The 144179-nt window shown below is 48.2% G+C and overlaps 1 protein-coding gene across 1 annotated transcript; it reads left to right on the top strand.

The window, feature by feature from the left end:
- The first annotated feature begins 39395 nt into the window (after window positions 1-39395).
- LOC138657677 (zinc finger protein 271-like) lies at window positions 39396-115211 on the top strand. Its single transcript, XM_069745383.1, has 9 exons — window positions 39396-39502; window positions 57926-58066; window positions 58362-58535; window positions 73937-74054; window positions 105938-106035; window positions 106113-106191; window positions 106292-106389; window positions 106512-106629; window positions 112324-115211. Exons 2-9 carry the CDS (start codon window positions 57983-57985, stop codon window positions 113121-113123), a joined length of 1569 nt encoding a protein of 522 aa, XP_069601484.1. The 5' UTR covers window positions 39396-39502; window positions 57926-57982; the 3' UTR covers window positions 113124-115211.
- The last annotated feature ends 28968 nt before the right edge of the window (window positions 115212-144179 follow it).

A 144179-nucleotide genomic window follows, 5' to 3' on the forward strand; every position in this document is an offset into this window, starting at 1 on the left:
ACTCTGCCTAGGCATCTCGTCACAGCCTAAGAGCTAACTACCCCTAAAGATAGAAGCAGGAAAACTATCTTGCCTCAGAGAAAATCCCCAAAGGATAGATAGCCCCCCACATGCAATGACTGTGAGAGGAGAAGGAAATGACATACGTAGTATGAAACAAGATTTAGCACAGGAGGCCACTTCTAGCTAGATAGGAATAGTACAGGAAAGAGCACTGTGCGGTCAGTAAGAAAACCTAGAAAAAGTCCACCGCAGAGAAATGCAAAAAACTCCACACCTAACTAAAGGTGTGGAGGGCAAACTCTGCTGCCCAGAGCTTCCAGCCTAGCTGAATAGATCCATACTAATAAGCTGGACAAATGAGCAAAAACAAAGACAGTACTGAACAACAAAGTCCACAATAAGTGAACTGCAAAGGACAAGCAAGGACTTAGCTCTGCAGAACTGGTCAGAGTGTCAGGAAAATCCAAAGAGCAATGACTCCAGGCTGGAACAATTGACAACTGGCATTGAATGAGGGCTAAGGCCAGACTAATATAGCCGAGCCCGATAGACGATCAGTGAAAACAGCTGCAGAAGCTAAATCCAAGAAGCAGCCATACCACTCAAAACCACAGGAGGGAGCCCAAGAGCAGAACTCACAAAAATACTACTTACAACCACCGGAGGGAGCCCAAGAGCGGAATTCACAACAGTACCCCCCCTTGAGGAGGGGTCACCGAAACCTCACCAGAGCCCCCAGGCCGATCAGGACGAGCCAAATGAAAAGCACAAACCAAATCGGTGGCATGAACATCGGAGGCAACAACCCAAGAATTATCCTCCTGGCCATAACCCTTCCACTTGACAAGATACTGAAGCTTCCGCCTTGAAAAACGAGAATCCAAAATTTTCTCAACCACATATTCCAACTCCCCCTCAACCAACACCGGGGCAGGAGGATCAACAGATGGAACAACGGGCACCACATATCTCCGCAACAAAGATATATGGAAAACATTGTGGATGGCAAAAGAAGGTGGAAGGGCCAAACGAAAAGACACAGGATTGATAATCTCAGAAATCTTATAAGGACCAATAAACCGAGGCTTGAACTTACGGGAAGAAACCTTCATAGGGACATGACGAGAGGACAACCAGACCAAATCCCCCACACAAAGCCGAGGACCAACACACCGACGGCGGTTAGCAAAACGCTGAGCCCTTTCCTGGGACAACGTCAAATTGTCCACCACATGAGCCCAATTCCGCTGCAACCTGTCCACCACAGAATCCACACCAGGACAATCAGAAGGCTCAACCTGCCCTGAAGAAAAACGAGGATGGAAACCAAAATTACAAAAGAAAGGCGAAACCAAAGTAGCCGAACTGGCCCGATTATTAAGGGCAAACTCGGCCAACGGCAAAAAAGTCACCCAATCATCGTGATCAGCAGACACAAAGCATCTCAAATAGGTTTCCAAGGTTTGATTAGTTCGCTCAGTTTGGCCATTTGTCTGAGGATGGAACGCCGAAGAAAAAGACAAATCAATACCCATCCGAGCACAAAAGGCCCGCCAAAACCTGGAAACAAACTGGGAACCTCTATCAGACACAATATTCTCCGGAATGCCATGCAAACGAACCACATGTTGAAAAAACAATTTGAACCAAATCAGAGGAAGAAGGCAATTTAGGCAAAGGTACCAAATGGACCATTTTAGAGAACCGGTCACAAACCACCCAGATAACAGACATCCTCTGGGACACAGGAAGATCCAAAATAAAATCCATGGAAATATGCGTCCAAGGCCTCTCCAGAATGGGCAAAGGCAAAAGCAACCCACTAGCACGGGAACAGCAAGGCTTAGCCCGGGCACAAGTCCCACAGGACTGCACAAAAGAACGCACATCCCGCGACAAGGAAGGCCACCAAAAGGACCTAGCAACCAAATCTCTGGTACCAAAAATCCCAGGATGACCGGCCAACACAGAACAATGGACCTCAGAAATTACCTTACTTGTCCATCTATCAGGAACAAACAGCTTCCCTACAGGACAGCGGTCAGGCTTATCAGCCTGAAATTCCTGAAGCGCCCGCCGCAAATCAGGGGAGATGGCAGAAAGAATCACCCCTTCCCTAAGAATGCCAACCGGCTCAAGGACTCCAGGGGAATCAGGCAAAAAACTCCTAGAGAGGGCATCAGCCTTAACGTTCTTAGATCCCGGAAGATACGAGACCACAAAATCAAAACGGGAGAAAAACAGGGACCATCGAGCCTGTCTAGGATTCAGCCGCTTGGCCGACTCGAGGTAAATCAGATTCTTATGATCAGTCAAGACCACAACGCGATGCTTAGCTCCCTCAAGCCAATGTCGCCACTCCTCCAACGCCCACTTCATAGCCAACAACTCCCGATTGCCGACATCATAATTGCGTTCCGCAGGCGAAAACTTCCGAGAAAAGAAGGCACACGGTTTCATCAAGGAACCATCAGAATTCCTCTGAGACAAAACGGCCCCTGCCCCAATCTCAGAAGCGTCAACCTCAACCTGAAAAGGAAGAGAAACATCCGGCTGACGCAACACAGGGGCAGAAGTAAATCGGCGTTTAAGTTCCCGAAAGGCCTCAACAGCCTCAGAGGACCAGTTCGTCACATCAGCGCCTTTCTTCGTCAAATCGGTCAGGAGTTTAACCACACTAGAGAAGTTGGCAATGAAACGGCGATAAAAATTAGCAAAGCCCAAAAATTTCTGAAAGCTCTTCACAGATGTGGGTTGAATCCAGTCATGAATGGCTTGGACCTTAACAGGATCCATTTCTATAGACGAAGGAGAAAAAATAAACCCCAAAAAAGAGACCTTCTGATCTCCAAATAGGCACTTAGACCCCTTCACAAATAGAGCATTATCACGAAGGATCTGGAATACCATCCTGACCTGCTTCACATGAGACTCCCAATCATTGGAAAAAATCTAAATATCATCCAAATACACAATCAAGAATTTGTCAAGATAATTGCGGAAAATATCATGCATAAAGGACTGAAATACAGAAGGAGCATTAGAAAGCCCGAAAGGCATCAGCAGGCATTCAAAATGGCCTTTGGGCGTATTAAATGCAGTCTTCCATTCGTCACCCTGTTTAATACGAACAAGATTATATGCCCCTCGAAGGTCAATCTTGGTAAACCAACTAGCCCCCTTAATCCTAGCAAACAAATCAGAGAGCAAAGTTAAAGGGTATTGGAATTTGACCGTGATCTTATTAAGAAGGCGATAATCAATACAGGGTCTTAAGGAGCCATCCTTCTTGGCAACAAAAAAAAATCCCGCTCCCAATGGTGACGAAGACGGCCGAATATGCCCCTTGTCTAAAGACTCCTTTACATACAGTGGGGCAAAAAAGTATTTAGTCAGTCAGCAATAGTGCAAGTTCCACCACTTAAAAAGATGAGAGGCGTCTGTAATTTACATCATAGGTAGACCTCAACTATGGGAGACAAACTGAGAAAAAAAAATCCAGAAAATCACATTGTCTGTTTTTTTAACATTTTATTTGCATATTATGGTGGAAAATAAGTATTTGGTCAGAAACAAAATTTCATCTCAATACTTTGTAATATATCCTTTGTTGGCAATGACAGAGGTCAAACGTTTTCTGTAAGTCTTCACAAGGTTGCCACACACTGTTGTTGGTATGTTGGCCCATTCCTCCATGCAGATCTCCTCTAGAGCAGTGATGTTTTTGGCTTTTCGCTTGGCAACACGGACTTTCAACTCCCTCCAAAGGTTTTCTATAGGGTTGAGATCTGGAGACTGGCTAGGCCACTCCAGGACCTTGAAATGCTTCTTACGAAGCCACTCCTTCGTTGCCCTGGCAGTGTGCTTTGGATCATTGTCATGTTGAAAGACCCAGCCACGTTTCATCTTCAATGCCCTTGCTGATGGAAGGAGGTTTGCACTCAAAATCTCACGATATATGGCCCCATTCATTCTTTCATGTACCCGGATCAGTCGTCCTGGCCCCTTTGCAGAGAAACAGCCCCAAAGCATGATGTTTCCACCACCATGCTTTACAGTAGGTATGGTGTTTGATGGATGCAACTCAGTATTCTTTTTCCTCCAAACACGACAAGTTGTGTTTCTACCAAACAGTTCCAGTTTGGTTTCATCAGACCATAGGACATTCTCCCAAAACTCCTCTGGATCATCCAAATGCTCTCTAGCAAACTTCAGACGGGCCCGGACACGTGCTGGCTTAAGCATTGGGACACGTCTGGCACTGCAGGATCTGAGTCCATGGTGGCGTAGTGTGTTACTTATGGTAGGCCTTGTTACATTGGTCCCAGCTCTCTGCAGTTCATTCACTAGGTCCCCCCGCGTGGTTCTGGGATTTTTGCTCACCGTTCTTGTGATCATTCTGACCCCACGGGGTGGGATTTTGCGTGGAGCCCCAGATCGAGGGAGATTATCACTGGTCTTGTTGTCTTCCATTTTCTAATTTTTGCTCCCACTGTTGATTTCTTCACTCCAAGCTGGTTGGCTATTGCAGATTCAGTCTTCCCAGCCTGGTGCAGGGCTACAATTTTGTTTCTGGTGTCCTTTGACAGCTCTTTGGTCTTCACCATAGTGGAGTTTGGAGTCAGACTGTTTGAGGGTGTGCACAGGTGTCTTTTTATACTGATAATAAGTTTAAACAGGTGCCATTACTACAGGTAATGAGTGGAGGAAAGAGGAGACTCTTAAAGAAGAAGTTACAGGTCTGTGAGAGCCAGAAATCTTGATTGTTTGTTTCTGACCAAATACTTATTTTCCACCATAATATGCAAATAAATTGTTAAAAAAACAGACAATGTGATTTTCTGGATTTTTATTTCTCAGTTTGTCTCCCATAGTTGAGGTCTACCTATGATGTAAATTACAGACGCCTCTCATCTTTTTAAGTGGTGGAACTTGCACTATTGCTGACTGACTAAATACTTTTTTGCCCCACTGTAGCTGCGCATGGCGGCATGCTCTGGCACAGACAGATTGAAAAGTCGGCCCTTAGGGAACTTACAGCCAGGAATCAAGTCAATAGCACAATCACAGTCCCTATGTGGAGGAAGGGAACTGGACTTGGGCTCATCGAATACATCCTGGAAATCTGACAAAAATTCAGGAACATCAGAAGAGGAGGAAGAGGAAATTGACATTAAAGGAACGTCACTATGTACCCCTTGACACCCCCAACTAGTCACAGACATTGATTTCCAATCCAGCACTGGATTGTGTACTTGTAACCATGGAAAACTCAGTGCAACAACATCATGTAAATTATGCAACACCAGAAAACTGCAATCTTCCTGATGTGCAGGAGCCATGCACATAGTCAGCTGAGTCCAATACTGAGGTTTATTCTTGGCCAATGGCGTAGCATCAATACCCCTCAAGGGTATGGGACGATGCAAAGGCTGCAAAGTACTAATGGTAACAGATCTAGCGACCCTCTTAATACGCTTAGGGCAATCAGAGATAACATGAGCCGAATCACCACAGTAAAAACACAGCTATTCTGACGTCTGAATTCCTGCCGTTCTATTCTAGTCAAAATCCTATCACATTGCATGGACTCAGGACTCTGCTCAGAGGACACTGCCATATAGTGCACCACTTTGCGTTCGCGCAGGCGCCGATCAATCTGAATGGCCAGAGACATAGATTTGCTCAAACCAACAGGCGTGGGAAACCCCACCATAACATCTTTAAGGGCTTCAGAAAGACCCTTTCTGAAAATGGCTGCCAGAGCATCCTCATTCCATCTAGTGAGCACAGACCATTTTCTAAATTTCTGGCAGTATAATTCTGCCGCTTCCTGACCCTGACACAGGGCCAACAGTGTTTTCTCAGCATGCTCTACAGAGTTAGGTTCGTCATACAATAATCCGAGCGATTGAAAAAATGCATCTACATTAAGCAATGCCGGATTCCCTGACTCAAGAGAGAATGCCCAGTCCTGAGGATCGCCACGCAGCAGAGAAATAACTATCTTTACTTGCTGAATGGGATCACCAGAGGAACGGGGTTTCAGAGCAAAAAACAATTTGCATTTATTTTTAAAGTTCAAAAACTTAGATCTATCCCCGTAAAACAAATCCGGAGTAGGAATTCTAGGCTCTAAGGCCGGAGTCTGAACCACATAATCTTGAATACTCTGTACTCTTGCAGCAAGCTGATCCACACGAGAAAATAACCCCTGAACATCCATGCCTGCATTCAAATCCAGAATCACCCAGAGATTAAGAGGAAGAAAAAAAGACAAAACAAACCAAAGAAAAAAAAATGGCTCAGAACTCCTTTTCTTTTCCTTCTTTTGAGATGCATTCAGCTCATTTTTGGCCAGTTGTACTGTTATGGTCTGGTGATTAAGGAGCGACATGTGACTAGCTCTGAGCAGGTGGGAACTATACTGACCGCAGTCCCTAAGCTCAACACAACACTAGAAATAGCCGTGGGATGCTCCTAACTCTGCCTAGGCATCTCGTCACAGCCTAAGAGCTAACTACCCCTAAGGATAGAAGCAGGAAAACTATCTTGCCTCAGAGAAAATCCCCAAAGGATAGATAGCCCCCCACATGTAATGACTGTGAGAGGAGAAGGAAATGACATACATAGTATGAAACAAGATTTAGCACAGGAGGCCACTTCTAGCTAGATAGGAATAGTACAGGAAAGAGCACTGTGCGGTCAGTAAGAAAACCTAGAAAAAGTCCACCGCAGAGAAATGCAAAAAACTCCACACCTAACTAAAGGTGTGGAGGGCAAACTCTGCTGCCCAGAGCTTCCAGCCTAGCTGAATATATCCATACTAATAAGCTGGACAAATGAGCAAAAACAAAGACAGTACTGAACAACAAAGTCCACAATAAGTGAACTGCAAAGGACAAGCAAGGACTTAGCTCTGCAGAACTGGTCAGAGTGTCAGGAAAATCCAAAGAGCAATGACTCCAGGCTGGAACAATTGACAACTGGCATTGAATGAGGGCTAAGGCCAGACTACTATAGCCGAGCCCGAAAGACGATCAGTGAAAACAGCTGCAGAAGCTAAATCCAAGAAGCAGCCATACCACTCAAAACCACAGGAGGGAGCCCAAGAGCAGAACTCACAAAAATACTACTTACAACCACCGGAGGGAGCCCAAGAGCGGAATTCACAACAATAACCTATCTTGGTATTGCAGACCCCCCAGTCCTCTAATAACCTTGGTCGCTCTTCTCTGCACCCGCTCTAGTTCAGCTATGTCTTTCTTATACACCGGAGACCAGAACTGTGCACATTATTCTAAGTGTGGTCGCACTAGTGACTTGTATAGAGGTAAAATTATGTTCTCCTCATGAGCATCTATGCCTCCTTTAATGCATCCCATTATTTTATTTGCCTTTGTAGCAGCTGCCTGACACTGGCCTCTGAACATGAGTTTGTCATCCACCCATACTCCCAGGTGTTTTTCATTGATGTTTTTGCCCAGAGTTTTAGAATTAAGCACATAATTATACATCTTATTACTTCTACCCAAGTGCATGACCTTACATTTATCCCCATTAAAGCTCATTTGCCATTTATCAGCCCAAGCTTCTACATAAATCATCCTGTAATAAATATAGCAGCACTAAAAAAAATACATAACTCATCCTGTGGTGAAAAGAAAACGAACACTTATATGGCGAGTGTGATTAGTTTTGGTTCTTGAATTGTGAGTGAAAAAAATTAAAATTGTCCCAAGTAAGCAATTTATAAACATCATAACTGGGGGAAAGAAAATAGCCTCAAGTTCTAAAAATGTCATTTAATTACTGATGTACGATAAAAATAAAATTACTGATTATGTTCCGTCAAGAGGTAGATATTTTTTGCAATATTTTGTCAATTTTTTTTCTCCATATTCGCAATCCTATTATCACGCCCCAGGAAGAAGCACATGCGAAACGCGCGTCGGGCAGTAGGAGGTCAGCGTGTCACTTGGCACTTTACTTGGGAAGCCGTGCATATATCAAGGTAATATGTATTGAGTGGGATTTTTTATCTTGGCAAGCCTGTTTTAGCATTTCCATGACCAGTGAGGATGCGGTGCACCGTGAAATGTAGTAGTGGATTGATTGGGGTTATTTTCCCTAGTAAGCCGTTCAGCATAGTCTGTGATCGGCGTGGTTGCGGTGCATCAAAGGTCTTTGGAAGTAGATTCACATGTGCATTTGAGTTGCCACATAGTAGCATGATTTTGTGTTAATCAGTCTACATTTGCTCTGCATATATTGCATTCCCAATGTTTTTTGTCTGCTCCTTACGATGGCTTATTTCAAGTAGTAATTTTTAGGAATATGGATCATTGAATAATTCATGAACAATATTGATATTAGGTGAATATCACCAACATTGTCAACAAGTATCATGTAATGACTGTAGGGGCAGTAAAAAAATATTTGGTCCCAATTTCTTTTTGTTTGACATTTATGCATACGGCTCAGCTGACCTTTAAGAAGTAGTAGTCATTGGTTGGAGGTACTATTTTATTTGTATTGTGTGTACTTTTAAAATGTGCAAATAAAAGGTGATTTTTTAATGAAAAAATTGAATGACACTTCTTGATTTAATTTGGTTTAATGGCCAAATGGTCAGTATGTTTACATATGTGACGGAGTGTTGCCCACCCTGTGTAGGAGAATGGGCTGGGGGTATATGTTTACCAACTCATCTAAAACCACCAAGTAACCAGAATAACTGATAATCCAACCTCAGAATTAATTTCAGATTAGGAAAAAAACTTTTTGACTACTTTTATAGGCAGGGTTAGAGGAGTTCTGCCTTAGGAAGGACAGAAGACATAAGAATTTATTGTGTCACCCACTTTGCCCCATGTCAGCCCCTTCTATGCATGGTTTGTGGTTCCCAGGTAAGATTGTGAAGTTTGATGTGATATGATGAAGTTTCCCGTGTTATGTTGTGTCCCCACTGCCATCATCCTGCATTACACAGTGCTGCTATCTGCAGCTGTATATAGCGTATACTGGCAGCTCTGGGCTTTATTCCTCGCCCTCCCGTCATACAGTGTGTGATATTCTGGCTTCACTTGGATTTCTCTTTTATTCCTCCTTATTTCTGCTTCTCCTCACACACTTCCCCCAGACAAGTGCTCCCCGTCCTCCATTACATCACATGGCCACATTCCTGTCAGTTTCTATAGAATATGGCGGCTTTTCCATGGATGTATTGTTTTCACTTCAGTCTCCCTCAGAAATGTGCTCCCTGTCCTCCATTACACAGAGCTTCCTGTCATCCTCAGTGTGGTCGGCCATGTTATTCGGTGTGCACTGCTGCTCTCACTGTCCTTTGTGGTCTGGCAGTTATTCATCCCCTCTCTCTACTTCTAATCACATTTCCCCTCAGACAGAAACTCTCAGGACCTCTCTCTACCACAACGTCTCTCAAAATGGCCGCAGAGATCTGCTGCAGCTCTGCCGCCCAAACGAAGCCACGCCCCCGGCCAGGATTGGATGGCTTCAACAAAATGGAGGCCAGAGCCCTTCATAGAAGACAACAAATAGCATGAGAATTTCCCCCTCTCCCATAAGAAGTTATAGGAGCTTGTGCGACCTCTTGTAATAGAACAGCTTAGCATAGGAGGCAACTGAGGAGCCACAACAAAATGGAGAATAATGTCTGACTGGAAATGTACAGAGTGTGTATACAGAAATGAATGGGGTTCATGAAGGGGTTAATGTTTATTACTGTATATATCACTATATAGTCTATGTATATAGGTGTTTAAAGCATGTACTGTATCTATATATGTACATAGACTATATATTCATATATACATTAACCCCTTTACCCCCAAGGGTGGTTTGCACGTCAATGACCAGGCCAATTTTTACAATTCTGACCAGTGTCCCTTTATGAGGTTATAACTCCGAAACGCTTCAACGGATCTTAGCGATTCTGAGATTGTTTTCTTGTAACATATTGTACTTCATGATAGTGCTAAAATTTCTTCGATATAACTTGCGTTTATTTGTGAAAAAAAACGGAAATTTGGCGAAAATTTTGAAAATTTCACAATTTTCCAACTTTGAATTTTTATTCTGTTAAACCAGAGAGTTATGTGACACAAAATAGTTAATAAATAACATTTCCCACATGTGTACTTTACATCAGCACAATTTTTGAAACAAACTTTTTTTTTTCAAGGAAGTTATAAGGGTTAAAATTTGACCAGCAATTTCTCATTTTTACAACCAAATTTACAAAACCATTTTTTTTAGGGACCACCTCACATTTGAAGTCATTTTGAAGAGTCTATATGGCAGAAAATACCCAAAAGTGACACCATTCTAAAAACTGCACCTCTCAAGGTGCTCAAAACCACATTGAAGAAGTTTATTAACCCTTCAGGTGATTCACAGCAGCAGAAGCAACATGGAAGGAAAAAATGAACATTTTACTTTTTAGTCACAAAAATGATCTTTCAGCAATAATCTTTTTCATTTCCCAAGGGTAAAAAGAGAAACTGGACCTCAAAAGTTGTTGTCCAATTTATCCTGAGTACGCTGATACCCCACATGTGAGGGGGAACCACTTTTTGGGCGCATGGCAGGGCTCAGAAGGAAAGGAGCGCCGTTTGACTTTTTCAAGCTAAATTTGGCTGGAATTGAGATCGGACGCCATGTCGCGTTTGGCGACCCCCTGATGTGCCTAAACAGTGGAAACCCCCCACAAATGACCCCATTTTGGAAACTAGACCCCCTAAGGAACTTATCTAGATGTGTCATGAGCACTTTTATCCCCCAAGTGCTTCACGAAAGTTTATAACGCCCGGGCGTGAAAAAAAAAAATCCTATTTTTTCCACAAACATGATCGTTTAGTCCCCAATTTTTTATTTTCTCAAGGGTAAAAGGAGAAATTGGACCCCAAAAGTTGTTGTCCAATTTGTCCTGAGTACGCTGATACCCCATATGTGGGGGGGACCACTGTTTGGGCGCATGGCAGGGCTCAGAAGGAAAGGAGCGCCGTTTGACTTTTTCAAGCTAAATTTGGCTGGAATTGAGATCGGACGCCATGTCGCGTTTGGCGACCCCCTGATGTGCCTAAACAGTGGAAACCCCCCACAAATGACCCAATTTTGGAAACTAGACCCCCTAAGGAACTTATCTAGATGTGTCATGAGCACTTTTATCCCCCAAGTGCTTCACGAAAGTTTATAACGCCCGGGCGTGAAAAAAAAATTCCTATTTTTTCCACAAACATGATCGTTTAGTCCCCAATTTTTTATTTTCTCAAGGGTAAAAGGAGAAAATGGACCTCAAAAGTTGTTGTCCAATTTGTCCTGAGTACGCTGATACCCCATATGTGGGGGGGGGACCACTGTTTGGGCGCATGGCAGGGCTCAGAAGGAAAGGAGCGCCGTTTGACTTTTTCAAGCTAAATTTGGCTGGAATTGAGATCGGACGCCATGTCGCGTTTGGCGACCCCCTGATGTGCCTAAACAGTGGAAACCCCCCACAAGTGACCCCATTTTGGAAACTAGACCCCCTAAGGAACTTATCTAGATGTGTCATGAGCACTTTTATCCCCCAAGTGCTTCACGAAAGTTTATAACGCCCGGGCGTGAAAAAAAAAATCCTATTTTTTCCACAAACATGATCGTTTAGTCCCCAATTTTTTATTTTCTCAAGGGTAAAAGGAGAAATTGGACCCCAAAAGTTGTTGTCCAATTTGTCCTGAGTACGCTGATACCCCATATTTGGGGGGAACCACTGTTTGGGCGCATGGCAGGGCTCAGAAGGAAAGGAGCGCCGTTTGACTTTTTCAAGCTAACTTTGGCTGGAATTGAGATCGGACGCCATGTCGCGTTTGGAGAGCCCATGATGTGCCTAAACAGTGGAAACCCCCCACAAGTGACCCCATTTTGGAAACTAGACCCTCTAAGGAACTTATCTAGTTGTGTGGTGAGAATTTTGAACCCCCACGTGCTTCACTAAAGTATATAATGCCCAGGCGTGAAAAAAAAAATTCCTATTTTTTCCACAAACATGATCGTTTAGTCCCCAATTTTTAATTTTCTCAAGGGTAAAAGGAGAAATTGGACCCCAAAAGTTGTTGTCCAATTTGTCCTGAGTACGCTGATACCCCATATGTGGGGGGGGACCACTGTTTGGGCGCATGGCAGGGCTCAGAAGGAAAGGAGCGCCGTTTGACTTTTTCAAGCTAACTTTGGCTGGAATTGAGATCGGACGCCATGTCGTGTTTGGCGACCCCCTGATGTGCCTAAACAGTGGAAACCCCCCACAAGTGACCCCATTTTGGAAACTAGACCCCCTAAGGAACTTATCTAGATGTGTCATGAGCATTTTTATCCCCCAAGTGCTTCACGAAAGTTTATAACGCCCGGGCGTGAAAAAAAAAATTCCTATTTTTTTCCACAAACATGATCGTTTAGTCCCCAATTTTTTATTTTCTCAAGGGTAAAAGGAGAAATTGGACCCCAAAAGTTGTTGTCCAATTTGTCCTGAGTACGCTGATACCCCATATTTGGGGGGAACCACTGTTTGGGCGCATGGCAGGGCTCAGAAGGAAAGGAGCGCCGTTTGACTTTTTCAAGCTAACTTTGGCTGGAATTGAGATCGGACGCCATGTCGCGTTTGGAGAGCCCATGATGTGCCTAAACAGTGGAAACCCCCCACAAGTGACCCCATTTTGGAAACTAGACCCTCTAAGGAACTTATCTAGTTGTGTGGTGAGAATTTTGAACCCCCACGTGCTTCACTAAAGTATATAATGCCCAGGCGTGAAAATAAAAAATCCTATTTTTTCCTACAAAAATGATATTTTAGTCCCCAATTTTTAATTTTCCCAAGGGTACCAGGAGAAATTGGACCCCAAAAGTTGTTGTCCAATTTGTCGGCTAGTCCTGATCTGGAACACCCCAATAAGTTTGCTAAGTTGGCAGATGAGGGGGGGTGCCAGTACAGGGGTAGCACTGCTGCAGCCAGGCATGTCCTCTGAAAGCCGGAGGAGTGACTGCTCCAGTAAGGAGGGAAATAGGAGAGCAGGGCAGGCCAGACAGGTGCTGGTAGTGGGGGACTCAATTATTAGGGGAACAGATAGGGCAATCTGTCACAAAGACAGGGATCGTCGAACGGTGTGCTGCCTACCTGGCGCTCGAGACCGACACATCGCTGATCGGGTGGACAGATTATTGGGAGGGGCTGGTGAGGACCCAGCGGTCATGGTGCACATTGGCACTAATGACAAAGTTAGAGGTAGGTGGAAGGTCCTTAAAGATGATTTCAGGGAATTAGGCTGCAAGCTGAAAGCAAGGACCTCCAACGTGGTATTTTCCGAAATACTGCCGGTACCACGTGCCACGCCAGAGAGGCAACGGGAGATTAGGGAGGTTAATAAGTGGCTCAAGAATTGGTGTAGGAAAGAGGGGTTTGGGTTCCTGCAGAACTGGGCCGACTTCTCAGTTGGCTACAGGCTCTACGCTAGGGACGGGCTGCACCTCAATGGGGAGGGTGCAGCTGTGCTGGGGGAGAGAATGGCTAGAAGGTTGGAGGAGTGTTTAAACTAGGAATTGGGGGGGAGGGTATTCATTTTATAGGAGGGGAAGATAGTGCAGACAGAGACCTGGGCACAAATAAGGAAGTTGGGGGTGGCGGTGGCATGGGGGTTGGGGTCAGAACAGTTAATAATTTAAGAAATAGAAGTACAGAGAGGAACATAAAGTGCATGTATACTAATGCCAGAAGCCTCGCCAACAAAATGGACGAATTAGAACTAATGTTGTTGGAGCATAATTATGACATGGTGGGGATATCTGAAACGTGGCTGGATGAGAGCCATGACTGGGCTGTTAACTTGCAGGGCTACAGCCTGTTCAGAAATGACCGTACAGATAAGCGAGGGGGAGGGGTGTGTCTATATGTAAAATCATCCTTAAAACCCATCCTGCGCGATAATATAGGTGAATTTAATGAAAATGTAGAATCCCTGTGGGTGGAGATAAGGGGAGGGGGAAAAAATAATAAATTACTGATAGGGTTTTGTTATAAATCTCCAAAAATAATGGAAGCAATGGAGAATATCCTCGTAAAGCAAATAGATGAAGCTGCGACTCAAGGAGAAGTCATTATTATGGGGGACTTCAACTACCCTGAAATAGATTGGGGAATAGAAACCTGCAGTTCCAGCAAAGGTAATCAGTTTTTGACAATTATGAGAGACAATTACCTTTCATAACTGGTTCAGGACCCAACAAGAAGGGGGGCACTGCTAGACCTAATATTAACCAACAGGCCAGACCGCATATCAAATATAAGGATTGGGGGTCACTTGGGAAATAGCGATCACAAAATAATAAGTTTTCAAGTATCCTTTAAAAAGATGTGTAGTAGAGGGGTTACAAGGACACTAAACTTCAGGAGGGCAAATTTCCAACGGATGAGAGAGGATCTTGGTGCAATTAACTGGGACGATATCCTGAGACACAAAAATACACAAAGAAAATGGGAGACGTTTATTAGCATCCTGGATAGGACCTGTGCACAGTATATACCGTATGGGAATAAACATACTAGGAATAGGAGGAAACCAATATGGCTAAATAGAGCTGTAAGGGGCGCAATAAGTGACAAAAAGAAAGCATTTAGAGAATTAAAGGAAGTAGGCAGTGAGGAGGCATTAAATAAATACAGAAAATTAAATAAATTCTGTAAAAAGCAAATCAAGGCAGCAAAGATTGAGACAGAGAGACTCATTGCCAGAGAGAGTAAAAATAATCCTAAAATATTCTTTAACTACATAAATAGTAAGAAACTAAAAAATGATAGTGTTGGCCCCCTTAAAAATAGTCTGGGTGAGATGGTGGATGAGGATGAGGAAAAAGCCAATATGCTAAATGACTTTTTTTCATCAGTATTTACACAAGAAAATCCCATGGCGACAAAATGACTAGTGATAAAAATTCCCCATTAAATGTAACCTGCTTAACCCAGCAGGAAGTGCGGCGGCGTCTAAAAATCACTAAAATTGACAAATCTCCGGTCCCGGATGGGATCCACCCCCGAGTACTGCAGGAATTAAGTACAGTCATTGATAGACCATTATTTTTAATCTTTAAAGACTCCATAATAACAGGGTCTGTGCCACAGGACTGGTGTATAGCAAATGTGGTGCCAATATTCAAAAAGGGGACAAAAACTGAACTCGGAAATTATAGGCCAGTAAGCTTAACCTCTACTGTGGGTAAAATCCTGGAGGGCATTCTAAGGGATGCTATACTGGAGTATCTGAAGAGGAATAACCTCATGACCCAGTATCAGCACGGGTTTACTAGGGACCGTTCATGTCAGACTAATTTGATCAGTTTCTATGAAGAGGTAAGTTCCGGATTGGACCAAGGGAACCCAGTGGATGTAGTGTATATGGACTTTTCAAAAGCTTTTGATACGGTGCCACACAAAAGGTTGATACATAAAATGAGAATAATGGGGATAGGGGAAAATATGTGCAAGTGGGTTGAGAGCTGGCTCAGGGATAGGAAACAAAGGGTGGTTATTAATGGAGCACACTCGGACTGGGTAGCGGTTAGCAGTGGGGTACCACAGGGGTCAGTATTGGGCCCTCTTCTTTTTAACATATTTATTAATGACCTTGTAGGGGGCATTCAGAGTAGAATTTCAATATTTGCAGATGACACTAAACTCTGCAGGGTAATCAATACAGAGGAGGACAATTTTATATTACAGGATGATTTATGTAAACTAGAAGCTTGGGCTGATAAATGGCAAATGAGCTTTAATGGGGATAAATGTAAGGTCATGCACTTGGGTAGAAGTAATAAGATGTATAATTATGTGCTTAATTCTAAAACTCTGGGCAAAACCGTCAATGAAAAAGACCTGGGTGTATGGGTGGATGACAAACTTAAATTCAGTGGCCAGTGTCAGGCAGCTGCTACAAAGGCAAATAAAATAATGGGATGCATTAAAAGAGGCATAGATGCTCATGAGGAGAATATAATTTTACCTCTATACAAGTCACTAGTTCGACCACACTTAGAATACTGTGCACAGTTCTGGTCTCCGGTGTATAAGAAAGACATAGCTGAACTGGAGCGGGTGCAGAGAAGAGCGACCAAGGTTATTAGAGGACTGGGGGGTCTGCAATACCAAGATAGGTTATTACACTTGGGGCTATTTAGTTTGGAAAAACGAAGACTAAGGGGTGATCTTATTTTAATGTATAAATATATGAGGGGACAGTACAAAGACCTTTCTGATGATCTTTTTAATCATAGACCTGAAACAGGGACAAGGGGGCATCCTCTGCGGTTGGAGGAAAAAAGGTTTAAGCATAATAACAGACGCGGATTCTTTACTGTAAGAGCAGTGAGACTATGGAACTCTCTGCCGTATGATGTTGTAATGAGTGATTCATTACTTAAATTTAAGAGGGGACTGGATACCTTTCTGGAAAAGTATAATGTTACAGGGTATATACACTAGATTCCTTGATAGGGCGTTGATCCAGGGAACTAGTCTGATTGCCGTATGTGGAGTCGGGAAGGAATTTTTTTCCCCAATGTGGAGCTTACTCTTTGCACATGGGCTTTTTTTGCCTTCCTCTGGATCAACATGTTAGGTTAGGCTATGGGTTGAACTAGATGGACATATAGTCTTCCTTCAACCTTAATAACTATGTAACTATGTAACTATGTCCTGAGTACGCTGATACCCCATATGTGGGGAGGAACTACTGTTTGGGCACACGTTGGGGCTCGAAAGGGAAGTAGTGACGTTTTGGAATGCAGACTTTGATGGAATGTTCTGCTGGCATCATGTTCCATTTGCAGAGCCCCTGATGTGACTAAACAGTAGAAACCCCCCACAAGTGACCCCATTTTGGAAACTGTACCCCCTAAGGAACTTATCTAGTTGTGTGGTGAGAATTTTGAACCCCCACGTGCTTCACTAAAGTTTATAATGCCCAGGCGTGAAAATAAAAAATCCTATTTTTTCCCACAAAAATGATATTTTAGTCCCCAATTTTTAATTTTCCCAAGGGTACCAGGAGAAATTGGACCCCAAAAGTTGTTGTCCAATTTGTCCTGAGTACGCTGATACCCCATATGTGGGGAGGAACTACTGTTTGGGCACACGTTGGGGCTCGAAAGGGAAGTAGTGACGTTTTGGAATGCAGACTTTGATGGAATGTTCTGCTGGCATCATGTTCCATTTGCAGAGCCCCTGATGTGACTAAACAGTAGAAACCCCCCACAAGTGACCCCATTTTGGAAACTATACTCCCTAAGGAACTTATCTAGGTGTTTGGTGAGAAATTTGAACCCCCACGTGCTTCACTAAAGTTTATAATGCCCTGGCGTGAAAATAAAAAATCCTATTTTTTCCCACAAAAATGATATTTTAGTCCCCAATTTTTAATTTTCCCAAAGGTAACAGGAGAAATTGGACATCAAAAGTTGTTGTCCAAATTGTCCTGATTACGCTGGTACGCCATATGTGGGAAAAAACTGTTTAGGCACACGTTGGGGCTCGAAAGGGAAGTTGTGACGTTTTGGAATGCAGAAATTGTCTGCGGTCGTCATGTTCCGTTTGCAGAGCCCCTGATGTGCCTAAACAGTAAAAAAAAACCACAAGTGACATCATTTTGGAACCTAGACCCCCCCCAAGGAACTTATCTAGATGTGCCCCCTTTTTGGAACTAATGTACGCTTTCTTGTAAAGTAAATTAGTAGTGCATGGAGGTGTGGTACAATCTGAAGCAATCCTTCATACACAGGCCAGGTTTTTCGGGGCAGGTGTCGCATTGATAAATGGTGTCCTTGCGTATTCCCCTTTTGTAACACACTCGGCACCTTTTTTGCGGCTTACCTTTTCTGCCGGTTGGCGGGACCACCCCCGGAAAATGCTGGCCTGGTACGATACGAGCACCTTCAGTTCCGGAAGTACTGGGGCCCTCTCCTTCCGGAGTACCAAATATCAGGGCCTTAACCACTACCTCCTGGAACTGAAGGTACGACGTATCGGTGTGGCGTGCACATCGTAACAGCAGGAAAGCGTTGAGCATTGCCATTTGTACGATGTGGACGGCCAACTTTTTGTACCACACCTTGGCCTTTCTCAAAGCACTGTATGGTTGGAGGAGTTGATCAGAGAGATCAACCCCCCCCATGCTTTTGTTGTAGCCCAGTACACAGTCCGGTTTGCAGACCTGTGTAGAGGTACCCCGTACAGTGCTGAGGGCTCTGCCATCACCATGTATGGTGGTCAAGAGAAGGACATCCCTCTTGTCCTTGTACTTGACCACCAGCAGGTGGTCGCTACATTGGGCCTTGCTCTCACCTTTTCTGAGCATCTGCCGAAGTAGCGTCTTTGGGAGGCCTCTCTGATTTTTGCGCACAGTACCGCAGGCTGCGGTACCTCGTGCAGAGAGGGATTTGTAGAGTGGGATGCTGGTATAAAAGTTATCAGTATAGAGGTGATAACCTTTATCCAGCAGTGGGTGCACCAAATCCCACACGATCTTCCCACTCACTCCCAGGACAGGAGGACACTCAGGGGGTTCAATCCTGCTGTCCTTCCCTTCATACACTCTAAACCTGTGGATGTACCCTGAGGCACTCTCACACAGCTTGTAGAGTTTGATTCCGTACCTGGCCCTTTTGTTGGGCAGGTATTGACGGAATCCGAGCCGCCCCTTAAAATGGACCAAGGACTCATCCACGCAGATGTCCCTTTTGGGCACGTACACTTCAGAAAACTTTTTGTTGAAGTGTTCGATGACCGGCCGAACTTTGAACAGACGGTCAAAGTTGGGGTCATCTCGTGCGGGACACTGTGCATTATCGGAATAATGCAGGAATTTATGGATGGCCTCAAAACGTCTCCGAACCATGGCCATTCGGAATACTGGAGTGTTATATAAAACATCTACACTCCAATATTGCCGCATTTCTGGCTTCTTCACGATCCCCATGTGGAGGACCAGGCCCCAAAACTGCATCATTTCAACTGCGTCTACAGGAGACCAGTTGGAAAATGATGTACCGGGGTTTTGCTCCAAAAATTGACGAGCATACAAATTAGTTTGCTCCACCATGAGGTTAATAATATCCTCAGAGAAAAAGACTTTGAAAAAGTCTGTTTCTGTGAGGCCCGTGGTGTCAAACTTGATTCCTGATTCTGCCACAAAATCAGGAATCAGTGGCTCGTAATTTTCGGGGGGCGAGGTCCATGTGGGTTCCGCAGTGGGGAGCGCTGGTTCAGGAGTGGTGGGGGCTGCCTCATCTTCTGTCCTGGGGCGTCTGCGTGGTGGTTCCGCAGGACCCGAGGAGGAAGATGAGGAGGAAGAGGAGGAGGAGGAGGAAGAGGATGAAGAATCAGAAAAGTGAAGAAAAGTGGGATCCTCTTCCTCGCTATCAGTGTCGGAGGCAAGGAAAGCATATGCCTCCTCCAATGAATAGCGCTGTTGGGACGAACGGGACGAGCGGGACATTTTTGTGTGAATATGGTGATTGGGTGCACTTTATTGATAACTGTATGTGTATGTGTGGGGGGATAGTGATTTGTGCAAACTTATCTGAAAAGAAAATGCTAAAAGGAGAAGAAAAACCTGTAAAAAAAAAAAAAAAAAGGCAGGCACAAACTCTGATAAGAGAACTGCGTCACTTATCAAAGTTTGGCGGCTGCGGGATGTGTGTACGGAGGTTGCGCAAAAAGGCTGAAGGGAAAAAAGCGAGCGCGAGAGTTGATCGGTGAACTGCGTCACCAATCAACGCTCGGCGGCTGTTAAATGGGCGCACGGAAGGAGGTGCAAAGGGGGGTAAAAAGAGGGGGAAGGGAGATGGGGGTGGAAGTGGGGATTGGGCAGGGATCAGTGATCAAAACGTACGGTTGTAGTCAGGTGGCGCAAAAGGGGGGTGAAAAAAAAAAAGGAAAACGGCAGGCACAAACTCTGATAAGTGAACTGCGTCACTTATCAAACTTTGGCGGCTGCGGAATGTGTGTACGGAGTTGGCGCAACGGGGGCGAGGGAAAAAAAGCGAGCGCGAGCGTTGATCGGTGAACTGCGTCACCAATCAACGCTCGGCGGCTACTAAATGTGCGCACGGAGGCGGCACAAATGGGGGTGGAGGGGGTAAAAAGAGGGGGAAGGGGGGATTGGGGTGGATGAACGGGGATTGGGGTGGATGAACGGGGATTGGGCAGGGATCAGGGATAAAACTTGCGTTTAGTTGTCTTCTTTCTTTAGCAGGGATTGTGGTGCTACAGGCTGCTGTGGCACCACAATACCCAGCACGGCAGGGAGATCCAGGCACAAAATCCAGCAGGGAGATCCAGCAGTATGACCGCTCTGTAGGAATCCTCAGCTAGAATGAGGACCCTGCAGAGCGGTCATACACAGGTCAGGCAGGTGACACAGACAGGTCACAGAGCGGTCATGCTGCTGCTGTGACCTGTCATTGGTGGGATCGACCATAACATCGATCCCACCAATCAGAGCTTTCCTGGTGACCTGGCTGTGACCTGCCTAGGATCGGATCTGTTCGCGCCATCCTAGGCAGGTCACAGCCAGGTCACCTGCAGGGCACAGAGCGGTCACAGCATGATCGCCGCTGCGCCCTGTGATTGGCGCGATCGACGATGACATCGATCGCGCCAATCGGCTCCTGCAGGCCCTACTGGGCCTGCACTGTGTCCTATCCTAGGATCGGTGCTATTAGAGCACCGATCCACGCAGGTTCCGGCAGGGCACAGCGCGATAATACCGCGCGGTGCCCTGCGATTGGCGCAATCGATGTGATCGGCGATCGCGCCAATCCGGGGTGTTCTTGCCGGTGCCTGGCGTTGCCAGGCACCGGACCTAGGATCGAGTACATCGGTACTCGATCCTAGCCTGTGACCTCATTGTTTCAGCCGCTCCGATTGGCTGAAACAATGAGAATGGCTGTGATTGGCTGTTCAGAATTGAACAGCCAATCACAGCGATCGAGAGGGCGGGTGGGCGGCGACAATGCCCTGGATGCCGAGGCCATCTCCCCCCAGGTGAGATGGCATCGGAATTTTAATGCGATCACCGCGACTTAAGTCGCGGTATCGCATTAAAGGGCAGGACGTACTATCCCGTCAAAGGTCAGATAGGCCCAGGGCACCTCGACGGGATAGTACGTCCAAGGTCACAGAGGGGTTAATAAACATTAACCCCTTCATGACCGGGGGTATTTTCACTCTTGTTTTTTCCTCGCCTTCTTCCCAGAGCCACAACTTTTTTTATTTTCGGTCAATATGGCCATGTGAGGGCTTGTTTTTTGTGGGACAAGCTGCACATTTGAAAGACAACTTTGGTTTTAGGCTATGTGCACACGTAGGAAATGTGGTGCAGAATTTTCTGCACTAAATCTGCAGATTTGATGCAGTTTCTGTGCAGTTTCTGTGCAGTTTTTGTGCAGTTTCTGTGCAGTTTCTGTGCAGTACAATGTAAATCAATGAGAAAAGAAAAAAGCTGTGCACATGGTGCAGAAAAATCTGCGCAGAAACGCTGCAGAACTGCACAAAAGAAGCGACGTGCACTTCTTTGAAATCTGCAGCGTTTCTGCGCAGATTTTTCTGCACCATGTGCACAGCTTTTTTCTTTTCTCATTGATTTACATTGTACTGTAAATCACAGTGCAGTTCTGCAGCGTTTCTGCAGCAGAAAAATCTGCTGCAGTTCTGCACCAATTCTGCACTAAATCTGCATCGTGTGCACATACCCTTAACATATTGCGTACTGGAAAACCGGAAAAAAAATCCAAGTGTGGTGAAATTGCAAAAAAAAAAGTGCAATCCCACGCTTGTTTTTTGTTTGTCTTTTTTACTATGTTCACTAAATGCTAAACCCGAGCTACCATTATGATTCTCCAGGTCATTACGAGTTCATAGACACCAAACATGACTAGGTTACGTTTTATCTAAGTGGTGAAAAAAATCCAAACTTTGCTTTAAATTAAAAAAAATGCGCCATTTTCCGATACCCGCAGCGTCTCCATTTTTGTGATCTGGGGTTGGGTGAGGGATTATTTTCTACGCGCCGAGCTGACGTTTTGTATGATACCATTTTGGTGCAGATACGATCTTTTCATCGCCCGTTATTGCATTTTAATTCAATGTCATGGTGACCAATAAAACGTAATTCTGGCGTTTTTACTTTTTTTTCCCGCTACGCCATTTAGCAATCAGGTTAATCATTTTTTTATTGATAGATCGGGCGATTCTGAAGACAGCGATACCAAATATGTGTGGATTTGATTATTATTTTTTATTGTTTTAATTTGAATGTGGTAAAAGGGAGGTGATGTGAACTTTTATATTTTTATATTTTTAAAAACTTTTTTTTACTTTTGCCATGCTTTAATAGTCTCCATGGGAGACTAGAAGCTGCCATAACCCGATCGGCTCTGCTACATACAGGCGATGATCAGATTGACAGCGGCAGAGTTTGACAGCAGCATTTAACGGGTTAACAGCCGCGGGAGAATGTTTTCCATATATCGCCCTCATTTAAAGGATCCCATTTTAATCCCTTTATGACATCCGACGTACTATCCCGTCCATGTGGGCTGGGCCCGTCTGACCATGGACGGGATAGTGCGTCATAGCCGATCACACACGGGTGGTGTGCGGACAATCGGGGCCGGGTGTCAGCTGATTGTCACACCCGACACTTAGGCTATGTGCACACGTTCAGAATTTATTGCAGAAATTTCCTGAGAAAAAACGGAAATTTTCTGCAAGAAATCTGCATGCGTTTTTTGCACGTTTTTGGTGCATTTTTTCTGCGGATTTTTCCGGACATTTCCCAATGCATTATATAATGGGAAATCCGCAAAAAATCCGCTAAATTAATGAACATGCTGCATTTTTTACCGCGATGCGTTTTTTTTGCATAAAAAAACGCATCATGTGGACAAAAATTGCGGAATGCATTCTAAATGATGGGATGCATAATGTATGGCTTTTTTTGCTGTTTTATAGCGTTTTTATTGCGAAAAATGTGAAAAAAACGCAAAAAAACAGCAACGTGTGCACACAGCCTACAGTCATGGCCAAAAGTATTGACACCCCTGCAATTCTGTCAGATAATACTCAGTTTCTTCCTGAAAATGATTGCAATCACAAATTATTTGGTATTATTATCTTCATTTAATTTATCTTAAATGAAAAAACACAAAAGAGAATGAAGCAAAAAGCAAAACATTGATCATTTCACACAAAACTCCAAAAATGGGCCAGACAAAAGTATTGGCACCCTCAGCCTAATACTTGGTTGCACAACCTTTAGCCAAAATAACTGCGACCAACCACTTCCGGTAACCATCAATGAGGTTCTTACAATGCTCTGCTGGAATTTTAGACCGTTCTTCTTTGGCAAACTGCTCCAGGTCCCTGATATTTGAAGGCGCCTTCTCCAAACTACCATTTTTAGATCTCTCCACAGGTGTTCTATGGGATTCAGGTCTGGACTCATTGCTGGCCACCTTAGAAGTCTCCAGTGCTTTCTCTCAAACCATTTTCTAGTGCTTTTTGAAGTGTGTTTTGGGTCATGGTCCTGCTGGAAGACCCATGACCTCTGAGGGAGACCCAGCTTTCTCACACTGGGCCCTACGTTATGCTGCAAAATTTGTTGGTAGTCTTCAGACTTCATAATGCCATGCACACGGTCAAGCAGTCCAGTGCCGGATGCAGCAAAGCAACCCAAAAACATCAGGGAACCTCCGCCATGTTTGACTGTAGGGACCGTGTTCTTTTCTTTGAATGCCTCTTTTTTTTCTCCTGTAAACTCTATGTTGATGCCTTTGCCCAAAAAGCTCTACTTTTGTCTCATCTGACCAGAGAACATTCTTCCAAAACGTTTTAGGCTTTTTCAGGTAAGTTTTGGCAAACTCCAGCCTGGCTTTTTTATGTCTCGGGGTAAGTGGGGTCTTCCTGGGTCTCCTACCATACAGTCCCTTTTCATTCAGACGCCGACGGATAGTACGGGGTGACACTGTTGTACCCTCGGACTGCAGGGCAGCTTGAACTTGTTTGGATGTTAGTCGAGGTTCTTTATCCAACATCCGCACAATCTTGCGTTGAAATCTCTTGTCAATTTTTCTTTTCCGTCCACATCTAGGGAGGTTAGCCACAGTGCCATGGGCTTTACACTTCTTGATGACACTGCGCACGGTAGACACAGGAACATTCAGGTCTTTGGAGATGGACTTGTAGCCTTGAGATTGCTCATGCTTCCTCACAATTTGGTTTCTCAAGTCCTCAGACAGTTCTTTGGTCTTCTTTCTTTTCTCCATGCTCAATGTGGTACACACAAGGACACAGGACAGAGGTTGAGTCAACTTTAATCCAAGTCAACTGGCTGCAAGTGTGATTTAGTTATTGCCAACACTTGTTAGGTGCCACAGGTAAGTTACAGGTGCTGTTAATTACACTAATTAGAAAAGCATCACATGATTTTTCCAACTGTGCCAATACTTTTGTCCACCCCTTTTTTATATTTGGTGTGGAATTATATCCAATTTGGCTTTAGGACAATTCTTTTTGTGTTTTCATTTAAGACAAATTAACCCCTTCATGACCCAGCCTATTTTGACCTTAATGACCTGGCCATTTTTTGCAATTCTGACCAGTGTCCCTTTATGAGGTAATAACTCAGGAACGCTTCAATGGACCCTAGCGGTTCTCAGATTGTTTTTTCGTGACATATTTGGCTTCATGTCAGTGTCAATTTAGGTAAATAAATTCTGCGTTTGTGATAAAAACGGAAATTTGGCGAAAATTTTGAAAATTTCGCAATTTTCACATTTTGAATTTTTATTCTGTTAAACCAGAGAGTTATGTGACACAAAATAGTTAATAAATAACATTTCCCACATGTTTACTTTACATCAGCACAATTTTTGAAACAAAATTATTTTTTGCTAGGAAGTTATAAGGGTTAAAATTTGACCAGCGATTTCTCATTTTTACAACAAAATTTACAAAACCATTTTTTTTAGGGACCACCTCACATTTGAAGTCAGTTTGAGGGGTCTATATGGCTGAAAATACCCAAAAGTGACACCATTCTAAAAACTGCACCCCTCAAGGTGCTCAAAACCACATTCAAGAAGTTTATTAACCCTTCAGGTGCTTCACAGCAGCAGAAGCAACATGGAAAGAAAAAATGAACATTTAACTTTTTAGTCACAAAAATGATTTTTTAGCAACAATTTTTTTATTTTCCCAATGGGAAAAGGAGAAACTGAACCATGAAAGTTGTTGTACAATTTGTCCTGAGTGCGCTGATACCTCATATGTGGGGGTAAACCACTGTTTCGGTGCACGGCAGGGCTTGGAAGGGAAGGAGCGCCATTTGACTTTTTGAATGAAAAATTATCTTCATCGTTAGCGGACACCATGTCGCGTTTGGAGAGCCCCTGTGTGCCTAAACATTGGAGCTCCCCCACAAGTGACCCCATTTTGGAAACTAGACCCCCCAAGGAACTTATCTAGATGCATATTGAGCACTTTAAACCCCCAGGTGCTTCACAGAAGTTTATAACGCAGAGCCATGAAAATAAAAAATAATTTTTCTTTCCTCAAAAATGACTTTTTAGCTTGCAATTTCCTATTTTGCCAAGGGTAATAGGAGAAATTGGACCCCAAGTGTTGTTGTCCAGTTTGTCCTGAGTACGCTGATACCCCATATGTGGGGGTAAACCACTGTTTGGGCGCACGGCAGGGCTCGGAAGGGAAGGCACGTCATTTGGCTTTTTAAATGGAAAATTAGCTCCAATCATTAGCGGACACCATGTTGCGTTTGGAGAGCCCCTGTGTGCCTAAACATTGGAGATCCCCCACAAATGACCCCATTTTGGAAACTAGACCCCCAAAGGAACTAATCTAGATGTGTGGTGAGCACTTTGAACCCCCAACTGCTTCACAGAAGTTTATAACGCAGAGCCATGAAAAAAAATAAATTTATTTCCTCAAAAATAATTATTTAGCCCAGAATTTTTTAATTTTCCCAAAGGTAACAGGAGAAATTTGACCCCATTATTTGTTGTCCAGTTTCTCCTGAGTACGGTGATACCCCATATGTGGGGGTAAACTACTGTTTGGGCACATGCCAGGGCTCGGAAGTGAAGTAGTGACGTTTTGAAATACAGACTTTGATGGAATGCTCTGCAGGCGTTACGTTGCGTTTGCAGAGCCCCTTATGTGGCTAAACAGTAGAAACCCCCCACAAGTGACCCCATTTTGGAAACTAGACCCCGAAAGGAACTTATCTAGATATGTGGTGAGCACTTTGAACCCCCAAGTGCTTCACAGAAGTTTATAACGCAGAGCCGTGAAAATAATACGTTTTCTTTCCTCAAAAATAATTTTTTTGCCCAGAATTTTTTATTTTCCCAAGGGTTACAGGAGAAATTGGACTCCAAAAGTTGTTGTCCAGTTTCTCCTGAGTACGCTGATACGCTGTGTGGGGGTAAACCACTGTTTGGGCACACGTCGGGGCTCAGAAGGGAAGTAGTGACTTTTGAAATGCAGACTTTGATGGAATGGTCTGCGGGCGTCACGTTGCGTTTGCAGAGCCCCTGGTGTGCCTAAACAGTAGAAACCCCCCACAAGTGACCCCATTTTGGAAATTAGACCCCCCAAGGAATTTATCTAGATATGTGGTGAGCACTTTGAACCCCCAAGTGCTTCACAGATGTTTACAACGCAGAGCCGTGAAAATAAAAAATAATTTTTCTTTCCTCAAAAATGATGTTTTAGCAAGCAATTTTTTATTTTCACAAGGGTAACAGGAGAAATTGGACCCCATTAATTGTTGCGCAGTTTGTCCTGAGTATGCTGGTACCCCATATGTGGGGGTAAACCACTGTTTGGGCGCAGGTCGGGGCTCGGAAGTGAGGGAGCACCATTTGACTTTTTGAATACAAGATTGGCTGGAATCAATGGTGGCGCCATGTTGCGTTTGGAGACCCCTGATGTGCCTAAACAGTGGAAACCCCTCAATTCTAACTCCAACACACCCCTAAACCTTATCCCAACTGTAGCCATAACCCTAATCACAACCCTAACCCCCCCACACCCCTAACCCTAATCATAACCCTAATTCCAACCCTAAGGCTATGTGCCCACGTTGCGGATTCGTGTGAGATTTTTCAGCACCATTTTTGAAAAATCCACGGGTAAAAGGCACTGCGTTTTACCTGCGGATTTACCGCGGATTTCCAGTGTTTTTTGTGCAGATTTCACCTGTGGATTCCTATTGAGGAACAGGTGTAACACGCAGCGGAATCCGCACAAAGAATTGACATGCTGCAGAAAATACAACGCAGCATTTCCGCGCGGTATTTTCCACACCATGGGCACAGCGGATTTGGTTTTCCATAGGTTTACATGGTACTGTAAACCGGATGGAACACTGCTGCGAATCCGCAGCGGCCAATCCGCTGCAGATCCGCAGCCAAATCCGCACCGTGTGCACATAGCCTAATTCTAAAGGTATGTGCACATGCTGCGGAAAACGCTGCGGATCCGCAGCAGTTTCCCATGAGTTTACAGTTCAATGTAAACCTATGGGAAACAAAAATCGCTGTACACATGCTGCAGAAAAACTGCACGGAAACGCAGCTTTTTACATTCCAATAGAAAATCGCAGTTGTAAAACCGCAGTGAAATGCGCGGTAAATCCGCGATAAATCCGCAGGGGACCAGAATACGTGTGCACATACCGAAACCCTAACCCTAACCCTAGTTCTAACCCCAACCTTAGTGGAAAAAAAAAATTTCTTTTTTATTTTATTATTGTCCCTACCTATGGGGGTGACAAAGGATGGGGGGGTCAATTACTAATTTTTTTTATTTTGATCACTGTGATAGGTTTTATCTCAGTGATCAAAATGCACATTGGAACGAATCTGCCGGCCGGCAGATTTGGCGGGCGCACTGCGCATGCGCCCGCCATTTTGGAAGATGGCGGCGCCCAGGGAGAAGACGGACGGACCCCGGGAGGATCGGTAAGTATGATGGGGTGAGGGGGAGCACGGGGGGGGGGGGGATCGGAGCATGGGGGGGTGGATCAGAGCACGGGGGGGTGGATTGTAGCACGGGGGTGCGGATCGGAGCACAGGGGGTGGATCGGAGCACATGGGGATGGATCGGAGCACGGGGGGGTGGATTGGAGCACGGGGGGAGTGGACAACAGCACGGGGGAGCAGAGCACAGGACGGAGGGGAGCCGGAGCAGTGTACAGGACAGATCAGTGGCTTGGGTGGGCGATCGGTGGGGTGGGGGCACACCAGTGTTTCCAGCCATGGCCGATGATATTGCAGCATCAGCCATGGCTGGATTGTAATATTTCACCAGTTTTAATAGGTGAAATATTACAAATCGCTCTGATTGGCAGTTTCACTTTCAACAGCCAATCAGAGCGATCGTAGCCACCCCTCCCCCCCCCCCCTCCCCCCCCCCCGGGCTGTAATACCACTTCCCCTGTCCCTGCAGATCGGGTGAAATTGGAGTTAACCCTATCACCCGATCTGCAGGGATGCAATCTTTCCATGACGCCACATAGGCGTCATGGGTCGGATTGGCACCGAATTTCATGACGCCTACGTGGCGTCATGGGTCGGGAAGGGGTTAAATGAAGATAATACCAAATAATTTGTGTTTGCAATCATTTTCAGGAAGAAACTGAGTATTATCTGACAGAATTGCAGGGGTGTCAATACTTTTGGCCATGACTGTAAGTGCCAGGAGCGATCACGGGAACACTTCAATCAGTAAGGGACTAAGGGAACTAAGGGAACACTTCAATCAGTAACCACATGTCCATACTATGGATTTAAACCATGCAAAAGATGTCCGTGTTGTACTCGCACAACTTTCAGTAAAACACTACAAACTACATTCACGGATTCTAGTGGAACCCTAGATCCCCTGAGCCATCTTCACCGGAGCTGCCGGAATCTCCTCCATGCTCCTCCTGTCACCGCTGAGCCGTCTACACCGGAGCTGCCGGAATCTCCTCCATTCTCCTCCTGTCACCGCTGAGCCGTCTACACCGGAGCTGCCGGAATCTCCTCCATTCTCCTCCTGTCACCGCTGAGCCGTATACACCGGAGCTGCCGGAATCTCCTCCATTCTCCTCCTGTCACCGCTGAGCCGTCTACACCGGAGCTGCCGGAATCTCCTCTATTCTCCTCCTGTCACCGCTGAGCCGTCTACACCGGAGCTGCCGAAATCTCCTCCATTCTCCTCCTGTCACCGCTGAGCCGTCTACACCGGAGCTGCCGGAATCTCCTCCATTCTCCTCCTGTCACCGCTGAGCCGTCTACACCGGAGCTGACGGAATCTCCTCTATTCTCCTCCTGTCACCGCTGAGCCGTCTACACCGGAGCTGCCGGAATCTCCTCCATTCTCCTCCTGTCACCGCTGAGCCGTCTACACCAGAGCTGCCGGAATCTCCTCCATTCTCCTCCTGTCACCGCTGAGCCGTCTACACCAGAGCTGCCGGAATCTCCTCCATTCTCCTCCTGTCACCGCGGAGCCGTCTACACCGGAGCAGCCGGAATCTCCTCCATTCTCCTCCTGTCACCGCTGAGTCGTCTACACCGGAGCTGACGGAATCTCCTCTATTCTCCTCCTGTCACCGCTGATCCGTCTACACCGGAGCTGCCGGAATCTCCTCCATTCTCCTCCTGTCACCGCTGAGCCGTCTACAGCAGAGCTGCCGGAATCTCCTCCATTCTCCTCCTGTCACCGCGGAGCCGTCTACACCGGAGCAGCCGGAATCTCCTCCATTCTCCTCCTGTCACCGCTGAGCTGTCTACACCGGAGCTGCTGGAATCTGCTCCATTCTCCTCCTGTCACCGCTGAGCCGTCTACACCGGAGCTGCCGGAATCTCCTCCATTCTCCTCCTTTCACCGCTGAGCCGTCTACACCGGAGCTGCTGGAATCTGCTCCATTCTCCTCCTGTCACCGCTGAGCCGTCTACACCGGAGCTGCCGGAATCTCCTCCATTCTCCTCCCGTCACCGCTGAGCTGTCTACACCGGAGCTGCCAGAATCTCCTCCATTCTCCTCCTGTCACCACTGAGCCGTCTACACCGGAGCTGCCGGAATCTCCTCCTGTCACCGTGGAGCCGTCTACACCGGAGCTGCCGGAATCTCCTCCATTCTCCTCCTATCACCGCTGAGCCGTCTACACCGGAGCTGCCGGAATCTCCTCCATTCTCCTCCTGTCACCGCTGAGCCGTCTACACCGGAGCTGCCGGAATCTCCTCCATTCTCCTCCTGTCACCGCTGAGCCGTCTACACTGGAGCTGCCGGAATCTCCTCCATTCTCCTCCTGTCACCGCTGAGCCGTCTACACCGGAGCTGCCGGAATCTCCCCCATTCTCCTCCTGTCACCGCTGAGCCGTCTACACTGGAGCTGCCGGAATCTCCTCCTGTCACCGCTGAGCCGTCTACACCGGAGCTGCCGGAATCTCCTCCATTCTCCTCCTGTCACCGCTGAGCCGTCTACACCGGAGCTGCCGGAATCGCCTCCATTCTCCTCCTGTCACCGCTGAGCCGTCTACATCAGAGCTGCCGGAATCTCCTCCATTCTCCTCCTGTCACCGCTGAGCCGTCTACATCAGAGCTGCCGGAATCTCCCCCATTCTCCTCCTGTCACCGCTGAGCCGTCTACACCGGAGCTGCCGGAATCTCCCCCATTCTCCTCCTGTCACCGCTGAGCCGTCTACACCGGAGCTGCCGGAATCTCCTCCATTCTCCTCCTGTCACCGCTGAGCCGTCTACACCGGAGCTGCCGGAATCTCCTCCATTCTCCTCCTGTCACCGCTGAGCCGTCTACACCGGAGCTGCCGGAATCTCCTCCATTCTCCTCCTGTCACCGCTGAGCCGTCTACACCGGAGCTGCCGGAATATCCTCCATTCTCCTCCTGTCACCGCTGAGTCGTCTACACCGGAGCTGCCGGAATCTCCTCCATTCTCCTCCTGTCACCGCTGAGCCGTCTACACCGGAGCTGCCGGAATCTCCTCCATTCTCCTCCTGTCACCGCTGAGCCGTCTACACCGGAGCTGCCGGAATCTCCTCCATTCTCCTCCTGTCACCGCTGAGCCGTCTACACCGGAGCTGCCGGAATCTCCTCCATTCTCCTCCTGTCACCGCTGAGCCGTCTACACCGGAGCTGCCGGAATCTCCTCCATTCTCCTCCTGTCACCGCTGAGCCGTCTACACCGGAGCTGCCGGAATCTCCTCCATTCTCCTCCTGTCACCGCTGAGCCGTCTACACCGGAGCTGCCGGAATCTCCTCCATTCTCCTCCTGTCACCGCTGAGCCGTCTACACCGGAGCTGCCGGAATCTCCTCCATTCTCCTCCTGTCACCGCTGAGCCGTCTACACCGGAGCTGCCGGAATCTCCTCCATTCTCCTCCTGTCACCCCTGAGCCGTCTACACCGGAGCTGCCGGAATCTCCTCCATTCTCCTCCTGTCACCGCTGAGTCGTCTACACCGGAGCTGCCGGAATCTCCTCCATTCTCCTCCTGTCACCGCTGAGCCGTCTACACCGGAGCTGCCAGAATCTCCTCCATTCTCCTCCTGTCACCGCTGAGCCGTCTACACAGGAGCTGCCGGAATCTCCTCCATTCTCCTCCTGTCACCGCTGAGCCGTCTACACCGGAGCTGCCGGAATCTCCTCCATTCTCCTCCTGTCACCGCTGAGCCGTCTACACCGGAGCTGCTGGAATCTCCTGCATTCTCCTCCTGTCACCGCTGAGCCGTCTACACCGGAGGTGCCGGAATCTCCTGCATTCTCCTCCTGTCACCGCTGAGCCGTCTACACCGGAGCTGCCGGAATCTCCTCCATTCTCCTCCTGTCACCGCTGAGTCGTCTACACCGGAGCTGCCGGAATCTCCTCCATTCTCCTCCTGTCACCGCTGAGCCGTCTACACCGGAGCTGCCGGAATCTCCTCCATTCTCCTCCTGTCACCGCTGAGCTGTCTACACCGGAGCTGCCGGAATCTCCTCCATTCTCCTCCGGTCACCGCTGAGCCGTCTACACCGGAGCTGCCGGAATCTCCTCCATTCTCCTCCTGTCACCGCTGAGCCGTCTACACCGGAGCTGCCGGAATCTCCTCCATTCTTCTCCTGTCACCGCTGAGCCGTCTACACCGGAGCTGCCGGAATCTCCTCCATTCTCCTCCTGTCACCACTGAGCCGTCTACACCGGAGCTGCCGGAATCTCCTCCATTCTCCTGTCACCGCTGAGCCGTCTACACCGGAGCTGCCGGAATCTCCTCCATTCTCCTCCCGTCACCGCTGAGCCGTCTACACCGGAGCTGCCAGAATCTCCTCCATTCTCCTCCTGTCACCGCTGAGCCGTCTACACCGGAGCTGCCGGAATCTCCTCCATTCTCCTCCTGTCATCACTGAGTCTACATCGGAGCTGCCGGAATCTCCTCCATTCTCCTCCTGTCACCGCTGAGCCGTCTACACAGGAGCTGCCGGAATCTCCTGCATTCTCCTCCTGTCACCGCTGAGCCGTCTACACCGGAGCTGCCGGAATCTCCTCCATTCTCCTCCTGTCACCGCTGAGCCGTCTACACCGGAGCTGCCGGAATCTCCTCCATTCTCCTCCTGTCACCACTGAGCCGTCTACACCGGAGCTGCCGGAATCTCCTCCATTCTCCTCCTGTCACCACTGAGCCGTCTACACCGGAGCTGCCGGAATCTCCTCCATTCTCCTTCTGTCACCGCTGAGCCGTCTACACCGGAGCTGCCGGAATCTCCTCCATTCTCCTCCTGTCACCGCTGAGCCGTCTACATCGGAGCTGCCGGAATCTCCTCCATTCTCCTCCTGTCACCGCTGAGCCGTCTACACCGGAGCTGCCGGAATCTCCTCCATTCTCCTCCTGTCACCACTGAGCCGTCTACACCGGAGCTGCCGGAATCTCCTCCATTCTCCTTCTGTCACCGCTGAGCCGTCTACACCGGAGCTGCCGGAATCTCCTCCATTCTCCTCCTGTCACCGCTGAGCCGTCTACACCGGAGCTGCCGGAATCTCCTCCATTCTCCTCCTGTCACCGCTGAGCCGTCTACACCGGAGCTGCCGGAATCTCCTCCATTCTCCTCCTGTCACCGCTGAGCCGTCTACACCGGAGCTGCCAGAATCTCCTCCATTCTCCTCCTGTCACCGCTGAGACGTCTACACCGGAGCTGCCGGAATCTCCTCCATTCTCCTCCTGTCACCGCTGAGCCGTCTACACCGGAGCTGCCGGAATCTCCTCCATTCTCCTCCTGTCACCGCTGAGCCGTCTACACCGGAGCTGCCGGAATCTCCTCCATTCTCCTCCTGTCACCTCTGAGCCGTCTACACCGGAGCTGTCAGAATCTCCTCCATTCTCCTCCTGTCACCGCTGAGCCGTCTACACCGGAGCTGCCGGATTCTCCTCCATTCTCCTCCTGTCACCGCTGAGCCGTCTACACCGCAGCTGCCGGAATCTCCTCCATTCTCCTCCTGTCACCGCTGAGCCGTCTACACCGGAGCTGCCGGAATCTCCTCCATTCTCCTCCTGTCACCGCTGAGACATCTACACCGGAGCTGCCAGAATCTCCTCCATTCTCCTTCTGTCACCGCTGAGCCGTCTACACCGGAGCTGCCGGAATCTCCTCCATTCTCCTCCTGTCACCGCTGAGCCGTCTACACCGGAGCTGCCGGAATCTCCTCCATTCTCCTCCTGTCACCGCTGAGCCGTCTACACCGGAGCTGCCGGAATCTCCTCCATTCTCCTCCTGTCACCGCTGAGCCGTCTACACCGGAGCTGCCGGAATCTACTCCATTCTCCTCCTGTCACCGCTGAGCCGTCTACACCGGAGCTGCCGGAATCTCCTCCATTCTCCTCCTGTCACCGCTGAGCCGTCTACACCGGAGCTGCCGGAATCTCCTCCATTCTTCTCCTGTCACCGCTGAGCCGTCTACACCGGAGCTGCCGGAATCTCCTCCATTCTCCTCCTGTCACTGCTGAGCCGTCTACACTGGAGCTGCCGGAATCTCCTCCATTCTCCTCCTGTCACCGCTGAGCCGTCTACACCGGAGCTGCTGGAATCTCCTCCATTCTCCTCCTGTCACCTCTGAGCCGTCTACACCGGAGCTGCCGGAATCTCCTCCATTCTCCTCCTGTCACCTCTGAGCCGTCTACACCGGAGCTGCTGGAATCTCCTCCATTCTCCTCCTGTCACCTCTGAGCCGTCTACACCGGAGCTGCCGGAATCTCCTCCATTCTCCTCCTGTCACCGCTGAGCCGTCTACAGCGGAGCTGCCGGAATCTCCTCCATTCTCCTCCTGTCACCGCTGAGCCGTCTACACCGGAGCTGCCGGAATCTCCTCCATTCTCCTCCTGTCACCGCTGAGCCGTCTACACCGGAGCTGCCGGAATCTCCTCCATTCTCCTCCTGTCACCGCTGATCCATTTACACCGGAGCTGCCGGAATCTCCTCCATTCTCCTCCTGTCACCGCTGAGCCGTCTACTCCGGAGCTGCTGGAATCTCCTCCATTCTCCTCCTGTCACCGCTGAGCCGTCTACACCGGAGCTGCTGGAATCTCCTCCATTCTCCTCCTGTCACCGCTGAGCCGTCTACACCGGAGCTGCCAGAATCTCCTCCATTCTCCTCCTGTCACCACTGAGCCGTCTACACCGGAGCTGCCGGAATCTCCTCCATTCTCCTCCTGTCACCGCTGATCCGTCTACACCGGAGCTGCCGGAATCTCCTCCATTCTCCTCCTGTCACCGCTGAGCCGTCTACACCGGAGCTGCCGGAATCTCCTCCATTCTCCTCCTGTCACCGCTGAGCCGTCTACACCGGAGCTTCCGGAATCTCCTCCATTCTCCTCCTGTCACCGCTGAGCCGTCTACACCGGAGCTGCTGGAATCTCCTCCATTCTCCTCCTGTCACCGCTGAGCCGTCTACACCGGAGCTGCCAGAATCTCCTCCATTCTCCTCCTGTCACCACTGAGCCGTCTACACCGGAGCTGCCGGAATCTCCTCCATTCTCCTCCTGTCACCGCTGATCCGTCTACACCGGAGCTGCCGGAATCTCCTCCATTCTCCTCCTGTCACCGCTGAGCCGTCTACACCGGAGCTGCCGGAATCTCCTCCATTCTCCTCCTGTCACCGCTGAGCCGTCTACACCGGAGCTTCCGGAATCTCCTCCATTCTCCTCCTGTCACCGCTGAGCCGTCTACTCCGGAGCTGCTGGAATCTCCTCCATTCTCCTCCTGTTACCGCTGAGCCGTCTACACCGGAGCTTCCGGAATCTCCTCCATTCTCCTCCTGTCACCGCTGAGCCGTCTACACCGGAGCTGCCGGAATCTCCTCCATTCTCCTCCTGTCACCGCTGAGCCGTCTACACCGGAGCTTCCGGAATCTCCTCCATTCTCCTCCTGTCACCGCTGAGCCGTCTACACCGGAGCTTCCGGAATCTCCTCCATTCTCCTCCTGTCACCGCTGAGCCATCTACACCGGAGCTGCCGGAATCTCCTCCATTCTCCTCCTGTCACCGCTGAGCCGTCTACACCGGAGCTGCCGGAATCTCCTCCATTCTCCTCCTGTCACCGCTGATCCGTCTACACCGGAGCTGCCGGAATCTCCTCCATTCTCCTCCTGTCACCGCTGAGCCGTCTACACCGGAATCTCCTCCATTCTCCTCCTGTCACCGCTGAGCCGTCTACACCGGAGCTGCCGGAATCTCCTCCATTCTCCTCCTGTCACCGCTGAGCCGTCTACACCGAAGCTGCCGGAATCTCCTCCATTCTCCTCCTGTCACCGCTGAGCCGTCTACACCGGAGCTGCCGGAATCTCCTCCATTCTCCTCCTGTCACCGCTGAGCCGCCTACACCGGAGCTGCCGGAATCTCCTCCATTCTCCTCCTGTCACCGCTGAGCCGTCTACACCGCAGCTGCCGGAATCTCCTCCATTCTCCTCCTGTCACCGCTGAGCCGTCTACACCGGAGCTGCCGGAATCTCCTCCATTCTCCTCCTGTCACCGCTGAGCCGTCTACACCGCAGCTGCCAGAATCTCCTCCATTCTCCTCCTGTCACCGCTGAGCCGTCTACACCGGAGCTGCCGGAATCTCCTCCATTCTCCTCCTGTCACCGCTGAGCCGTCTACACCGGAGCTGCCGGAATCTCCTCCATTCTTCTCCTGTCACCGCTGAGCCGTCTACACCGGAGCTGCCGGAATCTCCTCCATTCTCCTCCTGTCACTGCTGAGCCGTCTACACTGGAGCTGCCGGAATCTCCTCCATTCTCCTCCTGTCACCGCTGAGCCGTCTACACCGGAGCTGCTGGAATCTCCTCCATTCTCCTCCTGTCACCTCTGAGCCGTCTACACCGGAGCTGCCGGAATCTCCTCCATTCTCCTCCTGTCACCTCTGAGCCGTCTACACCGGAGCTGCTGGAATCTCCTCCATTCTCCTCCTGTCACCTCTGAGCCGTCTACACCGGAGCTGCCGGAATCTCCTCCATTCTCCTCCTGTCACCGCTGAGCCGTCTACAGCGGAGCTGCCGGAATCTCCTCCATTCTCCTCCTGTCACCGCTGAGCCGTCTACACCGGAGCTGCCGGAATCTCCTCCATTCTCCTCCTGTCACCGCTGAGCCGTCTACACCGGAGCTGCCGGAATCTCCTCCATTCTCCTCCTGTCACCGCTGATCCATTTACACCGGAGCTGCCGGAATCTCCTCCATTCTCCTCCTGTCACCGCTGAGCCGTCTACTCCGGAGCTGCTGGAATCTCCTCCATTCTCCTCCTGTCACCGCTGAGCCGTCTACACCGGAGCTGCTGGAATCTCCTCCATTCTCCTCCTGTCACCGCTGAGCCGTCTACACCGGAGCTGCCAGAATCTCCTCCATTCTCCTCCTGTCACCACTGAGCCGTCTACACCGGAGCTGCCGGAATCTCCTCCATTCTCCTCCTGTCACCGCTGATCCGTCTACACCGGAGCTGCCGGAATCTCCTCCATTCTCCTCCTGTCACCGCTGAGCCGTCTACACCGGAGCTGCCGGAATCTCCTCCATTCTCCTCCTGTCACCGCTGAGCCGTCTACACCGGAGCTTCCGGAATCTCCTCCATTCTCCTCCTGTCACCGCTGAGCCGTCTACACCGGAGCTGCTGGAATCTCCTCCATTCTCCTCCTGTCACCGCTGAGCCGTCTACACCGGAGCTGCCAGAATCTCCTCCATTCTCCTCCTGTCACCACTGAGCCGTCTACACCGGAGCTGCCGGAATCTCCTCCATTCTCCTCCTGTCACCGCTGATCCGTCTACACCGGAGCTGCCGGAATCTCCTCCATTCTCCTCCTGTCACCGCTGAGCCGTCTACACCGGAGCTGCCGGAATCTCCTCCATTCTCCTCCTGTCACCGCTGAGCCGTCTACACCGGAGCTTCCGGAATCTCCTCCATTCTCCTCCTGTCACCGCTGAGCCGTCTACTCCGGAGCTGCTGGAATCTCCTCCATTCTCCTCCTGTTACCGCTGAGCCGTCTACACCGGAGCTTCCGGAATCTCCTCCATTCTCCTCCTGTCACCGCTGAGCCGTCTACACCGGAGCTGCCGGAATCTCCTCCATTCTCCTCCTGTCACCGCTGAGCCGTCTACACCGGAGCTGCCAGAATCTCCTCCATTCTCCTCCTGTCACCGCTGAGCCGTCTACACCGGAGCTTCCGGAATCTCCTCCATTCTCCTCCTGTCACCGCTGAGCCGTCTACACCGGAGCTTCCGGAATCTCCTCCATTCTCCTCCTGTCACCGCTGAGCCGTCTACACCGGAGCTTCCGGAATCTCCTCCATTCTCCTCCTGTCACCGCTGAGCCATCTACACCGGAGCTGCCGGAATCTCCTCCATTCTCCTCCTGTCACCGCTGAGCCGTCTACACCGGAGCTGCCGGAATCTCCTCCATTCTCCTCCTGTCACCGTTGATCCGTCTACACCGGAGCTGCCGGAATCTCCTCCATTCTCCTCCTGTCACCGCTGAGCCGTCTACACCGGAATCTCCTCCATTCTCCTCCTGTCACCGCTGAGCCGTCTACACCGGAGCTGCCGGAATCTCCTCCATTCTCCTCCTGTCACCGCTGAGCCGTCTACACCGGAGCTGCCGGAATCTCCTCCATTCTCCTCCTGTCACCGCTGAGCCGTCTACACCGGAATCTCCTCCATTCTCCTCCTGTCACCGCTGAGCCGTCTACACCGGAGCTGCCGGAATCTCCTCCATTCTCCTCCTGTCACCGCTGAGCCGCCTACACCGGAGCTGCCGGAATCTCCTCCATTCTCCTCCTGTCACCGCTGAGCCGTCTACACCGGAGCTGCCGGAATCTCCTCCATTCTCCTCCTGTCACCACTGAGCCGTCTACACCGGAGCTGCCGGAATCTCCTCCATTCTCCTCCTGTCACCGCTGAGCCGTCTACACCGGAGCTGCCGGAATCTCCTCCATTCTCCTCCTGTCACCGCTGAGCCGTCTACACCGGAGCTGCCGGAATCTCCTCCATTCTCCTCCTGTCATCGCTGAGCCGTCTACACCGCAGCTGCCGGAATCTCCTCCATTCTCCTCCTGTCACCGCTGAGCCGTCTACACCGGAGCTGCCGGAATCTCCTCCATTCTCCTCCTGTCACCACTGAGCCGTCTACACCGGAGCTGCCGGAATCTCCTCCATTCTCCTCCTGTCACCGCTGAGCCGTCTACACCGGAGCTGCCGGAATCTCCTCCATTCTCCTCCTATCACCGCTGAGCCGTCTACACCGGAGCTGCCGGAATCTCCTCCATTCTCCTCCTGTCACCGCTGAGCCGTCTACACCGGAGCTGCCGGAATCTCCTCCATTCTCCTCCTATCACCGCTGAGCCGTCTACACCGGAGCTGCCGGAATCTCCTCCATTCTCCTCCTGTCACCGCTGAGCCGTCTACACCGGAGCTGCCGGAATCTCCTCCATTCTCCTCCTGTCACCGCTGAGCCGTCTACACCGGAGCTGCTGGAATCTCCTCCATTCTCCTCCTGTCACCGCTGAGCTGTCTACACCGAAGCTGCTGGAATCTCCTCCATTCTCCTCCTGTCACCGCTGAGCCGTCTACACCGGAGCTGCCGGAATCTCCTCCATTCTCCTCCTGTCACCGCTGAGCCGTCTACACCGGAGTTTCTGGAGGAGAATTAATGTCAGAACAGAACAAGGAGGAAGTGACTGCTGCACTGAGGGGGAGGAGCTGTGGTGACGTCATCATTGTCACATAACAGGATCGTCACTACTTCTCTCTGGAGCTCCGCCCCCTGATCACATGACGGTGACGTCACCACAGGTCCTTCCAGTGCAGCAGCTCCGTCCTGGCTGTGTGCAGCTCGTGTTCTCTGGTGTCAGCCAGCAGCAGGTTTCCCGCCATTCCGGTGAGATTATAGGGGGGTTTGGTGGAGTTCTGGGACTTGTGGTGAATCTGTGAGGAGAGAGCGTGCGGTGTGGGGAGAGCGTGCGGCGTGAGGAGAGCGTGCGGCGTGAGGAGAGCGTGCGGTGAGGGGAGAGCGTGCGGTGAGAGGAGAGCGTGCGGCGTGAGGAGAGCGTGCGGTGAGAGGAGAGCGTGCGGCGAGAGGAGAGCGTGCGGCGAGGAGAGAGCGTGCGGTGAGAGGAGAGCGTGCGGTGTGAGGAGAGCGTGCGGTGAGAGGAGAGCGTGCGGTGTGGGGAGAGCGTGCGGTGAGAGGAGAGCGTGCGGCGTGAGGAGAGCGTGCGGTGAGAGGAGAGCGTGCGGCGAGAGGAGAGCGTGCGGCGAGGAGAGAGCGTGCGGTGTGAGGAGAGCGTGCGGTGTGAGGAGAGCGTGCGGTGAGAGGAGAGCGTGCGGTGTGGGGAGAGCGTGAGAGGAGAGCGTGCGGTTTGAGGAGAGCGTGCGGTGTGGGGAGAGCGTGTGGTGTGAGGAGAGAGCGTGCGGTGTGGGGAGAGCGTGCGGTGAGAGGAGAGCGTGCGGTGTGGGGAGAGCGTGAGAGGAGAGCGTGCGGTTTGAGGAGAGCGTGCGGTGTGGGGAGAGCGTGTGGTGTGAGGAGAGCGTGCGGCGAGAGGAGAGCGTGCGGCGAGGAGAGAGCGTGCGGCGTGGGGAGAGCGTGCGGCGAGGAGAGAGCGTGCGGTGTGGGGAGAGCGTGCGGTGAGAGGAGAGCGTGCGGCGTGGGGAGAGCGTGCGGTGTGGGGAGAGCGTGCGGTGAGAGGAGAGCGTGCGGCGTGGGGAGAGCGTGCGGTGAGAGGAGAGCGTGCGGTGTGGGGAGAGCGTGCGGTGTGGGGAGAGCGTGCGGTGTGGGGAGAGCGTGCGGTGTGGGGAGAGCGTGCGGTGAGAGGAGAGCGTGCGGTGTGGGGAGAGCGTGCGGTGTGGGGAGAGCGTGCGGTGAGAGGAGAGCGTGCGGCGTGGGGAGAGCGTGCGGTGAGAGGAGAGCGTGCGGTGAGGGGAGAGCGTGCGGTGTGGGGAGAGCGTGCGGTGAGAGGAGAGCGTGCGGCGTGGGGAGAGCGTGCGGCGTGGGGAGAGCGTGCGGCGTGGGGAGAGCGTGCGGCGTGGGGAGAGCGTGCGGCGTGGGGAGAGCGTGCGGCGTGGGGAGAGCGTGCGGCGTGGGGAGAGCGTGCGGCGTGAGGAGAGCGTGCGGCGAGGGGAGAGCGTGCGGCGTGGGGAGAGCGTGCGGCGTGGGGAGAGCGTGCGGCGAGGGGAGAGCGTGCGGTGTGGGGAGAGCGTGCGGTGAGGGGAGAGCGTGCGGTGTGGGGAGAGCGTGCGGTGTGGGGAGAGCGTGCGGTGTGGGGAGAGCGTGCGGTGAGAGGAGAGCGTGCGGTGTGGGGAGAGCGTGCGGTGTGGGGAGAGCGTGTGGTGTGAGGAGAGCGTGCGGCGAGAGGAGAGCGTGCGGCGAGGAGAGAGCGTGCGGCGAGGAGAGAGCGTGCGGCGTGGGGAGAGCGTGCGGCGAGGAGAGAGCGTGCGGCGTGGGGAGAGCGTGCGGCGAGGAGAGAGCGTGCGGTGTGGGGAGAGCGTGCGGTGAGAGGAGAGCGTGCGGCGTGGGGAGAGCGTGCGGTGTGGGGAGAGCGTGCGGTGAGAGGAGAGCGTGCGGCGTGGGGAGAGCGTGCGGTGAGAGGAGAGCGTGCGGTGTGGGGAGAGCGTGCGGTGAGAGGAGAGCGTGCGGTGTGGGGAGAGCGTGCGGTGTGGGGAGAGCGTGCGGTGAGAGGAGAGCGTGCGGTGTGGGGAGAGCGTGCGGTGTGGGGAGAGCGTGCGGTGAGAGGAGAGCGTGCGGCGTGGGGAGAGCGTGCGGTGAGAGGAGAGCGTGCGGTGAGGGGAGAGCGTGCGGTGTGGGGAGAGCGTGCGGTGAGAGGAGAGCGTGCGGCGTGGGGAGAGCGTGCGGCGTGGGGAGAGCGTGCGGCGTGGGGAGAGCGTGCGGCGTGGGGAGAGCGTGCGGTGTGGGGAGAGCGTGTGGTGTGAGGAGAGAGCGTGCGGTGTGGGGAGAGCGTGCGGTGAGAGGAGAGCGTGCGGTGTGGGGAGAGCGTGAGAGGAGAGCGTGCGGTTTGAGGAGAGCGTGCGGTGTGGGGAGAGCGTGTGGTGTGAGGAGAGCGTGCGGCGAGGAGAGAGCGTGCGGCGTGGGGAGAGCGTGCGGTGTGGGGAGAGCGTGCGGTGAGAGGAGAGCGTGCGGCGTGGGGAGAGCGTGCGGTGTGGGGAGAGCGTGCGGTGAGAGGAGAGCGTGCGGCGTGGGGAGAGCGTGCGGTGAGAGGAGAGCGTGCGGTGTGGGGAGAGCGTGCGGTGAGAGGAGAGCGTGCGGTGTGGGGAGAGCGTGCGGTGTGGGGAGAGCGTGCGGTGAGAGGAGAGCGTGCGGTGTGGGGAGAGCGTGCGGTGTGGGGAGAGCGTGCGGTGAGAGGAGAGCGTGCGGCGTGGGGAGAGCGTGCGGTGAGAGGAGAGCGTGCGGTGAGGGGAGAGCGTGCGGTGTGGGGAGAGCGTGCGGCGAGAGGAGAGCGTGCGGCGTGGGGAGAGCGTGCGGCGTGGGGAGAGCGTGCGGCGTGGGGAGAGCGTGCGGCGTGGGGAGAGCGTGCGGCGTGGGGAGAGCGTGCGGCGTGGGGAGAGCGTGCGGCGTGAGGAGAGCGTGCGGCGAGGGGAGAGCGTGCGGCGTGGGGAGAGCGTGCGGCGTGGGGAGAGCGTGCGGCGAGGGGAGAGCGTGCGGCGTGGGGAGAGCGTGCGGTGAGGGGAGAGCGTGCGGTGTGGGGAGAGCGTGCGGTGTGGGGAGAGCGTGCGGTGTGGGGAGAGCGTGCGGTGAGAGGAGAGCGTGCGGTGTGGGGAGAGCGTGCGGTGTGGGGAGAGCGTGCGGTGTGGGGAGAGCGTGCGGTGAGGGGAGAGCGTGCGGTGTGGGGAGAGCGTGCGGTGTGGGGAGAGCGTGCGGTGTGGGGAGAGCGTGCGGTGTGGGGAGAGCGTGCGGTGAGAGGAGAGCGTGCGGTGTGGGGAGAGCGTGCGGTTTGAGGAGAGCGTGCGGTGTGGGGAGAGCGTGCGGTGAGAGGAGAGCGTGCGGCGAGGGGAGAGCGTGCGGCGTGGGGAGAGCGTGCGGCGAGGGGAGAGCGTGCGGCGAGGGGAGAGCGTGCGGCGAGGGGAGAGCGTGCGGCGAGGGGAGAGCGTGCGGCGTGAGGAGAGCGTGCGGTGAGGGGAGAGCGTGCGGCGTGGGGAGAGCGTGCGGTGAGATCAGAGCTGCTCCTGTGACTGAGGCTCCTCAGTGTGGGGGATGTTAACCCCTTAGTGACGGAGCCAATTTGCTACTTAACCCCTTCACTCCCGGAGCTTTTTCCGTGTTCGGTTTTCGCTCCCTCCTTCCCAGAGACATAACTCTTGTTTTTCCGTCACTGCGGCCATGTTGGGGCTTATTTTTTGCGGGACGAGTTGGACTTTTGAACGACGTTGGTTTTACCGTGTCGTCGTGTAACAGAAAATGGGGAACAAGTTCCAAGTGCGGTGAAATTGTAAAATAACTTCCATCCCACAAGTGTTTTTTGAGTTTTTTCTCCACGTTCACTAGATGGTAAATCTGAGCGGCCGTTGTGATTCTCCAGGTCATTACGAGGTCACAGACACCAAACTTCTCCGGGTTCTTTATTATCTAAGTGATGGAAAGAATCCAAATGTTACTAAAAACCAAAGATTGCGCCATTTTCCTATCCCCGCAGCGTCTCCATTTTTGTGATCTGGGGTCGGGTGACGGCTTATTTTTTGCGCGCTGAGCTGACGTTTCTAATGATACCATTTTTGTGCAGAAACGTTCTTTTGATCTCCCGTTATTACACTTTAATGCAATGTCGCAGCGACCAAAAAAACGTAATTCTGGCGTTTTGCCGTTTAGCGATCAGGTTAATCCTTTTTTTATTGATAGATCGGGCGATTCTGAATGCAGCGATAACAAATATGTGTAGGTTTGATTTTTTTTTTTAATTATTTTGAATGGGGCGAGACGGAGGTAATTTGAACTTTTATATACTTTTTTTTATTTTTTTCATATTTTTAAAAACTTTTTTTTACTTTTGGCATGCTTCAATAGCCTTCATGGGAAGCTAGAAGCTGCCACAACCTGATCGGCTCTGCTACATACAGGTGATGATCACATCACTATATCAATAGTAAAAGAATAAAAACTGAAAATGTAGGCCCCTTAAAAAATAGTGAGGAAAGAATGGTTGTAGATGACGAGGAAAAAGCTAACATATTAAACACCTTCTTCTCCACGGTATTCACGGTGGAAAATGAAATGCTAGGTGAAATCCCAAGAAACAATGAAAACCCTATATTAAGGGTCACCAATCTAACCCAAGAAGAGGTGCGAAACCGGCTAAATAAGATTAAACTAGATAAATCTCCGGGTCCGGATGGCATACACCCACGAGTACTAAGAGAACTAAGTAATGTAATAGATAAACCATTATTTCTTATTTTTAGGGACTCTATAGCGACAGGGTCTGTTCCGCAGGACTGGCGCATAGCAAATGTGGTGTCAATATTCAAAAAGGGCTCTAAAAGTGAACCTGGAAATTATAGGCCAGTAAGTCTAACCTCTATTGTTGGTAAAATATTTGAAGGGTTTCTGAGGGATGTTATTCTGGATTATCTCAATGAGAATAACTGTTTACCTCCATATCAGCATGGGTTTATGAGAAATCGCTCCTGTCAAACCAATCTAATCAGTTTTTATGAAGAGGTAAGCTATAGACTGGACCAAGGTGAGTCATTGGACGTGGTATATCTCGATTTTTCCAAAGCGTTTGATACCGTGCCGCACAAGAGGTTGGTACACAAAATGAGAATGCTTGGTCTGGGGGAAAATGTGTGTAAATGGGTTAGTAACTGGCTTAGTGATAGAAAGCAGAGGGTGGTTATAAATGGTATAGTCTCTAACTGGGTCGCTGTGACCAGTGGGGTACCGCAGGGGTCAGTATTGGGACCTGTTCTCTTCAACATATTCATTAATGATCTGGTAGAAGGTTTACACAGTAAAATATCGATATTTGCAGATGATACAAAACTATGTAAAGCAGTTAATACAAGAGAAGATAGTATTCTGCTACAGATGGATCTGGATAAGTTGGAAACTTGGGCTGAAAGGTGGCAGATGAGGTTTAACAATGATAAATGTAAGGTTATACACATGGGAAGAAGGAATCAATATCACCAGTACACACTGAATGGGAAACCACTGGGTAAATCTGACAGGGAGAAGGACTTGGGGATCCTAGTTAATGATAAACTTACCTGGAGCAGCCAGTGCCAGGCAGCAGCTGCCAAGGCAAACAGGATCATGGGGTGCATTAAAAGAGGTCTGGATACACATGATGAGAGCATTATACTGCCTCTGTACAAATCCCTAGTTAGACCGCACATGGAGTACTGTGTCCAGTTTTGGGCACCGGTGCTCATGAAGGATATAATGGAACTAGAGAGAGTACAAAGGAGGGCAACAAAATTAATAAAGGGGATGGGAGAACTACAATACCCAGATAGATTAGCGAAATTAGGATTATTTAGTCTAGAAAAAAGACGACTGAGGGGCGATCTAATAACCATGTATAAGTATATAAGGGGACAATACAAATATCTCGCTGAGGATCTGTTTATACCAAGGAAGGTGACGGGCACAAGGGGGCATTCTTTGCGTCTGGAGGAGAGAAGGTTTTTCCACCAACATAGAAGAGGATTCTTTACTGTTAGGGCAGTGAGAATCTGGAATTGCTTGCCTGAGGAGGTGGTGATGGCGAACTCAGTCGAGGGGTTCAAGAGAGGCCTGGATGTTTTCCTGGAGCAGAACAATATTGTATCATACAATTATTAGGTTCTGTAGAAGGACGGAGATCTGGGGATTTATTATGATGGAATATAGGCTGAACTGGATGGACAAATGTCTTTTTTCGGCCTTACTAACTATGTTACTATGTTACATCGCTCCTATGTGGCTGAATTGCAGACTTGCTATGAGCATCGACCACAGGGGGGCGCTCACAGCATTCCGGCATCAACAATCCTAGAGGTCTCAAGGACCTGTGATTGTCATGCCGACGATCATGTGATGGGAGTCAGCGATGCGCGCATTTTCGGCCAGATGACTAGAAGCGCTTGCTCAGTGTTTGACAGCAGCATGTAACTAGTTAATAGCAGGTGGATCGCGATTCCACCCGTGCCTATTGGGGCTCAGAACAGCTGACATGTCCCGACTTTGATGCCAGCTCCCCGCCGGAGCCCACCTCAGAGGGAGACATACTGACATCACCGCACTATTCCCACATGTCTACCCACCGGAGCCCACCTCAGAGGGAGACATACTGACATCAGTGTACTATTCCCACATGTCTACCCACCGGAGCCCACCTCAGAGGGAGACATACTGACATCACCGCACTATTCCCACATGTCTACCCACCGGAGCTCACCTCAGAGGGAGACATACTGACATCAGTGCACTATTCCTACATGTCTACCCACCGGAGCCCACCTCAGAGGGAGACATACTGACATCACCGCACTATTCCCACATGTCTACCCACCGGAGCCCACCTCAGAGGGAGACATACTGACATCACCGCACTATTCCCACATGTCTACCCACCGGAGCCCACCTCAGAGGGAGACATACTGACATCAGCGCACTATTCCCACATGTCTACCCACCGGAGCTCACCTCAGAGGGAGACATACTGACATCACCGCACTATTCCCACATGTCTACCCACCGGAGCCCACCTCAGAGGGAGACATACTGACATCACCGCACTATTCCCACATGTCTACCCACCGGAGCCCACCTCAGAGGGAGACATACTGACATCACCGCACTATTCCCACATGTCTACCCACCGGAGCCCACCTCAGAGGGAGACATACTGACATCAGTGCACTATTCCCACATGTCTACCCACCGGAGCCCACCTCAGAGGGAGACATACTGACATCAGCGCACTATTCCCACATGTCTACCCACCGGAGCTCACCTCAGAGGGAGACATACTGACATCACCGCACTATTCCCACATGTCTACCCACCGGAGCCCACCTCAGAGGGAGACATACTGACATCAGCGCACTATTCCCACATGTCTACCCACCGGAGCCCACCTCAGAGGGAGACATACTGACATCACCGCACTATTCCCACATGTCTACCCACCGGAGCCCACCTCAGAGGGAGACATACTGACATCACCGCACTATTCCCACATGTCTACCCACCGGAGCCCACCTCAGAGGGAGACATACTGACATCACCGCACTATTCACACATGTCTACCCACCGGAGCTCACCTCAGAGGGAGACATACTGACATCACCGCACTATTCCCACATGTCTACCCACCGGAGCTCACCTCAGAGGGAGACATACTGACATCACCGCACTATTCCCACATGTCTACCCACCGGAGCCCACCTCAGAGGGAGACATACTGACATCAGTGCACTAATCCCACATGTCTACCCACCGGAGCCCACCTCAGAGGGAGACATACTGACATCAGTGCACTATTCCCACATGTCTACCCACCGGAGCCCACCTCAGAGGGAGACATACTGACATCAGTGCACTATTCCCACATGTCTACTCACCGGAGCCCACCTCAGAGGGAGACATACTGACATCACCGCACTATTCCCACATGTCTACCCACCGGAGCCCACCTCAGAGGGAGACATACTGACATCAGTGCACTATTCCCACATGTGTACCCACCGGAGCCCACCTCAGAGGGAGACATACTGACATCAGTGCACTAATCCCACATGTCTACCCACCGGAGCCCACCTCAGAGGGAGACATACTGACATCAGTGCACTATTCCCACATGTCTACCCACCGGAGCCCACCTCAGAGGGAGACATACTGACATCAGCGCACTATTCCCACATGTCTACCCACCGGAGCTCACCTCAGAGGGAGACATACTGACATCACCGCACTATTCCCACATGTCTACCCACCGGAGCCCACCTCAGAGGGAGACATACTGACATCAGCGCACTATTCCCACATGTCTACCCACCGGAGCCCACCTCAGAGGGAGACATACTGACATCACCGCACTATTCCCACATGTCTACCCACCGGAGCCCACCTCAGAGGGAGACATACTGACATCACTGCACTATTCCCACATGTCTACCCACCGGAGCCCACCTCAGAGGGAGACATACTGACATCAGCGCACTATTCCCACATGTCTACCCACCGGAGCCCACCTCAGAGGGAGACATACTGACATCACCGCACTATTTCCACATGTCTACCCACCGGAGCCCACCTCAGAGGGAGACATACTGACATCACCGCACTATTCCCACATGTCTACCCACCGGAGCTCACCTCAGAGGGAGACATACTGACATCAGCGCACTATTCCCACATGTCTACCCACCGGAGCCCACCTCAGAGGGAGACATACTGACATCACCGCACTATTCCCACATGTCTACCCACCGGAGCCCACCTCAGAGGGAGACATACTGACATCACCGCACTATTTCCACATGTCTACCCACCGGAGCCCACCTCAGAGGGAGACATACTGACATCACCGCACTATTTCGACATGTCTACCCACCGGAGCCCACCTCAGAGGGAGACATACTGACATCAGTGCACTATTCCCACATGTCTACCCACCGGAGCCCACCTCAGAGGGAGACATACTGACATCACCGCACTATTCCCACATGTCTACCCACCGGAGCCCACCTCAGAGGGAGACATACTGACATCACCGCACTATTCCCTCATGTCTACCCACCGGAGCCCACCTCAGAGGGAGACATACTGACATCACCGCACTATTCCTACATGTCTACCCACCGGAGCCCACCTCAGAGGGAGACATACTGACATCGCCGCACTATTCCCACATGTCTACCCACCGGAGCCCACCTCAGAGGGAGACATACTGACATCAGCGCGCTATTCCCACATGTCTACCCACCGGAGCCCACCTCAGAGGGAGACATACTGACATCGCCGCACTATTCCCACATGTCTACCCACCGGAGCTCACCTCAGAGGGAGACATACTGACATCAGTGCACTATTCCCACATGTCTACCCACCGGAGCCCACCTCAGAGGGAGACATACTGACATCGCCGCACTATTCCCACATGTCTACCCACCGGAGCTCACCTCAGAGGGAGACATACTGACATCACCGCACTATTTCTACATGTCTACCCACCGGAGCCCACCTCAGAGGGAGACATACTGACATCAGTGCACTATTCCCACATGTCTACCCACCGGAGCCCACCTCAGAGGGAGACATACTGACATCAGCGCACTATTCCCACATGTCTACCCACCGGAGCCCACCTCAGAGGGAGACATACTGACATCAGTGCACTATTCCCACATGTCTACCCACCGGAGCCCACCTCAGAGGGAGACATACTGACATGGGCGCACTATTCCCACATGTCTGCCCACCAGAGCCCACCTCAGAGGGAGACATACTGACATCAGCGCACTATTCCCACATGTCTACCCACCGGAGCCCACCTCAGAGGGAGACATACTGACATCAGTGCACTATTCCCACATGTCTACCCACCGGAGCCCACCTCAGAGGGAGACATACTGACATCAGCGCACTATTCCCACATGTCTACCCACCGGAGCCCACCTCAGAGGGAGACATACTGACATCACCGCACTATTCCCACATGTCTACCCACCGGAGCTCACCTCAGAGGGAGACATACTGACATCACCGCACTATTCCCACATGTCTACCCACCGGAGCCCACCTCAGAGGGAGACATACTGACATCAGCGCACTATTCCCACATGTCTACCCACCGGAGCCCACCTCAGAGGGAGACATACTGACAACACCGCACTATTCCCACATGTCTACCCACCGGAGCCCACCTCAGAGGGAGACATGCTGACATCAGTGCACTATTCCCACATGTCTACCCACCGGAGTCCACCTCAGAGGGAGACATACTGACATCAGCGCACTATTCCCACATGTCTACCCACCGGAGCCCACCTCAGAGGGAGACATACTGACATCAGCGCACTATTCCCACATGTCTACCCACCGGAGCCCACCTCAGAGGGAGACATACTGACATCAGTGCACTATTCCCACATGTCTACCCACCGGAGCCCACCTCAGAGGGAGACATACTGACATCAGCGCACTATTCCCACATGTCTACCCTCCGGAGCCCACCTCAGAGGGAGACATACTGACATCAGTGCACTATTCCCACATGTCTACCCACCGGAGCTCACCTCAGAGGGAGACATACTGACATCAGTGCACTATTCCCACATGTCTACCCACCGGAGCCCACCTCAGAGGGAGACATACTGACATCAGTGCACTATTCCCACATGTCTACCCACCGGAGCCCACCTCAGAGGGAGACATACTGACATCGCCGCACTATTCCCACATGTCTACCCACCGGAGCCCACCTCAGAGGGAGACATACTGACATCAGCGCACTATTCCCACATGTCTACCCACCGGAGCCCACCTCAGAGGGAGACATACTGACATCGCCGCACTATTCCCACATGTCTACCCACCGGAGCCCACCTCAGAGGGAGACATACTGACATCAGCGCACTATTCCCACATGTCTACCCACCGGAGCCCACCTAAGAGGGAGACATACTGACATCACCGCACTATTCCCACATGTCTACCCACCGGAGCCCACCTCAGAGGGAGACATACTGACATCACCGCACTATTCCCACATGTCTACCCACCGGAGCTCACCTCAGAGGGAGACATACTGACATCAGTGCACTATTCCCACATGTCTACCCACCGGAGCCCACCTCAGAGGGAGACATACTGACATCACCGCACTATTCCCACATGTCTACCCACCGGAGCTCACCTCAGAGGGAGACATACTGACATCACCGCACTATTCCCACATGTCTACCCACCGGAGCCCACCTCAGAGGGAGACATACTGACATCACCGCACTATTCCCACATGTCTACCCACCGGAGCCCACCTCAGAGGGAGACATACTGACATCAGTGCACTATTCCCACATGTCTACCCACCGGAGCCCACCTCAGAGGGAGACATACTGACATCACCGCAATATTCCCACATGTCTACCCACCGGAGCCCACCTCAGAGGGAGACATACTGACATCACCGCACTATTCCCACATGTCTACCCACCGGAGCCCACCTCAGAGGGAGACATACTGACATCATTGCACTATTCCCACATGTCTACCCACCGGAGCCCACCTCAGAGGGAGACATACTGACATCAGTGCACTATTCCCACATGTCTACCCACCGGAGCCCACCTCAGAGGGAGACATACTGACATCATTGCACTATTCCCACATGTCTACCCACCGGAGCCCACCTCAGAGGGAGACATACTGACATCACCGCACTATTCCCACATGTCTACCCACCGGAGCTCACCTCAGAGGGAGACATACTGACATCAGTGCACTATTCCCACATGTCTACCCACCGGAGCCCACCTCAGAGGGAGACATACTGACATCACCGCACTATTCCCACATGTCTACCCACCGGAGCCCACCTCAGAGGGAGACATACTGACATCACCGCACTATTCCCACATGTCTACCCACCGGAGCTCACCTCAGAGGGAGACATACTGACATCAGTGCACTATTCCCACATGTGTACCCACCGGAGCCCACCTCAGAGGGAGACATACTGACATCGGTGCACTATTCCCACATGTCTACTTTACAGCCACACAATTTTGGAAACAATTTTTTTTTTTGTTAAGGAGTTATAAGGGTTAAAAGTTGACCAGCGATTTCTCATTTTTACAACACCATTTTTTAGGGACCACCTCACAGTGAAGTCACTTTGAGGGGTCTGTGATAGAAAATAACCAAGTGTGACCCCATTCTACAAACTGCACCCCTCAAGGTGCTCCAAACCACATTCCGGAAGTTTATTAACCCTTTACGTGCTTCACAGGAACTGAAGCAATGCGAAAGGAAAAAATGAACATTTAACTTTTTTAAAAACATTTTACTTCAGACCCATTTTTTGTTTTTTATTTTCACAAGGGTAGAAAGAGAAAATGAGCTACAAAACTTGTTGTCCAATGTGTCCTGAGTGCGCCGATACCCCATGTGTGGGGGTAAACTACTGTTTGGGCGCATGGGAGAGCTCGGGAGGGAAGGAGCATCATTTGACTTTTTAACGCAGAATTGGCTGGAATGGAGATCAGACACCATGTTGCTTTTGGAGACCCCTGATGTGCCTAAACAGTGGAAACCCCGAAATATAACTGAAACCCTAATCCAAACACACCCCTAAAGGGAAAATGGAAATAAATCCATTTTTTTGAATTTTATAATTTTTCCCTTACTAAGGGGGGATAAAGGGGGGTTTATTTACTATTTTTTTATTGTGATTACTGTGATAGGGTCTATCATAGTGATCAAAATGAACCAATAAGAAAAATCTATTGTTGCCAAGTGCCGACCGGCAGATCTCGGCCGGGGTACTGCACATGAGCCCGCCATTTTCTTCCCGGAAAAAGATGCCGGCGGCCGTGGGGGGACGCAGGAACATAGGGAGGGAGGGGTCACAAGACCGGGGGACCCTATTTCTCTCTCTTCTGATGTGCGGTCACAGAGGAGTGAGAAATTAAATGGAAAATCAGACTTTTTTTTTGCAGTCACCGTTATACGGTTAATAACGGCGATCGCAACACTGGAGCCAGTAAAAACTGACCAGAATCATGTTCTCTGTACCCCCTGCAGCCGAGACCCCGGAGAAATTCCGACTCTGGGGGGCGCTATACACTTTTTCCTGTGGTTTAAGTACCCTTAACTGCCACCGTTAAAGGCGTATCGGCAGTCGTTAAGGGGTTAATGTTCTGGTAAATATTGATACTGTGATTATTATTAGACACTTCCATCTGCCTCTATATCTCTGATAATTCTGTATTCTAAGTGTTATTGATAAGAGCAGTAACTCCGGGCACGGTCTCTATATAGAGGGGTCTGTGGGGGGGTTGTGTTATGTAGTGAAAACCTGTATGTGAAGTTATAGGAGAAGCTCAGGAGTCGCCGCACATTTACCAGCTATAACATCAGACACAAGAGCAGAAGCCGCGTCTGTCCGTGTCCGATCCTCGTCTGGTCTCAGGTCACAAGTCTTTATTACAGAGATGAGAGAGCGGGAGGAACGGCTTCTTACATCACATTACCTGAGGGAGGAGACATCTACGGTGTGAAATTATCAGACCAGTCCTCCGCAGATCACAAAGGACCCTCTATATAGAGACATCATTTACCACCTTGCTATTCACAAGTACTGGTAATGTAAGAAGCCATTCCTCCCACTCTCTCATCTCTGTGCTGTAATAAAGACTTGTGACCGGGATCTGAGACCAGACAAGGATTGGACACGGACAGACACCGGCTCTGTGTATTTTCTTGCCTCCGATGCATCGTGATTATTTTATTTCATTTTTAATGTGGAGCAATAATGGCAGATTGGCGATCGCTTGTATCTCAGCTGAAATTACCTTATTTTTCGGACTATAAGATGCACCGGACCATAAGACGCACCTAGGTTTTAGAGGAGGAAATTAGGGGAAAAAATGAAGCAAAAAATGTGGTCAATTCTGTATTTAATATCCCTATCCTGGTAAATAAGGTCCCCTCATCCCTATCCTGGTATGCATGGCCCCCTCATCCCTATCCTGGTATGCATGGCCCCCTCATCCCTATCCTGGTATGCATGGCCCCCTCATCTCTATCCTGGTATGCATGGCCCCCTCATCCCTATCCTGGTATGCATGGCCCCCTCATCCCGCTCCTGGTATGTATGGCCCCCTCATCCCGCTCCTGGTATGTATAGCCCCCTCATCCCTATCCTAGTATACATGGCTCCCTCATCCCTATCCTAGTATACATGGCCCCCTCATCCCTATCCTGGTATACATGGCCCCCTCATCCTGGTCCTGGTATGCATGGCCCCCTCATCCCGGTCCTGGTATACATGGCCTCATCCCTATCCTGGTATGTATAGCTCCCTCATCCCTATCCTGGTATACATGGCCCCCTCATCCCTATCCTGGTATGCATGGCCCCTCATCCCTATCCTGGTATGTATGGCCCCCTCATCCCGTTCCTGGTATGCATGGCCCCTCATCCCTATCCTGGTATGCATGGCCCCTCATCCCTATCCTGGTATGTATGGACCCCTCATCCCTATCCTGGTATACATGGCCCCCTCATCCCGGTCCTGGTATACATGGCCCCCTCATCCCTATCCTGGTATGTATAGCCCCCTCATCCCTATCCTGGTATGTATAGCCCCCTCATCCCTATCCTGGTATGTATAGCCCCCTCATCCCTATCCTGGTATGTATGGCCCCCTCATCCCTATCCTGGTATGCATGGCCCCCTCATCCCTATCCTGGTATGCATGGCCCCCTCATCCCTATCCTGGTATGCATGGCCCCCTCATCCCTATCCTGGTATGCATGGCCCCTTCATCCCTATCCTGGTATGCATGGCCCCCTCATCCCTATCCTGGTATGCATGGCTCCCTCATCCTGGTCCTGGTATGCATGACCCCTCATCCGTATCCTGGTATACATGGCCCCTCATCCCTATCCTGGTATACATGGCCCACTCATCCCGGTCCTGGTATGCATGGCCCCCTTATCCCTATCCTGGTATACATGGCCCCCTCATCCCTATCCTGATATGCATGTCTCCCTCATCCCTATCCTGGTAACCTCATCCCTATCCTGGTATACATGGCCCCCTCATCCCTATCCTGGTATGTATAGCTCCCTCATCCCTATCCTGGTATACATGGCCCACACATCTCGGTCCTGATATACATGGCCCCTCATCCCTATCCTGGTATACATGGCCCCTCATCCCTATCCTGGTATGCATGGCCCCTCATCCCGGTCCTGGTATGCATGGCCCCTCATCCCGGTCCTGGTATGCATGGCCCCCTCATCCCGGTCCTGGTATTCATGGCCTCATCCCTATCCTGGTATACATGGCCCCTCATCCCTATCCTGGTATGCATAGCCCCTCATCCCGGTCCTGGTATACATGGCCCCTCTTCCTGGTATACATGGCCCCCTCATCCCGGTCCTGGTATACATGGCCCCTCATCCCTATCCTGGTATGCATAGCCCCTCATCCCGGTCCTGGTATGCATGGCCCCTCATCCCGGTCCTGGTATGCATGGCCCCCTCATCCCGGTCCTGGTATGCATGGCCCCCTCATCCCTGTCCTGGTATGCATGGCCCCCTCATCCCTGTCCTGGTATGCATGGCCCCCTCATCCCTGTCCTGGTATACATGGCCTCATCCCTATCCTGGTATACATAGCCCCTCATCCCTATCCTGGTATGCATGGCCCCCTCATCCCGGTCCTGGTATGCATGGCCCCCTCATCCCGGTCCTGGTATGCATGGCCCCCTCATCCCGGTCCTGGTATACATGGCCCCTCATCCCTATCCTGGTATGCATAGCCCCTCATCCCGGTCCTGGTATGCATGGCCCCTCATCCCGGTCCTGGTATGCATGGCCCCCTCATCCCTGTCCTGGTATGCATGGCCCCCTCATCCCTGTCCTGGTATGCATGGCCCCCTCATCCCTGTCCTGGTATACATGGCCTCATCCCTATCCTGGTATACATAGCCCCTCATCCCTATCCTGGTATGCATGGCCCCCTCATCCCGGTCCTGGTATGCATGGCCCCCTCATCCCGGTCCTGGTATGCATGGCCCCCTCATCCCGGTCCTGGTATGCATGGCCCCCTTATCCCGGTCCTGGTATGCATGGCCCCCTCATCCCGGTCCTGGTATGCATGGCCCCCTCATCCCTATCCTGGTATGATTGGCCCATCAGAAAAAAAACAAAAACATTACACTTCCTTCCTCCGCTTCCTCGCAGCTTCCTACTCCGTTGCCAGCAGCTGATTAATGCTTGTAAGAAGCACATGTCAGGGATGTCACAAGCAGAGCACGGCTGCCGGAATACTCACCGGGACTGTACATCGCAGAGAGCAGCGAGTATTCATTGCTCTTCAGTAGCGCGCAGTGTAAGCCGGAGCCTTCCTGCTGCTGCCGGCGGCGGTCACGTCCCTGCCATTACAAGCATTAAGCATCTTCTGGCACCGGAGCAGGACGCTGCGAGGGAGCGCCTGGAAGGTAAGTGTAATGTTTTTTGTTAATCTTTTCTGATGGGGGCCATGCATGCCAGGAGCGTGATGGGACTAATCGTACCAGAATAAGGATGGGACCAATAATACCAGGACCAATCATACCAGGATGCCAAAAAGAAATGAATATTCATTGCCCTCCATGGCCATGGAATGCAGTGAATATTCATTTCTCTTTAGCAACGGGCACAGGAGTTAGCCGCATCTGCTGGCTCCTGCCCCTGTGACCCTCTGCTCTGCCGAAACCGCTCCCTACCTCCCCACCACAGCCAGAGCCGGTAGATCCGGACTGTAAGACAAATGCCACATTTTTCTCTACACTTTGGGAGGTAAAAAAGTGCATCTTATAGTCAGAAAAATACGGTAGCTCTCCTTGGAAGAGACTATAGCATCAGGGATGTACAGCACCTCCTCATCTCACAGCCTCTCCTGGCAGTGTAGTTACCGCAGTGACTGTCATGACAGATCTCTGCTGGCGGTGTAGTTACCGTAGTGACCGTCAATCTCTGGTGGTATAGTTACCATGGTGACATACCTCTGCTGGCGGTGTAGTTACCATGGTGACTGTCCCCCACTAGCAGTAGAGTTACCACGTTGACTGTCCTCAGCTGGTGATGTAGTTACCACGATGACCGTCCTCTGCTGGCGGTGTAGTTACCAAGGTGACCGTCCTCTACTGGCGGTGTAGTTACCACGGTGACTGTTCTCTGCCTATGAGGCTGATAATGAGCGGTCAGATCGGCGGAGGAGGCCGCTGTGGAGTTTTGAGCCTTTTCCTCCAGATTCTTCCTGATAAATTAGTATAGAAAAGGGAGGACTTAGAGTTTTAGCACAAAATACAAACTTTATTAGAAATCAAAAAACAATACAGGAATAAAAATGGATATCGAAGGTCAAACAAGTAGTAATATGTGAACCATACCCAGGTGAAGTTACTTAACCAGTGATTCACACTATGAAACTCAGAAAAATTCTATCTGGGTAATGATGTGGAGTGTGGGTATATTATAAATACCTTCCCAGGGACCAATGTTCCCAAATTTCCAAACACCCACTACTCATATACATAAACCCACATGGGACACTCATGGCCAGTACATCAATAGCAAATCAAAATCAATAATTACCTATGTCCAGTAAATGTGTGAGTCCCGGTTACCCCAACGCGCGTTTCGCGTGCTAATTGTAGCCTCGCTTCCTCAGGGGGCGTGGCTTAACTCCAATCTTAGTGCTCCTTAAATACTGTGCCGTTCCGGTCACCCGACCGCACGGCATCCAATCCCTACTATGTGAAAGTGCGCCTGCGCGCTTGTGACGTGGCATCGTCATAGAAACCAGCGGCGCTAACACGCCGCTTGTACATCCACCAGTGATCACCTGGTGCTCGCGTGTTATATTTATCTACTGGTGCCGACAAGCACCACACGTCCCGCAGTGGCCCCCACCACGTAGCAGAGTCCCCGCCCATCCCAGTCACATGAGCGAGCCGGCGCCTGGCCGCAACATGTTCCCGGAGGGAGCAGGGGACACCACCACAGGGAAGAGGACAGCGCAAGACATGCGGTGCTATCGCCTGTCAGACAATGTGCTGTTACACCAGGTGAATGGTTTACTTTAAGGAAGAAGGTGCCAATTATATTAAAATAAAACTATGATTATGTTGATAATCAGTGCAATTCTAAAAACATCACTGTTTGGTGCCAAATATTATATCTATGAATGTGCTCTAAAAATATCCATACTTTAAACAGTGTAATTCCATACATAGTTAAAACAGATCATGATGGACAACATGCAGACAAAGGAAAGAATGAGACAATAGGGACACTGTCCAACTGTTCTAGAACATATTCACCATATGATTTCTTTATATCACGTGTCCATTTTGGAAGCATATAAATTCTCAATATGTCCGTCTTATTTAGGTAAATCTATTCTTCTGTAAAGAATGTCTTCTTTCTTTGTCCACTTTGTGATGAAATGCGGAATGATTTCCTCTCATATCCTCAATGTATCTGCAATATGTCGACCAGGAACTTCCTGATAAATGTTGATATTTGGCAGAATTTAGTGATTGTCGTTCTCTCGTCCCCTGTGATTTCCATCTTCTCCTTCATCATGAAGACGCCGGCAGGACGAGATCCCTCCAGCTGATCCAGTGCTCATCCCTCCTCCTCCTGAATGACCCCGAGGATGGACAGGGATGAGACCACCAGAAGATTATTCCACTTCGCCCTGGAGATCATCTCCCTGCTGAGCGGAGAGGTAACTCCTCTACATTTCTATCAGCTTTATTGTGTTCTGTGACAAGTCCGACATCGGAATAGAGAGAAGGATTCTTTACTGTAAGAGCAGTGATTGTGTGGAGCTCTCTGCCCGGAGGAGTTGTCATGGGGATTCCCTATAAGAGCAGTAGAGGAGCCGGGATGTCTGTCCGGAGGGGAATAATATTCCCGGTTATGGCCCCAGATTACTGGAGACGGTTATTGATCCCGGGATTTCTACTGAGATCTGGAGTCGGGAAGGAATCTTCTCCCTAAGTGTCTCTCTCCATACACAGGATTACACAATAGTGAGGAAGACACCGGGGGGCGGTGTGACTCCCATCATCCATCTCCAGGAGTCAGGAGGGCGGAGCCCCATCACAGAGCCTCCCCCGCACTCCCTGCTACATGAGAGGAACAAGAAGATCCTGGAGCTCAGCAACAAGATGATTGAGCTGCTGAGCGGAGAGGTGACTGCTGGGAGATTATACAGGACTGGAGGATTCTGGGTGATGAGCGGAGAGGTGACTGCTGGGACATTATACAGGACTGGAGGATTCTGGGTGATGAGCGGAGAGGTGACTGCTGGGAGATTATACAGGACTGGAGGATTCTGGGTGATGAGCGGAGAGGTGACTGCTGGGACATTATACAGGACTGGAGGATTCTGGGTGATGAGCGGAGAGGTGACTGCTGGGACATTATACAGGACTGGAGGATTCTGGGTGATGAGCGGAGAGGTGACTGCTGGGACATTATACAGCACTGGAGGATTCTGGGTGAGTGGAGAGGTGACTGCTGGGACATTATACAGCACTGGAGGATTCTGGGTGATGAGCGGAGAGGTGACTGCTGGGACATTATACAGCACTGGAGGATTCTGGGTGATGAGCGGAGAGGTGACTGCTGGGAGATTATACAGCACTGGAGGATTCTGGGTGATGAGCGGAGAGGTGACTGCTGGGACATTATACAGGACTGGAGGATTCTGGGTGATGAGCGGAGAGGTGTCTGCTGGGAGATTATACAGCACTGGAGGATTCTGGGTGATGAGCGGAGAGGAGACTGCTGGGAGATTATACAGGACGGGAGGATTCTGGGTGATGAGCGGAGAGGTGACTGCTGGGAGATTATACAGCACTGGAGGATTCTGGGTGATGAGCGGAGAGGTGACTGCTGGGAGATTATACAGCACTGGAGGATTCTGGGTGATGAGCGGAGAGGTGACTGCTGGGACATTATACAGCACTGGAGGATTCTGGGTGATGAGCGGAGAGGTGACTGCTGGGACATTATACAGCACTGGAGGATTCTGGGTGATGAGCGGAGAGGTGACTGCTGGGACATTATACAGCACTGGAGGATTCTGGGTGATGAGCGGAGAGGTGACTGCTGGGACATTATACAGCACTGGAGGATTCTGGGTGATGAGGGGAGAGGTGACTGCTGGGACATTATACAGCACTGGAGGATTCTGGGTGAGTGGAGAGGTGACTGCTGGGACATTATACAGCACTGGAGGATTCTGGGTGATGAGCGGAGAGGAGACTGCTGGGACATTATACAGCACTGGAGGATTCTGGGTGATGAGCGGAGAGGAGACTGCTGGGAGATTATACAGCACTGGAGGATTCTGGGTGATGAGCGGAGAGGTGACTGCTGGGAGATTATACAGCACTGGAGGATTCTGGGTGATGAGCGGAGAGGTGACTGCTGGGACATTATACAGCACTGGAGGATTCTGGGTGATGAGCGGAGAGGTGACTGCTGGGACATTATACAGGACTGGAGGATTCTGGGTGATGAGCGGAGAGGTGACTGCTGGGACATTATACAGCACTGGAGGATTCTGGGTGATGAGCGGAGAGGTGACTGCTGGGACATTATACAGCACTGGAGGATTCTGGGTGATGAGCGGAGAGGTGACTGCTGGGACATTATACAGGACTGGAGGATTCTGGGTGATGAGCGGAGAGGTGACTGCTGGGACATTATACAGCACTGGAGGATTCTGGGTGATGAGCGGAGAGGTGACTGCTGGGAGATTATACAGCACTGGAGGATTCTGGGTGATGAGCGGAGAGGTGACTGCTGGGACATTATACAGCACTGGAGGATTCTGGGTGATGAGCGGAGAGGTGACTGCTGGGACATTATACAGGACTGGAGGATTCTGGGTGATGAGCGGAGAGGTGACTGCTGGGACATTATACAGCACTGGAGGATTCTGGGTGATGAGCGGAGAGGTGACTGCTGGGAGATAATACAGCACTGGAGGATTCTGGGTGATGAGCGGAGAGGTGACTGCTGGGAGATTATACAGGACTGGAGGATTCTGGGTGATGAGCGGAGAGGTGACTGCTGGGACATTATACAGGACTGGAGGATTCTGGGTGATGAGCGGAGAGGTGACTGCTGGGACATTATACAGCACTGGAGGATTCTGGGTGATGAGCGGAGAGGTGACTGCTGGGACATTATACAGCACTGGAGGATTCTGGGTGATGAGCGGAGAGGTGACTGCTGGGACATTATACAGCACTGGAGGATTCTGGGTGATGAGCGGAGAGGTGACTGCTGGGACATTATACAGGACTGGAGGATTCTGGGTGATGAGCGGAGAGGTGACTGCTGGGACATTATACAGCACTGGAGGATTCTGGGTGATGAGCGGAGAGGTGACTGCTGGGAGATAATACAGCACTGGAGGATTCTGGGTGATGAGCGGAGAGGTGACTGCTGGGAGATTATACAGGACTGGAGGATTCTGGGTGATGAGCGGAGAGGTGACTGCTGGGACATTATACAGGACTGGAGGATTCTGGGTGATGAGCGGAGAGGTGACTGCTGGGAGATTATACAGGACTGGAGGATTCTGGGTGATGAGCGGAGAGGTGACTGCTGGGACATTATACAGGACTGGAGGATTCTGGGTGATGAGCGGAGAGGTGACTGCTGGGAGATTATACAGGACTGGAGGATTCTGGGTGATGAGCGGAGAGGTGACTGCTGGGACATTATACAGCACTGGAGGATTCTGGGTGATGAGCGGAGAGGTGACTGCTGGGACATTACACAGGACTGGAGGATTCTGGGTGATGAGCGGAGAGGTGACTGCTGGGAGATTATACAGGACTGGAGGATTCTGGGTGATGAGCGGAGAGGTGACTGCTGGGACATTATACAGCACTGGAGGATTCTGGGTGATGAGCGGAGAGGTGACTGCTGGGAGATTATACAGCACTGGAGGATTCTGGGTGATGAGCGGAGAGGTGACTGCTGGGAGATTATACAGGACTGGAGGATTCTGGGTGATGAGCGGAGAGGTGACTGCTGGGACATTATACAGCACTGGAGGATTCTGGGGGATGAGCGGAGAGGTGACTGCTGGGACATTATACAGCACTGGAGGATTCTGGGTGATGAGCGGAGAGGTGACTGCTGGGAGATTATACAGCACTGGAGGATTCTGGGTGATGAGCGGAGAGGTGACTGCTGGGAGATTATACAGCACTGGAGGATTCTGGGTGATGAGCGGAGAGGTGACTGCTGGGAGATTATACAGGACTGGAGGATTCTGGGTGATGAGCGGAGAGGTGACTGCTGGGAGATTATACAGGACTGGAGGATTCTGGGTGATGAGCGGAGAGGTGACTGCTGGGACATTATACAGCACTGGAGGATTCTGGGTGATGAGGGGAGAGGTGACTGCTGGGAGATTATACAGGACTGGAGGATTCTGGGTGATGAGCGGAGAGGTGACTGCTGGGACATTATACAGGACTGGAGGATTCTGGGTGATGAGCGGAGAGGTGACTGCTGGGAGATTATACAGCACTGGAGGATTCTGGGTGATGAGCGGAGAGGTGACTGCTGGGACATTACACAGGACTGGAGGATTCTGGGTGATGAGCGGAGAGGTGACTGCTGGGAGATTATACAGGACTGGAGGATTCTGGGTGATGAGCGGAGAGGTGACTGCTGGGAGATTATACAGGACTGGAGGATTCTGGGTGATGAGCGGAGAGGTGACTGCTGGGACATTATACAGCACTGGAGGATTCTGGGTGATGAGCGGAGAGGTGACTGCTGGGAGATTATACAGCACTGGAGGATTCTGGGTGATGAGCGGAGAGGTGACTGCTGGGACATTATACAGCACTGGAGGATTCTGGGGGATGAGCGGAGAGGTGACTGCTGGGACATTATACAGGACTGGAGGATTCTGGGTGATGAGCGGAGAGGTGACTGCTGGGAGATTATACAGCACTGGAGGATTCTGGGTGATGAGCGGAGAGGTGACTGCTGGGACATTATACAGGACTGGAGGATTCTGGGTGATGAGCGGAGAGGTGACTGCTGGGAGATTATACAGCACTGGAGGATTCTGGGTGATGAGCGAAGAGGTGACTGCTGGGACATTATACAGCACTGGAGGATTCTGGGTGATGAGCGGAGAGGAGACTGCTGGGACATTATACAGGACTGGAGGATTCTGGGTGATGAGCGGAGAGGTGACTGCTGGGAGATTATACAGCACTGGAGGATTCTGGGTGATGAGCGGAGAGGTGACTGCTGGGAGATTATACAGGACTGGAGGATTCTGGGTGATGAGCGAAGAGGTGACTGCTGGGACATTATACAGCACTGGAGGATTCTGGGTGATGAGCGGAGAGGTGACTGCTGGGACATTATACAGCACTGGAGGATTCTGGGTGATGAGCGGAGAGGAGACTGCTGGGACATTATACAGGACTGGAGGATTCTGGGTGATGAGCGGAGAGGTGACTGCTGGGAGATTATACAGCACTGGAGGATTCTGGGTGATGAGCGGAGAGGTGACTGCTGGGAGATTATACAGGACTGGAGGATTCTGGGTGATGAGCGAAGAGGTGACTGCTGGGACATTATACAGCACTGGAGGATTCTGGGTGATGAGCGGAGAGGTGACTGCTGGGAGATTATACAGCACTGGAGGATTCTGGGTGATGAGCGAAGAGGTGACTGCTGGGACATTATACAGCACTGGAGGATTCTGGGTGATGAGCGGAGAGGTGACTGCTGGGAGATTATACAGCACTGGAGGATTCTGGGTGATGAGAGGAGAGGAGACTGCTGGCAGATTATACAGGACTGGAGGATTCTGGGGGATGAGCGGAGAGGTGACTGCTGGGAGATTATACAGCACTGGAGGATTCTGGGTGATGAGCGGAGAGGAGACTGCTGGCAGATTATACAGGACTGGAGGATTCTGGGTGATGAGCGGAGAGGTGACTGCTGGGAGATTATACAGCACTGGAGGATTCTGGGTGATGAGCGGAGAGGTGACTGCTGGGAGATTATACAGGACTGGAGGATTCTGGGTGATGAGCGGAGAGGTGACTGCTGGGACATTATACAGCACTGGAGGATTCTGGGGGATGAGCGGAGAGGTGACTGCTGGGAGATTATACAGCACTGGAGGATTCTGGGTGATGAGCGGAGAGGAGACTGCTGGCAGATTATACAGGACTGGAGGATTCTGGGTGATGAGCGGAGAGGAGACTGCTGGGAGATTATACAGCACTGGAGGATTCTGGGTGATGAGCGGAGAGGTGACTGCTGGGAGATTATACAGGACTGGAGGATTCTGGGTGATGAGCGGAGAGGTGACTGCTGGGACATTATACAGGACTGGAGGATTCTGGGTGATGAGCGGAGAGGTGACTGCTGGGACATTATACAGGACTGGAGGATTCTGGGTGATGAGCGGAGAGGTGACTGCTGGGAGATTATACAGGACTGGAGGATTCTGGGTGATGAGCGGAGAGGTGACTGCTGGGACATTATACAGGACTGGAGGATTCTGGGTGATGAGCGGAGAGGTGACTGCTGGGACATTATACAGCACTGGAGGATTCTGGGTGATGAGGGGAGAGGTGACTGCTGGGACATTATACAGCACTGGAGGATTCTGGGTGATGAGCGGAGAGGTGACTGCTGGGACTTTATACAGGACTGGAGGATTCTGGGTGATGAGGGGAGAGGTGACTGCTGGGACATTATACAGGACTGGAGGATTCTGGGTGATGAGCGGAGAGGTGACTGCTGGGAGATTATACAGCACTGGAGGATTCTGGGTGATGAGCGGAGAGGTGACTGCTGGGACATTATACAGGACTGGAGGATTCTGGGTGATGAGCGGAGAGGTGACTGCTGGGAGATTATACAGGACTGGAGGATTCTGGGTGATGAGCGGAGAGGTGACTGCTGGGACATTATACAGCACTGGAGGATTCTGGGTGATGAGCGGAGAGGTGACTGCTGGGACTTTATACAGCACTGGAGGATTCTGGGTGATGAGGGGAGAGGTGACTGCTGGGACATTATACAGGACTGGAGGATTCTGGGTGATGAGCGGAGAGGTGACTGCTGGGACATTATACAGGACTGGAGGATTCTGGGTGATGAGCGGAGAGGTGACTGCTGGGACATTATACAGCATCGGAGGATTCTGGGTGATGAGCGGAGAGGTGACTGCTGGGACATTATACAGGACTGGAGGATTCTGGGTGATGAGCGGAGAGGTGACTGCTGGGAGATTATACAGCACTGGAGGATTCTGGGTGATGAGCGGAGAGGTGACTGCTGGGAGATTATACAGCACTGGAGGATTCTGGGTGATGAGCGGAGAGGTGACTGCTGGGAGATTATACAGGACTGGAGGATTCTGGGTGATGAGCGGAGAGGTGACTGCTGGGACATTATACAGCACTGGAGGATTCTGGGTTATGAGCGGAGAGGTGACTGCTGGGAGATTATACAGCACTGGAGGATTCTGGGTGATGAGCGGAGAGGTGACTGCTGGGACATTACACAGGACTGGAGGATTCTGGGTGATGAGCGGAGAGGTGACTGCTGGGAGATTATACAGGACTGGAGGATTCTGGGTGATGAGCGGAGAGGTGACTGCTGGGAGATTATACAGCACTGGAGGATTCTGGGTGATGAGCGGAGAGGTGACTGCTGGGACATTATACAGCACTGGAGGATTCTGGGTGATGAGCGGAGAGGTGACTGCTGGGACATTATACAGGACTGGAGGATTCTGGGTGATGAGTGGAGAGGTGACTGCTGGGACATTATACAGGACTGGAGGATTCTGGGTGATGAGCGGAGAGGTGACTGCTGGGAGATTATACAGCACTGGAGGATTCTGGGTGATGAGCGGAGAGGTGACTGCTGGGAGATTATACAGCACTGGAGGATTCTGGGTGATGAGCGGAGAGGTGACTGCTGGGACATTATACAGCACTGGAGGATTCTGGGTGATGAGTGGAGAGGTGACTGCTGGGACATTATACAGGACTGGAGGATTCTGGGTGATGAGCGGAGAGGTGACTGCTGGGACATTATACAGGACTGGAGGATTCTGGGTGATGAGCGGAGAGATGACTGCTGGGACATTATACAGCACTGGAGGATTCTGGGTGATGAGCGGAGAGGTGACTGCTGGGAGATTATACAGCACTGGAGGATTCTGGGTGATGAGCGGAGAGGTGACTGCTGGGAGATTATACAGCACTGGAGGATTCTGGGTGATGAGCGGAGAGGTGACTGCTGGGACATTATACAGGACTGGAGGATTCTGGGTGCTGAGCGGAGAGGTGACTGCTGGGACATTATACAGCACTGGAGGATTCTGGGTGATGAGCGGAGAGGTGACTGCTGGGACATTATACAGGACTGGAGGATTCTGGGTGATGAGCGGAGAGGTGACTGCTGGGACATTATACAGGACTGGAGGATTCTGGGTGATGAGCGGAGAGGTGACTGCTGGGACATTATACAGCACTGGAGGATTCTGGGTGATGAGCGGAGAGGTGACTGCTGGGACATTATACAGGACTGGAGGATTCTGGGTGATGAGCGGAGAGGTGACTGCTGGGACATTATACAGCACTGGAGGATTCTGGGTGATGAGCGGAGAGGTGACTGCTGGGACATTATACAGCACTGGAGGATTCTGGGTGATGAGCGGAGAGGTGACTGCTGGGACATTATACAGGACTGGAGGATTCTGGGTGATGAGCGGAGAGGTGACTGCTGGGAGATTATACAGCACTGGAGGATTCTGGGTGATGAGCGGAGAGGTGACTGCTGGGAGATTATACAGCACTGGAGGATTCTGGGTGATGAGCGGAGAGGTGACTGCTGGGACATTATACAGCACTGGAGGATTCTGGGTGATGAGCGGAGAGGTGACTGCTGGGACATTATACAGCACTGGAGGATTCTGGGTGATGAGCGGAGAGGTGACTGCTGGGACATTATACAGGACTGGAGGATTCTGGGTGATGAGCGGAGAGGTGACTGCTGGGAGATTATACAGCACTGGAGGATTCTGGGTGATGAGTGGAGAGGTGACTGCTGGGAGATTATACAGGACTGGAGGATTCTGGGTGATGAGCGGAGAGGTGACTGCTGGGAGATTATACAGGACTGGAGGATTCTGGGTGATGAGCGGAGAGGTGACTGCTGGGAGATTATACAGCACTGGAGGATTCTGGGTGATGAGCGGAGAGGTGACTGCTGGGAGATTATACAGGACTGGAGGATTCTGGGTGATGAGCGGAGAGGTGACTGCTGGGAGATTATACAGCACTGGAGGATTCTGGGTGATGAGCGGAGAGGTGACTGCTGGGAGATTATACAGGACTGGAGGATTCTGGGTGATGAGCGGAGAGGTGACTGCTGGGAGATTATACAGCACTGGAGGATTCTGGGTGATGAGCGGAGAGGTGACTGCTGGGAGATTATACAGCACTGGAGGATTCTGGGTGATGAGCGGAGAGGTGACTGCTGGGAGATTATACAGGACTGGAGGATTCTGGGTGATGAGCGGAGAGGTGACTGCTGGGACATTATACAGGACTGGAGGATTCTGGGTGATGTGCGGAGAGGTGACTGCTGGGACATTATACAGCACTGGAGGATTCTGGGTGATGAGCGGAGAGGTGACTGCTGGGAGATTATACAGCACTGGAGGATTCTGGGTGATGAGCGGAGAGGTGACTGCTGGGAGATTATACAGCACTGGAGGATTCTGGGTGATGTGCGGAGAGGTGACTGCTGGGACATTATACAGCACTGGAGGATTCTGGGTGATGAGCGGAGAGGTGACTGCTGGGACATTATACAGCACTGGAGGATTCTGGGTGATGAGCGGAGAGGTGACTGCTGGGAGATTATACAGCCCTGGAGGATTCTGGGTGATGAGCGGAGAGGTGACTGCTGGGACATTATACAGGACTGGAGGATTCTGGGTGATTTGCGGAGAGGTGACTGCTGGGACATTATACAGCACTGGAGGATTCTGGGTGATGAGCGGAGAGGTGACTGCTGGGACATTATACAGCACTGGAGGATTCTGGGTGATGAGCGGAGAGGTGACTGCTGGGACATTATACAGCACTGGAGGATTCTGGGTGATGAGCGGAGAGGTGACTGCTGGGACATTATACTGCACTGGAGGATTCTGGGTGATGAGCGGAGAGGTGACTGCTGGGACATTATATAGGACTGGAGGATTCTGGGTGATGAGCGGAGAGGAGACTGCTGGGAGATTATACAGCACTGGAGGATTCTGGGTGATGAGCGGAGAGGTGACTGCTGGGAGATTATACAGCACTGGAGGATTCTGGGTGATGAGCGGAGAGGTGACTGCTGGGACATTATACAGCACTGGAGGATTCTGGGTGATGAGCGGAGAGGTGACTGCTGGGACATTATACAGGACTGGAGGATTCTGGGTGATGAGCGGAGAGGTGACTGCTGGGAGATTATACAGCACTGGAGGATTCTGGGTGATGAGCGGAGAGGAGACTGCTGGGACATTATACAGCACTGGAGGATTCTGGGTGATGAGCGGAGAGGTGACTGCTGGGACATTATACAGCACTGGAGGATTCTGGGTGATGAGCGGAGAGGTGACTGCTGGGACATTATACAGCACTGGAGGATTCTGGGTGATGAGAGGAGAGGTGACTGCTGGGACATTATACAGCACTGGAGGATTCTGGGTGATGAGCGGAGAGGTGACTGCTGGGAGATTATACAGGACTGGAGGATTCTGGGTGATGAGCGGAGAGGTGACTGCTGGGACATTATACAGGACTGGAGGATTCTGGGTGATGAGCGGAGAGGTGACTGCTGGGAGATTATACAGGACTGGAGGATTCTGGGTGATGAGCGGAGAGGTGACTGCTGGGACATTATACAGGACTGGAGGATTCTGGGTGATGAGCGGAGAGGTGACTGCTGGGACATTACACAGCACTGGAGGATTCTGGGTGATGAGCGGAGAGGAGACTGCTGGGAGATTATACAGCACTGGAGGATTCTGGGTGATGAGCGGAGAGGTGACTGCTGGGAGATTATACAGCACTGGAGGATTCTGGGTGATGAGCGGAGAGGTGACTGCTGGGACATTATACAGCACTGGAGGATTCTGGGTGATGAGCGGAGAGGTGACTGCTGGGACATTATACAGGACTGGAGGATTCTGGGTGATGAGCGGAGAGGTGACTGCTGGGAGATTATACAGCACTGGAGGATTCTGGGTGATGAGCGGAGAGGAGACTGCTGGGACATTATACAGCACTGGAGGATTCTGGGTGATGAGCGGAGAGGTGACTGCTGGGACATTATACAGCACTGGAGGATTCTGGGTGATGAGCGGAGAGGTGACTGCTGGGACATTATACAGCACTGGAGGATTCTGGGTGATGAGCGGAGAGGAGACTGCTGGGACATTATACAGCACTGGAGGATTCTGGGTGATGAGCCGAGAGGTGACTGCTGGGACATTATTCAGGACTGGAGGATTCTGGGTGATGAGCGGAGATGTGACTGCTGGGACATTATACAGCACTGGAGGATTCTGGGTGATGGGCGGAGAGGTGACTGCTGGGAGATTATACAGGACTGGAGGATTCTGGGTGATGAGTTGAGAGGTGACTGCTGGGAGATTATACAGCACTGGAGGATTCTGGGTGATGAGCGGAGAGGTGACTGCTGGGACATTATACAGCACTGGAGGATTCTGGGTGATGAGTGGAGAGGTGACTGCTGGGACATTATACAGCACTGGAGGATTCTGGGTGATGGGCGGAGAGGTGACTGCTGGGAGATTATACAGGACTGGAGGATTCTGGGTGATGAGTTGAGAGGTGACTGCTGGGAGATTATACAGCACTGGAGGATTCTGGGTGATGAGCGGAGAGGTGACTGCTGGGAGATTATACAGCACTGGAGGATTCTGGGTGATGAGGGGAGAGGAGACTGCTGGGACATTATACAGCACTGGAGGATTCTGGGTGATGAATGGAGAGGTGACTGCTGGGACATTACAGAGGGGCGAGGACCCTGCCCTTGGGGGCTCACATTCTACAGGATGGTGGGGATGGAGACAAAAGGTTGGGGGTTGTAGGAGCTCCGGTGTTGGTGAGGCGGTAGCTCCGGGGTTGGTGAGGCGGTAGCTCCGGTGTTGGTGAGGCGGTAGCTCCGGTGTTGGTGAGGCGGTAGCTCCGGTGTTGGTGAGGCGGTAGCTCCGGTGTTGGTGAGGCGGCAGCTCCGGTGTTGGTGAGGCGGCAGCTCCGGTGTTGGTGAGGCGGCAGCGCGGTCAGTGATGAGGAGGCAGCGGGGTCAGTGTAGGCTGTAGGCTTTCCTGAAGAGGTGGGTTTTCAGGTTCCGTCTGAAGGATCCGAATGTGGCTGATAGTCGGACGTGTTGGGGCAAAGAATTCCAGAGGATGGGGGATATTCGGGAGAAGCCTTGGAGGCGGTTGGGTGAGGAGCGGATAAGTGTGGAGGAGAGAAGGAGATCTTGGGAGGACTGGAGATCACGTGAGGGGAGATTAGTTCAGAGATATATGGAGGAGACAGGTTGTGGATGGCTTTGTAGGTCAGTATTAGTAATTTGAACTGGATACGCTGAGGGAATGGAAGCCAGTGAAGAGATTTGCAGAGGAGTAGTGAGGAAAGAGATGAATTAGTCGGGCAGCAGAGTTAAGGATAGACTGGAAAGGTGCAAGGGTGTTAGCAGGGAGGCCACAGAAAAGAATATTGCAGTAGTCAATGCGGGAGATGATGAGGGCGTGCACAAGCATTTTAGTAGATTGAGAGTTGAGGAAAGGACGGATTCTGGAGATATTTTTGAGCTGGAGGTGGAGAGAGCTTGGATGTGCGGTTTGAAGGACAGGGCAGAGTCAAGGGTTACTCCGAGGCAGCTGACTTCCGGTATGGGGGAGAGCGTGATGTCGTTAATTGAGTTGCGATAGATAGGTCAGGTAAGGAAGATCTATGAGATGGAGGAAAGATGATGAGTTCAGATTTGTCCACATTGAGTTTGAGGAAGCAAGAGGAGAAGGAGGATATGGCTGATAGACATTCCGGGATTCTGGACAGCAGAGAGGTAATGTCTGGGCCAGAGAGGTAGATCTGAGTGTCATCAGCATAAAGGTGGTACTGGAATCCATGAGACTTTGAGTTGTCCCAGGCCAAGTGTATAGATTGAGAAGAGTAGGGGTCCAAGAACAGAGCCTTGGGGGACTCCAACAGAGAGCCGGTGGGATGAGGAGGTAGTGTGGGAGACGCTGAATGTGCGGTTGGAAAGGTACGAGGAGATCCAGGATAGGACGAGGTCTTTAATGCCAAAGGAGGAGAGGATCTGTAGTAGGAGGCAGTGGTCAACTGTGTCGAAAGCAGAGGACAGGTCTAGAAGGAGGAGTACAGAGTATTGTCCATTAGCTTTGGCTGTAAGTAGGTCGTTAGTAATTTTAGTCAGGGCTGTGTCAGTTGAGTGATGGGGGCGGAAACCAGATTGTAGATTGTCAAAGAGCAAGTTAGATGAGAGGTGGGAGGAGAGTTCAGAGTGGACGTGCTGCTCCAGGAGTTTGGAAGCGAATTGGAGCAGCGATATTGGGCGATAGCTGGACGTATACCAGTTGGATAGGGGGTTGGCTTTTTAAGAATAGGCGTGATTGTGGCATGTTTGAAAGCAGAGGGGAAAGTGCCAGAAGTTAGTGATAGGTTGAAGAGGTGGGTTAGGGACGGGATAAGTGTGGTGAGGAGGTGGGATGGGGTCGAGCGCACAGGTGGTGAGGTGCGATTTGGAGAGGAGAAAATTAAGCCCCATTCAGTGATGTTGGATGGGGAGGTTATGGGGTTTGGGCATTGGTCTGGTATACAAAGGGGTTGTGGTGGTTGAACAATGAAGACTTGCCTTGTTTGGTCGATCTTCTTTTTAAAGTGTGTGGCAAAGTCCTCAGCAGAGATGAGGGAGGTTGGAGGGGGCAGTGGAGGGTGGAGGAGGGAGTTAAAGGTTTTGAATAACTGTTTGGGGTTGTAGGATAGGGAGGATACGAGGGATGTGAAGTCGCCTGTTTAGCAGAGGTGAGAGCAGATTTAAAGGCGAGTGTTGCCTGTTTGAATGCAGTGAAGTCGTCTTGCGAATTTGTTTTCTTCCAACGTCACTCTGCAACCCTGAACACTTGCCAGAGCTTTTTAGTGGTGATATTGTGCCAGGGTTGTCTATTGATATGTCACACTCTGCCATGGACGAGAGGGGCAACTGTGTCAATAGCCGATGCGAGAGTGGCATTGTAGAAAGCAGTGGCACTGTCTGTCGTGGACTGAGGATATGGATGCCAGTGGTAGGATGGAGTCAGAGAGTGTGTGGGTGTCTAGGTGTGCAAGGTTTCTGCATGGGTGTGCATGTTGCTGGACATGGATGACCGGTGAGGAGGACAGGGATGAGAAGGTGAGCAGATGGTGGTCGGATAGAGGGAGAAGAGACGGGTGAAGACCAGGTCCAGTGTATGTCCCTCTGTGTGGGTGGCTGCGGAGGACCACTGAGTAAGTCCAAAAGATGAAGTAAGGGACAGAAGTTTGGAGGCTGTTGATTGAAGGGTATCAATGGGGATGTTGAAGTCACCCATGATGATGGTGGGAATTTCAACAGACAGAAAGTGAAGGAGCCAGGTGGAGAATTGGTCAATAAAGGCAGTGGCCGGGCCTGGAGGTCGGTATATGACGGCCACTTGGAGATTGGAGGGAGAGTAGATGCGGACAGAGTGGACTTAAAAAGAGGGGAGGATAAGGGACGGTAGAGGTGGGATTGGGTTAAAGGTGCAGTTTGAAGAAAGGAGAAGACCCACTCCTCCACCATGTATGTTGCCGGGGCGAGGGGTGTGGGTGAAGTGGAGGCCGCCGTAACACAGCGCAGCAGGGGAGGCTGTGTCAGAGGGTGTCAGCCATGTTTCTGTGAGGCCGAGGAAGGCAAGATTGTGAGAGCGAAAAAGGTCGTGAATCGCATGAAGCTTATTGCAGATTGAGCGGGCAGTCAGAGTGCTCCAGAGAGAGGGAGCAGGGGGGTGGGCATCAGGGGCACGGGTTTTATGTTGGAAAGATTGCGGTAGTTCATGTTGGATAGGGAGCGATAGGAGGGGGTAGTAGTGGGAGGTATGAGCTGAGGGGGTCCCGGGTTGGTAGATATGTCTCCAGCAGTGAGGAGAAGCAGAGAGAGAGCAGGTGGGAGAAGGAGAGTGGGCGACTTGTTTTATTAGGACAGATTTGAGGTTGAGGAGCAGGTCAGCAGAGGAGGACAGGTGGGGAGGAAAGAGGGAGAGATGGTTATTTGGTTAGAGGGAGCTGGGGTTTGTGATAGCGAAGGAGAGTGAGGATTAGTGGAGCAAACACTGTAAGGGCATATGTAAACATGGTGAAGGAGTAAGATGGGTTAATACAAAAGCTAGATTCAAGTAATAAGAAGTTCTAAATCAGCAGACTTACCCAAAAGAGTCAGATCATAGAGTGGGGTCCTGACTCCTGCCGTTGAAATAACTGCGGCGTCTCAATGCTTAGCTGTGTGATGCTTTGCTGCAGGGATGCGCGTGCCTGACCCCACACACATGCACCCCTTAAGATGCTACTAAATTTATAGGGCTGAGTAAAGGATCAGGTGAGAGGAATTGTGGGCCCTTATCTGGGATAAATTAGCAATTGGCCAACACCCCGGGGAGGTTACATGATCAAAGGCACTGGCCCTGCCTGCCACCATATAACACCTTGCACATGATAATATCTCCTGTGACCCCAGCATGGATGTGCAGCAATGAGTATTTAATACAACAAATGGATTTAGCATTCAGCAAGCACTGTTATATACCAGTAAAGGAATTGTTGTAGGATGATGGGCAGCAGATGACAGGAAGCAGAGATTGTACCAGTAAAGGAATTGTTGCAGGATGATGGGCAGCAGATGACAGGAAGCAGAGATTGTACCAGTAAAGGAATTGTTGCAGGATGATGGGCAGCAGATGACAGGAAGCAGAGATTGTACCAGTAAAGGAATTGTTGCAGGATGATAGGCAGCAGATGACAGGAAGCAGAGATTGTACCAGTAAAGAAATTGTTGCAGGATGATAGGCAGCAGATGACAGGAAGCAGAGATTGTACCAGTAAAGGAATTGTTGTAGGATGATGGGCAGCAGATGACAGGAAGCAGAGATTGTACCAGTAAAGGAATTGTTGTAGGATGATGGGCAGCAGATGACAGGAAGCAGAGATTGTACCAGTAAAGGAATTGTTGCAGGATGATAGGCAGCAGATGACAGGAAGCAGAGATTGTACCAGTAAAGGAATTGTTGTAGGATGATGGGCAGCAGATGACAGGAAGCAGAGATTGTACCTGTGTGAAGAGAGGAGATGGATGTTAAGTCCCGGCCGTCTTGATGCTTTGCTGTGTGATGCTTTGCTGCAGGGATGTGTATGCCTGACCCCGTAAGATGCTACTAAATGTATTGTGCTGATTGTTACATCTGATCTATCAGGAGGAAGATCCGACTAAGAATAAAGTGAAGGAAGAGACAGAAGAGGAAACGATGACGAGGGGGGATCAGCCGTGTGTGAGTGACGGGAAGGAGGAGATTCCGGGAGATGTTTCCACAGGTGTGTGATAATGACCGGCGTCTGTGATGATGATGATGATGATGATGATGACCGGCATGTAATAATGACCGGCGTCTGTGATGATGACCGGCGTCTGTGATGATGATGATGATGACCGGCATGTAATAATGACCGGCGTCTGTGATGATGATGACCGGCATGTGATACCGTAGTAAAATCTCTGACATGGATGACGCCTGGGAACATCATGGGGAAGACGCCTGGGAACATCATGGGGAGACGCCTGGGAACATCATGGGGGAGACGCCTGGGAACATCATGGGGAAGACGCCTCGGAACATCATGGGGGAGACGCCTGGGAACATCATGGGGAAGACGCCTGGGAACATCATGGGGAAGACGCCTGGGAACATCATGGGGAAGACGCCTGGGAACATCATGGGGAAGACGCCTGGGAACATCATGGGGGAGACGCCTGGGAACATCATGGGGAAGACGCCTGGGAACATCATGGGGGAGACGCCTGGGAACATCATGGGGAAGACGCCTGGGAACATCATGGGGAAGACGCCTGGGAACATCATGGGGAAGACGCCTGGACACATCTCTGACTCCCAGGTCACTACTACAAACAATGTTGTCAGAGTATTGCGGAACTTTTACGGACTGACAATAACACATACAAAACCGCAGATAAAACGGATTTTACAGGGATAAAAGGTGAGGAAATATTCATCCCTGTATGACTTGTTTATATGGCAAAATTACTAGGAGAGAAAAATAAACCTCCTCCACCCCTTAGGCCATGTTCACACTGTTTTTACTGCGTTTTTGTGCTTTTTCAATGGTGAAAAACACTGTAAAATCAGTGAAAGACTTGACATGCTGCTTCTTTAAAAAATGCAGCAGTTTTCCATTTGTCAAGAAAAAAAGGAATCGTGTGCATGAGATTTCTGATTTTTTGGGACTCGTAGACTGCTGAAGACCTATCAAAAATGAGAAGGAGGGAATGCAGCACCCCCTGGAATATACGTAGAACAGGACCTCAGAAAACATCTCATGTAGAAGGAGTGGGACTTCCCAGTTTCAGGGGCGCGGGATCCAACTAGCACAACAAGGACCTTCAGGCCTCGGACTCCAGCTATGGTCGGCAGCAGTTCCTCATGTGTCGGCTCAGAGCCTCAGGCGGCCCACAAGGCTTCACATAGATCAAAACTGGGGTTCAAAACATTTCTGTTATCTCCTTGGAGACCTTTGCCAATGAATCTCCATGTGGGGGAACGTTCTCCATCCTGGGGACAGAACACCACCAGTCCTTTGTCCATTTATTCACACAGGAGTTACATTTGGGTCTTTCTCCCATTGTATGATGCCATCTTTATTTTACACGGAGTTGGACAGATCTAAGGCTTGCAGGCCGCAGTCACTTCTCCCTCCCTGCTTATTCCGGGGGTTTATTGCTGCCGGGGTCATGATAACTAATAGGCGGATCTGTATTCCCATGCACCGTTTTCACCCTAATATGATTATACAGTTCATGGTTTTTTTTATTTTTCTTGTTCTCCTCCTTCTACACCATATCAGCAGCGTTATCACGCGGCCCTTGCTCCACATTTTTTTGAGTGCCCTCAATTACACATTTTGAAGGGCCATCACGCAGCACTCACTCATAGTTTTTTGAGCGCCATCAGGTGGCACTTAGGCTACGTTCACACTAGCGTTCGGCTAGTGTGCGTCGCGCTAGCGTCGGGCGACGCACGCGTCATGCGCCCCTATGTTTAACATGGGGGACGCATGCGTTTTTGCTTGTTGCGTTTTCCGACACGTGCGTCTTTTTTGACGCTAGCGTCGGACCATGAAAACGCAACAAGTTGCATTTTTCTTGCGTACGATTTTCGTCAAAAAACGACGCACGCGTCGCAAAACGCAGCGTTTTTGCGTGCGTTTGCACGCGTTTTTCGGTGCGTCGCGTCGCCGACGCAGCGGCGCACAACGCTAGTGTGAACGTAGCCTTAGTCACACATTTTGGAGAGTCAGCAGGTGGCTCTAGCGTTAAATTCATTTTCAGGGCTACATATTTTATTTATAAAAAATAACACCGTACAGTTTGCAGGTGGGAGCACAACAAACATGCTCATCCATGAGTCCCAGGAGACAAGTGATCCCACACTTGGACACTTGAGGAGCGAGTCTTAATATTTCCAGTTATTGATTCTGGCCTTTCGCCCTGCACTTTTCAAGAGGGACGTGAGATCGTATTTATTCATGCCAAAATATCTGAGCAGTGACGGTCAGAAGAAAACTAGGGTGGGGAACAGCAATTAGTTTCTCAAGCGGACGATGATGGTGAGACACAGTTGCCAACAAGTGATGTTAAGTCAACAAGTCCGGAGGCGTACCAGACTGCGGAAGTGAATGACGGCAAGGTGCCATGCAGAGCAAGGACAGCTGTGCAGAGGTGGCAGGAGCAGCAGGACCATAACAAGCACGAAGAGGCCGTGGGGTGAGCAGAGGGAGAAGGCGGCACCACTAACCAAACACCATGAAGACAAAATCTCCAAACATGTCAGGGACAAAGTGCAAGTCAGGGTTCAGTTATAAGAAAAAAAAAATCCCCCAATCTCTGATGATCCTCCAAAGCACCTTCAAATCCATTATCATCAAATTGAAAGAACATGGTACCACAACAAACCTGGGCGCACGTCAAAACTCTCAGCCTGTGCAAAGAGGGCATTAATCAGAGAGGCAGCACAGAGACCAAAGGTAACCCTGAAGGAGCTGCAGAGTTCCCAACAGAGACTGAAGAAGTTTCTGTCCATACGACCACAATAAGCCGCACACTCCATAGAGGTGGCCTTTATGGAAAAAGCCTTGACTTACACACAAAAATTGTAAGGCTCAATGCATTAACCTAACGATCCCTGTGTGGCCTATTTATAATAAAAAAAAAAAAAAAAAAAGGTTCCTCGCATCATGTTCTCATACACTTTATGCAGTATTAGCCCTCTGTGTCTGTACTGCTACATACTTAGGCAGGTAACTGGTTCATGCAGCTTTACATGAACACCTGAGCCTTACACTATAGCTGGTCCGAATAACTAAAGCAATTGTTACCATCCACCTCTCGTGTCTCCCCTTTTCCCCATAGTTTGTAAGCTTGCGAGCAGGGCCCTCACTCCTCCTGGTATCTGTTTTGAACTGTGATTTCTGTTATGCTGTAATGTCTATTGTCTGTACAAGTCCCCTCTATAATTTGTAAAGCGCTGCGGAATATGTTGGCGCTATATAAATAAAATTATTATTATTATTAAGGCTCGTTTTGAGTTTGCCTAAAGACATGTGGGAGACTCCCCAATTGTAAGGAGGAAGGTGCTGTGGTCAGATGAGACCAAAATTGAACTTTTTGGACATCAAGGTAAACCCTATGTCTGGTGCCAAACCAACACAGCTCATCACCCCAAGAACACCATGCCCACAGTGAAATATGGTGGTGGCAGCATAATGCTGTGGGGATGATTTTTGGCAGCAGGGACAGGAAAAATGGTCTGAGTCGAGGGAAAGATGAATGGTGCGAAATACAGGGATAATATTCTTGAGCAAAACCTGTTTGTCTGTCAGTGATTTGATACTGGGATGAAGGTTCGCCTTCCAACGAGGAAATGACTCAAAGCGTACGGCTAAAGCAACACTCCAGTGTAAACTTTCTGGAGCGGCTGAGTCAGTCCAGACCTTAATCCAAGGTGAATCTGTGTTCAGACTTGAAGATCGCTGTTCACCAGAGGAAACCATCTAACTTGAAGGAACTGGAGAAGTTTTGCCTTGAGAAATGGGCAAAAATCCCAATGTTTATATCAAGGTGGTTGTTGAGACTTTTCTCTTTAACCCTTTCACTCATCAAGTCTATTTTCACCTTCATGGTCATGTTAAATTTTACAATTCTGACCAGTGTCACTTTATGAGATAACTCTGGAACGCTTCAACGTATCCCAGTGATTCAGAGTCTGTTTTTTGTGACACATTGTACTTCATGTTCGAGGTTAATTTTGGTCAGTATTTTTTGCATCTTTGAATTTTTATGGCTATAAGTTACTTACCATATGTCTACTTTACTTTATTTTTTTAAACGTTTTTTTTTGTTAGGAAGTTGTAATGCTTAAAATGTTAACAGCAATTCCTCATTTTTTCCAACAAAATTTACAAAACCAATTTTTTAGGGGCCAAATCCCATTTGAAGTGACTTTGAGGGGCCCATGTGACAGAAAATACACAAAATTTACACCATTTAAATAACTTCACTTCTCAAAGTGCTCAAAACCACATACAAGAAGTTTATTAACCCTTTAGTAGCTTCACAGGAATTAAAGAAATGTGGGGGGAAAACATGAAGATTTTACTTTTCCCCACAAAAATATTTCTTTAGCCTCAAATTTTACACAAATTGACAATACAATTTGTAGCGCAGTTTTTCCTGAGTACGTTGATACCCCATATGTAGTAGAAAACTACTGTTTGGGCGCACGGCAGAGCTCGGAAAGGAAGGAACACCATTTGACTTTTGGAACGTAAAATTGGGTGTAATAGATGGCGCACCCCATGTCGTGTTTACAGGGCCCCTGATGTACCTAAACAGTGAAACAAACCACAAGTGACTCCATTTTGGAAGCTACATCCCTCCAGGAATATATGTAGAAGTGTGGTATGCACCTTGAACTCATAGTTCAGAAGTTTATAACTTTGATCTGTGAAAATATAAAAAAAAATTCCCACAAACATGTTGTGTTAGATCCAAATTTTGAATTTTCATAAGTTAAAACAGGAGACCGTGGACCCCAAAATTTGTTTTGCAATTTCTCCTGTATTCGCCGATATCCTTTATGTGGTGGAAAACTACTGTTTGCATGCATGGCAAGGCTCGGGAAGGAAGGAACGCCAACTGAATTCTGGAGTGCTATTTTGAGAGAGATTGGTGATGCGATGTCACGGTTGTAGAGCCCCTGATATGCCAAGACAGCAGAAACCACCACAAGTGTCCTGATTCTGGAAACTACACCTCCTGAGGAATTAATCTAGGGGTGTAGTGAGCATTTTTAGCCCTCAGGCGATTCACAGAAATGTAGAACATTAGCTGAGTCAATGGAAAATTACCATTTTTTTCCACTAAAATGTTGCTTTGGCCCCAAGTTTTCAATGTTCAAAATGGTGAATAGGAGAAAATGAACAGTGCAATTTCTTCTCAGAACACCAATACCCCATATGTGGTCAATAACTACTTTTGAGGCATAGTGCAAAGCTCGGAAAGGAAGATGCGCCATATTGGAGTTCAGATTTTACTGTTATGGTTTGAGTGTGCCATGACCCATTGGAAGATATTCTGAGGTGCCAGAACAGCAGAACCCCCCATCAGTGACCCCATTTCACAAACTACACCTCTCAATGAACTCATGTAGGGGGGCACACCCCAGGTATGTCACAGAATTTTATACCTTTGGGCGGTGATGAAAACATAATTATTTTGGCCCCAGATTTTACATTTTCACAAGGTACAATGGATAAAAATGGCACCACAATGTGTCGCACAATTTTTGCTGAATGTGGCAATACCTCATATTTGGCTGTACAGTACTTTTTAGCCATATGGTGAGATTCCGGAGCGCTATTTGCCTCCTGGAGCGCAGATTTTCCTAGAATAGTTTGCGGACTCCATATACAGAGCCCCTAAGTGTTAGAACAGCAGAATTCCCCTCAAGTGACCAAATTTTGGAAATTATACCCCTTTGGGAATTTATATACAGCTGTAGTGATGATTTTGACTCCATGGGTCTTTTCCAGAAACAGGCAGCAGTGGATGTTGTTGAGTGAAAATTGTCAACTGCCGTAGTAATGACCAATACGTTGTAGTGACCAGAACATTATGCCCAGCCCGTGCTTCTGGAGACATACACCCGTAAATTAGGCAGGGTCTCATCGCAACAGAAATGCCAAACATGTGGGCACTAAATGTGGTTTATGCACACTGGGGGGCATTTGAGTTTTGGAGTGCAGAATTTGCTGAATTTCTTTTTGGGGATGAGAAGCCAAAGTGCTTTTTCAGAACCTTTGTACTATCAGTACGTGGAAGCCCCGTATATTTCCATTGAGAGATGACACACCTGAGTGGATTGAGTAGAAGCTTTTGTTGGGCCCATTTTGGATCTCATTTATTCTGCACTCGACACTGAGCACTTACTTTGGGGTTTCCATCTAAATCTCCGAGAGACGTAATTCAGGTGACACGATGGACAGGTCCATTCGCTATAATGAGGCAGCAGATTTACTCTGTCGAAAAAGATAGACACCGCCGGATAAGCCACATGATGTCCACTCTGCCTCTATCTGCCTCATTATAGGGAATCTTCTGCCGGAGGTTCTGTGTGAATCGCAAATTTCAGAGATTTACACAGAAGCCCCGGCGTAAGTGCTCAGTGCAGAGCGCAGGATAAATGTGCGCCGAGCCTTACTGCGATGCTTTTATGTTTGGCTTCTGTCACACACTAAAAGACGCTTTTATTGCAAAATAGTTTTTGCATCACTATATTTTGAGAGCTATAATTTTTCCATTTTTCGGCCAACATAGTAATGTGATGGCTTATTTTTTTACGTGGCGAGTTGACGTTGGCACATGACGTTGGCTTTCTTTTCCAGTTTTTCAGAGGCAGAATGAACTAACACCAGCTACTCAGGATTTTTTTTTATGCCATTCACCGTGTGGTAAAATTGATGAGGCATCTTTATTCTTTAGGTCTGTACGATTAGAGCGATACCTCATTTATATTTTTTTTATGTTTTGGCGCTTTCACACAATAAAAACTTTTATAGAAAAAAATAATTATTTTTGCATTGCTTTATTTTGAGAGCTGTAACTTTTTTTATTTCCTGCTGATGGAGATGTATGGCGGCTTGTTTGTTTTTCTGAGAGGTTATCTAGTGGGGCAGTTTTATAGGTCATTTCATTCTGGATGCAGAATTATCACATATATGTACTTTATTCTTATTTTTACATAAATAGAGCTATTTTGTTTTTTTCATTTTTTATTTATCTTGTGGCGCTTTTATTATGCTGATCGCTTGTATACTGCACTGACTGAAGCCTCTTAGTCCATGCTCCTGGCACAGTCACTGGCTGACCCTGAGGTTGTCATGTCCCCATCGGGCACTCGCAATGACGTCACGGTGGTGCCGATGGGAAGAAAGGGGGAGCCCCCTCCCTCTCCCAAACCCCTAAATTTTGCTATCAGTATTAATCTAGGCATCTTGGAGGGTGAACAGCCAGGGGCAGTGTGGCACCGCTCCTGGCATTGATAGCCGGGACTCTGCTATCCCATAAGCCGACCTCCCAGCGGCGATTGCGAGGGTATAGCTCCTGTGCTGGCATGATCGCCAAGACGTACCTTTACGTTAAAGGTAGTGAAGGGGTTAAAGAAGAATTAAAACATAGTAACTCGTCTATTAATAGGAGGACGGCAGGTTCTCTCCTCTTAGAGTGATCCCAGAGGATCCTGTCCAGGAGGGAGGCCGTGTCCTCATGGTGACCCCATGAGCTCCCAAAAAAGAATTGTGATGAGGGAACAGCCGCCATCTTGGACGGGCATACTAACAGAGATTGGCGTGACTCCATTTTGTCTCCTGATGAAATGGAGAGAGGTGGAGGGCACCACTAAATATATGTCTAAATGATTACATGCTGGGGCTCACCATGGACTTGAAAAGCACCGATAAGACCAAGAGAAAGAAAAGATCATGTCCATAGAAATGGGAGCACCTCAGACAAATATCAAAAGTGCAAAGTTTTTATTATAGATCAACATGATAATATACCACACACAAAGAAAACATAAGATTTAAAAACATTTAAAAGTGCAAAATGCAACAGAAAAGAAACACAGCAGTCATATCCTAATATAGGGAAAATGACAACCCACAACCCTATCCACTCCCAAGAAAACAAAAATATATATGTAAACAAATGTAGTGACCCAAGACAAGGTCCTGTAATCACATACACTACATAGAAAAACAATATGTACCTCTCAACCTCAGTAGGAACAATGCAATGCCTACAAGCGCATGGCGCCACTTGATATCACAGTACCATATAGCCCTAAAAAAACATGATATTATGCTCACCGGCACGTAACAATCCCATGCCTGGGCAGCTGTTGAAAAAAGGCTCATTGCACATAGGTAAAGAACATGCTGGACATGGTGGTCACATACATGTCAGAATTGAACAAAAACCCACGCCTAAAGAGATCATATGCATATGAAAAACCAGATCATATGCACGTTAAACAGGGAGAGATATGGGGGAGAGGGAAAGGGGCTGTGGGATGCAACCCACGCGTATCGCCGCAGCTGTGGCGGCTTCCTCAGGGAAAAAGTAGCATACTGTGTGGGATGTTAAACATGAATATAAGCTAAATCCTAATGAGAAAAATGGTGCTCACCTGTGCGAAGGCATCAGCGGGGAAGCACATGGAGCGAGATGGTCGCGGCCATATTGTTGGTCCTGAGTGACGGCGTCTGACTAATAAAGTTGTATAAAGGCAAGAAAGACCCCCCCGACGCATGCGCACTGGGCGCGATAGACTTACACACTCGCGCGCCTGTGACAAATCCCCGGCAACCTGATTCCCATACAAAAATGTACCTGCGCGCTGAATGTCAAAAGACGGCGCATGCGCACTGGGCGCGATCGACCTACATACTCACGCGCCTATGACAAAACCCCAGCGACCTGATTCCCATACAAGAGTATACCCGCACGCTGAATGGAGGAAACAAAAAAGAAAACACGAACCTATTAAAGAGACGGTCCCAAGCGAGCCCGGCACCCACCACAGTAGCCCAGCAGCAAAATCGTCATGCTGGGCAGCTGCGGTCTTAGATATAACAGTATTTAAAATGAATTTGAATATGTGTAAAACACAAAGAAGCAAGTAAATATAGCACATGCAAAACTCCACTAGTACTAGCCCACCTATTGCCACAAACGATCACACTCTTATCTAAATTATCGGACATGTTCCGACAAATACTCATGGGATGGAAATGTACGTATTAATAAGCATGAGTCCCACAGGTATCACACAGACTAAATCACTTCGCAGTCATCGATAGTAGCATAGACACACCAGAAATATGTGTACAACGCTATCTATACACAGGGTACGAAATGCAGTGCAGTCATATGTCAATACTATAGGACTTGGCCAGAACTGCCTGGGTACGGGGTAAGACTCTTCACATAGTGATATGGCCACAGAGCAAATGATCCCAAGCCACGTATGTCCATATGTACATTGATGGAGAACGCATAGGAAGCACACACATGAACAAAGTCATGCGTGTACCCGCCTAACTAAGCATGGCCTGAAAAAAGTGTGCTGTAATCCAAAGACTAGCTCAAAAAATGACCCAAAAAGTAAGTAAAAAAATATATTATGCACTGGATACTATATAAGGTACTGTGATATCCATAACGTATCGAATACAGTATTTTTATTATAGTGACTCAAAGTCATATTAAACAATAACCCTGTGAGGACCGTATCAAAAATGAGCCGGTAATAAGGATAACAAAAAGAACATCCGAACAGGCCCAGAGAATGTGGGCACGTATGAAAAATAGAAGAGCCAAGAAGTTGGAAGCACCGAATGCCATATGGTACTGTGATGTAAACCAAAACCTATTAAACAAATGCACAACAAATAGTGCAGTATATAACATTGCATTACATGGTGCCGAAAGTCACACGCCAGGTACCCCAATATCAAATACCACTCCAGATCATATATTAGGCATAAAAACCAGTGAACAAAAGTTCTTCATTTAGTCCATTTGGTGATGTAGTCTTCAGGTCATAGATCCAGCGTGATTCTCGTCGTAGGAGTTCCTTAGTTAAGTCCCCCCCACAGATGTTACCCAGAACTTGGTCCACAACCATAACCCGCATGCCTTGATGACTACTGTTGTGGAATTCCATATAATGGGATCTCCCTCTTTAACGTGCATATGATCTGGTTTTTCATATGCATATGATCTCTTTAGGCGTGGGTTTTTGTTCAATTCTGACATGTATGTGACCACCATGTCCAGCATGTTCTTTACCTATGTGCAATGAGCCTTTTTTCAACAGCTGCCCAGGCATGGGATTGTTACGTGCCGGTGAGCATAATATCATGTTTTTTTAGGACTATATGGTACTGTGATATCAAGTGGCGCCATGCGCTTGTAGGCATTGCATTGTTCCTACTGAGGTTGAGAGGTACATATTGTTTTTCTATATAGTGTATGTGATTACAGGACCTTGTCTTGGGTCACTACATTTGTTTACATATATATTTTTGTTTTCTTGGGAGTGGATAGGGTTGTGGGTTGTCATTTTCCCTATATTAGGATATGACTGCTGTGTTTCTTTTCTGTTGCATTTTGCACTTTTAAATGTTTTTAAATCTTATGTTTTCTTTCTGTGTGGTATATTATCATGTTGATCTATAATAAAAACTTTGCACTTTTGATATTTGTCTGAGGTGCTCCCATTTCTATGGACATGATCTTTTCTTTCTCTTGGTCTTATCCATTTTGTCTCCTGGTCACAGGTCTGCAGAGAGGAGTGCTCCGGGCCCCCACCTTTTCTAATGAATAAAGTTCCTATTAGTATGGTAATGGGCTGAGCTCAGTGTAGACTGCAGAAGGTACTTCAAAGCTCAGTGAGGAAGCCACAACAGCAGGGGGCTTGGAAATGCTTGGGGGCTTAATTAAAGCATGCATGTCCAGTGGCCACAGGATACACACTATTATGGCCGTCCAGTCGAACCGTCTCCAACATGGAATCGTGAATTATGGACACATCGTCCGAGGTACCGGCTCATAAAAAGTATTCCCCTCGCCCTAAAGAAATTGTGCATCTAACAGTGCGACTCCCGTGTCCATGGGAGGTCTGAAACCCGAGATATAGAGATCAGCCTCCCACAGAGACCGAATGGGTCCAGGTTTGATCCCAGTACGACCGGCAGAACAAACCACATGCGCTGGTACTGCCCGTGTACTGATCCGATCATCCTGAGAGAAGTTATCCCATTTATTAGATATTGGAACAAATCTTGCAGAGAGGCACAGGGGTGGAGATTGCTAAGCCCACCCAGCTACAGGGGGAGGGACCCATAGAAGGTTTAAGAGCCAAGGACACTTGGAGAGGGGGACTCACTCCACAGAAGAAGATGATGATATCTTAAGGAAAAGGGTATGCCAGCCAGAGGGGAGCAAGCACACGCTTTAAGCGTGTACCTTTAAGCCCTGTATTGTGATTGTTATATTTTACTCTGACTGTAATTCTTGATATATTTTGACTGTATATTACTTGTAATTACCTAGTGCGCCCTTAAGGCAATTAAATCATAAATTAATTTGGGGCTGATCCTTTTACTCTGATTGCGACTCTTAGAATACCCAGCGTGGGTGACAGGGCAGTCTCCCCGGCGGCCATTTGCTCTAGGTGCAGTTCCCTTATTGACCTGAGATACAAAGGGGGCGCCGGAGAGCTGTGCCTGTGTAGTGACGTCACGGATTGGTGACGTGGGAGGAACCGGGTGTCCTTCACAGTGGTGGCAGCAGTGGGATCAGAGTAATAGTGTGCGTGGGACCCCTACTCCCAGACACTAAAGACTACCAGCGGTAACTTTCACTGCTGGGGTCTTAAGGTCAGCCCAGCACTAGACGGTCAGAGTGTAGATATAATAAGTTGTGTGCAAGGTCAGGGTTACAGCTGTGTCAGTAACCAGAGGTTCCAAAGATGGCAGATGGCACCAGGAGTGCAGTGAGGGCGCAGGCCAGTGCTATGGTCTATGAGGAGGTGGTGGTGAACGGTGTTATGACTTGGTGGTTAGGACAATAATGGACCTGATGGTTAATAGCACACAAAATGACCTGATAGTTATCAGTAATATAGGACGAGCTCTGAGACGTGGAAACTCTGCTGACCGCAATCCCTAAACCTATCACACACACTAGAAGCAGCCGTGGATTGCTCCTAACGCTCCCTATGCAACTCGTCACAGCCTAAGAAACTAGCTAGCCCTGAAGATAGAAATAAAAGCCTACCTTGCCTCAGAGAAATTCCCCAAGGAAAAGGCAGCCCCCCACATATAATGACTGTGAGTAAAGATGAAAATTACAAACACAGAGATGAAATAGATTTAGCAAAGTGAGGCCCGACTTACTGAACAGACTGAGGATAGGAAAGGTCACTTTGCGGTCAGCACAAAAATACGACAAAAAGACCACGCAGAGGACGCAAAAAGACCCTCCACACCGACTCACGGTGCGGAGGTGCTCCCTCTGCGTCCCAGAGCTTCCAGCAAGCAAGAAACAAACAAAATAGCAAGCTGGACAGAAAAAATAGCAAAATAAGAAACACAAGCAAAAACTTAGCTTATGCAGGAAAGACAGGTCACAAGAACGATCCAGGAGTGAACAAGACCAATACTGGAACATTTAAATAAATAGGGCAGCACACTGCAGCGCCAAAACATGCAAACTTGAAAAAACGAAATTTGAACTGCATTACTGCACTAGAAATATGAAAAATGAGAGCTTTTAGCGCACAAAAATGGCCAATTTTATGTGTACCTCGTAGCCACGTTAAGGCATCTCTCTTATACGAGGTCCTACGCTTGACCTACCTCACTGAGAATAAACGTCTCCATCTGAATGGGTACATGTAAAAATTGGCCATTTTTGTGCGCTAAAAGCTCTCATTTTTCATATTTCTAGTGCAGTAATGCAGTTCAAATTTCGTTTTTTCAAGTTTGCATGTTTTGGCGCTGCAGTGTGCTGCCCTATTTATTTAACTATATACGAGTTGGCGACTCTGGGTTCAGCACCTGTTCACACTCAGTCTATGTTTGGATGTGCAGGTCAGGTTTTTGAAATGTATTCTCTAGCCTTCTGATCGTGCACTCCCCGCCTCCTAGCTTCAGGTGTTTTAATTATAGTAGGTCCAATACCCCTCCACATAGAGAGAGAATTTGAGTCCAAGAAGAGGTTTTTACATGTACCCATTCAGATGGAGACGTTTATTCTCAGTGAGGTAGGTCAAGCGTAGGACCTCGTATAAGAGAGATGCCTTAACGTGGCTACGAGGTACACATAAAATTGGCCATTTTTGTGCGCTAAAAGCTCTCATTTTTCATATTTCTAGTGCAGTAATGCAGTTCAAATTTCGTTTTTTCAAGTTTGCATGTTTTGGCGCTGCAGTGTGCTGCCCTATTTATTTAACTATATACGAGTTGGCGACTCTGGGTTCAGCACCTGTTCACACTCAGTCTATGTTTGGATGTGCAGGTCAGGTTTTTGAAATCAATACTGGACCACGCAGAGAACGCAAAAAGACCCTCCGCACCGACTCACGGTGCGGAGGTGCTCTCTCTGCGTCCCAGAGCTTCCAGCAAGCAAGAAACAAACAAAATAGCAAGCTGGACAGAAAAAATAGCAAAATAAGAAACACAAGCAAAAACTTAGCTTATGCAGGAAAGACAGGTCACAAAAACGATCTAGGAGTGAACAAGACCAATACTGGAACATTGACTGACTGGAGGCATGGAGCAAAGATCTAGGTGGAGTTAAATAGAGCAGCAGCTAACGAATTAACCTCGTCACCTGTGGAAGGAACCTCAGAAGCCGCAGCCCCACTCACATCCACCAGAGGATGCCCATTGACAGAACCAGCCAAAGTACCATTCATGACCACAGGAGGGAGCTCGACAACAGAATTCACAACAGTACCCCCCCTTGAGGAGGGGTCACCGAACCCTCACCAGAGCCCCCAGGCCGACCAGGACGAGCCAAATGAAAGGCACGAACCAGATCGGCAGCATGAACATCGGAGGCAAAAACCCAGGAATTATCTTCCTGACCATAACCCTTCCATTTGACCAGGTACTTTAGTTTCCGTCTCGAAACACGAGAATCCAAAATCTTTTCCACCACATACTCCAACTCCCCCTCAACCAACACCGGAGCAGGAGGATCAACGGATGGAACCACAGGCGCCACGTATCTCCGCAACAACGACCTATGGAACACATTATGGATGGCAAAAGAAGCTGGGAGGGCCAAACGAAACGACACAGGATTGAGAACCTCAGAAATCTTATACGGACCAATGAAACGAGGCTTAAACTTAGGAGAGGAAACCTTCATAGGAACATAACGAGACGACAACCAAACCAAATCCCCAACACGAAGTCGGGGACCCACACAGCGCCGGCGGTTAGCGAAACGTTGAGCCTTCTCCTGGGACAATGTCAAATTATCCACCACATGAGTCCAAATCTGCTGCAACCTGTCCACCACAGTATCCACACCAGGACAGTCCGAAGGCTCCACCTGCCCTGAAGAGAAACGTGGATGAAAACCAGAATTGCAGAAAAACGGCGAAACCAAAGTAGCCGAGCTGGCCCGATTATTAAGGGCGAACTCAGCCAAAGGCAAAAAGGACACCCAATCTGTTGTGAATTCTGTGGCTGAATTCACTCCTGTGGTCACAAGTGGTACTGCAGCTTCTGAGCTTCCTCCCTCAGGTGTTCTGGTGAGCTCGTTAACTGCTTCATTACTTAACTCCGCCTGATGCTGCTATCCTTGCTCCTTGTCAATGTTTCAGTGTTGGATCTGAGCTTCTCCTGATTGTTCCTGTGACCTGCTGCTCTGTATAGCTAAGTGCTTTTTGCTTTTTGTTGCTTTTTTTCTGTCCAGCTTGTCTTTTGTTTTGCTGGAAGCTCTGAGACGCAAAGGGTGTACCGCCGTGCCGTTAGTTCGGCACGGTGGTTTTTTTTGCCCCCTTTGCGTGGTTTTGCTTTAGGGTTTTTTGTAGACTGCAAAGTTCGCTTTACTGTCCTCGCTCTGTCCTAGAATATCGGGCCCCACTTTGCTGAATCTATTTCATCCCTACGTTTTGTCTTTTCATCTTACTCACAGTCATTATATGTGGGGGGCTGCCTTTTCCTTTGGGGCAAACATAACAGTACAAGGAGCCCAAACTAATGATTCTCAATAGAGGGAAAGAAAAAGTTCTGACATCATTATTTTTATTATTTTTTTTTCTCTGCTCTGTGTTCACTTTTTTTTTTCCCCTAGACATTTGGGTGATTCTGGACACAGGTGTGGACATGGATATTCAGGGTCTGTGCTCTTCAATGGATAATCTCGTTATAAATGTACAAAAAATTCAAGATACTATTGATCAGAAATCTATGCTAGAACCAAGAATTCCTATTCCTGATTTGTTTTTTGGAGATAGAACTAAGTTTCTAAGTTTCAAATATAATTGTAAGCTATTTCTGGCCTTGAAACCTCATTCTTCTGGTAATCCTATTCAACAGGTTTTGATTATTATTTCTTTTTTGCGCGGCGACCCTCAAGACTGGGCATTTTCTCTTGCGCCAGGAGACCCTGCATTGAGTAGTGTCGATGCGTTTTTCCTGGCGCTCGGATTGCTGTACGATGAGCCTAATTCAGTGGATCAGGCTGAGAAAAATTTGCTGGCTTTGTGCCAGGGTCACGATGATATAGAAGTATATTGTCAGAAATTTAGGAAGTGGTCAGTACTCACTCAGTGGAATGAATCTGCGCTGGCAGCTTTGTTCAGAAAGGGTCTCTCTGAGGCTCTTAAGGATGTCATGGTGGGATTTCCTATGCCTGCTGGTTTGAATGAGTCTTTGTCTTTGGCCATTCAGATCGGTCGACGCTTGCGCGAGCGTAAATCTGTGCACCATTTGGCGGTACTGCCTGAGGTTAAACCTGAGCCTATGCAGTGCGATAGGACTATGACTAGAGTTGAACGGCAGGAATACAGACGTCTGAATGGTCTGTGTTTCTACTGTGGTGATTCCACTCATGCTATTTCTGATTGTCCTAAGCGCACTAAGCGGTCCGCTAGGTCTGCCGTTATTGGTACTGTACAGTCCAAATTCCTTCTGTCCATTACCTTGATATGCTCTTTGTCGTCGTTTTCTGTCATGGCGTTTGTGGATTCGGGCGCTGCCCTGAATCTGATGGATTTGGATTATGCTAAACGTTGTGGGTTTTTCTTGGAGCCTTTGCGGTGTCCTATTCCATTGAGAGGAATTGATGCTACACCTTTGGCCAAGAATAAACCTCAATACTGGGCCCAGCTGACCATGTGCATGGCTCCTGCACATCAGGAAGTTATTCGCTTTCTGGTGTTGCATAATCTGCATGATGTGGTCGTGTTGGGGTTGCCATGGCTACAAACCCATAATCCAGTATTGGATTGGAATTCCATGTCGGTATCCAGCTGGGGTTGTCAGGGGGTACATGGTGATGTTCCATTTTTGTCGATTTCGTCATCCACCCCTTCTGAGGTCCCAGAGTTCTTGTCTGATTATCAGGATGTATTTGAAGAGCCCAAGTCCGATGCTCTACCTCCGCATAGGGATTGTGATTGTGCTATCAATTTGATTCCTGGTAGTAAATTCCCTAAAGGTCGATTATTTAATTTATCCGTGCCCGAACACGCCGCTATGCGCAGTTATGTGAAGGAATCCCTGGAGAAGGGACATATTCGCCCATCGTCATCACCACTGGGAGCAGGGTTCTTCTTTGTAGCCAAGAAGGATGGTTCGCTGAGACCGTGTATTGATTACCGCCTTCTTAATAAGATCACTGTTAAATTTCAGTATCCCTTGCCATTGTTATCTGACTTGTTTGCTCGGATTAAGGGGGCTAGTTGGTTCACTAAGATAGATCTTCGTGGTGCGTATAATCTGGTGAGAATCAGGCAAGGAGATGAATGGAAAACTGCATTCAATACGCCCGAGGGTCATTTTGAGTATCTAGTGATGCCGTTCGGACTTGCCAATGCTCCATCTGTGTTTCAGTCTTTTATGCATGACATCTTCCGTGAGTATCTGGATAAATTCCTGATTGTTTACTTGGATGACATTTTGATCTTCTCAGATGATTGGGAGTCTCATGTGAAGCAGGTCAGAATGGTTTTTCAGGTCCTGCGTGCTAACTCTTTGTTTGTGAAGGGATCAAAGTGTCTCTTCGGTGTGCAGAAAGTTTCATTTTTGGGGTTCATCTTTACCCCTTCTACTATCGAGATGGATCCAGTTAAGGTCCAAGCCATCCAGGATTGGATTCAGCCGACATCTCTGAAAAGTCTGCAAAAGTTCCTGGGCTTTGCTAATTTTTATCGTCGCTTCATCTGCAATTTTTCTAGCATTGCCAAACCATTGACCGATTTGACCAAGAAGGGTGCTGATTTGGTTAATTGGTCTTCTGCTGCTGTGGAAGCTATTCAGGAGTTGAAGCGTCGTTTTTGTTCTGCCCCTGTGTTGTGTCAGCCAGATGTTTCTCTTCCGTTCCAGGTTGAGGTTGATGCTTCTGAGATTGGAGCAGGGGCGGTTTTGTCACAGAGAGGTTCTGATTGCTCAGTGATGAAACCATGTGCTTTCTTTTCCAGGAAGTTTTCGCCCGCTGAGCGTAATTATGATGTGGGCAATCGAGAGTTGCTGGCCATGAAGTGGGCATTCGAGGAGTGGCGTCATTGGCTTGAAGGAGCTAAGCATCGCGTGGTGGTATTGACTGATCATAAGAACTTGACTTATCTTGAGTCTGCCAAGCGCTTGAATCCTAGACAGGCCCGTTGGTCGTTATTTTTTGCCCGCTTCGACTTTGTGATTTCGTACCTTCCGGGCTCTAAAAATGTGAAGGCGGATGCTCTGTCTAGGAGTTTTGTGCCCGACTCTCCGGGTTTATCTGAGCCAGCGGGTATCCTCAAGGAAGGAGTCATTGTGTCTGCCATCTCCCCTGATTTGCGGCGGGTGCTGCAAAAATTTCAGGCGAATAAACCTGATCGTTGTCCAGCAGAGAAACTGTTCGTCCCTGATAGGTGGACTAATAAACTTATCTCTGAACTTCATTGTTCGGTGTTGGCTGGTCATCCTGGAATCTTTGGTACCAGAGAGTTAGTGGCTAGATCCTTCTGGTGGCCATCTCTGTCACGGGATGTACGTACTTTTGTGCAGTCCTGTGGGATTTGTGCTAGGGCTAAGCCCTGCTGTTCTCGTGCCAGTGGGTTGCTTTTGCCCTTGCCGGTCCCAAAGAGGCCTTGGACACATATTTCGATGGATTTCATTTCTGACCTTCCCGTTTCTCAAAAGATGTCAGTCATTTGGGTGGTCTGTGATCGCTTTTCTAAAATGGTCCATCTGGTGCCCTTGGCTAAATTGCCTTCCTCCTCTGATTTGGTACCTTTGTTCTTTCAGCATGTGGTTCGGTTGCATGGCATTCCTGAGAATATTGTTTCTGACAGAGGTTCCCAGTTTGTTTCAAGGTTTTGGCGAGCCTTTTGTGGTAGGATGGGCATTGACCTATCCTTTTCCTCGGCTTTCCATCCTCAGACTAATGGCCAGACCGAACGAACCAATCAGACCTTGGAAACATATCTGAGATGTTTTGTTTCTGCAGACCAGGATGATTGGGTGTCCTTTTTGCCGTTGGCTGAGTTCGCCCTTAATAATCGGGCCAGCTCGGCTACCTTGGTTTCTCCATTTTTTTGCAATTCTGGGTTCCATCCTCGTTTCTCTTCAGGACAGGTTGAGTCTTCGGACTGTCCTGGTGTGGATTCTGTGGTGGATAGGTTGCAGCAGATCTGGACTCAGGTAGTGGACAATTTGATCTTGTCCCAGGAGAAAGCTCAACTTTTCGCTAATCACAGACGCCGTGTGGGTCCCCGACTTCGTGTTGGGGATCTGGTTTGGTTATCTTCTCGTCATATTCCTATGAAGGTTTCCTCTCCTAAATTTAAACCTCGTTTTATTGGTCCGTATAAGATTTCTGAGGTTCTCAATCCTGTGTCTTTTCGTTTGAGCCTCCCAGACTCCTTTTCCATACATAATGTATTCAATAGGTCGTTGTTGCGGAGATACGTGGCACCTATGGTTCCTTCTGTTGAGCCTCCTGCCCCGGTTTTGGTGGAGGGGGAATTGGAGTATATTGTGGAGAAGATTTTGGATTCTCGTGTTTCTAGACGGAAACTCCAGTATCTGGTTAAATGGAAGGGTTATGCTCAGGAAGATAATTCCTGGGTTTTTGCCTCTGATGTTCATGCTTCCGATCTTGTTCGTGCCTTTCATGCGGCTCATCCTGGTCGGCCTGGGGGCTCTGGTGAGGGTTCGGTGACCCCTCCTCAAGGGGGGGGTACTGTTGTGAATTCTGTGGCTGAATTCACTCCTGTGGTCACAAGTGGTACTGCAGCTTTTGAGCTTCCTCCCTCAGGTGTTCTGGTGAGCTCGTTAACTGCTTCATTACTTAACTCCACCTGATGCTGCTATCCTTGCTCCTTGTCAATGTTTCAGTGTTGGATCTGAGCTTCTCCTGATTGTTCCTGTGACCTGCTGCTCTGTATAGCTAAGTGCTTTTTGTTGCTTTTTTTCTGTCCAGCTTGTCTTTTGTTTTGCTGGAAGCTCTGAGACGCAAAGGGTGTACCGCCGTGCCGTTAGTTCGGCACGGTGGGTTTTTTTGCCCCCTTTGCGTGGTTTTGCTTTAGGGTTTTTTGTAGACTGCAAAGTTCGCTTTACTGTCCTCGCTCTGTCCTAGAATATCGGGCCCCACTTTGCTGAATCTATTTCATCCCTACGTTTTGTCTTTTCATCTTACTCACAGTCATTATATGTGGGGGGCTGCCTTTTCCTTTGGGGAATTTCTCTGGGGCAAGTCAGGCCTATTTTTCTATCTTCAGGCTAGCTAGTTTCTTAGGCTGTGCCGAGTTGCCTAGGTAGTTGTTAGGCGCAATCCACAGCCGCTTTTAGTTGTGTTTAGGATAGGATCAGGTGTGCAGTCTACAGAGTTTCCACATCTCAGAGCTCGTTCTTGTATTTTTGGGTATTTGTCAGTTCACTGTGTGCGCTCTGATCGCTAAGCACACTGTGTTTCTGGATTGCCTTCATAACACCTGTCATTAGCAAACATAACACCAATCATCCTGATCAGCAGAAACAAAGCATCTCAGATATGTTTCCAAGGTCTGATCAGTTCGTTCGGTTTGGCCATTTGTCTGAGGATGGATAGCCGAGGAAAAAGACAAATCAATGCCCATCCTGGCACAAAAAGCACGCCAAAACCTCGAAACAAACTGAGAACCTCTGTCCGAAACGATGTTCTCCGGAATGCCATGTAAACGAACCACATGCTGGAAAAACAATGGCACCAAATCAGAGGAGGAAGGCAATTTAGACAAGGGTACCAAATGGACCATTTTAGAGAAGCGATCACAAACCACCCAAATGACCGACATCTTTTGAGAGACAGGGAGATCCGAAATAAAATCCATAGAGATATGCGTCCAGGGCCTCTTGGGGACCGGCAAGGGCAAAAGCAACCCACTGGCACGAGAACAGCAGGGCTTAGCCCGAGCACAAGTCCCACAGGACCGCACAAAAGAACGCACACCCCGTGACAAGGAAGGCCACCAAAAGGATCTGGCCACCAAATCTCGGGTACCAAAGATTCCAGGATGACTAGCCAGCACCGAACAATGAACCTCAGAGATAACTCTACTAGTCCATTTATCAGGGACAAACAGTTTCTCCGCTGGGCAACGGTCAGGTCTATCAGCCCGAAATTTTTGCAGCACCCGCCGCAAATCAGGGGAGATGGCAGACAAAATTACCCCCTTTTTGAGAATACCCGCCGGCTCAGGAACACCCGGAGAGTCGGGCACAAAACTCCTAGACAGGGCATCGGCCTTCACATTCTTAGAGCCTGGAAGGTACGAAACCACAAAGTCAAAACGGGAGAAAAATAGCGACCAACGAGCCTGTCTAAGATTCAACCGTTTGGCAGACTCGAGATAAGTCAAATTTTTGTGATCAGTCAAGACCACCACGCGATGCTTGGCTCCTTCAAGCCAATGACGCCACTCCTCGAATGCCCACTTCATGGCCAACAGCTCTCGATTGCCAACATCATAATTACGCTCAGCAGGCGAAGATTTTCTAGAAAAGAAGGCACATGGTTTCATCACCGAGCCATCAGAACTTCTTTGCGATAAAACAGCCCCTGCTCCAATCTCAGAAGCATTAACCTCGACCTGAAATGGGAGCGAAACATCTGGCTGGCACAACACAGGGGCAGAAGAAAAACGACGCTTCAACTCCTGAAAAGCTTCCACAGCAGCAGAAGACCAATTGACCACATCAGCACCCTTCTTGGTCAAATCAGTCAAAGGCTTAGCAACACTAGAAAAATTATTGATGAAGCGACGATAAAAATTAGCAAAGCCCAGGAACTTTTGCAGACTCTTCACAGATGTTGGCTGAGTCCAATCATAAATGGCCTGGACTTTAACAGGGTCCATCTCGATAGTAGAAGGGGAAAAAATGAACCCCAAAAATGAAACCTTCTGAACTCCAAAGAGACACTTTGACCCCTTCACAAATAAAGAATTAGCACGAAGGACCTGGAACACCATTCTGACCTGCTTCACGTGAGACTCCCAATCATGCGAGAAGACCAAAATATCATCCAAATATACAATCAGGAATTTATCCAGGTACTCTCGGAAGATGTCATGCATAAAGGACTGAAATACTGATGGAGCATTGGAAAGCCCGAATGGCATAACCAGGTACTCAAAATGACCCTCGGGCGTATTAAATGCTGTTTTCCATTCATCGCCCTGTTTAATACGCACAAGATTATACGCACCACGAAGATCTATCTTGGTGAACCAACTAGCCCCCTTAATCCGAGCAAATAAATCAGACCGCAACGGCAACGGGTACTGAAATTTGACTGTGATTTTATTAAGAAGGCGGTAATCTATACAAGGTCTCAAAGAACCATCCTTCTTGGCCACAAAAAAGAACCCTGCTCCCAATGGTGACGACGACGGGCGAATATGACCCTTTTCCAAGGATTCCTTTACATAACTCCGCATAGCGGCATGTTCTGGCACAGATAAATTGAACAGTCGGCCCTTAGGAAACTTACTACCAGGAATCAAATCGATAGCACAATCGCAATCCCTATGAGGAGGTAGGGCACTGGATTTGGGCTCATCAAATACATCCCGGTAATCCGACAAGAACTCTGGGACTTCAGAAGGAGTGGATGATGAAATAGACCGAAATGGAACATCACCATGTACCCCCTGACAACCCCAGCTGGACACAGACATAGATTTCCAATCCAATACTGGGTTATGGACCTGTAGCCATGGCAACCCCAAAACGACCACATCATGCAGATTATGCAACACCAAAAAGCGAATATCCTCCTGATGTGCAGGAGCCATGCACATGGTCAATTGGATCCAGTACTGAGGCTTATTCTTGGCCAAAGGCGTAGCATCAATTCCTCTCAATGGAATAGGATACTGCAAGGGCTCCAAGAAAAAACCACAGCGCCTAGCAAACTCCAAGTCCATCAAATTCAGGGCAGCGCCTGAATCCACAAATGTCATAACAGAATAGGAAGACAAAGAGCAGATCAATGTAACGGACAAAAGAAATTTCGACTGTACAGTGCCAATGGTGGCAGACCTAGCGAACCGCTTAGTGCGCTTAGGACAATCAGAGATCGCATGAGTGGAATCACCACAGTAAAAACACAGCCCATTCCGACGTCTGTGTTCTTGCCGTTCAGCTCTGGTCAAAGTCCTATCACATTGCATAGGCTCTGGTCTATGCTCAGATAATACCGCCAAATGGTGCACAGCTTTACGCTCACGCAAGCGTCGATCGATCTGAATGGCCAAAGACATAGACTCATTCAGACCAGCAGGCATGGGAAATCCCACCATGACATCCTTAAGGGCTTCAGAGAGACCCTTTCTGAAAATTGCTGCCAGAGCGCATTCATTCCACTGAGTGAGCACAGACCACTTCCTAAACTTCTGACAATATATCTCTACCTCATCCTGACCCTGACACAGAGCCAGCAAGATTTTCTCTGCCTGATCCACTGAATTTGGTTCATCATAAAGCAATCCGAGCGCCAGAAAAAACGCATCAACATCACGCAATGCAGGATCTCCAGGCGCAAGGGAAAATGCCAAGTCTTGAGGGTCACCACGCAACAAGGAAATAATGATTTTTACTTGTTGAACTGGGTCACCAGAGGAGCGGGGTTTCAAAGCTAGAAACAGTTTACAATTATTTTTGAAATTCAGAAACTTAGATCTATCCCCAAAAAACAAATCAGGAATTGGAATTCTAGGCTCTAACATAGGATTCTGAACCACAAAATCTTGAATGTTTTGTACTCTTGCAGTGAGATGATCCACACAAGAGGACAGACCTTGAATGTCCATCACTACACCTGTGTCCTGAACCACCCAAAGGTCTAGGGGATAAGAAAGACAAAACACAGTGCAAAGGAAAAAAAATGGTCTCAGAGCTTCACTTATCACTCTATTGAGATGCATTAATACTTTGGGCCTCCAGTACTGTTATGACTTGGTGGTTAGGACAATAATGGACCTGATGGTTAATAGCACACAAAATGACCTGATAGTTATCAGTAATATAGGACGAGCTCTGAGATGTGGAAACTCTGCTGACCGCAATCCCTAAACCTATCACACACACTAGAAGCAGCCGTGGATTGCTCCTAACGCTCCCTATGCAACTCGTCACAGCCTAAGAAACTAGCTAGCCCTGAAGATAGAAATAAAAGCCTACCTTGCCTCAGAGAAATTCCCCAAGGAAAAGGCAGCCCCCCACATATAATGACTGTGAGTAAAGATGAAAATTACAAACACAGAGATGAAATAGATTTAGCAAAGTGAGGCCCGACTTACTGAACAGACTGAGGATAGGAAAGGTCACTTTGCGGTCAGCACAAAAATACTACAAAAAGACCACGCAGAGAACGCAAAAAGACCCTCCGCACCGACTCACGGTGCGGAGGTGCTCTCTCTGCGTCCCAGAGCTTCCAGCAAGCAAGAAACAAACAAAATAGCAAGCTGGACAGAAAAAATAGCAAAATAAGAAACACAAGCAAAAACTTAGCTTATGCAGGAAAGACAGGTCACAAAAACGATCTAGGAGTGAACAAGACCAATACTGGAACATTGACTGACTGGAGGCATGGAGCAAAGATCTAGGTGGAGTTAAATAGAGCAGCAGCTAACGAATTAACCTCGTCACCTGTGGAAGGAACCTCAGAAGCCGCAGCCCCACTCACATCCACCAGAGGAAGCCCATTGACAGAACCAGCCGAAGTTCCATTCATGACCACAGGAGGGAGCTCGACAACAGAATTCACAACAGAACGGTATCGTTCAAGGCGAGGGGGAGCTCAGCCCAGACTCCCTAAGGAGCCAGCCACCCGTGCTTAGTCCGGCAAGGGACTACCCACCACCTACCCGCCCCAGCCTCTCCACATCAGAGGCCTTTGTTGCAGCGGCAGTGGCACGTCTTGAGGCGGGTAATGAAGACGCCTATATGAGACTCATGGCAGCTGCAGAGAAAGCAGCGGAGGCCGAGCGTGCAGAACGCCGTGAAGCGGCGGAGCGACAGCGTGCAGAACGCCGTGAAGCAGAGGAGCGAGAGCGGGCAGAACGCCGTGAAGCAGAGGAGCGAGAGCGGGCAGAACGCCGTGAGATAGCGGAGCGGGCAGAGAAAGCTGCAGAGCGGGCAGCGGAGCAAACAGCCTCAGAGAGAGAGGAGGGGGCAGAGACAGCCTCAGAGGGAGAGGAGGGGGCAAAGACAGCCTCGGAGAGAGACGGAGGAGGCAGAGACAGCCTCAGAGAGAGACAGAGGAGGAGGCAGAGACAGCCTCAGAGAGGGAGAGGAGGCAGAGACAGCCTCAGAGAGAGACAAAGGAGGAGGCAGAGATGGCCTCAGAGAGAGAGAGGAGGAGGCAGAGACAGCCTCAGAGAGAGAGGAGGGGGCAGAAACAGCCTCAGAGAGAGACCGAGGAGGAGGCAGAGACAGCCTCAGAGAGACCGAGGAGGAGGCAGAGACAGCCTCAGAGAGAGAGAGGAGGGGGCAGAGACAGCCTCAGAGAGAGAGGAGGAGGCAGAGGAAGCCTCAGAGAGACAGAAGAGGGGGCCCAGACAGCCTCAGAGAGAGAGGGGAGGAGGCAGCGACCATGGTAATGCTGATGGGTTGTCCCGGCAAGGAGAAGGTGCAGAAGGGCGCATGGGGGAACACAGGAATGTGATGCCCCCTAGCGCCCTCTAAAGCAGGGAGGTGTGATGAGGGAACAGCCGCCATCTTGGACGGGCATACTAACAGAGATTGGCGTAACTCCATTTTGTCTCCTGGTCACAGGTCTGCAGAGAGGAGTGCTCCGGGCCCCCACCTTTTCTAATGAATAAAGTTCCTATTAGTATCGTAATGGGCTGAGCTCAGTGTAGACTGCAGAAGGTACTTCAAAGCTCCGTGAGGAAGCCACACCAGCAGGGGGCTTGGAAATGCTTGGGGGCCTAATTAAAGCATGCATGTCCAGTGGCCACAGGATACACATCTATTATGGCCGTCCAGTCGAACCGTCTCCAACTTTGAATTGTGAATTATGGACGCATCGTCCGAGGTACCGGCTCATAAAAACATATTCTCCTCGCCCTAAAGAAATTGCGCATCTAACAGTGCGACTCCCGTGTCCGTGGGAGGTCTGAAACCCGAGATATAGAGATCAGCCTCCCACAGGGACCGAATGGGTCCAGGTTTGATCCCAGTACGACCGGCAGAACAAACCACATGCGCTGGTACTGCCCGTGTACTGATCCGATCATCCTAAGAGAAGTTATCCCATTTATTAGATATTGGAACAAATCTTGCAGAGAGGCACAGGGGTGGAGATTGCTAAGCCCACCCAGCTACAGGGGGAGGGACCCATAGAAGGTTTAAGAGCCAAGGACACTTGAAGAGGGGGACTCACTCCACAGAAGAAGATGATATCTTAAGGAAAAGGGTATGCCAGCCAGAGGGGAGCAAGCACACGCTTTCTGGGGGCTGCCCGGCAACTAAGTTTTGGACCTGCGGAATGCTGCGCCCCCCCGGCTTCCACAAGCGACCTTCAACCTGGTAAATTGACCTCCAGCTGTATACCTATAAGCCCTGTATTGTGATTGTTATATTTTACTCTGACTGTAATTCTTGATATATTTTGACTGTATATTACTTGTAATTACCTAGTGCGCCCTTAAGGCAATTAAATCATTAATTTGGGGCTGATCCTATTACTCTGATTGCGAATCTTAGAATACCCAGCGTGGGTGACAGGCAGGGCTGCCACTAGAAATTTCGGGGCCCCATACTGGCAAAATTTTCGGGGCCCCCTTGAGACTCCGCCCAGGCTCCACCCCAGCCCCGCCTCCACGCTCCACCCCTCGAACTGTCCACAGTCCCACCGCTCTCTCTTGGAAAAACTCCACTTCTCACCTATCACACATTAACAGTTCCCATCACCAGATCACACATATAGCCGGCAGCTTTTGTTTTGGCCAAAAGATTTTTTAAGCCGCTACCATAACACGGTAGACACTTTTGGCCGGTCCCTACTCTATTGTAACCTATTAAATATTTGTTAAAATATGCAATACAATTTAGGTATATTTTTATTTATTTTTCAATTTTTAAAATGACCAATAATATCACATACAAGGAACAAATACCACCGCACTATGACCAGATGACATATTACCACCACAGTGATCGAATAATATCACATACAAAGAACAAATACCACTACACCATGACCAGACCACATATTACCACTAGTGACCGAATAATATCACATACAAGGAACAAATACCGCTACACCATGACCAGACCGCATATTACCACCACAGTGATCAAATAATATCACATACAAGGAACAAATACCGCAACACCATGTCCAGACCACATAGTACCACCACATAGTGACTGAATACTACAATTCTGATCAGTAATTAAAAAAAAAAAGCACCATATTATCACCATAAGTGCCATTATACACAGGAGATCTGTACTTAGTATGCAGTGTCTGTGTACAGATAATACAGTGATCACTAGTGAAATTATACAGAGGAGCTCTGTATACAGTATACAGTGTATAGTGTCAGTGTATAGGTAACACACTGACTCACCAGTGACGTCTCTAGGTGAAGTCCTTCATCTTTCATCCAGCACAGACCGCCATCATTTCTTCCAGCCAGGACTTCTCTCTGCAGGAAATAACACAGTTATCTCTCGAGCTCTGCTTGTAGAATACATTACTTAATTTTTCCCAACTTCTACATTACACCACATGAAGAAAAAGAGGCGACAGTGTCACTCTACACAGTAACAGGACCCCCCCCCCAATTTAAAACCGTGTCCTCAAAAAATAAAATAAATACATCACTGCAGTAATAATATCCCTAAATTAGCCCCTATGGTAATAATATTCCCCATCCTGGCCACCGTGTGTCTCATTCCTGGCGTCAGCCATATGTTCTCCCATCCTGCCCTCATGAGTATCCATTCTGCCCCATATGATCTCCCCATCCTGCCCCATATGATCGCCCCATGTGATCTCTCCATCCTGCCCCATCTGTATCCATCCTGCCCCATGATCCTGCACGATCTGTCTCCAATTCTGCCCCCAGTGTCTCCAATCATGCCCCATGTCTCCATTCTGCCCCCTATGTTATAAATGGTATAGTCTCTAACTGGGTCGCTGTGACCAGTGGGGTACCGCAGGGGTCGGTATTGGGACCTGTTCTCTTCAACATATTCATTAATGACCTGGTAGAAGGTTTACACAGTAAAATATCGATATTTGCAGATGATACAAAACTATGTAAAGCAGTTAATACAAGAGAAGATAGTATTCTGCTACAGATGGATCTGGATAAGTTGGAAACTTGGGCTGAAAGGTGGCAGATGAGGTTTAACAATGATAAATGTAAGGTTATACACATGGGAAGAAGGAATCAATATCACCATTACACACTGAACGGGAAACCACTGGGTAAATCTGACAGGGAGAAGGACTTGGGGATCCTAGTTAATGATAAACTTACCTGGAGCAGCCAGTGCCAAGCAGCAGCTGCCAAGGCAAACAGGATCATGGGGTGCATTAAAAGAGGTCTGGATACACATGATGAGAGCATTATACTGCCACTGTACAAATCCCTAGTTAGACCGCACATGGAGTACTGTGTCCAGTTTTGGGCACCGGTGCTCATGAAGGATATAATGGAACTAGAGAGAGTACAAAGGAGGGCAACAAAATTAATAAATGGGATGGGAGAACTACAATACCCAGATAGATTAGCGAAATTAGGATTATTTAGTCTAGAAAAAAGACGACTGAGGGGCGATCTAATAACCATGTATAAGTATATAAGGGGACAATACAAATATCTCGCTGAGGATCTGTTTATACTAAGGAAGGTGACGGGCACAAGGTTGAATTCTTTGCGTCTGGAGGAGAGAAGGTTTTTCCACCAACATAGAAGAGGATTCTTTACTGTTAGGGCGGTGAGAATCTGGAATTGCTTGCCTGAGGAGGTGGTGATGGCGAACTCAGTCGAGGGGTTCAAGAGAGGCCTGGATGTCTTCCTGGAGCAGAACAATATTGTATCATACAGTTATTAGGTTCTGTAGAAGGACGTAAATCTGGGGATTTATTATGATGGAATATAGACTGAACTGGATGGACAAATGTCTTTTTTCGGCCTTACTAACTATGTTACTATGTCTCCAACCATGCCCCCATGTCTCCAATCATGCCCCCTGTGTCTCCATTCTGCCCCATCTGTCTCCAATCCTTCCCCATCTGTCTCAAGTCATGCCCCCATGTCTTTCATCCTGCCCCGTGTCTCCAATCATGCCCCGTATCTCGCATTCTGCCCCAATGTCCAGCATTCTGCCCCAATGTCCAGCATTCTGCCCCCGGGTCTCACAGTCTGCCCCTGTGTCCAGCATTCCGCCCCTGTCACTGTGTCTAGCATTCCGCCCCTGTCACTGTGTCCAGCATTCTGCCCCTGTCACTGTGTCCAGCATTCTGCCCCTGTCACTGTGTCCAGCATTCTGCCCCTGTCACTGTGTCCAGCATTCTGCCCCTGTCACTGTGTCCAGCATTCTGCCCCTGTCACTGTGTCCAGCATTCTGCCCCTGTCACTGTGTCCAGCATTCTGCCCCTGTCACTGTGTCCAGCATTCTGCCCCTGTCACTGTGTCCAGCATTCTGCCCCTGTCACTGTGTCTCCAGCATTCTGCCCCTGTCACTGTCTCCAGCATTCTGCCCCCCCGGATCGCCGCTCTGAAAGAAAAAAAAAAAAAGTTCTTACCTGGCCATGCTCCTGCGCCGGGCGAAGCTCCCTCCAGGCTCCACGCAGACGCACTCGCCGGGCCCGGCGGCTGACAATGACGTCAGACGCCGGCGAGTGCGCACTGCGGCCTTATTCAGCTGCCAGCCTCAGACGGGCTGGCGGCTGTTAACTATTGACGTGCGGGCGCGGGCCCGCACGTCAATAGCGTGCCGCAGTGCCTGCAGGGGGGGCCCGGTGAGCAGATGAGACAGGGCCCGATGCGGGCCCCCTCTGCTCACCGGGCCCCATACGCCAGTCACGGCTGTAATGCCCTGATGGCGGCCCTGACTTAGTATGCAGTGTCTGTGTACAGATAATACAGTGATCACTAGTGAAATTATACACAGGAGCTCTGTATACAGTGTATAGTGTCAGTGTATAGGTAACACACTGACTCACCAGTGACGTCTCTAGGTGAAGTCCTTCATCTTTCATCCAGCACAGACCGCCATCATTTCTTCCAGCCAGGACTTCTCTCTGCAGGAAATAACACAGTTATCTCTCGAGCTCTGCTTGTAGAACACATTACTTCATTTTCCCCAACTTCTACATTACACCACATGAAGTAAAAGAGGCGACATAGTGTCACTCTACACAGTAACAGGACCGCCCCCCCCATTTAAAACCGTGTCCTCAATAAATAAAATAAATACATCACTGCAGTAATAATATCCCTAAATTAGCCCCTATGGTAATAATATTCCCCATCCTGGCCACAGTGTGTCTCATTCCTGGCGTCAGCCATATGTTCTCCCATCCTGCCCTCATGAGTATCCATTCTGCCCCATATGATCTCCCCATCCTGCCCCTTATGATCGCCCCATGTGATCTCTCCATCCTGCCCCATCTGTATCCATCCTGCCCCATGATCCTGCACGATCTGTCTCCAATTCTGCCCCCAGTGTCTCCAACCATGCCCCCATGTCTTTCATCCTGCCCCGTGTCTCCAATCATGCCCCGTATCTCGCATTCTGCCCCAATGTCCAGCATTCTGCCCCAATGTCCAGCATTCTGCCCCCGGGTCTCACAGTCTGCCCCTGTGTCCAGCATTCTGCCCCTGTCACTGTGTCCAGCATTCTGCCCCTGTCGCTGTGTCCAGCATTCTGCCCCTGTCGCTGTGTCCAGCATTCTGCCCCTGTCGCTGTGTCCAGCATTCTGCCCCTGTCGCTGTGTCCAGCATTCTGCCCCTGTCGCTGTGTCCAGCATTCTGCCCCTGTCACTGTGTCCAGCATTCTGCCTCCACTGTGTGTCCAGCATTCTGCCCCTGTCACTGTGTCCAGCATTCTGCCCCTGTCACTGTGTCCGGCATTCTGCCTCCACTGTGTCTCCAGCATTCTGCCCCCACTGTGTCTCCAGCATTCTGCCCCCACTGTGTCTCCAGCATTCTGCCCCCACTGTGTCTCCAGCATTCTGCCCCCACTGTGTCTCCAGCATTCTGCCCCTGTCACTGTGTCCAGCATTCTGCCTCCACTGTGTGTCCAGCATTCTGCCCCCACTGTGTCTCCAGCATTCTGCCCCCACTGTGTCTCCAGCATTCTGCCCCCACTGTGTCTCCAGCATTCTGCCCCCACTGTGTCTCCAGCATTCTGCCCCCACTGTGTCTCCAGCATTCTGCCCCTGTCACTGTCTCCAGCATTCTGCCCCCCCGGATCGCCGCTCTGAAAGAAAAAAAAAAAAAGTTCTTACCTGGCCATGCTCCTGCGCCGGGCGAAGCTCCCTCCAGGCTCCACGCAGACGCACTCGCCGGGCCCGGCGGCTGACAATGACGTCAGACGCCGGCGAGTGCGCACTGCGGCCTTATTCAGCTGCCAGCCTCAGACGGGCTGGCGGCTGTTAACTATTGACGTGCGGGCGCGGGCCCGCACGTCAATAGCGTGCCGCAGTGCCTGCAGGGGGGACCCGGTGAGCAGATGAGACAGGGCCCGATGCGGGCCCCCTCTGCTCACCGGGCCCCATACGCCAGTCACGGCTGTAATGCCCTGATGGCGGCCCTGGTGACAGGGCAGTCTCCCCGGCGGCCATTTGCTCTAGGTGCAGTTCCCTTATTGACGTGAGATACAAAGGGGGCACCGGAGAGCTGTGCCTGTGTAGTGACATCACGGATTGGTGACGTGGGAGGAACCGGGTGTCCTTCACAAGAATCACTGATAAATGGTAACCGTCCTTCCCCCAATCTCCATAACGGTGAGTTAGGAGAAAAGAAACCGCTGGATAGAAATGTGGAGCTTTCTCCAGCTTCTCTGTGGTTCCATCACTGGTGGAGAGGAAGCTTGGAGAAGTTGTGTGTCTTAGTGCGGCTCCTCCATCGGACTGACGAGGGTCTTCTCTGTCCCTCTCCTCAGGGTCCTCATTCTCCGAGGGTAGAGCAGAGAGCATTAGGCTTTGGCCTCGCTGATTCTTACTTCATACTTGAGGCCACAATGTGCTGGGACCTCGGTACCGGTGGTGAGGACCACAACAATGTCATTTAGTCCCTGATGCATAAACCTAGAATTACCAGTTCTGAGAGACGTGTCTCATATATAGACAGATACACGGCAGGTGATGTATTCAGTCTGTGTCTCCACAGATGGATCCAGGAAGAGAAATCCACCAGAGAGATGTCCCCGTCCTCTGTATCCCCAGGACTGTCCGGAGGAGAATCACAACATCCCGGAGGATCATCAGGTAGATGACACTGAAGCCTCCACAACATCTGACCATGAAGTGATGGGACCTGAGCTCATCATACACTTTTCTTTTAGGGTGAAGATCTGATTGACATTAAGGTTGAGGTCATAGATGACGCAGAAGAGATGATGGATGTGTGGGCTGATCAGCAGGGTGAGGAGGGGAGACTGTCATGTTCTGTGGTCACCTTCTACTACCCATGATCTCATCATCATATGACACAATCTATTCCATCACTGTGTGTTTCCTACAGATGGATCCAGGAGGAGAAATCCACCAGAGAGATGTCCCGGTCCTCTGTATTCCCCGGACTGTCCGGAGGAGAAACACAACATCCTGGAGGATCATCTGGTAGACGGCGCTGAGCCCTGTACCGGATCTGTATACGGGGGGACATTTTTGATCGAGGTCATAGATGTCACAGATTTTGGTGGTTTCTTGTATTGTGCTGATTGTTACATCTGATGTATCAGGAGGAAGATCCGACTAAGAATAAAGTGAAGGAAGAGACAGAAGAAGAAGCGATGACGAGGGGGGATCAGCCGTGTGTGAGTGACGGGAAGGAGGAGATTCTGGGAGATGTTTCCACAGGTGTGTGATAATGACCGGTGCATGATGATGATGATGATGACGATGACCGTTATGTAATAATGACCGCAGTGTGTGATATTGTGTGGAGCTTTATCTGCTGTCCTCATCACAGCAGAAGCGTCCGGTGATGGCGCGGCTGCTCCTGTACAGTCCGGCGGTGCACCGATGAATAACAGGGCCGCCTTCACACCTCTTCTTAATGATTTAGGAAGCACAGATTTAGTTTTCCTTTACCTTTGAGAATATTTCTTCCACCCCTTCCATCCGTATTTTTCTTCCACAAGTCCCGTGCTGCCATATAAATGACTGAGCTTGTGTTACAGGTTGTGAATCTCCCTGTCCTATGGATGACGGTGATGTAGCAGCCTCTGCCTGGTGCTGACGAGTGACATGTCACATGTAGCGTCGTCCTACCTGTCCCCTCTGTTTGCCTCCCACTGCCTCCTGCACTGAGGCCGACGTTCTGGTCCCTCTACATCCAAGCCGGCCGCCTGGTGACATGAAGAGACCTGTGGTAAGTCCGGAAGTGCCATGCTATGGAGGTGTGGGTCAGACATATGGATGTCATCCCTCTGCCACTATGGAGGCCATCTTGGCTGTAGGAGAACCAGAACACCGGTCTCAGTCGGAGGACACCAGGTAGGTGACAGTACATGACAAATGTTTAGTCCCTCCTCTGTGCCGGGGTGGAGAATTGCTTCATCATAAATGGGATTATGAGCTTGTAGCTACAAGCAGATGTGATATATCCGGCCCCGTAGCCCCCCAGCGTATAATATCCGGCCCCGTAGCCCCCCAGCGTATAATATCCGGCCCCGTAGCCCCCCTGCTTATAATATCCAGCCCCGTAGCCCCCCCAGCGTATAATATCCGGCCCCGTAGCCCCCCTGCTTATAATATCCGGCCCCGTAGCCCCCCTGCTTATAATATCCAGCCCCATAGCCCCCCAGCGTATAATATCCAGCCCCATAGCCTCCCAGCGTATAATATCCAGCCCCATAGCCCCCCAGCATATAATATCCGACCCCATAGCCCCCCAGCGTATAATATCCGGCCCCATAGCCCCCCAGCGTATAATATCCAGCCCCATAGCCCCCCCAGCGTATAATATCTGGCCCCATAGCCCCCCAGCGTATAATATCTGGCCCCATAGCCCCCCAGCGTATAATATCTGGCCCCATAGCCCCCCAGCGTATAATATCCGGCCCCATAGCCCCCCAGCGTATAATATCCAGCCCCATAGCCCCCCAGCGTATAATATCCAGCCCCATAGCCCCCCAGCGTATAATATCCAGCCCCATAGCCCCCCAGCGTATAATATCCAGCCCCATAGCCCCCCAGCGTATAATATCCAGCCCCATAGCCCCTCAGCGTATAATATCCGGCCCCAAAGCCCCCCAGCGTATAATATCATATCCGGCCCCATAGCCCCCCAGCGTATAATATCCGGCCCTGTTGCCCCCACCCCAGTATAATAACATGCGGTTCCTCCCCACATATGGGTTCACACAGGAACTGTTGGGTAAACAGAGCCTGGAAGGGCGTAATTAGGGGGTGATATGTGCAAAATAGGACAGATTTAAAAATGCTTTATACTGGCAAAATTAAAAAAAAAATAAAACATTGTGATTTTGGGAACATCCCTTTAAATGTATATTGGGTCTATGAAAAAAAACCTACTCATCTGATCAGTCCAAGCGAGTTACATTGGCCGTGTGCCGTCTGTTACTCGGCGACTATTAACCCTTTACACGACCATTTACAGTTTCCTGCTCCAGAACGGTAATCGCTGCCGAAAACAACTGCGAATAAATCCAAAGAAAAAAATAAAGAAAAAGATACAAAAATACAAACTTAACCCCTGAGTGACTGAGCTAGTTTCTCTATCGCTTCATTGGAGGACACCGGAAGCCATGGGGGTCTGCTGCTGACACTAGGCAATAAACAGCGATCTCCTCCTCAGTAGTGTACAGCAGCTGACCAGTTTAGCTTAGGCCGCTTTCACACTTGCGTCAGTACGTGTCCGTCGCTATGCGTTGGGCCGACGTACCGACGCACGTTGTGAAATTTGTGTACGACGTGGGCAGCGGATGCAGTTTTTCAACGCATCCGCTGCCCATTCTGAAGTTCGGGGAGAATGGGGCAGAGTTCCGGCCGCGCATGCGCGGTAGAAAATGGCGGATGCGACGGACAAAAAAAGTTCACTTTTTTGTGCCGCTGTCCGCCAAAACACGACACGACTAATATAAGTCTATGGGTAAAAAACGCATCCTGTGAGCACATTTGCAGGATCCGTTTTTTTCCAAAAACGACGGATTGCTAATAACGCAAAGTGTGAAAGTAGCCTTAGGCTGGTTTCACATTTGCGTTTTTTGCCGCTGCGTTTTAACGCATATAAACGCATGCGTTTTTTTCCCTATATTTAACATTAAAAACGCATGCTTTTTTTTGTATGCGTTTTGCCGCGTTTGACGATGCATGCGTCGTTTCTATGCTTGCGTTTTGTTGCGGAAATGCAACATGTAGTAATTTCTAGAGGCGTTTTTTGCCGCAAAAAAACGTATTGCTGTCTATGTAAACGCATGCGTTTTTAAGCACATGCGTTTGGTTGCGTTTTTTAACGCATGCGTTTCCATAGAGAAAAAACTAGTCTACACACTGATAAGCCACCCCCCCACCATCAAGGTGATAAAGGGATCCAAACCCTAACCCTAGCCCTAACCCCCCACCATCAAGGTGATAAAGGGATCCAAACCCTAACCCTAGCCCTATCCCCACACCATCAAGGTGATAAAGAGATCCAAACCCTAACCCTAACCCCCCACCATCAAGGTGATAAAGGGATCCAAACCCTAACCCCCCACCATCAAGGTGATAAAGGAATCCAAACCCTAACCCTAGCCCTAACCCCACACCATCAAGGTGATAAAGGAATCCAAACCCTAACCCTAGCCCTATCCCCACACCATCATGGTGATAAAGGGATCCAAACCCTAACCCTAGCCCTATCCCCACACCATCAAGGTGATAAAGGGATCCAAACCCTACCCCTAACCCTAACCCCCCACCATCAAGGTGATAAAGGGATCCAAGCCCTACCCCTAACCCTAACCCCCCACCATCAAGGTGATAAAGGTATCCAAACCCTACCCCTAACCCTAGCCCTAACCCCCCACCATCAAGGTGATAAAGGGATCCAAACCCTAACCCCCCCACCATCAAGGTGATAAAGGGATCCAAACCCTACCCTTAACCCTAGCCCTAACCCCCCACCATCAAGGTGATAAAGGGATCCTAACCCTACCCCTAACCCTAACCCCCCACCATCAAGGTGATAAAGGAATCCAAACCCTAACCCCCCACCATCAAGGTGATAAAGGAATCCAAACCCTATCCTCCCACCAACAAGGTGATAAAGGGATCCAAACCCTACCCTTAACCCTAGCCCTAACCCCCCACCATCAAGGTGATAAAGGGATCCTAACCCTAACCCCCCCACCATCAAGGTGATAAAGGGATCCAAACCCTAACCCCCCACCATCAAGGTGATAAAGGGATCCAAACCCTAACCCCCCACCATCAAGGTGATAAAGGGATCCAATCCCTAACCCTAGCCCTAACCCCCCACCATCAAGGTGATAAAGGGATCCTAACCCTAGCCCTAACCCCCCACCATCAAGGTGATAAAGGGATCCTAACCCTAGCCCTAACCCCCCACCATCAAGGTGATAAAGGGATCCTAACCCTAACCCTAGCCCTAACCCCCCACCATAAAGGTGATAAAGGGATCCAAACCCTAACCCTAGCCCTAACCCCCCACCATCAAGGTGATAAAGGGATCCTAACCCTAGCCCTAACCCCCCACCATCAAGGTGATAAAGGGATCCAAACCCTAACCCTAGCCCTAACCCCCCACCATCAAGGTGATAAAGGGACCCTAACCCTTACCCTAGCTATTTCTATTTATAGTGGGTTTTCTAGTTGATTTTTATGATTGGCAGCTGTCACACACTTCTCATCATGCGTTTCAAAAACGCAAACGCATGTAAACGCGTTAAAACGAGGCTTTTTTTACCACATGCAAAAACGCATGCGTCTAAAAAACGCAGCGTTTGTACGCGTTTATATGCGTTTTTTTCACCACCAGCGTTTGCGTTTTAAACGCAAATGTGAAACTAGCCTAAGTGTCAGAAGGACGCGGACACGGGTTTTTCAGTAGACCCATATGTACACCACATGAACAATATTGTATCATACAATTATTAGGTTCTGTAGAAGGACGTAGATCTGGGTATTTATTTATTATGATGGAATATAGGCTGAACTGGATGGACAAATGTCTTTTTTCGGCCTTACTAACTATGTTACTATGTTACACCGGTTTTTGGCATCTTTCAATAATTTTTTACGTTTTTTCTTTTTCTGAAGGATTTTTCTTAACCTTTTGTAGGGAAATAGTGTGAATATTCCCTCTGTTATCCCACGTAGAGACAAAGTGTACGGCGTGGACTGTCAATCCAGCAGGACCCTAACCTTTAACACACGAGATGTGTTCGTGTGATCCGGAAAATGGTCATCGCCCCCCAGCACTGCCAGCTCGCTCTCCAGAGCCAGACGGCATCGGGTGGTATAGTGGTACAGAGGTTGGCGTCAGCTTCGACCTTTCCATGATAAGACATCGGAGGAATCTGCTAAAGGGATGGAGAGGTGATTCTTCTCCCGCAGGTCCACTCTCTCCAGTGTGTGTCGTTATCCATCGGGAAAATTGTGAGACCCAGGAAACCACTGGTTTCTGAAATTAGAGGAGGAGGAGAGTGGATTAATACCTATATTGTGTGGGATTTTTGTATGGCGAATTTATGTTCAGTTGTGCACCCATTTTTTTGGGGGGGGGCGAACAGAAGATATCACATTGGGCATTAGGCTTTTGAATTAAGGAAACAGAAAGGAGCTAATTATCTAATAGTACCTTGTCATGTGATATCTGACTGTGCACCCATTTGATTGGTGTTCCATTAGTATATTGAAGACCATATAAATATTATAGGCGCTGTGTAATAGCGATACGGATCAGATTTTCTTTGTCTAAATTGTAGCCCCAAAGATGACTATTAATGTGATTGCTCTGGCCGTATCATCTTTGTTGGGGTATTAATGTGACTACACCTCTTGTCTGCATCCCTCCTGGAACATACAGCAATAACTACGAGATATTTATATCTTGGATGGTCCCTTTAATTGTTTTTGTATGTGTGTGTTTTTTTTGTCTATATTATAGTGTGTAGGATGTTCAGGGTGCATTAGGGTCCGTAGCGCATTCAGCAGGGGTGCCATCACGTCTTCCACTAGGGTGCCATCCTCCGCTGGCAGGTAGGGTGAACTTTAGGGCTCATCTAGGGAGACATTAGTCCCAGGTTTTTCTTTTTTTCCCCTATTGACCCTCCATTTTTTCACCTTTATAACATAATCAAGTATTTTTGACCCTTTTAAATACATTAATGAAGGTTAATTTTTAGAGGTCGATTTGTGCCAATGTCGCCATTTTATAAATGTTATTCACTTTACCTATTGTGATAATGTTATGGCATGTAGTTGTCTTCCTTATTACCTGTACTTTCACTGACAAGGGTCTTCATTTTGAGCTCCATCAAATTTCAAAATCCCTTTTGTGAATTTTATCTTTCATCTTTATAGGAAATCCTTGTGATAATGGCAGTTTGTCACTAAATTGTAAAAAAGAAGATATCAGGAAGCACTCTTATGGAGAATACCTCATTACCCTTCATGGACCTCCTGGACTTCACAGTACTTCACTTTCTTATAATCCTCCTAATGATGAGGAACCCTCTCCTGAGCAATCTCGTATTGTTACCACAATTCCAGGTGACAAAGTGGATACAAGATTTCAGTGTCACAAGAAATTTACTAAAAGCTCAGATTATCTAACTCAAAGGAAACATGAAGGAGAGAAGCCATACTCCTGTTCAGAATGTGGGAAATGCTTTCCAAGTAAATCAAAATGTGTTCTACATGAGAGAATTCACACAGGAGAAAAGCCATTTTCATGTTCAGAATGTGGGAAATCCTTCAAACGTAACAGTAGTCTTATTATACATCAGAGAATTCACACAGGAGAAAGGCCATTTTCATGTTCAGAATGTGAGAAATCCTTCACAGAAAAAGGGAGTCTTATTAAACATCAGAGAATTCACACAGGAGAAAGGCCATTTTCATGTTCAGAATGCGGAAAATCCTTCAAACGTAACAGTAGTCTTATTATACATCAGAGAATTCACACAGGAGAAAGGCCATTTTCATGTTCAGAATGTGAGAAATCCTTCACACAAAAAGGGACTCTTATTATGCATCAGAGATATCACGCAAGAGAAAAGCCATTTTCATGTTCAGAATGTGGGAAGTCCTTCGCCGTTAAAGGGCATCTTATTAGACATCAGAGAATTCATACAGGAGAGAAGTCACATTCATGTTCATAATGTGGGAAATGTTTTATCCAAAAAGCAAATCTTGTAACACATCTAAGAATTCACACAGGGAAGAAACCGTTTTCATGTTTACAATGTGAAAAATGCTTTACAGAGAAATCACAACTTGTTAAACATAGGAGAACTCACTCAGGAGATAAGCTATATTCATGTTCAATGTGTGGGAAATCTTCAGTAAATCAAATCTTGTTAGACATGAGTGAAATCATACAGAGAAAAGCTGTATTCATATTCAGAATGTGGGAAATCTTTTTGTCATTTTCTCATCTTTACTATGGACTAGGGAGGCTGTGAGTGATGACTCAACCTCGCAATGGGATCTGATGTATGCTGAACTGTCAGTGTTGTGAGTGACAGTCCATTCATCCAATCTGATCCTGGGGCATTCTGGGCTCACAGCATTTTGATCAACAGCCCTGCTGCTCAATCTGGGCTTGCTTCAGGCATTTCCCCAGGTGCCTCTCATCTTTGGTAATTTTCTAGTTATTTAGCTGGCTAGCTGTGAGCAGATCAGTGTCAGCTGTAGCTGAGCTTAGTTTGGTATGTGCTTAGCTCTGTCTGATTGTGTCTTTCTCTGATCTTGTTGCCGGACGTAGGCTTTGTCGTGACTATTCATGTGGATTATCCCTTCTGCTCTTGCCGCTTTCTGACTGCAGGTACCTGACCCCGTACTTGGCCTCTGACTGTCTGTTTTTCTTACTTCCTAGTCTTGACGTACCCTCCTGGTATTTGACCCTGGACTGTTTCCTGACCACGACTTTGTCCTGCAGCTGTTTATCTTGTGCCCTCCTGGTATCTGACCTCAGACCTCCTGTCTACCCTTTCTCTAGGCTTGTCAGTGAGTAGTGACTCAGCGTCACACGTTTATACATAAATCAAATCTTAATATATGATGACGATGGAAGAAAATCTCGGGTCAAGAAGTGTACAATTCGAGGTAGATGAAAAATATATATTTATTATTCATATTAAAACCAAACAATAAACTGGGGTGACTCATGCCAAAGAGAGATGCAAGACAGTACATTGCATAGGCAACAATTCTAACAAACCAAAGCAGAAGAGAAAAGAGGCAGCACTCACCGATCTTCCGAGACAGGTAAATTTATTACAATAAAGCCTTCACGGCCGGGGGTGCTAAGATTCTGAGTGCGGCAAGCCTGACGACAGCCGTTTCGCAGGCTGACCCATAGAAGCACCCGTTAGGCGCGAAACGGCCGTCATCAGGCTTGCCGCACTCAGAATCTCAGCACCCCCAGCCGTGAAGGTTTTATTGTGAGTAATAAATTTACCTGTCTCGGAAGATCGGTGAGTGCTGCCTCTTTTCTCTTCTGCTTTGGATTGTTCCATTTGTTTATTCGGCTACAGCACCCGGAATCTAAAGACTAGACCTCCACTGCAGGTGAGCAGTGTCAGCTAATTTATAGAGGCGTTGGTGCGGTCTAAACTGTTTTTGTTTTACTTCAACAATTATAACAAAACCTACACAATTTTAATATCCATATGTCACGAATCACAGGGGGGATATTTTTATCATCCCCACCGCTGACACCAATATGTCATGAACCGGGGTAGTTTGGTTGGCCCCAGTTCTTTTATCAAGGGGATTTATCTATATTCCAGTTCCAGTTTGGAACTTGCAGCTCTCTGGCGCCCCTCTTACCCTCAGGTCAGACAGGGTACTGCACCTACGATAATTTGTCTCCAGAAAGGTTGTCTTACTACACTGGCTAATGGGCACACTGCAGCGAGGGCGATATAACTGCTCCCACTCAGGCGGGAACAATAATTATCAACGCTGTCTGTCGCTACCAGTTTTCCCAACGGCTCAGGACACTTTCCGCTGCCACCAGCTCCTATTCCTGAATTGGTAATGGGTCAGGAGCCAACCCAATTAGTAGCGTAATTTACTTCAGAGGACGTGACCGTACGTTATTGAGCAAGGAGATACAAAGCTAGTAATTTTATATATTTTACTCCGAAAGGTAGGCAGTGTTTACGAACGTATAAAAAGATATTATAAAAGGAGACAAGTATAAGATGTACAGAACGATTACAAATAAAAAGTGATTAAAGTTGAAAAAAACACTTACAGTTCTCTCATATCATTTCAGATCATGGCTGACCATGCGGCTGGGGGGAGGAACAACATCAAAATGCATCAAAGCAGCTTGGAGAGCTGCTGTTAGCTCTTTTCCTGGGCAAAGACTAGTGAAAAATGAGCTCCCCCTCACTTATACCCCCTGGTCGTGACATCACTGAGTTGGCGGAGCTATGGACTCCACTCCTCTTTCCAGAGAGACTCAGAACTTTATTAAAACTCATATTCGTCCTAGCGTGATCTGGGAACCTTGTAGAGTGACGACGAACGTATTGCATGTCTTCTCACGAGGTTAGCTTCAATTTAAGACTACACCTGGGGTAGCTGGGTGACCCGGATAACCCCTTCATGACCCTGGGTATTTTCGTTTTTCGCTCCCCTCCTTCCCAGACCCATAACTTTTTTTTATTTTTCCGTCAATATGGCTTATTTTTTTGCAGGGACAAGTTGTACTTTTGAACGACATAATTGGTTTTAGCATGTCATGTACTAGAAAACGGGAACAAAATTCCAAGTGCGGTGAAATTGCAAAGAAAGTGCAATCCCACACTGGTGTTGTGTTTGGCTTTTTTGCTAGGTTCATTAAATGCTAAAACTGAGCTGCCATTTTGATTCTCCAGGTCATTACGAGTTTATTGACACCAAACATGTCTAGGTTCTCTTTTATCTAAGTGGTGAAAAAAAATTACAAATTTTTACTCGGACTCCCATGACAGCACGACGAGAGAGGGGATCCGCCCATTAGGAACAGGAAACCTACAGATACAAAAGGGCGGTACCTCTCCCTTGCCTCAGTTGGTTTCCTGTTCCTAAAGGGGACGGATGCCTACAGAAGGAGCCCAGGCCGGCCGGCCGAATACGGTAGCGGGGGGGTCTCCTACCTCGGCCGGTGCGGAGATCCCTGGAGACGCCACGGTGGTCCTTGCTGGATTTCACGGCAGTGGCGTTCGCAGCAGGGAGCGGAGGATTTCCTGCCTCCATCAGCGCCGGCGCAGGTAAGTATTCCCATTGGTGGTGCAGCGGTATGGTGTGGCTGCGGCTGCCGGGCTCAGGCGTGTGGGTGCGCTCCATCCCCGGCGTCCTGCACCGCTCTCAGCGCGTGCTGGAGCATTTCCGGGTGCAGTGACGTAAGGGGGCGGGGTTAGCGGCCGCTTCCGGGTCGCCGGACGTCTGCGCATGCGCAGTCGTTCCAAGATGGCGGCGCCCATCGCGTCTATGTGCCGGTTTTGACCGCAAGATCTCCTGCCCTCTGCTGTATTCTGGACCAATAGGGACAGCGCTGGCCCATCTGCTGACCGGATCTAAGGGGTATTTATGCAGGTGGAGATGTTAGATCCCTGCTTTTGGTCGCATTTCGTCATGGAGAGTGGTGGTGAGCAGCAGCAGCTGCCAGACGAGGTACGTCAGAAGCCCAAACAGAGAGGCGACTGTTAAAAATCGTTATTTAGCAAAAATATCTAATCAAGACTTAACCAGGTGCATTATTCTTAAAAGAAAAATGTCATGATATTCTGACGAAAGTATAGTGGTTTATTGAGTTATCCACCATCGCAGCAAAAACATAAAAGGTAGATGAAACAATTACAAACAGAGTGTCCATGTGTAAATATCAGCGCTTGTCTTGTTACTCATCTTTCCCAAGGTCCTGAATGGTAAAAGTCATCTGTCTGTGTGAAGTCTGAATTCATCATGGTGTCGGGGTCGTCACGACAATACCCTTCCTTCACCAGTCATTCCAAATCAAGATAAAGGCAGTGGTACCAGAGTGAAGAATGAGTCAGACAAAATCTGGTTCAAACTCAGCGCCTGCCCGTATGTCTACAAAGTGTAGTAACGTCTCAGCAACTGAACTGTTTATTTCATATACATAACATTATATAGTCCATTGGGGGAAGGTGTGCAGAGGGCAGGGTTAGGCGGGGTTTAGGGAATTTATCTAGTATTCAGTTCCTCTGGTTGGCTTGACATTATATGATAGATCCTCCTTCATCCACGTCACTTTAAGTTTCTATTTCTCCAGGGACGATACTTTAGCTTCAGAAACGAAAGTAGATTCTTGGCAAGAACGAAAACTAGGGCATAATGCTAAGTTTCGGTTTACAGAGAAATGATCCTTGGCTTCTGGAATGTGAAACTTGTTTCTTCAGCAAAGTGAATCTGCAGCAAAGGTGAATACTGGCAGCCATCTTAAATACAGTCAAATTTGCATTAGTAAGCATAAAGGGAAAAACTTATTGTTTCACAGCATAAGAATATATAAAAGTACAAAAGAGTATAAAGATATATATATTTTCACCTTGACAATCCCCCCTAAACACTAAGTTTTTCCCTAAGAAGAAAGATCCTTTGAGACTGTCCATGTGATGGGGAAAGGGGAGGTGGATTTCTTCATCCAGACACCTCAGAAGCTCTCCCCTTGTGAGAGGCCACCAGGCAGCTGAACCCTTCACTAGCTTCACATGGAGTTCTCCCGCTGTCCCTAAACTAAATCTCTTAGCATCATCTGAGAGTTGGGGGTTTTGTCTATCTTCTTGAGGGGGACGTACTTAGGGATCTCCCCTGGATCAGTACCATCGTACTCAAGTGAGTCTACTTCTTGGTTGAGAAAGGTGCCAGTCGGAGTTGCCTTAGTGATAATCTTTTTATACAGGGGAATAACACAACAGAGGATTATTGATCCAACTACAAGAAGGGCAATCAGTACTAGACAAGCTTGTTGAAGGAATCCTTTGAGCCCACCCAACCAACCGGAAAAGAAAGATGTGTCTACTCCAGCATTAGATTTTAATTCTGCTGCTAACCCATTTATCTTCTTAAGGGCTATCATGGTCTTTCCATTTACCCCAGAGTTCTGAGGGATATAGGTACAACACTCCTCTCCCACCATCCCACAGACTCCTCCTTTCTCAGCTAAGATCATATCAAGGGCTAGTCGGTTTTGGAGGGTCATTCTAGTGTTAGGGCCCAATTCCTCAACTATACCTTGGAAAGCATCACAGGTAAAATTGACAAACCTTTGTTCACTGTAATATATATAATTGATCCAATCAACATTTTTTTATTAATCTGCACCTGTGGGATTATAGAAGCAAAGCCAGCATAAATCTGGTTCTGGGCCTTAAATTGGTCAGGCACCCCCCTTGGCACTCCAATGCCATCGACATATACTAATGGATCTTCTTCATAACTCATATGGAGCTGATCGACACTTCTCCTCTTTCTGGTATATTCATCAGGTGTCTCCGGATCCCAAGGCAAAATCTTGAACTGCATAGCTAGTTTAACAAGGGTGCATTGACCTGTCCAGGCATTAGGCAACCTAGGATGGAGCTTACCATCTCCACATAACCAATAAATGTCGTACATATACTGTGTATGATTAGCTAGCAAGTCAGTATCTAGGGAACTGTTCTCTTTGCAGAAACCCGTCTCGAAGACCCCTACTGGTGTACCTGTAGTGTCGTGGGAACTATAGCAGGTATAATTGTCAGCTAACACAGTTATCCCTCCTGGGACCTTTAATTTAGGTGCTTCATGAATTAGTGGAATATAATCTGAGCAATCAGTGAGCTTTAGACCCTTCAACAGATTCATAACACAGGCAGTGGTATTGTCATCAGGAAAAAACAATGCATGTGTGTATAGATGTGTATTTGCTGCAGCACAAGCAATACATCCTACAGAGATGTTCTGGACTCTTACATTGTATCTTACCCATTCTAACCATAAATTTTTCCTTGGGGCTGTTTGTGTTTCTATGGAGAAAACTTCTTGCCAACTGAGACCTGGAATGGGGATTACTTCGTTAACTATATTTTGCAAACGTTCACCTGGGCCTGGTTTAGCTGTACTGGTAACGGGGGCCTTGGTTGGTCTGAGGCTAATATCCTGGAGCTGTATATGGCCTAAATTCCCATAGTATCCGATACTAAATACACTATGAAAATGCCTTCCCAGTACAAATGTCTGCAGGTCAGCTGATTGGGGAATTTCAAGATTTAGGAGGAGGGGGTGGCAGTTTCTACCCCATGTACAGCCTCTAGGTGGTTGTAACAGGGCTGTTAGATGCATTCTCCCACGAAGACTCCTACCCAGCCCATCTTTAGGGAATATGGCTTCGCTAGGTCTATATCCTCAATCATCCCCCGTATTCCAGGCAGCATCTGACCAATAATGACAATTATTATTGTTTTCTCTGGTAACACACATATAAAACTGGATAATTCCCTCTACCACCCGCTGAGTCTCGGGGCACTTGACAACATCACAGAAATCAAATCTCCAGATATTTACCGGGGCCGTTAGATTTACCCAGAGAATAGTGGCACCTGTATTCTTGTTTACAATAGGGGCCGAAGAGGTAGGGGTAAGGATGGCCCCCACCCTCAAAATCAAAAATAACAGCAACATCTCCCTTCAACCACCACTGTGACTAAGCACTGGTTCGGTCTCTTTTGCAGTGTGAAGCGTGGATCCAAGTGCTCTTTCCTTCAAGTTTTACAGCAGTGGGGGTAACCAAGATCACCGTGTGAGGTCCTTCGAATCTTGGCTGAAGACAATCTCTGCGCACAAACTTTTTCACATACACCAGGTCTCCTTGCATAAAGTCATGGACCACGTCACCTGTGGATTCTGGAAGAGAAGCAGAGACTGTAGGGTGGGTGTTAGACAGTTCTTTAGACAATGCAATCACAAATTGTACAACTTTATCATTTGTCTCTGACAACTCTTGGGGCCTAATATCCCCTATCTTTGGCGGAGCACCAAAAAGAATTTCAAAAGGAGTCAAGCCGTGTTTTCCCTGTGGGGTGTGTCTGATATGGTATAAGACCACGGGGAGCAAATCTGGCCATGGGAGTGGATGGTCCTGACTCATTTTAAGCAACTGGGTCTTAATTGTAGAGTTCATTCTCTCAACTTTGGCTGAACTGGAGGGGTGATAAGGGGTGTGTAGGCCCAAACCTGTCCCTAACATGTGCCACAGTTCCTCGTAGACATTAGCAGTGAAGGCTGGGCCCTGATCCGATTCAATGACTTCAGGGATTCCAAATCTGCACGAAATTTCAGTGATGAGCTTCTTAGCTGTAGTCTTGGCAGTCATGTTGGTCACTGGGTAGGCTTCAGGCCATCCGGAAAACATATCCACAGCCACCAGGGCGTACTCATACTTTCCTGACTTGGGCATTTGAATATGATCAACTTGGATCCTCTGCCAAGGGTAGTCTGGTTTGGCGAGATGCTGAAGTGGCACCTTAGCGGTGGCCGTTGGGTTGCAGGTGGCACAAACTGGGCAGGCTCTTGAGTAAGCTGTAACAGTGGTAGAGATCCCTGGGGCCCAATAAAGCTTCTTGATACAAGCTAGAGCTTGGTTCTTTCCTCGATGAGTCGATCCATGAGCCCATGCTGCAACGGCTGGGTACATCCTTTTGGGTAGACAGGGTTTCCCATCTACTTTGTAGAGTCTGGGAAACAGGTGTTGTCCGGCAAACCTAGGATTTCCACGAAGGGCTCCTGCAGCTTCCCACTGTCGTTTTTCTTCTTTGGAAATCAACTTCTGTTCTTCCCATAATCTTTCTTCAGGTGGCCGGGCTGGCTTCCAGACAGATCCGGTAGCAGGGTATTCCATCTCCATGTCTTCTATCAGCTCTTTCTTCTTCCTCCGGGCTTCAGGCTTGGCTTCAGACTTCTCAAAGTCTTGTTCTTCTTTAACTTGTGCAGCTTCCGTGGTTGTTTGTTCCTTTGTTTGTGCTCTGGTAAGTACAGGCATCACGGATGTAGAGGTGTCTTTCCAGCAGAGTTTTTCTGGTGTTGCTTCTTCCTCTTCCCACTTTGCTGAGACATTCTTCATGGCAGCAGCTTTGGCAGCTTGGTCTGCTAAGTGGTTTCCTCTAGTCTCCTTCGAGTCAACTTTCCCATGGGCTTTAACCTTGATCACCGCAATCTGTACGGGTAGCTCCAATGCCTTCATCAGGGCTTTAATCCTCAGTGCATGTTTAACAGGGGTTCCTGTAGCCGTAATGAACCCTCGGGACTTCCACAGGAATCCAAAATCGTGACAGATTCCGTAGCCATATCTTGAGTCGGTGTAGACGTTGGCCGTTTTCCCTTCTGCTAGATAACATGCTTGTTGTAGGGCCACAAGTTCGGCTTCTTGAGCTGACAGGTGAGGTGGTAAAGCTTCGGCCAGAAGGACTTCTGTTTCAGTGGTGACAGCATATCCAGTGTGGAACTTGCCATAAGAGTCTGCAAATCGGGATCCATCAGTCCACAGTTGCAAATCAGGACTGGGAAGCTCTTGAGTTACCACATTCTGTGGTGCAGAAATTTCTTGTTCCAATGCTTTTACACAGTCATGTGGGTCACTAGGTGACCTCCATTCCTCATACATCCAGTCAGGCATCCCCCTAGAATGTGGAAGCAAAGTGGCCGGGTTGATGATAGTACATTTTTTGAAGGTGATGTTGGAGGGTAGAAGTAGAGAGCACTGAAGTCTGAGATGTCTTTGACTCGTCAGATGCTTGGGAGATGTTTGTTGGAGAACAACCGAGAGATCATGTCCGGCTTGAATGGTCAAGTCATGACCATGTACTATGTCAGCAGATTTGTCCAGAAGAACATGGGCTGCATGTACCGCCTTGAGGCAGGATGGAGCTGTTCTGGCAACAGGATCCAGTCTGGCTGAGTAGTAGGCCAGAGGGCGGAAGCGATCAGCATGTTTCTGAGCTAGCACACCGGAGGCATGTCCTTCAGACTCCGAAACAAAGAGATGGAACGGCTGAGTGTAGTCAGGGAGACCCAGAGCAGGGGCACTGACAACAGTTTCCTTAAGAGCCTAAAAACAGTCCTTTTGCTGAGCATAGATGTACGGGTTTTCAGCATGATACCAATCTGGCCCTCCAACCTTGAGGCAGTCATACAAGGGTTGCATGAGTCTTGAGGCATCCGGAATCCACTGTCTGCAGTAGGTAATGAGTCCTAAGAAAGATTGCATACCAGAGTAAGTTTTCGGATAGCGAATGTCTTCGATGGCATGCTTTCTGTCCTCGGTAAGGTGTCTCGAGCCTTGAGAAATAGTGTCCGAGGAAGACAACCTTTTCTTTGCACCACTGGACCTTGGCCTTTGAGACTTTGCAGTTGGCAGAGTGAAGGAAGAGGAGCAGGGACTCAGAAGCAGCAGACAGATTTTCCTCAGTTCCACAGAGAAGTAGGTCATCAACATACTGGAGAAGCGTGACGTGAAGATTCTCCAACATCCATGGGTCCAAAATCATCTTCATAGCCTGAGTGAACTGGTTAGGGGAGTTCTGAGCGCCCTGTGGTGTCCTAGTCCAGGTCATTTGAGATCCTTGAAACGTGAAGGCAAATAAGAACTGTGAGTCTTCATGAAGGGGGACACTGAAGAAGGCGTTGGCCAAATCAATGACAGTGAAAAGTGTTGCTGAAGCAGGCACTTGGGAGAGCAAGGTGTTTGGGTTGGGGACCACAGGGGTTTCCAATATGGTAGCTGAATTGACTGCTCTAAGGTCCTGAACAAGTCTGTACCTTGGAGGGTCCCCGGGGGCTGTCTTCTTCTTCACCGGAAACAGGGGTGTGTTACAGGGTGAAACACACTTGATTAGTACTCCAGAACGTAGGAGGGAGGTGATCTGAACTCCAAGGCTTTTTTCTTGAGCAGCCTTGAGTGGATATTGAGGTAACCTGGGGTACGGGTGCCCGGGTTTGAGATAGACTTTCACTGGAGGCACTTTGAGCAGACCCACGTCTTCAGGTCCAGTTGACCACAAGGCTTCAGGCAGGTCAGGCAGATCCGGGGTAGGTGTCGGTTGCAATGTCATCATCATCAAAGGGAAAGCCTTCAGGACACAACGGTCTTCAGTGCCTTGTTGTGAGGCAGGGTCTTGTAATTGCAGTTCCATCCCTTGATCACCGAAGGTGATGGTAGCACGAAGCCTTTGAAGGAGGTCAGCTCCCAGGAGATTGACAGGACAGGTTTCAGACACCAGAAACTTGGTAAAGACACCAGAAAAAGGGCCAGCTGGAACAGGAACAGTGAGTGGTGATGAGGTTTGTTGACCTTCAACTCCAATACACGTGAGGAAATCTGAAGACAGAGAGATAGTAGAAGGTAGTTGAGATGAAGAGATAACAGAGGTGGCTGCCCCAGTGTCCACTAAAAACTTGAGAGGTTGATTGTCCACTTCCAGGGTAACTGTACCGCAGGATGAAGAGGTACGAGCAGCGGGGAAGATGGGCACCGGTTGGCCTGAACTTCATGAGCGTGGAGGAGGAGGTCTCTGATAATGCTTCTTGTGGGGGCAATCTCTTCTCATGTGGTAAAGGCTGCCACACTCCCAACACAGAGGTCTCCCTAGGTCATCACAGTATGGTCTGTCCCTATAGTTTCGGCCTTGGGGCCCTCTTGGGGCCCCGTAGGTGGTGGTCCATACCGATCCTGGGCCTGGTACACCATAACCGGTACTTCTGGGGCTTCCGCCATATACATGGTTGATTTCTTCTTGCCTTTGTCCTTCTGTGCTTCTTTTTCTGCTTCTTTTTCTGCTTTTTCTTCCCTTTGAAGCATTTTCTGATAACTCTTCACAACGGTGAGAGCCTGTTTTAGAGGACCATCAGATAATTCGGGACGAAGCTTCATGACCCTATCCTTCAGTGGATCTTCCAGACCATCAATGAACGCACGGACCAACAAGGCTGCTTGTGTCTTTACATGAACTGAGTAACCCAGATCTTCAAACTGCATAGTTAGCCTGGCACTGTATTTCTCCACAGCTTCACCAGGTTCTTGTTGTATGTCCTGTATTGATCCTGCTTCGTCAGAGAGGCGGTCCTGAACCCACTTTGTAAGTTGTGCCATAAACTCTTCTCCAGACTTGAACTTGTTGAGGGGTCCCGCCTTAGTGGAATCTAATTCTTTCATGATGGTGGGAAGAAAATATTCGGAAGCTTTGATTGCGGTAATGCCTGATAGATCAGACCATGTAGCCCCGTAGATGCTCCTAGTCTGTTCTAGCTTCCTCACATACTGCATGGGAAATTTGTCCGGGTCTGGTAACTTGTTGACAATAGCATCAATCTGTACCGGAGTGAAGGGTTTGTACTTCAGCTTCAGCCCTTCTTCTTCTCCGTCACGCGTCACTACCTCATCCTTCGGGGCAGTTGGGGGCGCGGTGGGTGTTGTCTCATCCATAGGCTTTATACCTGTGTGCATTAGCGGTACCATGTATTCAGCTACCAAAGGCATGATGCCATCTATCCCAGACTCATGATAACAGACAATCCTGACTTCCTGCAAATCAAGGTTTGGGGTTGATTGTAGGCAATCTTTGATAACTTCAACATGTTCCTTCATACAGGGACCCAGTGGGTATCCAAACAGTCCTGAAGATATCAACGGGATAGCCAAGGTTCTACGAGGAAGTGTGTTTTTATCTAGCTGTCCTGCAAAGGTGAGCACTGTACGCAAGGCAGTCTGCAATATTGTACGACAGTGCTCGGGTGTCTTGTAATCATATATGGGACCTGCAGTGTGTAACACTATATCACAGGGTAAATTCCCCCCTCGGGTAGCCATAGCGTCTCCTGACTGCAAGGAGCCGTGAGTGGTAAGGTAGGCCTGACACTCTTGAGTTATGACTGGGCCTCCCTTGTTGGCTATCTGTTGGGCCAAACCACCTCTATGTGACAGGGAAGAGTTGGCTGGGTTCACTATGGCTCCCACCTGGTGGGTGTCCCCATACCCCACCGAGAAAAGAACCTGGGAGCCCTGAGGTGTGACATAATAACGTGAATGACAGGGAAACCAGATCTCTGGGGCTTGTGGTAACTTAAGGGACTTGTTGAGAGGGGTTGGTCGCGGGCCTTTTTCGGGCCGTGCAGATTCAAATGGACCCAACAGCGGTGGCGGGGTAGGAGGAATTATAGCGGCCTGATTGTCCCGATCTACCGGATCTTCATCACCCTCGACAGCCCGGCGTCTCATACGAATTGCGGACTGGAAAGCCTCACTACCAGTTAGGGCATCGAGGGAGAATGGGCCCTGCCCAGGTGTGTTTACAAATATCACAGTGGGTTGCACCGGAAGACTAGGCCCAGTGGCCGAGGTGGAAACCAGAACAATCGATGTGGATAAAGTATCGGCCGGTGCTGGAAGTTTTTCAAGAGGGGGTGGTCCTTGATAGTACTCGCCGGAAGATGTCACCAGCGGATATGACGGCTGGGGAGAAATTCTGGGTGCACCAAGATGGCCGCCGGAGGAAGTGTGGCATGCCCCACTTCCTTCCGGGACCTGGGCGGAGCCCCAAGGACGGCCCGCCCCGCACACACGACAAGTTGTCACCCAAGACGGATTCTGCACACCACATACAGGACACACCCATGGCTCTGGAGATATCGTGCCGCCGCCATTATAAGGCGGTGGCTGGGACTGCGTATTCATCAGTGGTGGCGCGGCGGCCATTTTACAATCTGCAAGATTACAATTCGGAGGCATTTTATAACCAAACATGGGCTCTGCATCTTCTGAGCCTCCCTCTCCATCAACCTCTTTCCATCCCTCGTTCTTTAAAGCTCGCGCAAGATGAGCTTGTGCTTGTTCTAACAATCCTTTATCTTTCAACATGCCCTTTTTGTTCTCTATGAGATTGTGCCATGTAGACGGCTGCAATCTCCCTGATGAGGTCAGTCCTACATGCTTGTACAATCTCTCAACATTCTTGACTGCCTTCTTCCCCTCCCGTGACTCTACTACTGTCTTGACTTCCACAGCATCCTCATCTAATCTGTGGGGCACGGACTTCTTCTGCCATAGGAGACGCAACATGACTCACAGAATACTACGCCCTTCTGCAGTAGGCCGCTGACAGCGACAGCAACACTTGTGTCCTTAGCACGGAGCCTCACGTTCGACGTGCTATAAATAAAGAGCCTCGCGCTCGATATTTTTCCCTAACCTGAACACCAGTGATTACAGTCTGCCCTGTCACGATATTCTAAACATTGGGAGGCGGTCTCCTAGTGAGACCCCTCCACTGAGATTCTGGTGGTCCCCCCACTCGGGACGTCTTAATTACCAATGTGATTCTGGTGGTCCCCCCACTCGGGACGTCTTAATTACCAATGTGATTCTGGTGGTCCCCCCACTCGGGACGTCTTAATTACCAATGTGATTCTGGTGGTCCCCCCACTCGGGACGTCTTAATTACCAATGTGATTCTGGTGGTCCCCCCACTCGGGACGTCTTAATTACCAATGTGATTCTGGTGGTCCCCCCACTCGGGACGTCTTAATTACCAATGTGATTCTGGTGGTCCCCCCACTCGGGACGTCTTAATTACCAATGTATGCAATATCACAGAGGCTGCGTCTCCTATCCCTTTCTCACAGCCGCCCCCAATCCACAAACTTCCTCAATCTTTCACTCTATCACTACTAGGCAACAGTCACGGGCAGGGTGGTTGAATGGAGTACAATGACCGGTGGAGGAGGCGTGGTGTACACGAGGACGCGCAGAGTGCGACGTCTCTCAGTTGCTGGTTCGAAGCGTGGCACGAGATCACGCTCGGTCTCACCACTCGACCGGTCACTCCCCAGACCCAAGGAGACCACAGACTAACCAATAACGGCTGAAACACTAGCAAGTGTGACACATACAGAATGTATGATCTCCACTTACCGTGTTTGGAGGGTGATCAGTCCTCGAGGTCAGCCACTACGGGTGTCGTCCACGGACGTCCAGGTATGGGTCCAGGTGGTCTCGGATCTCGCGGGCCACGCCCCACGTTGGGCGCCAAATTGTCGGGGTCGTCACGACAATACCCTTCCTTCACCAGTCATTCCAAATCAAGATAAAGGCAGTGGTACCAGAGTGAAGAATGAGTCAGACAAAATCTGGTTCAAACTCAGCGCCTGCCCGTATGTCTACAAAGTGTAGTAACGTCTCAGCAACTGAACTGTTTATTTCATATACATAACATTATATAGTCCATTGGGGGAAGGTGTGCAGAGGGCAGGGTTAGGCGGGGTTTAGGGAATTTATCTAGTATTCAGTTCCTCTGGTTGGCTTGACATTATATGATAGATCCTCCTTCATCCACGTCACTTTAAGTTTCTATTTCTCCAGGGACGATACTTTAGCTTCAGAAACGAAAGTAGATTCTTGGCAAGAACGAAAACTAGGGCATAATGCTAAGTTTCGGTTTACAGAGAAATGATCCTTGGCTTCTGGAATGTGAAACTTGTTTCTTCAGCAAAGTGAATCTGCAGCAAAGGTGAATACTGGCAGCCATCTTAAATACAGTCAAATTTGCATTAGTAAGCATAAAGGGAAAAACTTATTGTTTCACAGCATAAGAATATATAAAAGTACAAAAGAGTATAAAGATATATATATTTTCACCTTGACAATGGCATGGAGTAGCTAACAACTGTTGTTCCTCGTGTCTTGTCTCATGTCCATGGAGAATGATGGTGAAGGAAGGGAGGTGACCGTCCCACGTGACAAAAGCCCCCACACCCTCCTAAGAGACGTTTATATATGTTCAACACTGATCACGTGTCCTCTGTATATGGAGTTAACTTATACTCTGAGCTACATACACAGAAATAGCTTTTGATAGTGTCAGCAAGAAACAATGTGCTCGGTACAGAATAAAAATAAGAATAATTAATATTTAACAATTCCCCCTTTTGAGGGTGACAGACATTGATTGGAACCCTCAAATTAAAAATATTAATTAGATCTACTTTCTTCTTTAGCAAAATGATATAATAAATAATATCAATAATAATATTGTTTTATGTTCTCAATAATATAATGATATGTAAATTCATGTTATGGTAAGCCGTGATTAATATTTATATAAAATATATATATTATACTTCCCTATATCTACTTGAAGCATCTCAGGTCTGATGTCATCTGGTCTTCATATTGATGTCTTCTTGGTTCTTTTAAAACAATCTTTATTATAAGTCTTTTGAAATAGATGATAGCATGTAGATATGTAGAGACTGTGTGTCATGTGTCAATCAAAGTCCATAAAATCAAATGTTGATAAGAAAACAAAGTCCATAGATGAAATGTAGCTTTAATATCTGTGCAGTGTCACCTTTAGAGACCTGGACTTACATTGGCTCGCCTTGGAAATCATCTGGAATCCTCATATCATCCGCACTGGTCTTGGGACAGGTGTGACGTCTTTGGTCAGCACAGGAAGGGTTACATTGACTCTTCCTTGCCAAACATAGCACCATAACCAGTCCTTAGTGCACAGGACACATGTCAGGGTTATTACCTGAGTGTTCATCAGGTTTCATGGAAGTCTTATACAGGTCCTTCTCAAAAAATTAGCATATAGTGTTAAATTTCATTATTTACCATAATGTAATGATTACAATTAAACTTTCATATATTATAGATTCATTATCCACCAACTGAAATTTGTCAGGTCTTTTATTGTTTTAATACTGATGATTTTGGCATACAACTCCTGATAACCCAAAAAACCTGTCTCAATAAATTAGCATATCAAGAAAAGGTTCTCTAAACGACCTATTACCCTAATCTTCTGAATCAACTAATTAACTCTAAACACATGCAAAAGATACCTGAGGCTTTTATAAACTCCCTGCCTGGTTCATTACTCAAAACCCCCATCATGGGTAAGACTAGCGACCTGACAGATGTCAAGAAGGCCATCATTGACACCCTCAAGCAAGAGGGTAAGACCCAGAAAGAAATTTCTCAACAAATAGGCTGTTCCCAGAGTGCTGTATCAAGGCACCTCAATGGTAAGTCTGTTGGAAGGAAACAATGTGTCAGAAAACGCTGTACAACGAGAAGAGGAGACCGGACCCTGAGGAAGATTGTGGAGAAGGACCGATTCCAGACCTTGGGGAACCTGAGGAAGCAGTGGACTGAGTCTGGTGTGGAAACATCCAGAGCCACCGTGCACAGGCGTGTGCAGGAAATGGGCTACAGGTGCCGCATTCCCCAGGTAAAGCCACTTTTGAGCTACAGAGAAGCAGCACTGGACTGTTGCTAAGTGGTCCCAAGTACTTTTTTCTGATGAAAGCAAATTTTGCATGTCATTCGGAAATCAAGGTGCCAGAGTCTGGAGGAAGACTGGGGAGAAGGAAATGCCAAAATGCCTGAAGTCCAGTGTCAAGTACCCACAGTCAGTGATGGTGTGGGGTGCCATGTCAGCTGCTGGTGTTGGTCCACTGTGTTTCATCAAGGGCAGGGTCAATGCAGCTAGCTATCAGGAGATTTTGGAGCACTTCATGCTTCCATCGGCTGAAATGCTTTATGGAGATGAAGATTTCATTTTTCAGCACGACCTGGCACCTGCTCACAGTGCCAAAACCACTGGTAAATGGTTTACTGACCATGGTATTACTGTGCTCAATTGGCCTGCCAACTCTCCTGACCTGAACCCCATAGAGAATCTGTGGGATATTGTGAAGAGAAAGTTGAGAGACGCAAGACCCAACACTCTGGATGAGCTTAAGGCCGCTATTGAAGCATCCTGGGCCTCCATAACATCTCAGCAGTGTCACAGGCTGATTGCCTCCATGCCACGCCGCATTGAAGCAGTCATTTCTGCCAAAGGATTCCCGACCAAGTATTGAGTGCATAACTGAACATTATTATTTGATGGTTTTTTTGTTTGTTATTAAAAAACACTTTTATTTGATTGGATGGGTGAAATATGCTAATTTATTGAGACAGGTTTTTTGGGTTATCAGGAGTTGTATGCCAAAATCATCAGTATTATAACAATAAAAGACCTGACAAATTTCAGTTGGTGGATAATGAATCTATAATATATGAAAGTTTAATTGTAATCATTACATTATGGTAAATAATGAAATTTAACACTATATGCTAATTTTTTGAGAAGGACCTGTAGGTGATAGGAAACCACTGGATCGTGATAAGAACGTGATAACACAGTTCATCTTTGATACTGTACTCATAGTCAGTGATGGATGCTGGAGTTGTGAGTGGTGACATGAATTGTATTTGACACAGTCTATTATTACTCAGAAATCAGAGCATTGTTACCTTGTGGAACTTCTGGATAACGGCTTTTTCTTCTTGCAACTTTTAAGAATCAATTGAATTTAGAAAAATATAAAATCTTTATTAACGTCTTTAGTATCTTGATTGAAGTCTTCATTCCCTATTCTATACCAAATCTAATTTCCCTAACTTATAAAATCACAGCGTACCATAGCAATCAATAATATCCATATATTTATTAAATGATATTAAAATGGAGTTTATATTTGGAAAAATAAAATAATAATAATAATAAATGATAAATGATAGTATATTATTAACCATATTCTTCATGTGATTGGACATTTTTATGTCATAGGTGTAATTTCTTTTTGAACCCATAGATGTCAGTGTGTCTTTTATGTAACAAGTGCTGATATTTAGTATTAAAACTTTATTAATTTATGTTCAGTAGACCAATAATATGTAAGTATGTATAGCCATGAACCAAAATAAGTATATATATATGAATGAATGAGTGAAAGAATTGTTGTATTTAACTCAGAATTGAAATTTTCTTATATAATGAAACCATATGATCACTATATTTGATAAAGCAATATGCTTGTAGACATTACTCTATTAAATATTGATTTTTCCTTGATGAAAAATAAGAATGAAAAATAAAAATTGAAAGAAAAGTGGAAAAAAATGAAAAATAAAAATGAGAATAAAAAATAAAAATAAGGCCTTTATATGTTGATGACAAATGCTGAGATTATGTTTCAGTAACACATTCCCTTAATACTTCCTCATGTAGATGTCATAACCTTGGATCACCAAAATATTGAAATTATGCAACTTTGCATATAATACCCTTCATAAGAGAAAAAAAATGACTTTCATAATATTTATTGTTATTGTACCCAATAATACCTTATTAATATTTCTTCTTTATTAAAATGTGTGAAGAAGAGGTATTGATGAAATGTGATGATGTGATCAAGATCAAAAACACATTTCCCCCTTAATATCAAAAAATATTATTTTATGAAAAAATTAATTTGTAAAAACCCAAGTGAAAAATCATTATTTTTAGAACTGTCATATCAGCTTTATGACTTATATTTGTTTGAAGATGTGTACTCATCTATGTAACCATAAAAAAACACTAAATATGAAAAAAATTATAATTTGGAAAGTTATTGTACTTATTCACTAATAATCACTAAAGAAATATATGTTGAATAATAATATTTAAATATCTTAATATTCTAATAATTTAACTGAATCTTATTTTCTCATTAACACAAGGTGTTTTTTTTTTTTTTCTTTTTCTTTCAAACATACCATAAATCATGAGGCCTCAGTCAAACTGTGCATCCACATTCCACGCTCTGGTCACTCTTACATTACACACTTAGCAGCTGCCCATATTCTCTGTTACCTGTCACTCAAACTGTGACACACATAGACGTTCACAATACATTTCACATACAAAGAATAAAAAACATGTATATTAACCCAAAATATTGTATCCTAATTATCAATCAATGCGCATTGTAATCTATTAAATTTAGTATTCTAATATTCCTTTGAATATTTCCCAAATATTATCTAACAGTATGTTTTAACCTATAGAAAGGACTGGACCCATTTACAAGAAACCCGAGTTGAATGTTCCAACGCTATTTCGGTACAGGAATCCATTTGCAAGTAAAGCTGAGGAAAATTCCTAAAACTAAAAAACAAGGCTATATGATATCCCTTAACTCACAGCTGTCACGTCATGCACCATGCAGTGGAAAAACATAATGTTACAGAAAAACTTGTAGTACACACATTTTTAGGTTATTAGATATATTATTTATTTTTAAGTGTTAAATATATATATATATCATGCAGTTAATATAGCTTCCTGTGTGAATAGGACATAAATTCATGAAACAGGTGTTTTTTTGTTCAATCCTTGCTTTGAAAGTAAAATTCTAAGGGAAAATGAAAGATAAAGGTTAATTTCATATTTATTTCAAAACAAAATAATTTAGATATCTTATACATATGTATATATTTAATAAATGTATTTAAAATGTAATTCTAAATATTTTTTACTGGAGTAAATTTTAATTATTTCACTATATATATAAAAATGCAGTTAATATAATCTCTACTTATACAAATATGCTACAGTATTTACTGTATATTATATTAATATATGTAACTGCAGAATTATATAGAATAAAATAATTACATTAATAAATAATACATTGTATAACTCATCATATAATATACCAGTAATTACATTTTTAGCCAATCCATATCCCAAAATTTACCTCTCTGTTGATAATTTGTTGAAAATTTAAAACTGCCATCTTTAGTCTTATGAGCTGTGAAAACGGAGTGTTCAGCTCGCTCCCTATGCTGTTGCACACCTGCTTCCATCTGTCAATTTCCGACAGATCTTAGCCTTCAGATTTTAACCCTTTCAAAGGAATTTCTTTAATAGATTCCTGAATCGTTTCATAGGGTTTGTAGCAAATATGTAATTTTCTTCGTACTTCATAGATTTGATTTTGGATCAGATATGAAGATTTTGATTTTGGCTTTTGATAAGATTGAATTCTGCCTGGTTTCAAAAACTTAGTAAAATGTGTTTTCCTTTCAAGATTCTCGTGTTTTCTAGAAAAATCAAGGGATTTTGCGCATTCGTATAAAGAATCTTTCTGTGAAGCAATTATACGAGATACAGGATTTAAGAATTTAAACTTGTTTACAAAACAATTTATCATGGATTGTTGATTCAAATTCGTACAGACCAATTTATAAATCCTTTCAAAAATGGCCATAAAAGTAAATGTATATTCTTCCCGGCCAATCTTCAATTTTAGAAGAATATCAAGATCTGGATAATTTTCTTTCAATCCACAGAAAATCAAAATTCTTAATCTTTCTACATCAGTCATCTTTTCGTGGAACTCATCAGTCTGAATTTTTAATGAGTCTTCTGGAGAAGATTACCGGAAGCCAAATTTTAAACAAATTATTTCTCTGCACATTAGTCAAATCAAACTTATCAGCAAAACTCTCAAATATCTCTGAATTTCTGCACACATGGATTTTGTCATCATATGCAGGAATGATTTTGCATAATTTTAGCAGGATTTTCCTAGATTTAAGTTGGAGTTGGGCCTCTGAGTCGTCTATTTTTAGTGGCCCTTGTATATCTGTCCCTCGTAGATCATCTTTGTCAATTGTCATGACTTCTACACTTCCTCCATCTTGTTTTTCATCTTGTGTCACAAAGTCAATGTCACTTTGGGTGGTCATCGTCATTACAGATACGTGTGTCACATCTTCCTCATTCTTCCCATTACAGTCAATCTTGGGAACATCATTAGTTTCCTTAGAAATTCTTTCTACACTGTCTTTTTTGGACTTCTCTGTCACAAACTCGTTAAATACATAAACCATATGTAAAATATTTTTCAGTTGCTCTTTTTCTTTTTTCTTAGACATTAGCTTAGAATCTAATTTCAAATTCAAATTCGCTATTCTGCATTCTGCAAATAAATTAGACCAAAATATTTCTAAGCTAGATCCGTACAAACTTACAAATTCTATCTGACTTGATTTAGCATATGAATTAATCAAATCCATTTGTCTTACCTTGAAATCTCAGCTTGTAATCCCTTTGCTTTTACAACGCTGGGCTCCGGACTTCAGCACGGCTATTTTCAGCACATCTATCTTCAGCACTACCAGTGCTTGCTGTCAATCTGTCTGACACCTGTTAAAGTCTCCGTAATTCGTAGGTTCTTGTATGAGTTCTTTGTGACTTGAAGTTTTGAAGTGGAATTCCTGAATACTTGCACAATCTAGCGGAACTCTTCTGTCTTCCCCCGTGTGCAAGAAGAAGGAAATTCACGCAAAAATAGCACAAATAATCAAAACTGGCTGGCTAGGCCAATGTTAAAAATCGTTATTTAGCAAAAATATCTAATCAAGACTTAACCAGGTGCATTATTCTTAAAAGAAAAATGTCATGATATTCTGACGAAAGTATAGTGGTTTATTGAGTTATCCATCATCGCAGCAAAAACATAAAAGGTAGATGAAACAATTACAAACAGAGTGTCCATGTGTAAATATCAGCGCTTGTCTTGTTACTCATCTTTCCCAAGGTCCTGAATGGTAAAAGTCATCTGTGTGAAGTCTGAATTCATCATGGCATGGAGTAGCTAACAACTGTTGTTCCTCGTGTCTTGTCTCATGTCCATGGAGAATGATGGTGAAGGAAGGGAGGTGACCGTCCCACGTGACAAAAGCCCCCACACCCTCCTAAGAGACGTTTATATATGTTCAACACAGATCACGTGTCTTCTGTATATGGAGTTAACTTATACTCTGAGCTACATACACAGAAATAGCTTTTGATAGTGTCAGCAAGAAACCATGTGCTCGGTACAGAATAAAAATAAGAATAATTAATATTTAACAGCGACCAGCCCAGTCGTAAGAGCTCTTCCGAACAAGGATCCAGAGCTTCGACTAGCAAAGAACCCCCTCGGATTCCGGTACTTTACTTTGGCGCACGGGTAAGTGATCTACGTGAAAGTTCACTCTGTGACGCGGGCCCCTTATACTTTATCATTCCAGGGGAAGAAGAGTACGGGAAAGTCAAAACATAAGGAATGTGCCCTCTGTGGAGTCCCTCTACCTGACTCTTGTTCAAAAAAATTATGTGCCCCCTGTATACAGCAGACGGTGAGGTCTACAGGAGCGGGTTGGTGGTAGTGACATTAGGTCAGATATTAGTTATCTCCTATATTGTCCTCCCCTAGGTAGCAGAAGAGTCCGTAACTCCGGCAAATCTGAGGGAAATGATCCGGCTGGAAGTAAGGGAATCACTTCGGTCCCTATCCCAAGCGGAAGGCTCAAAGCATAGGACTCTCTTGGACTCTACTTCTTCAGAGGAAGAAAGAGAGGAAAATTCCTATCTCTCCAGTCCTCTCTCCTCTTCATCAGATGAGGAGTCAGGACGATTCTGTCTACCCTTGGATAAAATCGACAAAGTTGTCAAATCAGTTAGAGGCACCATGGGTATAGAGGAACCTAAATCACAACCCTCAAAACAGGAGATGATGTTTAGCGGTCTTGATCGTAAAAAACATAGATCTTTTCCGGTAAACGAAAAGATTCAGGACTTGATCCTTAGAGAATGGAAGAAACCAGAAAAAAAGGGGGCCTTACCACCAGCATTAAAACGCAGGTATCCCTTTGACGATCCGGTTGTGGATACATGGGATAAAGCTCCTAAATTGGACGCGGCTGTTGCAAAGGCGTCAAAGAAAGCCTCATTACCCTTTGAGGATATGGGGACCCTCAAGGATCCTCTGGACAGAAAGGCAGAGATATTCCTTAAAGGTACCTGGGAGATGGCGGCTGGATCTCTCAGACCAGCCGTGGCGGCACTATTCTGAAGGCTCTACCGACCATCCAGAATGCCGCAGCCTTCCTATCGGACGCATCTGTGGACTCTGTCAGAATGGCGGCTAGAGCGGCAGGACTATCCAACGCGGCTCACAGAGCCTTGTGGCTGAAATGTTGGTCAGGTGACATTCAGTCTAGGACCAAGCTCTGCGCCATTCCGTGTGAAGGACAATACCTCTTCGGTCCAACTCTGGACGAGTTATTGGAAAAAGCAGGGGATGACAAAAAGAAATTCCCCAATCTATATTCATCTTACCGCCGGCCCTTCAATCGAAGGAGGTTTGGTCGCGGGAAGAAACGCGGGTCCTCTCCCACTAGAGAAAGTTTCAGATGGGAAGACAGACGCGGGAGAGGTACGGGCTATATGTTTCGCCGTTCCTCAAAGGATCAGAAAAATCCGGACCAATGACTAGCGATCCCTGTGGGGGGTAGACTGTCAGCATTCTCTTCAGCTTGGCTGGACATTACAAACAGTAAATGGGTCAGAGGCATCATTACTGAAGGTCTAAAACTGGACTTCAATCACTGGCCTCGTGAAAAATGTAAATTAACCCCTTTACGTTCCTCCCCCCTTGAGCAAGCAGCCCTGGAAGCAGAGGTTATCAACTTATGTTCCAAGAACGTGCTGATTGAAATTCCGGAATCAGAAAGAGGAAGGAGATTTTATTCTCCTCTTTTTCTGATTAAGAAACCAGACGGATCCTTTAGAACGATCATTAATCTCAAATGTTTTAATGAGTTCCTGGTCAATGAATCATTTAAAATGGAAACAATCAATTCAGCAATAAAAATGTTGTTTAATCACTGTTTCATGGTAGTTGTAGATCTAAAAGATGCATACTATCATGTTCCAATACATGAACACTTCCAGAGATTCCTGAGAGTAGCTGTGTCAATGGGGGCCAGATTTGCCATTTCCAGTTCAGAGCTCTTCCCTTCGGCTTATCAGCAGCTCCTAGGGTGTTTACAAAGTTAGTGGCCGAAGTCATGGCGCACTTACGAGAGTCTGACATCCTAATTATTCCCTACTTGGATGACTTTCTTATAGTAGGGAGCTCTGCAGACCATTGCCGTTCTCAGCTAGAGACAGCCACATCCAAACTTGAGCATCTGGGGTGGATCGTAAATTATGAAAAATCTCGTTTACAGCCCCAGAAAATACAAAGATTTTTGGGACTATTGTTAAACTCAGAATCCCAACAGTGTTGTCTTCCACCCGACAAGTTGTTACATATCCAACAACAGGTGTCTAGGGCAATTGATAAACCATCCATGACCCTTAGACAGGCTATGTCACTATTGGGTTCTTTAACCTCTTGCATTCCCGCTGTCCGTTGGGCCCAATTCCACACCAGACCGTTACAATCTGAGGTGCTGGTTAATGATAGAATCTTACAAGGGTCCCTGCAGAATCAGATTACCTTAGGTCCAAAAGCACTCATATCTCTTAGGTGGTGGCTAGACAGTGAAAACTTATCAGCGGGAGTCCCCTCAACATGTACGGCCAGATCATTAATGGTCTGGCTAGATCAGTTAGAATCTCAGCTTAAGGACGGTGCATCCAGGGGGTGTCACAGGTAACACGTGTTGTAACAACGGATGCTAGCCCTTCGGGTTGGGGAGCACACATGGATGACATGATGGTTCAGGGTCTATGGTCCCCTCCCCTAACATCAGCCTCCTCCAACCAGAAAGAGTTAATGGCAGTAGAGCTTTCAGTGAAAAAATTCCTCATATATCTGCAGGGTCATCATGTCAAGATCCTATCGGACAACCAGGTGGCAGTCGCATACATAAATCATCAGGGTGGAACTCATTCCGAGTCACTGATGAGAGTGGCGGATCGTCTGTTCCAGACAGCAGAAAATCACTTCTTATCCCTAACCGCTCTACACATAAGAGGAAAAGAAAACATCAAGGCGGACTTTCTAAGCCGCAACACCTTGAGACAAGGGGAGTGGTCCCTAAACAATTGCGTGTTCGATCAGATCGTCCACAAATGGGGACATCCAGAAGTAGATTTATTTGCTACCAGGGACAACCGGAAGACAACAAAATTTTGTTCCCTAAATCCCAGGGAAGATCCTCTGACGGTAGACGCCTTTCTGATCAAATGGGATTTTCAACTGGCGTATGCATTTCCTCCACTAGGCCTGTTACCCTTAGTAGTCAGGAAGATAAGGGAAGATCGAGCCAGAGTTATATTGATTGCCCCATTCTGGCCCAGAATGGCCTGGTTCACTTGGCTCAGGATCATGTCAGTGGAGGACCCCTGGGTACTTCCGGACATTCCAGATCTGCTCTACCAGGGTCCGAACAGTCATCCTCAAGTAAAGAATCTCCATTTAACGGCATGGATTTTGAAAGGGCGTTGCTAAAAAGCAAAGGGTTCTCCCCGAGTCTAATTGAAACCCTTATGAAAAGTAGAAAGCAAATAACCACAACAATTTACGCTAGAACCTGGCGGAAATTTCTGGCCTCTTCTGATTTTAATTTAGAAGAGGGATTACCTATAAAACAAATCTTAGAATTTCTGCAAAAAGGCTTAGAGCTAGATCTATCCACTAGTACTCTAAGGGTACAGGTCTCGGCCCTAGGGGCTCTATTTTCATGTAACATCGCCAATAATTATTGGATCTCAAGGTTCATTAAAGCATCTATTAGATCTAGACCCATACATAAAGATAGATCTATGCCTTGGGATCTCAACCTAGTATTGTCAGCATTGACTAGAGAGCCGTTTGAACCATTACAATCAGCTTCAATTAAGGACCTATCTCCTAAGACAGCTTTTCTTGTGGCAATTACATCTGCCCGTAGAGTGGGGGACATACAAGCGCTCTCCAGGGTATCCCCTTATACAGAATTTCTACCAGACAGAGTAATCCTCAGACCGGACCCAGCCTATTTACCAAAAGTGTCATCACGGTTTCACAGGACACAGGAGATAGTTTTACCATCCTTCCTTCCCAATCCCTCCAACCCTAAAGAAGAACTACTCCATACATTAGACGTTAGGAGATGCCTGCTAGAATACATCTCTATTACTGACACATGGAAGAAAGATGATGCGTTGTTTTTATCTTTCCAAAACCCTAGAAAGGGACTTAGGGTATCAAAGTACACACTAGCAAAGTGGATTAGGGAGGCTATCTCTTTGGCTTACACTGCAGGTGGAGGTCCGGCTCCGCAGAATCTGAGGGCGCATTCCACCAGGGCCATGGCTACATCCTGGGCGGAAAAGTCTGGAGTATCAATCGACCAGATATGTAAGGCGGCCACATGGTCATCCCCGTCCACCTTCTTTAAGCACTATAGGTTGGATTTGGGGGCTTCCTCTGATCTCACATTCGGGTTAAGGGTGCTACAGGCCATAGTCCCTCCCTAAGGTAGCTTACATCTCTGTAATTCTCTCGTCGTGCTGTCATGGGAGTCCGAGTAAAGCATTAAGCTACTTACTGGTAGCGGCATTTCTCGGAGGCCCATGACAGCACCCTTAGTTCCCTCCCTATTCACTGGGGGTTGCACTTCCTATAAATGTATATATTTCACAATACGATACCAGTTCCAATAGATGTCTGATATTTTGTACATAATCTGTATATAGTGTATATTTTTGTGTACCACTAACCGCGGTAGTCCTCTCAAGACTCTGAAATACAACTGAGGCAAGGGAGAGGTACCGCCCTTTTGTATCTGTAGGTTTCCTGTTCCTAATGGGCGGATCCCCTCTCTCGTCGTGCTGTCATGGGCCTCCGAGAAATGCCGCTACCAATAAGTAGCTTAATGCTTTTCGTGATCTGGAGTCAGGTGAGGGCTTATTTATTGCGTGCTGAGCTGACGTTTTTAGTGATACCATTTTGGTGCAGATACGTTCATTTGATCACCCGTTATTACATTTTAATGCAATGTCGCAGAGACCAAAAAACGTAATTCTGGTGTTTTGAATTTTTTTCTCGCTATGTTGTTTAGTGATCAGGTTAATGCTTTTTTTATTGATAGATCGTGCGATTCTGATCGCGGCGATACCAAATATGTGTATATTTGATTTTTTTTTTTATTGTTTTATTTTGAATGGGCCGAAAGGGGGGTGATTTAAACTTTTTTATTTTTTTCATATTTTTTAAAACCTTTTTTTTCATTCATTTTTGCCATGCTTTAATAGTCTCCACGGTAAGCTAGAAGCTGCCATAGCCTGATCGGCTCTGCTACATAGGAGCGAAGCTCAGATCGCTCCTATGTAGTAGAATTGCTGCATTGCTATGAGCGCCGACCACAGGGTGGCTCTCACAGCAATCCGGCATCAACAACCATAGAGGTCTTCAATAGACCTCTGGTTGTCATGCCGACGCATCGCTGACCCCTGATCACGTGACGGGGGTCGGCGATGAGCGCATTTCCGGCCCGGTTCATGGCCGGAAGTGCTAGTTAAATGCCGCTTTCAGCGTTTGACAGCGGCATTTAACTAGTTAATAGCGGCGGGTGAATCGTCATTCCACCCACCGCTATTGCGGGCACATGTCAGGTGTACAAAACAGCTGACATGTCCTGGCTTTGATGCGGGCTCATCGCTGGAGCTCGCATCAAAGCAGGGGATCTGACCTTGGACTTAGTATCCCGTCCGAGGTCAGAAAGGGGTTAAGTCGTAATCCGTTCCTCCGTTTCTGCTAGGCGCTGCTCTTAGAAAACACTGGGTGATGGCCCGGCCAATGCAGAGGCCAAAAATGTATTTGTCCTGCTTCCAGACCTAAGCTGCGCAATTATATACCAGTTTAAGAGAACATAGGGAATTCCCCCCACCGTGCTCTTACACAAAGCGGAGAAGGCCTGCTCCCAGCACACTGGTTTCACATTACAGCTGTATTGGAGGAAGGGGGTCGGAAAAGCCCACAGCGTGTGTCTGTACTCAGCTCTTGGATGTAGCAGAGCTCCGTGTGCTTGATAATAGACAATCAATACATCATATTCCTGATACCATAGTACCAGTGTACTGTATGCATGTGAATCAAGATAATGAAGTGCAGTTTATAATTATTAGTGCCTAGGGTGGATCTCAATAAAGTCAATAGATATAAATACAAGTTTAAAGGAATTAGTTTTACCTAGAAGGGTATCCACAGGTAACGAAAGTCTTGCATCCCTCCACCCCGACAAGCGTTTCGCTCTGCTTTTTCTGGGGGCATCATTATGGTCATTATGTATTAATTTTTGATGAAGTGTTACCCTCCGATTGGTTTTGGTTTTCTTTAGAGAGTTCTGATTATTAATTATATATAATTTAGATTGTGAGCCCCATTGGGGACAGCGATGATAATGTGTGTAAAGAGCTGCGGAATAAGATCGCACTATATAAGAAAAACAATAAATAAATCAAATCTTGTTAGACATGAGAAGTCACACAGGAAAGAAACTGTAATTGTGTTCACTGTGCTTTATAAACTTTAATAAACGAGTACACCCACTGTGTTAAGTACGATTTTAATACCTCACTGAACACTTTCTACAATGCTGCCAATACGGAGTAGAACATTTTTATTAACCAATAACATGAAAGTTTAATCATATAACTCTCATTACAGAATCTTCAGTTTTACTCCAATAAGTTGATGCAAACAGGAGTCCACCCCACATCAATCACTGCTACAGCTAGTATTTTGTATGGCCGCCATGATTTTTAACCCCTTCATGACCAGAGGTATTTTAGTTTTTGCTATTCGCTCCCTTTTGTCCCATAGAAATAACTTTTCTATTTTTCCGTCACTATGGCCATGTGAGGTCTTTTTTGCGGTACAAGTTGTGCTTTTGAACGACATCATTGTTTTTAACATATCGTTTACTGGAAAAGGGGAAAAAATTCCAAGTGCGGTGAAACTGCCAAAAAAGTGCAATTCCACAGGTTTTTTTATTTATATTTTTACCATGTTCACTAGATGCTACATCTGACTTGTCATTGTGATTCTCCAGGTCATTACGAGTTCATAGACAACAAACATGTCTAGGTTCTTTTATATTTAAGCGGTGAAAAAAAATTCCAAACTTTTCTAAAAAAAAAAAAAAGCGCCATTTCCCGAGACCTGTAACGTCTCCATTTTTCATGATCTTGGGCTGGGTGAGGGCTTATTTTTTGCGTGCTGAGCTGGCGTTTTTATTGATAGGTGTGTAGCAACTGGATAAAAAATAACCTTTAATGGATATATATAAAAAGCCCTAAGGCCTATGAATAAAAAACACTATACACACCAACAAAAAAAATGCAAACCTAGTGTGATTTGAGCCCTATACCAACACAGAATGAAGAACCACATACAAGACACACAACATACAATATCTTGGCCAGCACTGACAGTGTTGGTATTGCTGACAAACTAAATGTTTGTATTGACCCAAATGGGTATATACAACCCAGTAATAAGACCCTAGAAGAGTATGGGTGCATCGGTGTATGTTTCACCCATTGGCATATGTTCGCAATCTACAATTCAGTCTTACCAACTTCATGTGTACCTACTTAGGTTTATGAGTTTTTTAGGCAACAAATCTGTGAGTGCCTACCCATTAATGCTCTTCTGTTCATGTGACCCATCCAAAAGTCACCAATATGTGCTTTTGAGCTCTGTCAGTGCGAGCACACAGCACCTATCTAGCGTTCCACAATGCCACATGCATATACATTTCCATCCATGTAGCTCTGGGATACAGTTTGCTCATTTACATCATATGAGTGTTCCCCATGGATTCAATTATGGCATATTATATTCAAAGGCCGACCACAATGGGTTAATACATTTGGAAGCTGCGATACTTGAGACCAAATATATTATATGCTCTGGTGCATTTGGATAGATCTCACCACGTTATGGTCATCATCAGCCATTCCTCTGTCTCTGTACCCTCTGAGCCGTGCCCTTGTATGGAAGCTTGGTGCTGTGGAAAGCATCTCCCGACGCGTTTCTTCCTCATGGATTCATCAGGGGAGAATGCTAGTCCTGTCCGCTGCTATCGCGGGTCGCCCCCCTCTGTGGTGTTTATAGATTCCGCTCGGTGCTGCGTTGAATTAGCTCCACCCCTTGGCGTGTGACGCGCACCATGAGCTTACACTCCACTTCCGGTCCCATGGAGACGCTCTCTAGACCAGGGGTGTCAAACTGCATTCCTCGAGGGCTGCAAGCATGTCATGTTTTCAGGATTTCGTTGTACTGCACAGGTGATAATTTAATCACCAACTCATTATCTGTGTAGGTGATTAAATTATCACCTGTGCAGTACAAGGAAATCCTGAAAACATGACCTGTTTGCAGCCCTCGAGGAATGCAGTTTGACACCTCTGATCTAGACCTTTCAAGCGCTAGGATTCCCTACCATGTGGCGCATGCGCCCCACACTCCTGGGACATAGCGCAATACTAGACATATGAGCTAACTCCTGCCGGACATCATCAAATAACGGGGCGCGAATACATCTGTGGATGCACAAGCGTCCCCCCAAAAGTCTTGCTGCTGCGGCCCAAGTTTGTTTATTGTGCCGCATATACAACAGACCTCCTGGAAACAGGGAAGTTGGTATAATTCCAACATGATCCTGCTCACTAATTGGTATGATTCATAAATCTCTCAGCACAATATCAAGACCACCTGTGTGGTATCACCGAGACCAGTTATTATCCTGCCATGACTCGACAGATTACCCGTATGTTGATAGAGCGAGGAGAGCGAACAGGGACAAGAGAGACATGGGAAAATAATGGTACTTATGGGAAAAGGAATAGAGTTCCAATATGCGGGACAGCACATTACACCATAAACGTGGGAAACAGTGACCCTATGGATGCCCTACTTACAAAAGTATATACTCTCTTTTTACCTACCTATCGCGGAGGTTGGCGCCCTAAGGAGAATCGGGTGCAAGTGGCGCCCCCACTCAACGTAGGCTGTCCCTACATGGCTTTCCCTATTAAATCCTCAAACCTACAAAGGACAGCTAGAAAAAAAGCCTTATATACAAAAGCTGGAGTTGGATAAATGATCAAAATGGATAGGGATGGTCTTAGTTAATCAACAAAATGTATGTCCCTGTTTGGGTAATCCTGCCTGTCGTGGGGGTTGGCGCCCTGAAATCCTGCGCCCATGGCGCCCCCACTCAACGGAGGCTATCCCTGAAAAACACACGAAATTTCAGCTCACCCTTCTTGAATAATCTCCATGGGTTTTAATCAATCCGAGCACGGAAAGGGCTTCTGCCAAAGCTCTCTGGGAACGGTGAAAGTAGGAAAAGAATCCAGCTCAGGAAAATGTATAAAATCGAAAATTCTTTATTCCAAATAATTTTTAAAATGAGAAGAAACACTGCATGTCAAAGATCAACAATATCCAAAAAATGGAAGGACAACCATGGTACAGCTGAACGCGTTTCGAACACTAAGGGTATGTGCACACGATGC

The sequence above is a fragment of the Ranitomeya imitator genome, chromosome 1 (genome assembly GCF_032444005.1).
Source record: "Ranitomeya imitator isolate aRanImi1 chromosome 1, aRanImi1.pri, whole genome shotgun sequence".
Lineage (NCBI taxonomy): Eukaryota > Metazoa > Chordata > Amphibia > Anura > Dendrobatidae > Ranitomeya > Ranitomeya imitator.

Bases quoted from the DNA above. Each gene is read 5' to 3' on its own strand.
- LOC138657677 (XM_069745383.1), top strand. From the start codon at position 57,983: ATGACCCCGAGGATGGACAGGGATGAGACCACCAGAAGATTATTCCAC. The intron at 58,536-73,936 runs GTGACTGCTGGG...CTGATCTATCAG, and splicing joins TTGAGCTGCTGAGCGGAGAG to GAGGAAGATCCGACTAAGAA. The intron at 106,192-106,291 runs GTGAGGAGGGGA...TGTTTCCTACAG, and splicing joins TGTGTGGGCTGATCAGCAGG to ATGGATCCAGGAGGAGAAAT.